Source organism: Cavia porcellus, unplaced genomic scaffold (assembly GCF_034190915.1).
Source record: "Cavia porcellus strain 051 isolate PalLab524CR breed Dunkin Hartley unplaced genomic scaffold, mCavPor4.1 scaffold_5, whole genome shotgun sequence".
NCBI lineage: Eukaryota > Metazoa > Chordata > Mammalia > Rodentia > Caviidae > Cavia > Cavia porcellus.
Genome location: NW_026947488.1, coordinates 71,905,779 through 72,049,957, shown reverse-complemented (window position 1 = coordinate 72,049,957; position 144,179 = coordinate 71,905,779). Strand labels below are relative to the sequence as shown.

Genomic DNA, 144,179 nt, shown 5'->3' with positions numbered 1-144,179 from the left:
GGAAATGAATACATGTAAAAGGGAAATGAATACATGTTTAGTACCTACAATAACAGTTAAACTGTAGTATTTGATGGAAAGCACTCTGCAGATGTCATGTTGGGATATTACAGTGAAATACAAAGAGATGGAAATCACTGCCCATAAGAAGTTTATAGACTAGTGAAAAAGAACCATTGCATGTGAAATACATCTTGCGCTAGAAGGGAATAAATGTAAAGCGTTAAATCAGAGAAGGGAGTCTGAAAGAGTCTGAAATGGAGAAGCACTTACAACATTAAACTAGGTCACTAACAAAATTTTCATTGAAAAGATGCATTTGTTAAAGGATTCGAAGGAGGTCAAAGGATGAGCCATGAAGATGCCTGGGGGAAGGAACTCTCCTGGTAGAAGGAAAGACAATTACAAAGGCTTTGAGGTTGCACTGTGACCTTTCTGCTTAGGGCTCACCAGAAAGGCACGTCCTCACTGGTGTGGTAACTAGGTGACAGTCCAGGTTGAATGAACTCTTGCTTGATTTCATCTCCTACATCCGTCCCTTTCCCTTGGTGTCTTGTACAGACCACAGTCCCTCTGACTTTAAACAGCAGTGTTGGCCTTCGGGCTGAACGTTCTCCTAGAAGTTCTTAGATTCCTTATACCAACAACCCACTTTCTGTCCATTCAGTGTTTTTTAGGGTATTGGGGAGCATGTAATTTGGAATAAGAAAGGTCTATATTAGTCAAATATCTAGATAACACTTATATTCTTGGGTAAGTTTGATGAGAAAATTCTCTAGTACTCTTTTCTTGAACAAAGAGATTTGCGGTTTTTAAATTATAAAACTGTGAAATGTGAGTATTTTAGTTATTGTAATGGATATGCTATTTAATTAAACCATGGTTTCTTTTTTTTTCCTTTGTTAATCTAACTAGAAATTTTAAAATTTTATTTATTTATTTATTTATTTATTTATTTATTTATTTATTGTCTTTTTCCTTTTTATCAGTACCGGGGATCGAACTCACGACTGCCTGCTTGCAAGGCAGGTGCTTATGACGCTGAGCTAAATCCCCAGCCCCAAAATTTTATTTATTTTTTTACAGTCCTACATTTTGCTTTCATTGCTATTCTCTATGTATTTGATTTTCAATTTTATTCATATCTGTTCTCATATTTATTTCCACAGTTCTGCTTGCTTTGAGTTTATTTTGTTTTTTTTTATTATGACATGAATGTCTATATTATTCATTTGTGATAACTCATTCTAATATACTCATTTAATGCAATAAATTTCCCCTGCTTATGTGGCATCTCACATAATATTTTCATTATGTGCACTTCATTAATTTCTAATTTGTTTATAGATTTCCTCTTTAAGGCAACAATTGTTCAGTAGTATAATGTTTATTTTCCAAGTGTTGAGAGTTTGTTTTTCATCTTTCTGTTACTGATTTATAGTCTATTTCTGTGAGTTTAGACTTTGTTTGACATTTACTCTTTTGAATTTATTAAGATTGAATTTATGAGCTAAGATATAACCTATATCCTTGTGTACCTGAAGGAACCACTTATTCTTCTATTATTGAATATTATTTAGATCTGCTAGGTTGGTAGGATATACAGTTCTATTTTTTTAATACTTTGTCAATTATCACCCAAAAGATTCTTGAAGTCTTCCACTATACTTATGTATTAATCTGGGTCTCCTCTTTGTTTTTGCAGTTTTTATTTCAGACTTTGGAGCTGTATTATTTCTATTCATTTTTAATGTTTTTATATATTGTGGTTGAACTGATTATTTCATCATCTTACAGTTTTTATCTTTATTTTGGTAATTTTCTTTGTTGAAAGATATACTTTGTCTGATATTAATCTATTCTGCATATTTTCTTTATTATATCAATGTACACGAAATAACGTGGGACACATAATGTATCTTTCTCCTCCTTGTATTTTTAACTTCTGTAATTACAGCTGAGAAAATTTTCTAATAGAAGAATAACTTTGAATTTTTAAAAAGTGTTTTATCAATTCAGTTGACATGTATAATCTGAATTTATTGTTCTATATACTAACATTTGGATTTATTGCCATTTTTCATATTTAGCATTTTGTTAATAATTTTACATTTGATCTGTTTGATCCGATTTTATTCATACATTTCTCTTTTCATTTGGCTTATTTGAACATATGTTTTTTTGTGTGTGAGGTGGTAAGAATGGGTCTCGCTATATATTCCAGTCTGGCCTTGAACTTACTATGCAGTCCATCCTGGTCTCAAACTCCCAGTAATCCTCCTGCTTCAGTCTTCTGAGTGCTGGCATCATAGGTGTGTGCCATCATGCCAAGGTAAATATATCTTTATATAATATATGGTGCATATTTTCAGTTTTCATTTATTAGTACATTTGAATTGCACAATGATTACATTTCTGTGGGGGTTAGTATATGTATACAACATATTTTAATTATTTTTATATACTCTTTTCCTTTCTGCCTTGTCTCCCTCCCTCCCTCCCCATCTCTTCATCCCATTCCAATTTTAAAAGGATCTATCTCTGTACTTTCTGTATCTTTTATTTTGCTCCCTCCCTTCCTCTCTCCCTCCCTCCTTTCTTCCTTCCTTCCTTAATCTTTCTTCTCTTTCATATTTTTCTCATCTCTCTCTCTCTCTCGCTATGCAGCCTGTACTCAACATACAGAGCTCCAGTGATTCTCCTCTCTCAGCTTCGCAAGTAGCTGTGTCTACAGGTATGTGTCTCGTCAAAATTCATTTCTTAATAATATGGGTATAATAACTATTTTAAAAGTGTTTATTCCATTGCTTATCTTTTCTTTGGGTGTCTGTCAATATTTTTTCAGTTCTGTGATCATCCTAGTTATTGCGTATCAAATATTTTTTTTTTAATTTTTAAAAAGCAAAACAGAAAAATGTAGAAATAATACAGAATTTCAAACAAATAACAGTAAGAAATCAACACTAGTTAATACATTGCATATTGTTATCTTAAAATAGTTCAGATTTCAAAATTTAAGCATAAAAATGAACAATCAAACAATGACAGCACAAACTTCTTTTTGATGAACTAGTATGAATTAGTATGAATTTGACGAATTAGTAGTATGATTATCTTTCTTGCACACTTATACATACATGAAAAACCTGCAAGTTCTTTCCTTTTGAGAACTTTCTTTCTCCTTCACTATTACAATATCTTTTGTACATTTTGGATCTTATTATTGTTTCATTTTATTATTATTATTGTTATTTACTTTTATTGTAATCTGGAAGTTTTAAATATTATTATCGCAGTTTTAATCCTACTTAAAATATTGTCATTTTTATTTTGTCACCTATTGACTTTGTTCAGCTTAAGACACATTTTCTAACAAAGCTCTGTAATTTGAAGTTCAGTATAGGTTTGGTTTTAAACACATTGCAGGGTCATTGGACTTTGCCTTTTTTGTATTATGCATGGTCTACTCTCAGACCTGTGTAATTGTCTATATGTTAGTTCATCTCTCAATGGTTTTGGTGCACTAAATAGCATCATAGGCACAAGCATGCACAAACAGGTCTTTTTGAATTAGCGCTACTCCCAGATAGTCCATAAAGAAGAATTTGAAATTTCCTTCCCCTCATGTTCCCCTTTCTCTAGTTTCTTTACAATCTCCTGTTTCCTTCTAGTTATAGGGGACTTCCCTATTTCGTCTTCTTATTAGGCAGGTACTTTATTCATGGTGCTCTATGAGGTCCTTTCCATGATCTGTCCAAGTCTTGAAAGACAGAAAAGAAAAAGAATTCTGTCCTATTCACGTTTGACGATAATTCAGAATTAGTGGTGCAGGCTATATAGGTCTACTTATAGCACTGTCATCATCTCTAATTCCTATGTCTTAGTTACTTTTTATTTGTCATTAAGACAAAATACCAGATGTCCAAATTTGGAAAAGGAAAGGATTATTCTTACAGTTTTTGAAGGTTTCAGTACATATGCAGTTGGCTCCAAGGCAGGTGGCATGATGGGGCCACTGCTAATGGCAGCTGCAAACAACAAGGTGGAAACCTGCAAGAGAGAGACACACACACCTTCTTCCAGCCATTACATTGTATGCTGGCTCCACCCCTAGGCACTGACACCATCAATCCAAGCGCTAGACAATGAACCAATCACAAAAGCACATAAGGCCTGGGGCCCACCAACATAAACCATGACATCTTATGTATAAAACAATGGATAAAAAGAGGATAAAATGAGAAAAATTGTAGTTTCCTCCACCATTTGTGAACATTAAGAGACTCCTTTCCCTCCACATAGGCCACAATTAGTTTCTTCTGAATGAATCCATTCTAATGCCTCACATGTTTTATGTGACACTGGGTTTAGGCTGGTGGATCCCCAAAAAGGAAGAATAAGGTAAAGTCATTTCTGCTCTGAAGATAATTCCAATTTTGCTTTTTTTTCAACATGAAGCTAGAACTAGTCACATTTCAGAGTCATGAAATAGTCATTCCCATGCATTTTGTTCTAATTTTATGTCTCTGTTCAGAGAGAGAGAGAGAGAGAGAGAGAGAGAGAGAGAGAGAGAGAGAAACAGTTTATTCACTGCATCAAGACTGGAATTGAAAGTCACTGTTAGTTAAATATTCATATAGGAAAAACTTGCATTTGGGCCATTTTAAAGTGAATACACCTATTTAGTCAACCAATTTTTGAGTATTCTAAATGTAGCAGTTTAAACATGTTAGAAGTTTTTCTCCTAGGCTCTGTAAATATAATGTACTACATTTATTGATTTATGTGAACTATCCCTGCATCCTTAGACTGAATCTCACTTAGTCATGATGTATAATCTTCTTGATGATTTGCTACATTTGTTTCCCAGTATCTTATTGAGGATTTTTGTAACTGTGTTCATTAGGGAGGTTGTCCTGTAGTTTTCTTTCTTGGTTGAGTCCTTCTCTAGTTTTGGTATTAGGCTAATGCTTACTTTGAGGAAGTAAGTATTGTTTCCCTTTTAATTTCATTAAAGAGTTTAATAAGTAACAATATTAGGTCTTCTCTAACTTTTTTTTGCAGAATTTAGCAGCGAATACATCAGGGCCTGGACTTCTCTTATCAGTAGTTTTTAAATTATATCTTCAATTTCAATGAATGATATTGGTGTACATAGAATTTTTATATCTTCTTAATTCAGCTTTGGCAATGCACATGTATCTAGGAATCTGTTTCACTTACATTTTCATCTTATTAGAATAGAGTTTCTTGAAGTAGTATTGATGATTTTCTGGATTTCTGTAGGATCTATTGTGATTTTACCCTTTTCATTCCTAATTGCATGGATTTGGTTCTCTTCTTTGCTTTTTATTGATAAGGTTAGCTAAGCTATTTATTGATTTTATTTAATCTTTTCAAGAACCAACTCTTCAATTCATTGATTCTTTGTACTGTTTTATGACCTCATTGCATAAATTTCTGCTCCAATATTTATAGTTCCTTGCCTCTTACCTTTAGACATGACTTGCTCTTCCTTTGGTAAAAGTTTGAAGTTCAACATTAATAGCAGGGCTGTGGGAAAAAAGGAACACTTTTATGTTGTTTGTGGAAGTGTAGACTGGTGCAACCATTGTGGAAATCAGTGTGTAGATTCCTCAAAAAACTAGGACTAAAGATTCCATTTGCCCCAGCCATTGCCCTTCTTTATAACTTCCTGAAAGAATTAGAACTATCATATCACAGTGATACATATGCACAGCCATGATCATAGCATCACAGTATTGGAAACAACCCAAATGCCCAAAACATGAATGGATAAAGAAAATGTGTTTTTTTTTGTTTGTTTTGTTTTTTTTACAATGTAGTACTATTCTGTTACAAAGAAGGGTAAACTTGAGACATTTCTAGCTAAATAGATCTGGAATGAGAATGGACCTCGATGTTGTTTTAATTTGCATTTCTCAAATGACCAGTGATGTTGAACATTTCTTCATATACTTATTTGTTATTTGTATGTTTTACCTGAGAAATGCATGTTCATCTCAGAAGCCCATTTTTTGATTGGGCCTTTGAATTTGGGGGGCCTGCTGTTTTTCAGTTCTTTATATGTTCTAGATTCAGTCTTTTGTCTGAAGGACAAGTGGCTAAAATTCTTTCCCATTCTGTAGGTTTTCTTTTCATTCTGTTGGTAGTTTCTTTTAAAGTGTAGAAACTTTTTAATAAAATTAGATCTTAGTTGTTAATTCTTTGAAGTACTTTCCATGTAATTTACATTTTGTTCATTAACTCTTTGCCTTTGTCTATGTCTTCAAGATTTCTACGTACCTTGTTTACCAGTAAATTTAGTGTTTCTTTTTGATATTCAGATCTTTGATCCATTTTTAACTTTAGTTTAGTGCATGGCAGTAGACATGGATCTAGGTTTAGTCTTTAGCATGTGGAAAGCCAGTTTTTCCAGCACCATTTATTAAAGAGGCTATCCTTTTTCCAGTGGACATATTTAGTCCCTTTGTCAAAGATCAGATGGCTGGATGTCTTTATAGTTGTGTCTGCACCTTTTAATCTGTCCCATTGATTCTCAGGTCTGGTTTTTTGTTTGTTTGTTTGCCAGTAGTATGCTGATTTTATCACCGTAGTTTTTCAGTATAGATTCAACTCAGAGACTGTGATGTCTCCTGCCTTGCCTTTGTTACCTAGGATTGTCTTTGATATTCCAGGTTTCTTCTGGTTACAAGTGAACTTTGGGGATGTTTTTACTACATCTGTGAAGATTTTAATGTTATTTTAATTAGGATTTCACTTAATCTATGTAACAGTTTTGGGAGTATGGCCCTTTTTACTATGTTTGTTTTTCCTATCAAGAGCAAGTGATATTTTTCTATTTCCTGACATCCTTTTTTATCTCCTTTTTTTGGAGTATTGTAATTTTCAATGTATAGGCCTTTTACATTCTTTATTAGGATGATTCCCAAGTATTTCATTTTTTTTCAATGTTTTTGTGTAAGTTATTTTCATACTTTCAGTGAGTTTTTTGTTTATGTGCGGGATTGCTATTGATTTTTGAGTATTAACTTGGTATCCAGATATACTGCTGAATTTGCTTATTAACTCTAGGAGTCTTTTTATGGAGTTTTTGGGGTTTTCTGTGTAGCGTATCATTTCATCTGCAAATAATGATAATTTCATTTCTTCCTTTCCTATCTTATTCATTTTAATTTAATTGCTGGGCTAATGTTTCTATGACTATACTGAATAGATTAATGATAGTGGGCATCCTTGTCTTGTTTCTGATTTTAGAGTAAAAGCTTTCAATTTTTATCTATTTAGTATGACTTTGCCTTTTGATTTATCATACATGGCTTTTATCAGATTGAGGTAGATACCTCCTATTCCATTTTTCTGTAGAGTTTTTATCATGAATAGGTGTTGGACTTTAAAACATCTTTTTCTGCATCTATTGAGATGATCATGTGATTTTTGTCTTTAACTTTCTTGATACGATGCATTACATTTATTGATTTTCAAATGTTGAACCATCTCTACATTTCTGGGATGAATCCTACTTGGTCATGATATATAATCTTCTTGACAATTTGCTGCATTGTATTTGCTAGTATTTTATTGAGAATTTCTCATCAGTAATCTTTAAGGAGATTGGTCAATAGTTTTACTTTTTAGATGGGTCTTTGTCTGATTTTGATACCAGAGAAATACTTTCTCCATGATAAGTTAGGGAAAATTGCTTCCCAATCTATTTCATTAAAGACTTTGAGGAGTATTGGCATTAAATCTTCTCTAAATTTCTTGTAGAATTCCACCATGAATATATCAGGACCTGGGATTTACTTAGTTAGTAAGTTTTTAATTACATTTTCCATTTCAGTAACTGATAATTGGATTATTCAAAATTTTTATATCTTTATGATTCAGCTTTGGTAATTCATACACTTCTAGAAATTTGTTCATTTCCTCTGTTTTTCAGTTATGAAAGTAAAGATATTTGGAATAGCTGTTCATGATCTTTTGAAGTTCCACAAGATCTGCAGTAATTTCATCCTTTTAGGCCTTTTTAATAGGCCTTTTACATTCTTTATTAGGATGATTCCCAAGTATTTCATTTTTTTAGTGCTTTGGGGTAAGATATTTTCATACTTTCCTCTGTGTTTCCACTGCATGAATTTGAGTTTTTCTTTCCCTTTCTTGATAAGTTTGGCTAGAAGTTCATCAATTTAGTTTATTCTTTCAAAGAACAAACTTCAATTCATTAATTCTTTATATCTTTAGTATCAGCTGCATTAATTTATGCTCTGATCTTTATAATATCTTCTATGAACTTTGGGCTTAACTTACTCATCTTTTTCTAGAAGCTTGAGATACAGCATTAGGTGATTTTTTGAGTTCATTCTGTTTTCCTGATGTGATAATTAATTGCTATATATTTTCCTATTGTAAGTACTTTCACTGCGTCCCACAGGTTCCAGTATGTTGCATCTATATTTTCATTGAGTTGTAGATACTGTTTAATTTCATCTGCAGCCCACTGATTGTTCAGGAGGGTGTTATTCAATTTCTATGTATTTATGCCGGTTTTGCAATTGTGCCATTAATTTCCAATTTCAGTGCACTCTAGTCAGATAACATACATGGGATAATTTCAATCCCTTTGCACTTACATGTTTTATGGGCTAACATATGGTCTATTTTAGAGAATGTTTCATGTGCAACTGAGAAGAATGTGCAGTATGATGTTGGTTGGAATGTGGTAAGTAGTAAGTTCGTTTATTCATAAGTTTAATTGAATCCTGTTGTTTCTTTGCTGACTTCTTGTCTAGTTATCTCTTTGTAACAATGTGTATTAAAGTCCGCTGTCACTGTTATATTATTGTATATTTTGTTTTTCATATTTAGTAGTATTTGTCTTATATAGTTGGGTGCTCTTATCTTTGGTGCACACATATTTAAGATTGTTATCACTTCCTCTTGAATTTTTCACCTAACAAATATGTAGTGAGCTTCTTTATGCCTTTTGATCATTTTTGGTTTGAAATTCCCATTGTCTACAAACAGAATAGTTACTCCTACTTTTTTCTAGGGTCCTGCTGCATGAAATACTGTTTTGTATCCTTTGAATTTCTGCCTATGAGTTTCCTTTTGAGTCAGATATGTTTCTTGTATATAGCATGTTGTTCTGTTTCTTGATCCACTCTGCCAATATTTGTTTTAACTGTGCCATTTACTTTGATGGCTATACCTGTTATGTACTGGAGTAAGTTTGTCATATTATTTTCCTCTTATTTGTTCCCTGCTTTTACTAGTTTAATGCTTGCCCTGCCTGTTGGCTTCTTTTTGCTGTTCTGGGAATTGTGGTCATCTTTATCTGTATTTAGTGTGACTTTAGTACTCTTTCTAGGGTTGGTTTTTGTGGGCATGAATTTCTTCATTTGGTCTTTGTAAAGGAAGTATCATATTTTGGCCCCTAATTTTCAAGGAAAGTTTTTCAGGGTACATCAATCTGGGTTCAAAGTTGTTTTCTTTCAGGTTTTGAAATATTTTACTCCAAGATCATCTTGACTTGAGCATTTGTGTTAAGAAGTCATCCAAGATTCTAATGGACTTTCCTTGATGGGTGAATTGTCTTTTCAATAACAGCTTTTAATATTCTCTTTTTATGCTGAATTTCTGGGATCTTTATTATTACATGTCTGGGCATATATTTATTTGGTTATGATTATTGGGACTTCTACATGCCTCACTTTTCTGTACATAAGTTTCTTTTTCCATGCTTGGGAAGTTATCTTCTATTAATTCAGCAAATAGTTTTTCAATGTCATTTGCATTGACTCCTGCATTTTCACTGATACCTATCATACTTGTGTTCTTTTTCTTTTCATTATCTTGAAGCTGTTGAATTGTTATTTCAAATCCCTTGTTATTTTTAAAAGTTCTTTCCTTTCTTGATTTCTGGATGCAATCCTGTCTTCAAAGTCTGCAAGTCTATCTTCAGTTTCATTCAAGCAGTTTTGCTCGCTTTCAATTAAATTTTTAATGTCTTGGATAACTCTTTGAATTTGTTGCATGTGTTGTTTCTTTCCTATATTGTTCATTTAATGTTTCCATCACTTTTCCATGCCTCTGTACTTCTTTTTAATCTATGTTTTCTCTAGCTATGCTAAGTAACTCTTTTATTAAGCTTGTCATTTCTTTTTTTACCTGGGAGATTATTTCTAATATGACTTCCTCTATAGCCTCATGGATTTGCTTCTTTATTTCAATTGCTATCTTTTCAGAAATTTCAGATTTATAACTTCGTCTTCTATTTTGGTGTCTCCCATACTTGTTCCTGATGAAATGGGCAGTTGAGATTGCACTTTGTTTTTTATTTTGTTATTTTCACCTCTTGGGTTAATATTTTTGGAATTTGCAATCCCCTTAGTCTCAACTGTCCATCATGTGTGTTTTAGGATCCTACTGTGTGGTTGGCATTCACCCAATTGCTGGGCCCTAAATGTAGAAGAGGGGCCAGTCACTGAAATGTAAATAATAATTTTTAAGAATTTAAATTTTTAAATTTTATTTTAAAGAGAATAAAACCAAACAAGAAAAAACAAAATGGATCAGTCAAAACAAAAGGATGGACATAGTACATGATTTAAAACCAAAATGCAAGGTGATTTACATGGTTACCATGATGTCTCCTGTTATCTTCAATAGAATTGCCCATATCATCGAGCACAATAAAATTTAGCATAGCAATACAGAACACAATCAATAAAAACAAAACATTGGAGACATCATAGGACTTCAAAAGAAGGTAATAGTCAAGCCAGGCTTTTGATTCTTCAATGGTATAAGACTTTTACTGTCTGCATAGCAGAGTTCTCCACAGTGCTTAGATAAGTGCTGGAGTGAAATGAATAAATTAAATTCTATAAAGCTGTTCAAATTTAGTGGCAGGATGTGTGTCTAAGTAAGAAAATCATAGTGTGAATACTTGCAGTTGTTTACATATTATTTATTATATAGGAGATATTTTTAAGTGGCAGACATATGTTGTTACTTACTCTTAAAAATAATTCTATAATGTGAGCTCTCTTGTAATAGAAGATGGAGATATTGATACCTAGAAAGCTAAAGTGTCTTGGAGTTACTTTGAGAATCGATAACAGAATATGCTTCAAATTCAAAATAAAATTAATGCCTTATAGTATCACATTATCTGTGTGTGTGTGTGTGTGTGTGTGTGTGTGTGTGTGTGCACATGCACACACATGCCAGGGATCGAACTCATAACCTGGTGCTTGCCAGGCAGGCACTTATGCTACTAAGTGAAATCTTCATCCCAGTATTACATTATCTTCAATAATTATGCTGTGCAAATGGTCTTTTTTTCTTTCTCTCTAGAATGTCCTTCAGTATTTTTTGTAAGGTTTGTTTGGTGGTCATGAACTCCACCAGTTCCTCTTTGTCATGGAAGTAATTTGTTTCTCCATTACATTTTTTTTTTTTGCCTTTTAGTTTTGTAGGGTACATCTTTCTGGGTTGAAGGTTATTTTCTTTCAGGGCTTGCAATACTTCATTCCAAGCTCTTCTTGATTTGATGGTTTGTGTTGAGAAGTCTGTCATGATTCTGATGGGTGATCTGTTTCATTTCTCTGACACTTTATAGGTGATCTGTTTCATTTCTTTGACAGCCTTTAATATTCTATTCTTGTGTTTAATTTCTGAGATCCTGATTATTATATTTCTGGATGTGGATCTATTTTGAGTATAGTTGGTTGGATTTCTGTATGCCTCATGTATCTGAATATCATTTCCTTTTTGTATGCTTAGGAAGTTTTCTTTAATTATTTCTGTAAATAGCCTTTGTATTTTATTTGTTTTTACCCCTGCTTCTTCACTCACATTTTTTATTCTTAAGATATAGATCCTCTTGCCATCTTCTAGCCTTTGTATTGTTATGTCCTGGTTCCTTGTTATTTTTAAGAGATCTTTCCTTTTGTGATCACAAGTCGCAAACCTATCTCCAAGGTTTGATATTCTATATTTAGTTTCTTTCAAGTATTTTGGCAGTGTTCAATGGAGTTTTTGATTTCCTGGTAATCTCTTTGAATTTGTTTCATGTATTCTAGATTTTATCTTATATTCTTTATCAAAGGTTTCTTTCCTTTTTCTGTGCTCCTCCTTTCTTGCATCTGTGTCCTTTTGAGAGACACTTAGCATTTCTTTTATTATTTTTCTTATATCTTCCTTTACTTGTATTAGTATTTCTGTTTTAAGTTCTTTTATAATTTCATGAAGATATTTCTTTATGTCAGATGCTGTTTCTTCAGAAACTGCAGGTGTGCAACCAATCTCTTCTCTGTTTACCTCTCCTGGGCCAGTACTGTTTGGGTTGGAGGCTGGAGACTTTCTTGTGTTTCTTACTCGTGTCATGTTTCTGGTTTCTTCCTGACAAGTGGTTAGTGGGGGTTCCCAGCCCTTCCCATATTGGTTACAATTACTCTGAAGCATGCTGGCTAGGAATTCCTGCCATCCCCAGTCTGCTGGTGACTATTGGAGTGTAGGGGTGGGGCCGGCTGGCCCCATACTTCTGAGCTGTCCACCACTGGAACTCTTCACCACATGTGTGCCATGCAGTCAGGGCTGGTAAGTGATAACTTCAGGGAGAACTTGTCCTTAGCTATTGGATCATGCACAGAGGTAGGACTCAGTCCAAGCAATTCTCACTGATCTGCTCTGCACTAGGAGTGGCTGAATGAAGCCAGCTGCAATTCTGGTTCTGCGTTTTTCCTACCCGACTCCAAAATGTCACCCGGCCCATTGTCCACTCCCATGAGAGGACTGAATTCCCACTCTCTGGCCTGCCACACCCCTCCATGACCGCATCCTCCTGCTGAGGTCCTTGAGCTTCCCAATTTCACCGTGACTGTGCATCTTCGGATTCCAGTGGCATTTTGCACAAAGTGGGACCAATTCCAGTGAGAGCGCCTCTGGCTACAGCCTTCTGTCCACATTTTCCTTTTCTTTTTTTTTCCACTTTAGTTTCTTCCTGGGTCAAGAGGATCCAACTCTTTCTGTCTGGTTTTCTCCAGGATGATATATTCAGAATCTGAGCTGTTCTCTCAGAGTGTCTTTTTACTTTGCTGCTTACTGATCCACCATCTACCCAGCTTGCAAATAATAATTTGATATTTTACTTAATTGTGATGAATTATTTTCTCCCAGGATAAGTAAAAATCTTTGTCTCATTACATTATGAAATTGCTTTTGAATTGCCTCACCAAAGCTTTTCTTAAAATTCTTTGAATAAAAAAACACAAATACAGAAAATCACCTCACAGATTATTTGAAAAGCTACATCTTTTAAAATCTCATACTGTTTTAGAAACAGAACTTCGCCTCTGACCATAGCAATTTCTATTGTCAACTTCCTGTTATAAGCTCTCCCCTCTATTCCCAAAAGCAATTTTTGTTTTTTATAGTTTTATCTCTTAACTGCATATCCCAGACACTATAGTTCAGTCTTGACCAATTAAAAATTATTATTTTTGTCTTCTCAATCTGTAGGCTTCTTCATTTTTTTCTTTTCTTGGTAATAATGTTTGTTGAAGAGTTTTGGTGAATTACACTATTGACTATAATTTATTCAAGTTTTCAGTTATTCAATATCCTGAATTCACTAACTGAATCCAGAAGCTTAATCAGATTCAGATTTGATAATTTTTGAATTCCTTACATCGTGAGACATTTGACATTTGGTTTCCCTTTTTCTTCTCTCTCCCTTTCTGCCACCCTCCTTTCCCCCTTCCTATCTCTGTCCTTCCTTTTCCCTTTCCTCCCTCCCTAGGAATAGCTGATATTCTCCTCAAGACAAAATCTTCTAGTTTACTGGGAACTTAAATAATAGCTTAGAATTTTAAAAAGTTTCTTCTTCAAATATTAGGTGGATGATACAGATACTTCCCTTTATCTATTTGTATACCCAACAGAATATTCATTTTAGAAATTTAGACTGAGTGTTTAATTTATTCAGTAAAGTTTGATTGGTCATGTCCTTCAGGAGATGACATAGTAGTATGCATTGTTAAAATGTTTCTATGAATTTATAATTAAAGTATTTCCATTTTAAGTATAATTATTATTTTTTGAAACTAAAGCTGTTGTATCACTAACCAATGAAAACCTCTTCAAGTTGATACTGAATCCCTTTAAAATGATCCTGATAAGTTGCCACTGTTGCCTTTACAATCAATATGACAGAGTCTAGATTCATCTCACCAGTTTTTCTTCAAACCTGGAACTAGCTATTTCTGTCAAAAGGGCTTGGTTTCTCTTACTGAGAAATCATATTTTAATATAATTTGGTGGACTAGGTTTGTCTTTCTATGTTTTTCAGTTGGAAGAAGTAAATTATGCATATAAACATATCCTTACTTTTAGCATTTGCATTCATTTGTATCAGTATCCACATTTAAATTCAGTGATATATATTTTTCTTACTCTTACATATACTATGTTTTATCATTTCTATTCTAAAAATCTATTTTCTTAAAATAAGACATGATGTAAAATAATCTAATGTCATTTTTTGTTTGAAATATATTTTGATTGCAAGAATTAAGTCTTGATGAGCTTCCTCTGGATGGATTACCATCTATGAATGTTTAGAAAAAATTGTCTCTAATCTGTCCTACATTCATTTGTCAAACTGTTATAATTTTTACTCTCAGAGAGTATTTTATATTTCATTAAAGGCAAATTTTGTCATCATTTGAGAAGAGTTTGATTCCTTTGTCCCCTTACTGTATACTTTTGATGTGTTGTTCCTGGGAGATTTGTTCCAATTCTGTGATAACTTCTCAGAGAATGTCATCACTTTTGGGTCTGTTTCCTTAAATGTATTGCCACTTGTAAACTCTAATAGAGTACTGCATAGTCAAATTAATTCAGTATAAGTAAATCATATCACTATTCAGATCTTAAACAAGAATTAAATGATTGTGAAAGTAAAATAAATCCACTTAATATCAAAATTCTTTTTTTATTAAAGACATAATTCCTATTAGTTGCTATATAATTGTCAGAGAAAAGCATTATTTTCCCTTGTGATGGCAGTCTTTCCTTATTGGTTGGATTTCATTTTATTTGACTTAATACTTTAATTGACATCATTTCATTACATATGGATTTCCTCATTAGGAGGGAAAAAAAGGACTTGGTATTATAATTATCCCCAAATTTGTACATTATAAAAACTTTACATAACTGTTATTGTCTTCTTGAAAGGTAAATTATTTGTTTCCATTTCTGTTATACATATTATTTGTATCATAAAAATTCAATTAATGCTGGTTTGATAATTAACTCTGGAAAGAATCCTATCATGTAACCTGTATTCAGTATTTTATTTTTGAATTTTCCATTCTGAATTTTAAAATAAAAGATATCTGAAATTGTCAGAATATGACATATTTTTGATATAAATATTTCTTGAGTTCTATTTGGAGATGGGTCAGTCTTTAAATTGAGATGATAAAATAGCTTTAATCAAAATTTTAAAATTATTCATTGAATTAATTAGAAAGTAATTAGAATTATACTTGAATTACTGTAGAAGTTTGTTTCAAAAAATAAAAAAGCATGTAGGAAAGTGTACCTTGCTCTAGGCTTTTGAGGTTATTTCCTGAGCCAATGATTCCTTAGCTACCTTCCAACAATGCACACTATTATGTGACTTGGCATTAACTGAGCACTAGCAGGAAAGTCAGCTCTCTACAGACTGTGGCAGTAAGGATGCCATTAAGACTCTATAATCTGCTCTTTGAAATTCCCTTGAAAGTTTGAAGCAAATCCGATATTTCTTGTTATTTAAAGGATTTCTGAAATAAAAAAATACCATAAAATATATTCCACTGTAGTTAGAATAACATCACAACTTCAGTGGACATCATACATTTGCTTCTTTATTTCTTCTAAGAAAATTCTAGTAATTTTATCACTATAAAGAAAATTGTAGTAAATGACAAATAAATAATCGATACATAAAGATTTGCTGTCATTCATTTTATGTTAGTAACAATAATTGTGTATAGTTTATATCTGTGGCATACAATGTAATGCACTGTGTGTGTGTGTGTGTATATATATATATATATATATATATATATGAATTTTAAAATATCACAAAAGATTTCAAAAACTTTGGTGATGCCAACAGAGTGAAAAGAAAACCCACAGAATGGGAAAGAATTTTAGCCAGCAATCCCTCAGACAAAGGGCTATATCCAGAACATATAAAGAATTGAAAATATCAAACCCATCAAATTTAGAGACTCTGTCCAAAAATGGGCGTCTGAGATGAACACACATTTCTCAGATGAAGATATACAAGTGACAAATAAATACGTGAAGAAATGCTCACCATCACTGGTCATTTGAGAAGTGAAAATTAAGACAGCATTGAAATTTCATCTTACTCTGGAAAGAATAGCTGCCATCAAGAAATCAACTGATAACAAATGTTGGTGAGGCTGCGGGGAAAAAGGAACATTGATCCACTGTTGGTGGAAGTGTAGACTGGTGCAGTCACTATGGAAATCAGTATGGAGATTTCTCAGATGACTAGGATTGGAAGTTCCATTCAATCCAGCTATTGCACTCCTAGGTATTTTCCCAGAAAAACTGAAAAGGTCATATCATAGTGATATATGTGCACCCATGTTCATAGCAGCATAATTTGAAATAGCTAAATCTTGGAAACAACCAAGATGCCCATCAACCACAGAGTGGATGAAAAGATAGGGCATCTTTATACAATGGAATGTTACTTAGGTATAAAAAGGATGATCTTAAGGCCTTCATATTGAAATGGAGGCAACTTGAAACTATCCTCATCAGTGAAATAAATAAGAATCGTATTTATAAGTATCACCTTGTGTCTGTAGTGTAAGAAGTAATAAATGCTGCTGTTTAGCTGCCGTGCCTGGCCACAGGTCTGCAGAGGAGGAGGTGGGCAGATCTGGGGTGCCCTCACTGGCCTCTCTGCGTGTCTGGAGGACTCTGGATTTCTGCGCCCAGACTGCTGGAGTTCCCTCAGGCTTCCAGGTGCAGTGAAAGAGAGGTGGGTTTAAGGCTTCCACATCAGCCTCCCCATTCCCGGCTTCATTTGGAGACCTGCTGAGCTCCCGATAGGTGGGCTGGCCCACACTACCAGCCTAGCCCAGCCTGTTTAGCTGCTGCGCCTGGCCAAAGGTCTGCAGAGGAGGAGCTGGGCAGATCTGGGGTGCCCTCACTGGCCTCTCTGCATGTCTGGAGGACTCTGGATTTCTGCGCCCAGACTGCTGGAGTTCCCTCAGGCTTCCAGGTGCAGTGAAGGAGAGAGGTGGGTTTAAGGCTTCCACATCAGCCTCCCCATTCCCGGCTTCATTTGGAGACCTGCTGAGCTCCCCATAGGTGGGCTGGCCCACACTACCAGCCTAGCCCAGCCTGTTTAGCTGCCGCGCCTGGCCACAGGTCTGCAGAGGAGGAGCTGGGCAGATCTGGGGTGCCCTCACTGGCCTCTCTGCGTGTCTGGAGGACTGTGGATATCTCTGCAACCAGGGAGGGTCCACAGCTTCCTGAAGCACTGCGGCCTGTGGTGAGTACCCTAACCCGGCTGCGATTGAAGAACTGTGGAGCTTCCAAGGGGCAGGTGGGCGCACAGTGTCCCTGAGGCCCAGCTTGTCTGGAACTGCGGAGTTCTGAGCAGGCAGACGAGGGCCACTGGTTCTGTAGGCCTAATGGCTTGGAGTAGCGCGGCGCCAGAGTCCCAGTAGCTCCAAACATAGAAGGGGATTTTCAACACATCCTGAGGAAGCTTTCAAGTAACACTTGAAACACAGAAATATAGGAAAATGACAAAACGAAAGACCAAATTACAACCTCAAACCTCCAGCCCATCTCAAGAAACCCTAGGAGCGATGTATATAGAAGAAAATATATCCCATCCACCTCATATATCGGACACAATAGCCACTGAAATTGACAAGCAACTCCAGGAAGCTTTAAAGAAATTCAAACTCGAAATAATCTCCCAGATAAAAGAAGAAATGATAAAAGAAATGAAAGAGATTCTAAATATATCTAAAGAAAACACAGATAAAAAATTGGAGGAACTAAACAAAAAGATAGAATCCCTAGACGAGCAATATAAGAAACAAACAGAATACATAATGCAGATGCACAGAGATATACAGGAAATAAAAAACTCCACTGAAAGTTGTAAAAACCGCCTTAATGAAAGTGAAGATAGAATTTCAGACCTTGAAGACAGGATTGCAGCTAGTGAACAGGAAAGGAAAGATCTTTTGAAAATAACAAGGAACCAGGAAACAACAATTCAACAACTGCAAGACGATGCAAAGAAGAATAACATAAGAATGATAGGGATTAATGAAAGAGAGGGAGACAACATGAAGGATGTCAGGAGGATATTTAGAGAAGTAATAGCTGAAAATTTCCCAAGCATGAGATCAGAAACTGACATCAGGATCAGTGAAGCATATAGAACTCCAAACAGTCATAACCAAAATAAAACTACACCCAGACATATAATAGTCACCATCCCAGAAATCCAACACAAGAATAGATTATTAAAAGCTGTCAGAGAGAAAAGACAAATCACTTATAAAGGAAAACCTATCAGAATCACAGCAGACTTCTCAGCACAAACGATAAAGTCAAGAAGAGCATGGAGTGAAGTATTCCAGATCCTAAAGCAAAATGATTTCCAACCAAGACTGATATATCCTGCAAAACTATCATTCAAAATAGATGGTGCAATACGATACTTCCATGACAAAGAACAGCTGAAGAACTTCATGAACACCAAACCAACCCTGCAAAAAATATTGAAAGACAGTTTAGATACACAAAGGAAAAAAACCACTAAGCAAAGCAAATAATTAAACAGAACCGAAAGATAAAGATGCCACAGCAGAGAGATAACATTCCTACAATTAACCAGCATTTAACAGTAATAACCATTAATGTAAATGGTCTCAATGCACCAATCAAAAGAAACAGACTAGCAGAATGGATCAAGAAACAAAATCCAACCATATGCTGTTTACAGGAAACCCATCTAACCCAGAAAGATACTCACAGACTGAAAGTCAAAGGATGGAAAACAATTCTTCATGCAGCAGGAATCCAAAAAAAGGCAGGAGTAGCCATTCTGTTTGCAGACAACGTGAACTTTAAACCAACAATGACCATAAAGGACAAAGAAGGTCACTACATACTCGTAAGGGGAAAACTCCAAGAGGAAGAGATAACTATCTTAAATATATACGCACCAAACTCCAGAGCACCCAGTTATATAAAACAATTATTAACAGAAATGAAAACTCAAATTATCAGTAACACAATTGTAACAGGAGACCTTAATACACCACTGACACCAAGGGACAGATCAACCAGACAGAAAATGGGCAAAGAAATAACAGAACTGAATCACACCTGTGAACAAATGGGTTTGATAGACATATACAGAATGTTCCACCCAACAACATCAGAATACACATTCTTCTCAGCAGTACATGGATCATTTTCTAAAATAGACCATATATTAGCTCACAGAACATATTTAAGCAAATGCAAAAGAGTTGAAATCATCCCTTGCATATTATCGGATCATAGTGCTCTGAAATTAGAAATTAATGACAAAGGATACTGCAAAAATTCCGCAAACACATGGAAACTAAATAACACACTCTTGAGTAATCAGTGGGTCACAGAAGAAATTAAAGAAGAAATTAAACAATACCTAAAAGAAAATGAAAATGCAGATACAACTTACCGGAATCTGTGGGATGCAATGAAAGCCGTTCTGAGAGGAAAATTTATTGCACTGAGTTCCCACATCAGGAAAACAGAACGAATACAAGTAAATAACTTGATGCTACACCTCAAACAGCTAGAAAAAGAAGAGCAAGTCAAGCCCAAAGCCAAAAGAAGAGAGGAAATTATAAGAATCAGAGCAGAAATCAATGCAATAGAGACTAAGAAAACAATCCAAAGAATCAATGAATCAAAGAGTTGGTTCTTTGAAAGAATAAATAAAATCGATAAGCCCCTAGCCAACCTTATTAAAAAAAGGAAAGAAAAAGCTCAAATTCATGCAATAAGAAATGAAAAAGGAGAAATCACTACAGACCCAATAGAAATACAGAGGATCATCAACACCTATTTCGAAAACCTCTACTCTCAAAAGTTTGATAACACAGAAGAAATAGACAGATTCTTAGAAGCATATGAAGTACCAAAGCTAGATCAAGAGGATATAAAACTGTTGAATAACCCAATCTCTGCTAATGAAATTGAGAATGTAATTGGGTCCTTGCCCACCAAGAAGAGCCCAGGCCCAGATGGATTCACTGCAGAATTCTACAAGAAATATAAAGAAGACCTAATGCCGACACTCCTCAAACTATTCAATGAAATTGAAAGGGAAGCAATCCTTCCTAAGTCATTCCTGGAAGCAAATATTACTCCAGTACCAAAACCTGAGAAAGACCCAACTATAAAAGAGAACTATAGACCGATCTCCCTAATGAACACAGATGCAAAAATCCTCAATAAAATATTGGCAAATAGGATCCAGCAAATCATCAAGAAGATTATACACCATGACCAGGTGGGATTCATCCCAGGAATGCAAGGATGGTTCAACATACGCAAATCAATAAATGTAATCCACCATATCAATAAAGCCAAAAATAAGAATCACATGATCATCTCTATAGATGCAGAAAAAGCCTTCGATAAGGTCCAACACTTATTCATGTTAAGAACTTTACAGAAAATTGGAATAAATGGTCTTTACCTCAATATAATAAAGGCCATTTATGACAAACCAACAGCCAGCATCATACTAAATGGCCAAAAATTGAAAGCCTTTACTTTAAAATCGGGTACAAGACAAGGATGTCCTTTATCACCACTCCTATTTAATATAGTACTGGAAGTACTAGCCAGAGCAATTAGGCAAGAAAGAGAAATAAAAGGGGTAAAGATAGGAAAAGAAGAAGTTAAATTATCATTGTTTGCAGATGACATGATACTCTACATAGAAGACCCCCTAAACTCCATTGAAATACTCTTAGATACAATAAATAAATTCAGTAATGTGGCTGGATACAAAATCAATACTCAGAAATCAATAGCATTCCTATACACGAACAACAAAATTACAGAGAGGGAAATAAGAGAAACTGGACTATTCACATTAGCAAGCAAAAAAATGAAATATTTAGGAATTACTCTTACGAAAGAAGTGAAAGACTTATACAGTGAAAATTATAATACACTGAAAAAGGAAATTGAAGATGATCTCAGAAAATGGAAAGACATCCCTTGCTCATGGATAGGAAGAACAAACATTGTGAAAATGGCCATTCTCCCAAAACTGTTATACAGATTCAATGCAATCCCAATAGAAATACCATCAACATACCTTATAGATCTAGAGAAATCACTCCTAAATTTCATCTGGAACCAGAAGAGACCTAGAATCGCAAAGGCAATTCTAAGCAGCAAAGACAAAGCAGGAGGCATCACAATCCCTGACTTGAAGTTATACTACAAAGCAACAGTAGTAAAATCAACATGGTATTGGAATCAAAACAGAGCTGAAGATCAGTGGAATAGATTAGAAGATACAACCACAACTACGAACACACTCAACCACCTTATTTTTGATAAAGGAGCCAAGCAGGTTCACTGGAAGAACGACAGTCTCTTTAATAAATGGTGCTGGAAAAACTGGCTCTCCATTTGCCGAAAACTAAAGCTAGACCCATGTCTATCACCATGTACTAAATTAAAATGTAAATGGGTCAAAGATCTGAATATTAAAACAGAAACACTAAATCTATTGGAAGACAAAATAGGTAGAAACCTTGGAGACATAGGAGTAGGTAAAGAATTCATGAACAGGACTCAAACCGCACGGGAAATACTTCCCAGAATCAATAACTGGGACCACTTCTTATTAAAAAGTTTCTGCATGTCAAAAGAAATCTCCAGCATAGTGAAAAGAAAACCCACAAACTGGGAAAAGATTTTAGTGAACTCTCTCTCAGACAAGGGCCTCTTGTCTAAACCATACAAAGAATTAAAGAAACTCAGACCTCGGAAATTCAAAGATCCAATCCAAAAATGGGCATCTGAGATGAATATGCAATTCTCAGATGAAGAAATGCAAATGGCAAATAAATACATGAAAAAATGCTCATCATCATTGGTCATTAGAGAAATGCAAATTAAAACCACACTGAGATACCATCTCACTCCTGAAAGAATGGCCAGGATCAAGAAAACCGACAACAAATGCTGGAGAGGCTGTGGGGAAAAAGGAACTCTCCTGCACTGCTGGTGGGAGTGTAGACTGGTACAGCCTTTGTGGAGATCTGTCTGGAGATTTCTCAAAAAGTTGGGACTGGAAATCCCATTTATTCCAGCTATTCCACTTCTAGGCATATTCCCAGAAGAACTGAAAGCATCATACCACAGTGATATATGTGCACCTATGTTTATAGCAGCACAATTTGTAATCGCCAGATCTTGGAAACAACCCAAGTGCCCATCAACTGAGGAATGGATAAAAAAGTTGTGATATTTCTATACAATGGAGTATTATTCAGCTATAAAGAAGGATCACATTGAGATATTTATCAATAAATGGGCACAGCTTGAGACCATACTCATAAGTGAAATAAATCAATCTCGCATGTGTGAATACCGAATAGTTTCCCTAATGTAAGTAATGATTCAAATATATAAAAATATGTGGTAATCATGATTCCCCATTAGGTGGCCTTGAAGCCTTATAAAGTTTTCACTCATTAATTAGAAAGGCTTTATTCTGGGCTTCTTGATATGAAAATATTTGAAGCTAGAGTATATGAAGTTTTACCCAAATATTTCAAGGAAAAAGACACTATGGTAACTACTATTAAGTCAGGTTATAAGGTGGTGAAGTACTAGGTTATTGAAACAGTCATGCTGTGACCTCTATTGTTATATTGTTATGTCCTGTTTTATCTCAATCTCCCCCTTATTGTTTCAAAAAAATTATTTAGTCATTTCTTATGTTTGTCTTAAAGAAAAAATTCAAAAAAATTAGGATATATAAATAGTAACTCTTTTCGATTTCCTATTAACTTGTTTTGAAGTCCTGTAGTACTCCCACGATCTTGTTTTGACTGATTAGACTCTGTTCCATTCTATATGATAGTATCAAGTTTGAAGACATAGGCAACTACTTTGAAGACAATAAGATTCACTAAGATACCCATTCTGGTTTGACTATTGTCTTCTTTGGAAGTCCTGTAATGTTTACAATGCCTAAGTTTTATTGGTCTTGTTCTCTACTGTTTTGTCCAACTTTATAATATCTAATAAGATAGACAATTCTTTTTAAGGAAACAAGGGACATCGTTGATAACCATTGTTGATAAACTTGTACTCTGTTCTACACCATGTGCTACGTCTATCCTTGGTATTGACTGACAGCTTTGTTTTGCCATATTTGACTGTATTCTTCCCCCCCCCAAAGAAAGTAATAAGCACTAAGGAGTAATAAAATCCAAGATGTGTAAATTTTGTTGTAAAAAAGAGAGGGAAAAAAAAAAAAGAAAAGGAGCTCTAACGGACATAACAGCAAGTGTGTTTGGGGGTGTTAAATAGCTGACTTTATCAATGTTTTTGGAACATTGAACACAGCTGTTTGCAGTCTCCCTGTTTGAATGTCCACCTTGTGTTCTTTGATACTGTGATGTGAGGAACTATTTTCAAGAAAATAGTGTGTAATCTACTAGCAGGTAATTTCTTACTGTTATGGTTTTTTGTTTTGTTTTGTTTTGTTTTGTTTTGTAGTTCTGTATTGTGTGTACCCTTACGCCGCTTTGGTTTGTTTTGTGTTTTTCTCTTTTTCCTCTTAAATAAAAAAAAAAAAAAAAAAAAAAAAAAAGAAGTAATAAATGCTGTAGGAGCAATAAAACCCAAAATGTATAATTGTTATTATAAAAAAGAGAGGGATAGAAAGTACTCTAAAGGATATAACTGCATATATGTTTAAGTGTGTAAGATAGATAACCATATTACTAAGTTTTATTGGATCATTGAACAGAACTGTTTGCACTCTCACTGTTTGAATATCCACTTTTTATGCTTTAATTTTGAAACTTGAACAACTGTTTGTAAGATGGCAATATGTAATTTATCAACTAGTGATTTCTGTTTATTGTCTTGAAATTCTGTATTATTTCTACCCTTTTTTCTGTTTTGCTTTTTTTCTCTCTAAATAAAATTTTAGAGTGATGATTTCAAGTGAAAAGACAACAACAAATTATCAGGACATATGCTAACAGCTTCTTTGTCATGGGTAGACAATTATAAAAGACATTAAAGTACAGCCTATAAAATGATTAATTGGTATAGAAAAGCCCGCTTTCACATTTTTTTTATTTTATTGAAAAAATTCTAGTTATCACAAAATATAAGGAGTCTAACATGGATTTATATTATAAGAAGTGATGTTAGCAGTTAGCCAAATTTACATCTCAGTTAACATAACAGAAAAATGGACTGACTTGCCCAGTGCCACATAGATAGCTGTAGGCATAAGCAGAAACCAGAATGTCTGGTTTTCCTTTTTCCTGCTACTTTTTTGGTGCTTGTCTGCCTCATGGAGATTTTCAAAACCCTGAGGCAGGAGGATTGCAAATTTGAATTTAGCCCGGTCAACTTAGTGATTTAGTGAGGCTCTGTCTCAAAATCAAAAAAGGGATGAGATATAGTTCGTAGTGAAGGCCCTGGATTTAATCCCCAGTACTACAAAACAAAAACAAGAACAAAAGCAAAAACAAACGAACATCAAGACTAAACTCTGTGAGTGCCTCAGGTTTTCGCCACATAGATGTAGATCAAACCAGAAGTAAGAAAGTGAAGAGTGGTGAATCCTCCCGTCCTGTTTGAAAGCATTAACATTCAAATGCATAAAGCATTATGATAGCCAACTCATGTAAACTAAAAGAAGTCCACATGACAACCAGTTGTCCTTTGAGGCAATAATGGCATTGATTGCTGCTTAGTTATATTCAGTGTCTAAAATTGGTTCATATTGCTGTGTTTATAAAAGGAATGCAATTTTAATTAAAGACTAGATATTTGTGCTGCATAATAAATTTTAAGTACAAATGCATAAAGAATTCTGAATAATTAAAAATATACCCACCATTCCTAGGATTGAAGTTTTTAATCAATAGCATCAGAAGCCTCGCTGGAGTTTGTTTAATCCATCCAATCAGCAGTCTCTAGGGTCACTCAGTGCTGTAGAGCTGTATTGTGCCTGACCAAACTGTAAAGCTACATGCTTTTTTATGCTGAGAAAAAGAAAATCTTTGATGGTTGACAATCTGCATGCACAAAGTAGATGATGGCATGAATGTGTTTTACTACTTATTTTTAAAAACTGAATCTTCTATCCACATAAAAATACCCTAAAATTTCAGAGTACAAGAAAAACCAAATCATATGCCACAACAATTCTGTTTAAATGTCTCGGGTGTCATGTTATTATTATAATAGTTACCATTTATGACTGAAAATTAAAGCATTTCTCAAAAGTCATTTTATTCCAAAATAGGCAAGGCGGTGGCAGGGTAATTGTTTGGTGAGTTTACTGACAAATGTTTGTTGAAAATATACTTGCACGCAAGACTTTGGAGATACAAAACAGTGTATTAAAATGTGTGGTCTTGCTATGACAGAGTTCACTTTGGGTGAATAGAAGTGAGTGAATTATAACCGTCAGGTATGTGTCATAGTGATATGGGTTTTCATGTAACTGAAAAATAAACACTGCAATGTGGCAAAAACTAGGAAAGTTTTAGATAAAAGGAAGAAATTTTGGGTGAAATGATCAAAGTGACCCACAAAGGCACACTTATGAGAAACCATTTGAGGAGTCCTGAACATGGGAGAAAATGATTTGGGTGATGTTTTGAACCACTAAAGCATTGCATAGAAAAGATAGGCATGCTTTTCTATATCTATAAGGTACTTGGGAAGCCCTCAAATATTATTTTATGCAAAATGAATTTATAGGTAAGTAGGACTATCCTTATTAGATTGATTCTGAAATTTGAATGAAGTTCAAGAGAGGTAGAATGATTTGCCCCGAGGTTTCACAGTCCAGGGCTGAAAACACATGTGTCTTTCTTCGTGTGATTTTAGGTTGGAAGTGTAGAGCTCTTTGTTTTGCTGTGTCTCCTTCACCCTGTTGGCTAGGGAAGGATTTCTGCACTGTCTATAAGAATGCTTATAAGCTGAACACACCACACTCAAAACTAGACAGATGAGATTGGCAACAATTAGTCGTATGTACTCACAGCCTTGAACATGCACCATCACATGAGAGTTACAGAGAGGAGCAGTCTGGGCCTAGAGGAGGGAGGCTTTGTAGTATTTGGCGAAGGGGTCCCCCTTGTTCATGTGGAAAGTCGAGATTAACTACTTCGAGTGATTATGCAGCATGATAGGGAACTAAAATTTGGTACTCAAGGACCAATAAAATTTGGTTCATTTAAGGAGGATTGTTTACCCTGAGGACATTGTACCAGGAGAAGAATAAATAAGGAGTGGATCTCGGAGTTACAATATTTGAGGCCCTTTTGAAATCAGATCCCGAGGCAGTGTTAATTTTAGGCCTTTCCTCATATGCTTATGAGAATGTAGAATTATTATTTTTATTTTTTTGTGAAGCTAAGAGATCCTGAATTTTATAGTGCATGTTAACCTCTATCTTTCTAGTACTTATGACTGTATTTTTCTGATTTTCTTGTTTACTTTTTAACTGATAATGTGAAGAATTTTAATACATAATCACATTCATCTTAATTATTTTTACTTACCCTTCCTGTTCCTGCCCTCCCCATCTCCACTCATCCGCAATCCCTTTCCCGCCTCCAGGGTCTTGTTTATTTTCAGATGATTTTTCCCATTCACTGCCTTTAAAGAAGGTCTGCTTCAGAAGGGAAAGAGACCATATATAATCATCTCATTTAGTGCTGTATTCCCAGGGTCTATGATGCCTCTGACATATAATAGCCACTCAGTAAATATTGCCAAATAAAATAAATCAGCATAGTTGTAAATCTCATACCTGGAAGTGTGTTTTTATTTGACAGCTGATGCTTTTCTCAATCATATTCATGCAACAAAAAGCATCAAGGAATCTTTTGGTGCCAGCATTTGTGTTAGAATACCACATTTCTATCAAACTTATTATAGTATTAAGGAGGCATATTAGTTGAAAACAATAGTAATGGTTGGTGACAAGTAAGTATGAGAAAATAATGAACACAGGGTTTGGAAGCCTCATAGATGAGGCTGAATTCAAATAATCAGAAAGTAAGTGATTGAATTTTTATTCTAATTGGAAAAAGAAAACACACAACTTCTCTTAACTACTTACCCTATTCTTACATAATTCTTACATAGTTCTTAGAAAATACCAACAAATGTTTAAATGTGCATATGGATATATAGCTTAAATTTTCATAATAGAATTTAAGATAAAACAACACAGCAGAATTTATTGTTTAAAAATTTATGTGATTTATTTGCGCAACAATTGAAATATGAAATTAAAATAAAATGAATAAAATAAGTAATGAAATATGTATCTGTCATGTAGGTTTACTAGCTACTGCATTTGTATCCATTAAGCTTTGTCAGATACATTTGTTGGTCATTCAGAATGGGTCCTGTGGGGTAGATTGCTTGCTCAATGCCTTCCTCTTATCCAAGAAAGGTGAAAATATTTTTCCCATCTGTCTCTGTATATTTTCCAGAGACCTCTGTTTATAAATAGAGTGTGGTGTCTCAGATCTGTTCACTGTAATTCCAGTTCTTTTATGGCTTCTTTTATACCCTTCAGTAATGCAGGCTAGTACAGAACTATCTCTGAAAGGTGAGTTTATGTTCTTGTATGTATCCCTGGTTTCTCCTGTTTGAAAATTTAAGCAGGAAATTTATAGGATTTAAGTCCAAGTGCTCTATAGGGAGTCTTAACAGTCTTCATAGCGTGATAGAAACATATTGAGGCTGTGTACCTTCTGTTTGAAGGCAATCTTGGGATTTTACTGTTTTGTAAATTAAAGAAGGGATTGTTATAATAAATTTATCCTGGAATTCAATGAAGGTAAGAGCAATTGCTGCAAAAGAGACACCTTATATAACATAAATTCTATATTGATCTGATACATAAGATCATAAGCTGTAAGTTTTTATGACAAGTTAAAAATAGATTGATTAGGTTGATACCAGCCCCATTAACATTTTAGGAGAAAATTATAATTCTAACTGGATTTGGGTCCACTTACTTTGCAAGTTTTGAACGTAGTTTAAAAATGCAACATGCATTTTAAAACCCTTAAAGTATTAAGTGATTTAAAGAGTGGGAAAATTTGGATTATTGTCCATGCTTGAAATCCATTCTTTTCTTTTACTGAATTTTTATTGTCATTGCCTTTAGATAAGAAGCAAGTAGGGTAAGAAAACCAGAAAGAGGCCAGCTCAATGGGGGTTGACTTTGAAGCCACAAAATTGATCATGTGGCTTTTCAAAGAGCTCCATCTCTGAATTATTTTTCTCTTTTACTCTTTTATCCTCCACTTGTCGGGAGTCAAAATTTGAGATGAGGTTTTACAAGGTGAGATTTTAGTGCTCTCTTTCTTCCTGTTCCTGTTTTCCCTCATTCCCTCCCATCTCTTCTCACCTTCTTTCTTTATTGTTTATTTTAACCAAATACTCTAATGATTGCTAAGAGCTAATTTTTGAGATTATCAAAGTACATTTAAAACTAGTTATTTGCTTCTGTCTTTTGTGCCATAATTTATTTCTAGGCATTTGCTCTGTAAAGATGCTTGCTCTAAAATTTCCTTGTAGATGTGCATAATGCTTTCATCAGAACTCCTTATATAAACATTACTTCAATTATTTTGTTTTTGCATATTCTTCTTTCAAAACCAAAAATATATGCCAGCACTTTTCTTGAAGGCTCATTTTGGGTACCGTTTGATGTGCTGCACATTATTCTTTCATGCCCTCTATTGGCAGCTGGAGGAAATTCTGGAAACAATGTTTAAAAATAAAGTTTAAAATAATAAACAAGAGACAAATAAAAGTTTTTAAAATAAAAACTTTCAAAAACCAAGTATTCTTGCTTTAGGAAAAACGTGCTCATTTATTAAACTTTGGAGAATAGATCTTTGTTTGATTTGCCATGGATTTTAGGATATTATCTTATTTGAGTCATTATATTTTAAAAATTCAATTTATAGATGTTTTAAAAATTCTTATATAGTTTTCTTAATGTGATATTTTCCAAAGCATTTATTTGCTTTAGAATCACTAAATGTAGAGCATATATATTCACAGATAGATACATTATCTATACAAATTACTTTAGTGTTTTTATTATTAGATATGAGAAAAAGGAGTGAAAAGATTAAACCTTTTAATTTGAGGCTTTACAGCATTTACTTCAGTGATGTTAATAATAATTTGGGGCATTTTGCTAAAATCCATCACTGTTCAAATTCAGCCGTTTCTATTTAGAAAACAGAGAATTTAGTCCTGGTCTCAAACATCATGAGTCCACACAGAAAATTCACTTTCAATGTCAGAACACCTTCGGGAAAAACTTCACCACATCTTCCAAAGAGTTTTTACACCAGTGGGTTCCAGCTATTCATTATAAACAGGTAGTCAATTAATTTAGTTTTTGCTTCTCAGTTTTACTTACTTTTGTCCAGTTTCCTCCCCGCCCAAGTGTTGTCTTTCATCCAGTCACTGTTATTCTGATTCACTACCATCCCAGAGTCCTCCATGATGGCAGGGCCCAGGGGAAAGCCATAAGCCCACTGGCTGCAGAGAAACCCTTTCCCCACTATGGATCGCTTTGTGAGTCTTTCTTACTCATTTCCTCCAAACAACACTGTCTCTTGAAATGCTGTTAGAAATGTTTCTTGACTATTGTGTTAATCTGGAATAATACTTATAAACATGACCATATGTAGATATCATTTAGATTATACCTAAAAGGGTATTTCATTTTGAAGAATTTTGGCCTTATAAAAATGTTAAAAGTATGTGACTATGATGATATTACACTAAGTTTTGAGGTATTTTCTGGAAATAAGTGTAGATATAAAGTCGACTAAAAACAACAGATTCTTGAGCCAGGGGCTGCAATACTGATTACAGTAGCAGTAATTATTGAAGATCTACAAGGTGCCGGGATCCACACAGCTTATTTTTAGTTTTTACCTCAGCTCTGCAAATCTAGTATTACTCTCCCTGAGTCATGAGCACAGCAAGTTCCAAGATGAGAGGTGACTTGTGCAAGGTCCTAGTGCTATGAGAAGCAGAAGAGCCAGGTTCACCTGACTGCCCTGGGACCTTCTTGATAAGGCTACAGAAGACTGTAGAGAGTTCACATTTTCTATCTATTTTTCTTCATTGCTTTCTAACCATCTCCCTCTTCAGTTTGAAATTTGTCAGTTGTAGCCATAGAGCTTAAAATATTAGAGTTTGGAAGTTTGATACAGGTTTAAATTTGAGCTGTGCTGCTGTCTGTGAGATACGTGGTAGATTTGATGATCTCCCATGAGTAGAGAAAGGGTAATAATAATAGTAACAGTTTCACTGAGATGTGTGGAGATTTTCTAAGAGACACTGTATAGCTCATAACAAGTCTTTATATATGCGGGGTATTATTTCCATTGATATATTTGGATTCCACTGTCTTAGTTAAAGGATTAAAGATTAAGCTTTAAAATTATTGAATAAATGTGTGTACTATATTAGGATATGATTATATAGATATCTAAAACTTCAGATATTACCACAAAGAAACAATTCATTCTATTTCATTGTTAAACAAATGAAAACATGAAAATGTGTTTGCTGTATGTTAAGAAATTAATTATTCCTTTTTTATTCATGTCTTTTAGCTAATTGCTATTGTTTTTAAAAGTAATATGTATATATTATTTCAACAAAGTATGTATATATTGTTTCAAAGGTAATATATATCTATATCTATATATATATATATATATATATATATATATATATATATGAATGATACAAGAGACTCTGGGTATCAAATGAAGTTTCTTTATCCACCAATTTATGGTATTGCATGGTTGAATTATATAAAGGCATGTAAATATTTTAAGGAAACATTATTTTAGGAGAGAAACTGAGAAAATGGAGGGATATTAGATACTGTGCACTTGAAATGTATCATCTTATAAAAAAGTCACAACACTTATGATGGGCATGTATAAGATTTCTGATAGGTGGGAACATACGATTTATGGGTGGCTAAGTACCTTGTCTTGTACCACTTAACTAAAGAGTCAGATAACTGTCATCAGGGACAATGCTGGCTTACATCCCTATACCTTTGTTATTGCTCCATTAATCCATTTCTGTTTTTAAAGGTAACAATCCACAAATGTAGCTTAAAACAGAAGAGGCACAGAAAGCTGCTTCCAATAGGCTCATAGGAGTGAACAAAGGGAGCACTCTGATAATGAAACTTTCTAAATTTGTAATACAGAAAACCTCTTTCTCCTATCTATACTTTTATAGAATCACTCATTTAAAGGAATGGTCTTATTAAATTAACAATTGTTAAGCGACAGAACAAATTACTTTCTTCTTTTGCATTCTTTGCATCCTGAGGGCACCCAGAGTGATACTGTTGTTATTTTAAGTAGGCTTGCATTGCATATTGCTTATGGTGGGTTATATATTATTTTCCTCTAACTAGAATAAATTATGTCTTTCTTCTTTTTATGTATGAAAAGAGGAGTAATAGATAGCTTACTGCTACACATTCCCCGTATGCAGCTGTCTTATTGATTCCTTCTGGAGGAACTTGCTGACTTCAATAGGTGATGTGAGAATAAAGGAATGTACTTGTTCATGCTTCTCTTGGGCAGAGAAGTATACATCTCCTTTATCCAGAGGCCATGTGGACCCTTAAGCATTTTTCATAATGCATATGGTTTCTCGATTTGAATCATTCTCTTATCTTCAAATCCCTTGTAGCACTTCTCCAGTGAGGCTGAAATTTGCTGCTTCAGCAAGTTAACTGTGAAGCCTGAAACTTTTCGGTGCTGCAGTGTGAGGCCACTAGAGTCTTTCTTCCTAAGTGATAAATATAATAAAACAACACACTTTGTTTTGGTTTTTAAAATTAAGATAGAAAATATGCCTTAAAAATAAGAGTATCTAGAGCTAAGAATACAAGACTTAATTGACATGTGAAACTTAAAGAACATACATTTACATTTTAGCTGAGTTTTAGAAAATTGTTATTAGTCACAAGTCATGAGTAGAGGGAGACAATGGACATGAAGATAAACACGTTGTCTTCTAGTCAGTGTGATTTGATTTGATAGCTTTGGAAAGGAACTTGCCTTTCTCAATTTGTTTCGTCATTTATAAAATGTCAAAAATAATATCTGCCTTCTTATTTCACAGGATTCTTGTGTTATTCAAATGAAGAAATGTGGAAAATCCTTTATAAATAACAATTCTATGGAAATAAAAATTATTGCTATCTTTGTGAGAGAAATGACCCTTTGTTTTAGAGATATCAAAAGCTCAGAAGCTTCATTATTCCTGATTAACAACACGAATTTAGCAAACATGTTGAACATGAAGAGCAGAGACTTAAATGAATAGAAAAATTCCCTGACTCCAAGACTCTCAGTACCAGGCCTTCGGACAGGTCCTGCGGTGGCCAGAAATCCAGCCAAGAAGAACCACACATTTATTCAAGGAGACTGGGAAAATTCTATTATTTTTGTATGTATGCAACATGACATCAGAAATTTGAGCACCACTGCCATGATGATTAAATACTGAAAATTCATATATTTCTCATTTCTTTGAAAGTTATAAATCTGGTAAAGCAGCAGACTGACTACTTCAAATGACTTTAAAAGAATTGAAAAGTGTAGTTTTGAGTTTAGAAAGCTAAAGTGATATTTGGATACTACTTGTATGAGACTAATTCAAATTGGTGAGATAAAATCAGCTTAGAGATTTGAGTCCAAGCAGTGTCAGTACAAATGGTAAAGACAAGGGTATGATCCATGGATAGAACTGAGGCTAAGCAAGAAAAGTCACGCAAACCAGAAGGAGATGGTGTTGATTGTGATGCTGCTTCCAAGGGCCCCAGTTAGACTGCCCTGAGAATTAAAGGTACAGAGTTTTACTGTGGTTGCTTGAATGGTATGAATGTTAGAGTGAAGAGTGTGAATGTATCAGCAGTTTTAAGTTCCTGATGCTGCTGCGATGGATTAGCATACATTTCACTGCTTAAAAGAATACAAGTTTCCTTACTGCTTTGGAGGTCTAAAATGGGCTGACACTGTTCCTTAGTCTCTAGGGGAGGATCCATTTCCTTGCTTTTCAAATCTCCTAGGTGTCACCACACTGACTGTCTGCTAGCCCCTTCTTTGCCTCCCTTTGCCTCCCGCTTCTGTCTTGGTGTTTCCTTTTTTACCCCCTCTGCTTGTGTTAATATATTACTTTCCCTCTTGCTCTGACTACCTATCTTCTAAGGACCCTTGTAACTTCATAGGGACCACACAAACTATCCGGTATTGCCCACCAATTTCAAGTTCCCAGACTTAACTTCATGCAAAGTCCCATTATTGTTTAAGTTCTACGTGTCATTGGGACATGGACCTGCATGAGGCAGGGGCTATTATTTAGCTGATATCAGCATAATACATAGTTGTGTAACTGTTCAGGTCCTTAAAAACAAAAAAAAGACATGGTTGTATTATATATGATCCCTTTTGTTCTTTCTTTTATCTGATCAGATATAGTATAAACTATGTAAATACCTGGACTGTATTTACTTTATTGACAACTATATCTTTATTTTCTATTGAAAATCCGACACATAATACATTCACATAATTTTATTGAAATAGTATTGTTTTATTGAAGTAATATTTCCTATATAAGATAAGGGCATTTTTATTCAATAATTTTCAATGAAATTAAGATTCTAGTCATAATTAAATTACTGCGTAGATTTAAGACATTTTCTTTTTTTATTTTAAAGAGATTAAGACCAAAGAGGACATAACAAAGCAGATCAGATCATAACAATGCAAGCAACACAGCATTTTACCACAAGACAACCCATAATTAACAGTAGCTACCATAATGTCTCTTTCTTTGAAATAGTTGAGCATAACCTCATATACAATAGTATCAAACATAAAACAGTATAAAACCATTCAAGAGAATGAAAGCATTAGAGGGCTTTCAGAACCAAATAACAGAATGAACAATGGGTACTATATTATCAATTTTCCATAGAAAATTTGTTTATACTATCGCACATAATAATATCCAATAAGATATAACATGACAGAACCAAAGGAAACAGAACAAAAGCATAGTAGGAATTCAGAGTAAGATGATATTAAATCAGCGCTGGCTATTCTAAAGATTTAAGACATTTTCAATGAGATTATTGCCAAAGTGTTTCATAGGATACAAGTAAAAAACCAACTTTGCTTTTGAAAATAAAGAGGAATGTTCATACTATCAAGTATTAATAAATTTTACAATGATATAAAAATGATATAGTTCTAGCTCTGCAGATACAGAAGAGGTAGAAAAGATATTGCCAAAGTGGTATGTGTTTGTGGTCATGTTGTACATACATTTTAAATTAGTATAGAAACACTAGATAATTTACAAGTCAGTGTGATAACTTGCTAATCATACATAGAACAAATATATTAATCCCTATCTCTTAGCATAAAAGTACACATTATTGCATTTTGAAAACTAACATGGGAACTGATGAACCATTAAGAATTTAGAGAAAAATGCTTCCATTTAGTCTAGCTTTCCCAAAAAATTGACTATGAAAGTAATAGGTTGACTATAGAATGAGAAATGTGAAGTATAATTACTTTGTGAATCTTATTTATATATCTTAGCTTTCCCAGATCACCAAAGAAGATATTATAATTGTCCACCAAGATTTTCTCCCCCTTTCCTACCTCATTTGAAGGAGGAGGGCATATTGCATTAAAAATATCCAGTTTTCTTGATGTGTGGAAAATGGCTGTAACCCCAGGATTTGGAAAACTGAGACAGGAGAAGCACTGCAGTTTCAAAGTCAGCCTGGCCCACAAAGAGTTTACTGCAAGCCTGAACTATATAGTAAGGTATTGTCTAAAAAAAAAACCCCAAAACCAAAAACAATAAAAAGGAAGAAGCTGGTGTAGTGGCACAAGCCCGTAATCTCAGTGCTCAGGAGGCTGAGACAGGAGGATTGCTGTGAGTTTGAGGCCAGCCTAGATTACATATTGAGTTCAAGGTCAGCCTAGACTATACAGTTAGACCCTATCTCAAAGAAAGAAAGAAAAACAAAAGGAAGGAAGGAAATGAAAGAAAGAAAGAAAGAAAGAAAGAAAGAAAGAAAGAAAGAAAGAAGAAAATCAAAGCAAAAAGAAATTCTTTGAGAATAATGAGAAGGGAGTGTGAAAATGAAAGAGGATGAAAGCTCTTGAGGAGGAAAGGGGAGTGGAGGGAGAGAGCAAAAGAGTAAAGAATTAGGAAAGGACCGGGCAGTGGACTGATAGCAAAAGCAAAACTTATACTTAATGATCTGGCATGTGGAAATGTGTCTTAGAAGATCTGTGGAGAGTTTCAGTAGCACATCTCCCAAGTTTGCCTTTATTGGATGGGAGATCTAACTGTGTGGTGTGGCTTGTGAGGAGACAATCTACCCAAATAGGCATACTTAATGCAGGGTATGGATACGACAGTACAGGCGTTATCTCAGGGTGTAGGGGAGAAAAGAGTATAGAAGCAATGTGCCACCTCCAAGGTGACAATCTCAGCCCTTTCACCATGATCTGAGTGACACAAATAGTTACGGAACACACTTGTGTGTGACATATGCCCACTTACTCAGTTCTGGATTCATATTCTTTTCAAACACTTTTATCATAGATGAAAACAATCTGCCATTGTAGACTGACTAGCTCACAATGTCTGTACTGTCTTGAGTACGACACTATGGGTAAACTCTTTTTTTCTCAGGTGTAATTAACCACAGATGGAACAAACTAATTCCTGAAGTCTAACAAAACTAGTGAGTTCTCCAGCGGTTGCTATTTCTTTTGAAACTCTGTGAACATGATATTGCAAATGAAACCCAAAAGCTGAAGACTCATCTCAATGGAATCTGTGGTTTTAGATGTATTTAAATAAGACTCGCCTTTCCCATAGCTGTGCCTGAAACTTCCCATGGCAAGAATTTTACATCACCACAGACAGCTTAGTGAACACATCTGCTTAGTTTACAGCTATGATCAGTTTTGTCAGCCGAGGGAAGAATTAAAATAAACCTATTAAACCATAGTTGTGTTATAAATCAAAACAGGCATTTGAAAGACTGCATTTTAAAACATAAAAAGTAAATACGATGCTGCTTAATTGAATGAATATTTATGGGAAGGAATAGTACCCGGAAAGACGTTATTAAATTTTTCCCTTAAATATGACTACTATTGGAATTATAGCAATCTAATCCTACCATGGTTAGTGGTATAAAATATTTTATAAACAGTGCATCTTTTTAGGAAGGTGATATATGATGAGTAAATAGAAGTTTGATAAATCACTGGATTTAAGAATTTATAGTACTTTAGGTTAATAAACTATGAGAATTTTGTAGTCTTTAGTACCTCAAGTATCATTCTGGAAACTGTTACTTCAATTGCTGGAGCTAATATTTACTTTTAAAAGGCATCTTTGGTCTTCTCAGGCATATTATGATTCCCATACTGATAACATCCTTGAACCGTCATTTAGGCTCCATGAGCCTCAGATCTCTGTTGATAAAGTGTGGACCATAGTATCTTTATATTCTACTCGCCTCCAAATTTATATCATAGTAGCCTTCAAGGACTTGAAATTGTATGGTTTACATTTGCAAATTCTAACCAAAGATAAGAAGGCAAAGAGAGAGCTTTATAAGGTCTCTGAGGATATTTCTGATTTGTGGTTCACTGAGTAGGACATATTTCTCAGATCCGTACTGCCAAAGTGAATGTGGCACAGCTGTCATCACACATGGTACCATTTCTGAGATTCTGACCAGCTGCATGTACCATAACTCAATCTTTAGCAGCACCTTTTCTTCACAGTTACCCAAAACAATGGTTTGATTTATTCTCTGTGGAAGCTTAGGTTTGATGGAATTTAGAATATGTCAGGTAGCATACTGTGTGCTGAGGATATTTGGTCCCTCTTCTTACAAAACTGCTGACTTAAACACATGAAGAAGAGCTAAATAACGCATAAACCTTGAAGATGCCATGAGACAATGTCACCACCACCATGCGTCTCTATCTGGTGCAGTATGATGCCACCTCCAGCCCTCTTACCTTCTCTACAGGTTATTTCTTCACATCATCAAAAGCCACTTTGGCTAAATTATAAATGCTTTGAGACAATAAAATAATTCAAATACATTGTTTCTGATATAATATCAGTGAATCATTCACATGTCCTGGATGAAGGGAAAATTGTGAGTTCGGCCCTTTACTTACAAAAAAAATTGCCTTTTAAAAATTTATTTACATACTTATTTTTTTTTTGTAGTACTATGCAGTGAACACAAGTGCTTGCATCCAGCTACATTATCAGCTTCCTCACTCCAATATTTTTGGTTTGGGGACATGTTTCACTAATTTTTCCAGGCTGTCCTCAAAACGAAGACCCTCCTATTTCAACCTTCTGGGTTCATAGGAATGTGTTACCATGCTCAGATTTGCCAATTATTGTTTCCTTGGTTCTGCTCCAAATTTGAGTTTTTTTTTCATGGACTGATTTGGTCTTTATCTGACTTCTAAATTAAAGAAAATAACTATTGTCTCAGTTTGTAGGTATCACTCTAGTTAAACATTTTCTAATTAAATATCATAATTTTGGCTTTAGAAATCTTCAATATGGACTTATATTTTTAAATCCATTATATTTAATCATGAAGTTAGATATTAAATTGTGCTGACATCTTCTTAGTGAATACATAAAGTATGAACTTATGCCAACTGTAGCCAGAACCCCTCTTCCTGGAAGAATCAGAGTGATTTGTTCTTGCTATTGCAAAAGCTAGAAGCAGAATGGATCAACAAGATAAAGAGGAAATAGAGGAGAAAGGTAAAGAAGAAATATCAGGTAGTGAAACAATAGGGAAGCAAAGTTTAGTACTTGGAGTAGAAAACAAAAAGACTTTGCTCCCAAGATAATTTAACCAACACAGGCTTAAAGGAACTGAGTTTAAACATGCATGTACCTATTTAGTTTTGGTTTATTTTACAGAAAAAAATGACAGGAAATTTGCCAGTAAACATTTTTTAAGTATTTGTTTTATTCATTTCCATTTACTCACTTATTATTAATAATTCTAGATACGTGTATACTTTTACTTTTTCTGCTAAATATTGCATCAGAAACATTTTTGTCATTTAATTGTGAAGTGTTTTTAATTATGAAACTAATGGATCCATCATTCTTTCGTTCTAAGGATATATTTGGATTCCCGGCTATATACTATAGTTTGGCATCAGTAATGAACAGAACAGGCACAACTCACATAAGGCTTTATTCAATGGAAAATTTGTTTAATTAACTATTCCCACATTGCTAAGTATTTAGGTTGTTTCCAGCTTTTCCTTAAGGGAACGTTTTTGATATATAGTCTTTCTTTTGTATCATTTCCTTAGGATAAACAACCTAAAATATAATTATAGAATTGCTTTCCAAAGATCTTTCTCTCTCTCTCTCTCTCTCTCTCTCTCTCTCTCTCTCTCTGTCTCTTTCTCTCTCTGTCTCTCTCTTTCTCTGACTCCTGTATGTTGTAGGGGTGAGTTCTTTCTCTCTCTGTCTCTCTCTTTCTCTGACTCCTGTATGTTGTAGGGGTGAGTATGAGAAAGGATAAGCCCTCCTGATTTACCATTAAATCTATTTTATGTTTTTACATCAAAATGATCATTTGCTCACACAGAGTGATGAACATATACCGTCAGATAATAGGGTGCTTAAGGTGTAAGTATGGAGACATTTGTAATGATGTGTAGGTATTTATAAATAATCTGCCTGAATTATTTATACCATATTCACTAAGAAGATGGCTTCAGTTTTTAAAAAGACATTAAGGACATCAATCTTACATGATCTTTAACTAAAAAATGAGCCTGACCAAATGCAAAGGTGACATGAATTTTAGAACATGTGCTTCAGCTGTCCAGTGGTGCTACAGAACATGAAGAAACACTCATTGCCAAAGATGACTAACCTTTGAACAAACTCTGGAAGACAATTTTCTGAAATGGATGCTATATGATATAACATGATCCAAAAGGTCCTTTGCCTTCTGAAATACTATGATAACATGATAATTTATGTTTCCCTTGTGGTATGTAGGGATTTAGAACCATTACTTATACCCTTCACCTGCTCACTGGTGAAAGATGAAAATCTTTATACACATGCACATATATGTGAACATCAGACATTTCTCATGGCTTCTTTTGATGTATCTCTGTCTGATAAAAGCATCTTCAGAGCTTTACGGATATTCTTTCAAGACATTCCCATGGGGTGTATGCATGGGTGTTTAGTTACATCTTTTAGCAGACTAACAAAATGAGTAAAATACCCAAAACTTTCATTTTAAGTATAAAATCAAATTGATTAGTGAGGACATTAGAAAAACACTACAAAAAGCATAGCAGATTTAAAATGAAAAAAGAAAATACAAAAAGTACATAAACATTAAAAAATACTGATCTTATATTTTGTAATAGCTCCCTATTAACATGGCAAATCAATCACTTTCATTCTTTAATAAAGACAGAAAAGAGTTAAGTATTAAGTAATTGCAAATATAAAATTAATTTCAGTAACACTGGTTACAAAAACCAAGATTTTTGGGCCATTGAATTTCTGTGCTGATGAATAATATTAAAGAGAAAGTGAAAGAGAATTACATGTGTGAAACATTAGCAGTGATAGACTAAACAATAAAACAACTTTAAAACAGTTTAGAATGAATCAGCAAGAAGAAGAAAATGTTGAATCAAAATTCATGAACTGATGCTGCATTGCTAGATTTTAGTAAATAACCAATTAAAGAGTTAACACCTTTTCCCCAAAGTTGAAGTGGAGGGAACACTTCCAAACTTATTAACAATCCAGCATTGTCATACTTAATCAGATAAAAAAATTGATCATAAGCTAATATCTTAAACATAAATGCAAAATTTCTCAGCAAAACATGAGCAAAGCACATGCAACAGCACACTAAAAAGATCATCCACTATGATCAAGTAGGATTTGCTGTAGAGTTAAAGGCAATCTCAGCAGACACAAATCAATAAGTATCATACAATACAATAAAGTAATGGACAAAAACTAAATGAATCATCTCAGTAGATGCAGAAAAGATTGTTGACAAAATTCAATATCCATTGAGAAAATTTCTCAACAAAGTAGTTATAGAAATAATGAGTTGCAATGCAACAAAGACGGTAAAAATGAAAAATACACACTGTGTATCATACTAAGTGGTAAAAAATTGAAATACTTTCTTCTGAGATAAGGAACAGTGCAGGTTTGCTGGTTCCTATCAGTTCTATTCAATATATTACTGGAACCCTTAGCCAGAGCAATTAGTCAAAAAGGGCTCCTCAATTGTAAAAAAATAAATTTAATTATATATGCTTGTGGAAACATGATATTATTAAAAGTAAATCTAATAAATAAAGTAAAGTTATAGCCTATAAAACTATGTACAAAAGTTGGTAGGATTTTGAGACTATAGCAACTATGTCAAACAGAAATCTAGAAAGAGATTAGTAAAATGTACTTAGGCCTTCACTTGCTCCTCCATAAAGAAGAGTCAAAGCAGCAGATCTATAGTGGTATTTTGGGATGAGAGATCATCGGGGAACACTGGAACTCAACAGTAAAGATATGAAAATATGGTAAAATTCAGAAACCTGTGACAACAGCATAGAAAGAAAAACAAAGTACTGTAATCCCATCACTAAATTCCCATCTCTGTGTTTGGAGGAGAAAAAGTCTCCCTTCCTCCATGTTAAAATTAAGCAAAACTCCTGGTAAATCTTATCCAGGGAGATACTGACGGTATTCGCCTTTGGAAAAATTTCATGGCCCTGCTCGCAGCCAAGTGGATAAGAGATCTAAAATCTGCATAGTAGTCTGGTTTTGGGAAAGGAATTTATTTCATCTCCCAGTAAGCCTCTAGGGTGCTATAACTGGGTGCTATCTTGAGAGGGGACCTATTTTCTGAATTTAGAATGCCTAAAGTGTCAGAAACACTTGCATATTCCCACCTCAGGGGCTCCAAAAACATTTCACTGCTGTTACAATTTATTTCTGAAATGTCTTCTGAAAGCACAAGTGTTGAAGACTTGGTCCCTAAGGCAGCTGTGTTCAGAGATAGGACCTTAAGAGGTTGATTAGATCTTGAGGGCTCTAACTCTATCGATGGGTTACCCCATTAAGGGATGGATAATTTAATGGATTATTGAGAAATGCTGAAAATTTAAGAGGCAGGGGATAGTTGCAAGAAGTACAACCTTGGAATATGTCATTGCATTGTCCCTGGCTGTTTCCTGTGTTGTAGTCACCAAGAAGTGAGAAGCTGAGCTCTTGGGGCTGGGGATTTAGCTCAGCGGCATAAGAACCTGCCTTGCAAGCAGGCGGTTGTGAGTTCAATCTTTGGTATTGATAAAAAAAGAAGAAGAAGCTGGGCTTTACCACATACTACACATGAACCATGAGATTTCCCTTGAGTGTTGGTTCAATTTCTCTAGTACATGTATAATATAATGTATAATATTTTATATATATATGTATATATATATATATATATATATATATATATATATATATATGGAGAGAAGAGAGAGGGATCGAGGGAGACAGGCTTATATAATCGGAGGCAGGGCAGTCCACAGTGACTCTCTAAACATCTGGAGAAACCTACAGTTGCTTAGTCTATAACCTTGAAACAGCAGAAGAAGAATTAGTTCAAGACTGAAGTCCCAGAAGCTCCCTGAGCAGTCAGTCACTCGAATGAGTGTGAGCTGGATGATTGAAGAAACTGGAGTCTGATTTCCATAAGTGATGACAGCAAAAACTGTACGTTCAAGTAGAAGGGAACTTCAAAAAGTACAGCAAAATTCTTCTATTCTTTCCCATTTACTGTATTCTTCCCAGGATGTAAGTCCACTGGATGACATCACCCACAATTAGTGGTTCTCCTCCTTCAGTTTACTGGCCTAAATGCCAATAATCTGTGAAGACACCCCACAGAAACACCCAGAAGTATATTTTATTAGTCTTCTAAGCATTTCTTAATCAATTCAAATTGACATACATGATTAATGGTCACAATAGGAATAAAAGCAAAAGAGAAAACCGTGGGCTCAATCTCCTGAAATTGCAAGCCAAAATAAATCTTTCCTAATTTAAATTAATTTCCTTGATGCTGTGAGCCAAACATGGAAAACTAACTAACTTAAGTGCACTGGATCAGCAGGTGATACACTCGGGTCACTTGTCTATCTAGAGGATTCTGTGATCCTGTTCAAAAGTGGAGACACCAACAACAGAGCCAAAGATGCATAACACAATTTTTCCTACTTTTATACCAAAATGAGTCCCCTGCACTTGTCTAAGTAAACACACAGGGTGCACACTGTGCTATCTATATCATGTTTTTCTGAAATGCTAGAGTGTCTCTACTTGTGATGGTTCATCCTGATTATTAACTTGATTTTCTGGAGAAATGTCTACGAAATTAGTAAGTCACATTTTTGAGAGTGCCATTGAAAATATTTTCAGAAATAATTGTTTTATGGAACAGCACACTGAAGGGACTGACAACCCAAATGTGTATGGTGCCATCCAATAGGGAGCCCTGCGGAAACCAGCACGTGCTGTCACACTCACTCTGCTTCCTAGATGCCCTGTCACAGACAGAATTCCTGCATAATGTCCTTGGCCAGGGTGTTTCTGCCTTACACAGGTCTAAAAGCAATGAAGGTGGCTGACCAGGGACTAAAACTTCTGAACCTAAATCTAAACATTTTTTTTTCCTCCAAGTTGTTATGCCAGGCAATTTTTCACAGTGATGGAAAGCTAATTAATATAACTCTTTCAAGACCTAATAGATGCTGGGTCTCTCCAACTCATGCTTTGTCCATCTCACTGTTCACAGTAAATAGCGTACAGAGACATTAGACTATGGTAACTTGCTGGAATTCAATTTAACATAACAAACCAATTACCCAATGTATATCTTTAAGAGACATTTATTTTATAGACTAGTAAAAAAAATGGCAGAAATAGCTATTTTACTAGATACAAAATTCTCAAGATAAGAGCTCAAGAAAAATGAAGAAATGAGTAATGTGACACTTCCTAAAATTCTTATGTATCAGGTGTCAGGTAATAGATCCCAAAGATAGTAAAATAAATGAAATGACTGGCACAGAATTCTCACAAATGTTTGTTAAAAAATATTTCAGTTTGAGCCAAAAGCATACTAACTGTTATGGCTCCTATCTATGTGTGCCCCAATGTCTGGTGCACTAATAGAAGAAGCTTTTAGGAATAACTGGATCATAAGTGTGTGATACTAGCTCACTGAATTGGCTAAGCATAGTTCTGGGCATAGATGACGTATTTGCTGAAGATGGAAGACCTATTTTGTGTGTGGCACCAATCATTGGATGTATAGGCTGGACGGGGGATAAAGGGGAAGAAGAAAGGCTTACTGCTTCCTACCTGATTTTCCATGAGTTGTTTTCTCCCCTGCTATGCCCCTCTGCCTTGGAGCCAGCTAACTATGGACTGAAACTTGGAGTTAAAATAAACTTTTCCTCCTTCAAATTTTAGGTGTTGGGTACTTTGTCCTAGCAATGAAAAAGTAATTAAGACAGTGACAAACAAATACAAATAGGAAGATGTCGGTGTCACTCCTGGCCGGTAGGAAGGACACACAACAAAGTCTGGCAGTGGACAACCTTTTCTTTTATTTTCCTTCTCCGTACAGCCTGCCCTGGGATCGCTCCCAGCCGAAGCCTCCTTTGGTCCGCTCCCCGCGGCTCCTTTTGGGCTTCTACTTCCGGGCTTCTCCTTCCCCCCCAGGGGTGGCACCAGTATATATACGGATACAGTGTCCAATCATGTTAAAGTAAGCAAGGCAAGCTGATTGGCTAACATCATCAGTTGCCAGGCAGACTATATTGTTGAGCGGGTTGCTTACGCGGTAGGCAGGAAACTAACGTGCTCGATGGGAGGGGTAATCTACCTCAGGCTTTACTCTTTACTACAGGCCTCACGTCCGCCAAGTAAGGCGACCGGGCTCGGCCGCGGCTCCCAACAGGAAGACAAACAGAATGTGTATTAAAAATTCATCAGAGAGATTTTGAAAAAGAAGCATCAGAAATTATGAAATAATCAATCATTCAGAAAGCAGTTGAAAACCTCTACTATACAGTTGATCAAGCAGAAAACTGAATATCAGAGCATAACTCCTTTGAAATATCACATTTAGGTAAAATAAAGCAACAAAAGAAATTTAGAAATTCTGGACATATATGATTTGCCAAACAGAACCAAGAGGACATAAAAAAACTGCACGAGATATAGTAAGAAGTAATGAGATTAAGTCAGTCATGGAGTCTCCCAACAAAATTTAGAACTAGATGGCCTCACTGTTGAATTTTACCAAACATTTAAAGAAAAATCAACGTGAGTGTTTCTCACATTGTTGCAAAGAGTTGAAAGGGAGGGAACCATTCAAAAATTTTTTTTCCTTATTTTTTTAATTTTTAAAGTATACAAGAGAACAAGTCAGAATAAAGCCAAATAAGATCGTACAATGAAATTGGTACAGAACTTCACAGCAGGTTACCGGGATAACAGTAATAAGTATCACAGTATATTTTGTTATCTTTATAATAGTTGTTCTTTCAATCTCGTATATCAAAGTGAGATGAAACATAGAACACTATAGAACTTATCAAGACAGAATATTGAATAGAGCAGTAATATTAATCAGAAAAGAGCAAAACAGTAATAAAAATATTTGCCTTCAAAGAAATCGTAGAAGGAAGTTCCCCTTATTTGCTATAGTCAACCTCCCAGAAGACGCTCAGATTTCTGGTTCCCATTTGCTAATGGGCGGGGTGGGGGAGGAGAAGGAGGTTAGGGGAAGTGGGATATTTGACTCTAGGCCGTGTAGCAGTAGGTTCACTATTGCTAAGCAGGGAGACAGGAAGGTCATTTGTTTTCACAGTGTCCTCAGTTCCAACATGGCGTGGATCTCAGGAGACACTGCTAGTTCTCCCCCTGGAAGGGCTCAGTCTGCCACCCTGCCTCCGCTTACTGGGGAGGGGAGATGCTGGCTAACCATTCAAAATTTGTTCTATGCTGCCAGCATGACTATGACACCAAAATCCAATAATGATACAACAAAAAAGAAAGCTACCAATCAGTATTGCTGACGAATTTGGTGTAAAAATTCTCAGTAAAATACTTGCAAATTAAATTTAAAGACATTTCTAAAAGATCACACTCCATTACCATGTTAGTTTCTTTCTAGGGGTGCAAGAATAGTTCATCACATGCCAATCATTAAGATAAGATTGAAATCACATTATCATCTCAAAAGATGCAGAAAAGGTCTTGGATAAAGTTCAACATCTCTTCTTTACAAAAATTATATTTAAATTAGTTATATGAGCTTTGATCAAAATTATGATATTAAAGTTTTTAAAAATTACAGTAAAAGACACAATACCATTCATCGTCATCAAGTACTTCCTTTCCCTTTGAACATGCTTACTCTATTGTTCTTTTGACTTTCATACGCAATTCCAGAGGCTGACTTTGGCGAGTGTCTTTAATGGCACTGTCAGGGCCAAGTCAAAGTCCTGCAACCACTCAAAACATTTATCTTGCATGATGATTTTGACTTTGAGAAAGATTCATAGTTTCACGTTGAGTAAAGTGGATGAGGACACATTATAATGTTTTTATAAGCCTGCCATCTATGGTATATGGCAGGAATATTTGCTGTATTTTGATCAGAACTTGTAAACGTATTCAGAAAGGAGGACTGTCATATTTTATCCAGAAAGTGGTAAGAATGATTAGAGAAAGGTGTTCAAAGTGAAGAAGAGTATTCTGAAGGGAATTGGTAGCAATGGGTCTTCTATGGTAATAAATTTTTTTAAAAAAATGTTTACCCTGTATTTTGACCATATCTTGTAAAAAGGCAGTAATATAACATGACACAGAATCTACGTGTTGAACGCATAGCCAATACACCACTGCGTGAGGGAAACCTGAAAACATTTCTACAAAGATTATTGACTGTACAAGGGTGTCTACCTTCACTATTTTTGCTCAATACAGTACTAGGAAATTTAATCCGTGATTAAGCATAAGAAAAAAGAAAAGGTACACTAGAAGGAAATGAGGAAGTCAGATAACTTCTGAGTGTAGTTAATATGTTACTTACTTAGAAAGACTAAATGACCCCAGAAAAGGACTATTAGAACTGATCAATTCATTAAAGTAATAAGAAGGAAAATCAACAAACAAAATCAATATCTTTTCTGCATACTGTAGTACCTTGGTTCATGAACTTAATTCTTTCCATGGTTTGTTTAATTCAGTTTGTGACCAAAATACTGCAAAGAATTTCATTCATAAACCAAGGTACCACTGGTACCACCAATAATAAAATAAGAAATCATGAAAGCCTTCTTATTTATAGTTACTGCAGAAACATAAACTATCTAACAGTTTTCTTAACTAAAGCAGTAAATGACCTTCACAAATGAAAATTGCAAAGCTCCAAATAAGTAAATTGTACAAAACACTGAAAGATCTCCGATGCTCACTTACTGGAAGAAGAGTCAATAAATTTCTATAAAGATAAACTGACAACTCAAGGGACTAGAAAAAATCCTAAAATGTATTTGGAAATAGTAGACCCCAATAGCCAAAACAATCCTATGTGGAAGCATCACAGCACTTATTTTAAGACATATTATGGAGCTTTAGTGACAAAGAAATACATGATACTGCCTTATGAATTGATACTTGGTCCAGCAAACTAGAATAGAGAGCCTATCTGTAACCATGGGAGTCCCACCAAAGTGCCTAAAAATGCACTGGAGAAAAGACAACATTTTTGACAAATCAAACATGTGAGTATCATCATGTAAAAAGTTGGACCTTGACCTATTCTTTCACTCTGTGCAAAAAATGAAATGTTTCAAATCCCTAAATGTGAAAATTGGAACTTTAAAACTACTAGAGTAAAATTTAAGAAACACCTCAATGTATTGGTATAGGCAATGAGTTTCTGTGTAGGACTCCAAAAGCAAACAAAAGTACAACAAATGAGTTCCCCTAAAATGGGCTTAATAGAATTCAAAAGACTTCAGAAAGCAAAAAACAACACAGACCATCTGCAGCAAGGGGCAAAATATTTTCTAATTTTTCCGACAGAACGTTATTAGTTAGAATAAACAAAGAATTTAAAACACTTCACAAAAATTAAGTAATCTAATTGAAAAATGGGCAAATAATCTGAATGGATACTTCTCAAAAGAAAAAATATAAATAAATGTGTACCAAGTATATGAAAAATGTTGAATGTTATTAGCCTTCAGGAAAATGTAAATCAAAATTACCCTCAAATATTCTTCACCCCAATTAGACAGGCACCAAGAAGAAATAAGCAAAGAAAATTCTGATATACAACTCTATCAACATGCGAAAATCTAGTGAATTGTATATAAATTTATAAATTACATAGGATGAAAAATTTAGTTCTATAAAGCTATTACTTTCAAAAAGCACAACAAAATTCTGATAGAGATGTGGAGAAAAGGAATTGTTATATTAGCAGGAATATGAATTAATACGGATACTATGAAAAATGTTAGGGGCACGCCTAAAAAAATCTGAAAATAGATCTATTATATAACCTAGGTGGCTCACTCTGGGATATGTATTTGACGGAAGCAAAGAACCTACAAAAGCGAGGCCCTCATCTCCATGTTTGCTATGACACCATTCACAACAGCAAATACAGGAAATCAGCCTCGATGCCTATGAACAGATAAGTGGATAAAGAAAATGCTGTACCTATACACAACAGAGTATTATTCAACCATAAAGAAAAATGAAATCTTGTTGTTTGCAGGAAATGTGTGGAACCTGAAACTATCTTGGTAAGCAAACTAAACCAGGCACATAGAGCCAAGTACGACTGGGAAGGGTGGCTAACAGACAATGGTGGAAGCGGGATGTGATATTGATCAGAGTTCTCTACAAGAATATATATATTCTCTTTCTCAATAGACAGACAGACAGACAGACAGACAGACAAATAGAGAAAGAGAGAGACAGAGAGAGACTGCCCAAAATGTATACACACTAGGAAAACAGAAATAGTGTGATGGTATTACTCTCATATAGGGGGCACGAGAAGATGTCATATATTGACCCACTGTTGACCCTGAGAGAAGAAATCAAAACTGTACATTCAGCAATGTCAATGACCAAGGTTGCCAAGAAACAGTGAGCTGTACTAATAAATGTCTACAAGTTAACAGTCACCACTTTGAGCACCTCTTGTAATTGTAGAGGCCAAAGGTAACTGGTAGTAATCTCATAATATCTCAATAAATGTAGTATTAAAATATGTATGTAAGTTTTTCTTTTCCTGAAATGCATATGCATTTTTGGTGGAATATCTATATCGATATCGATATCTGTATCTATATCTATATCTATATATATTTGGAGGAGGCCTTTAGGATCAAAACTGGGATAGTCCATAATGGGCATCTGCTTAGGTGAGAGAGAGTTGGAGGATCCAGGTAGGTCTCCTCTTAGTTTGCTGGCCTACAAGCCATTCATCTCTGGAAACACTCCATCGACACATTAACAAGTATGCTTTACTTATATGCTAGGGCACTTCTAAATCAGTGCAAGTTGACAGTAATGATTCATGATGTCAGTGAATAAACATAATGAAGGGTGATATGTGCATATACAGAAATGGTACAGGGACTCCTGTTAACTTATGTAATTAATATGTGTTGATTATTATTAAGAAGAAATCAAGTAAAGTAGTTCATATTCAATATATCAAAAAGGGAAATAATGGGAATAAATTTGAAGGAGATGAGAGATCTGCACATGGAAAACTATAATCAAGTAGAAGTGACTGGGACACTAACAGATATTTTATGTTAATGGATAATAAAGGTCAATGTTATTCAGATGTCCACACTATATAAACCAATTTAGCAATTCAATGTAATAAAATTCCCATGATGTATTTTTCCACTGTAATAGAAAAAGTGATCCTAAAGTTTATATGGAACCAATAAGATCCCAAAATGCCAAAGAAATCTTGAAAAGCAGAGTAAAGCTTGAAGCCTCATACCACCTGACTTTGAAATAGAATACCAAGAGACAATAGACAAAGTAGTATGACACTGTAATAAAACAACACAGATAGAACAGGAATGAAGCCTCCAGAAATCTATTCATGTGATTAATTTCAGTTGATCTTTTTCAAAGATGTCAAGAGTTTATCATAGAAATAAACATCTTCCTCAATAAACATTGGGAGAGATGGATAGTAACAAAATGAAATTAGTCTCTTATATCATATACAAAGTCAACAGAGAGTGGACTAAAGGTTTAAACATAAAATCTAAAATATATAGCTGTAAAACTAGTAGAGAAAATTTAGGGGGAAGACTCTAGGTATTTTTCTGTGCAACGATTTTTTTTGTTTTTTTGGACATAATGAAGTGTCTTAGATACTTTTTACTCATCACTGAGACGAAATACCTGATGCCCAAAGTTGGGAAAGGAAAGGTTTATTTCTTACACTTTTTGGAGGTTTCAGTCCACACTCAGTTGGCTCCCAGGTAGGCAGGCATGGCTGGGCTGCAGTTCATGGCGGCCACCCACAGCGAGCTCGAACCAGCAGAGAGAAAGACACCTTCTTCCTGCCATTACATCACATCCTGGCTCCACCCCTATGTGGGTGGAGCACTGACACCATCAATCCAAGCACTATACAATGAACCATCACATATGAACAATGCAAACTCATGAGGCCTGGGGGACACAAACATAAACCATGACATGAAGTATTATAGTGGATTTCCTTAATTTATATAATTAATATGTATCAACAATTATCATTAAAAAGAAATGAAAATTATTATGTATTTAATACATATGAAGGAAAATAATAGGAAGAAGCTTCCATTTGGGACTCTTCAGCCTTCATTATATACTCTCTGGCCACTGTTCTAGATGCTTCAGCCTTCTGTCATAATAGGTCTTCAGTGTCATGTGGCAGATCCATTGGCCCCCGCTACAGACTTGCACAGTACACTGCAGTAAGCTGTAGCCCTTGGGATGGACCCTTCAACCTCCACAGGACAGACACCCTCTGTCCACTCCCTCATTCGACTTTGTGGCTGACCATTGTAAGCCAATCTTGTAATTTCTTACACATTTGTATATTTTGTGTTATATCTGTTTCTCTAGTAAACACTGATTGATATACTAGCAGTGTTATTGTTGGTTTTCACTACAAAGTTTAATGGGTAACTGTGAATAAGTACTCGAATAACCAGACAAAGAAAGGTTGCAGAAAGAAGAGAAAGTGAACACTTGGTCTTTGGCTTTAAATGTCATGAAGACAAACTAAAAGCAAAGACACCCCATATAGCTTCCTCTGTACTATCACAAATTCCTCCTAACACAACTCTTGGACTTTCATCTAGCTCTTCAGATCTTACATCCATTGCATAATATGCACTTAAAAACTTAGTTTTGGGGCTGAAGGCAGTGGCACACGCCTGTACCTGCAAGCACTAAGGAGACTGAGGTAGGAGGATTGCTGCAAGTTCCAAGTGATGCTCGGCTACATAGTGAATTCAAGGCCAGTCTGAACTACATGGTGAGACCCTGTCTTAAAAAAATATCTTGACAGGGATATAACTCAGTGGCGCAGTGGCTTCTTGGCAAGTGTGAGGTGGTCAGTTTGATTCTCAGTTTAAAAAAAGTCTTAATTCTGACCATGCCTAATCCTGCACTATCTCAAATTACTACTTAGCTTTTCTTTTGTTCCTTTTTTTTTTTTTTATTTTAGTGTGCAGGGCTTTAAATGCACTAGATGAGTGCTCTACCACTGAGCCAAATCTCTGGTCTCTACACGTAGTGTTTTTACATCTAATTATTGTCATATATTGCATCCTTCTTTTTTTTTTTTAAGACTGAATTTCACCATGTAGTTTAGGCTGGTCTTGAAGTCACTACATTAGCACACATTGGTTTTAAACTCACAGCAGTTATTCTGCCTCAGTGTCCTGAGTGCCGTGATTAAAAGTGCGCACCACCACTTCCAGCATTACATCTATCATTATGTCACTTCTTCCATTTTTGAGCTTTCCCCATAATTCCGAGTTGTGTCCTATTCTCTACTATGTACTTCAAGACCATGCACATACCGCCATCTGTATGCTAGCTAAATATCTCTAGTCTGAAATTTGTAACAACCTTGATGCAAACTATTTTTGATAATAAATTTATTATTTCATATACCAAGGCATTAAGGAAAGCTTCCTGCAATAATGAATCTACTTCATAAGATAATTAAGAACCCAGGATCATTCTACCTTGCTATTATCTTTAGTTACTACTTTATTTTAGGCTAAAACAAGATGTCTATAGCAGTTCAGATGTAATTTCAGTATGCAAAGATGTGTAAAACAGAAAGAGAGCTAGAAGTTGATCATGTGTCTTCATTTAGAAGTATTAGAATTATCCTAAGACCTGTTTAGAATTTGTCACCTCCAAGCAGACATTTAACATCAAGAATTAACTTTGGTTGCTACAAGTCAAAGGATGAGGAATATGCTATGTGGCAATGTCATCTAGTGGCTGAGCCCAAGGATGTTGTTAAAAATTTTATAATTTAGAGATCAACCTCCTCCCTTGTCCCTTGCTGCCCACTAAAGCAAAGAATTATCCAGTACCTAGTATTAACAGAGACACAGTCAAGAAACTCTCCTTAGAGCAAATGAAATCCCTCTTGGATCTGGGGGTGGGTTTACTATTTTCAAGCACATAACTGCATTATGTGAAAGGGTGGATGTTTAAGTCAAACTTGAGTGCTGTTAAGAAGGTTGAAGAAAAGGGGAAAATATTGGGTTTGTAAATATCGGTGTTTGCTATATTCTGCAAATATGGGTTGTTCACTTTAAGTTAATTTAGTTAGGACAGCCTCTCTGAATGTTATCTCATCCTCTCAAATACTTTTTCATGGGTACTAGGAAGGGTTGGATATTTCCTATGGATTCCAAAATGATGCACTACCTCACATCATAGCTTTCGCCTCTTGGAATTTTAATTATTGTTTACCTTATCAAAGTTTTCACTAGTGCAGAGTTTCTTTATATGGTAGGTATATGTCTTATTCCAAAATCTGTCAAAACAGAGTGCATACCATATAGTATTTGAGTGGTAGTTGTGATAGTTCAGTGAAGATGCATAATGTCAAGTTTATTAATTTATAATGTAGAAATGAATAATAACTAAAACAAAAGGTGGCATATTCATGTATTATATCTAGAATATGGAGCATTGTGTGGACAACATAATACATGCTTAATAGATGAGGTTGTGAAACTGAGACTCTTACTAACTTATTTTTTAAAAATTGTATGTTAATACAGTAGGTATCAGATATGAAGGAAAACAATGGATTTCATGAGTCTAAAATGCTTTAGATAGTTTAAACCATTTGAAAGTATCAAGGATAGAGAAGAGTTGAAATTTATTAAATAAAATTATCTGGACATGTCTGTTTCTTATGAATCCTTTCCTTTTCAAAATTTTGTTAGTAGGAAGTCTGTTCCCTTCATTTCAAGGAGAGGAGTGCTTCTCTGGACCTACCTAGGGATTATGAAATATGTCCCCCATCATTAGGAGACCCACTGGACTGATTAACGATCTGAGATTGAGAGTTTAAAACAAGTTGTTAGGAGGGAGATGACTGTCATGTGTTCCACTTGTACTTCCAGTGCTGTCGGCAAATAAAGACCAGATGTGAGGATTTGAGAGAAGGAACAGGCATAGAGCTCTCTTGTGTCCCATTGAAGAGGAAAATAGAGGAAAGAAGGGACCTCCACAGCAATAAGCTTGAAAGAAATGTTGAATTCCTAGGGTTCTTAGAAAGAGTTACAAGCATCACTCAGAGGCTGAAAGCATTCTGGCAAGAGATATTCAGAATGAAACATCACCGCTGATGAGTGTTATAGGTTACAGTAGATGTCCCCCAAGAGCCTCACATGCTCTAAGGCGGGGTTTCTGGAAGACGATTGGTTATGTGGGTTTATAGCTGGACATGGCCTGGAAGAGTTCATCTTCCTTTCTGTTTCTTTCCTCCCTTTATTTTCTGCTTTGTGTTGGTCATACCGTGAATGGCTCTCCTCTTCTATATTCCTCTGCAAATTGTCCTGCCTTGGAGCCAGGAGAATACACACTGAAACATGAGCCAACGTAAGCCACTGACACATGAGCCACCCTGAAGATGTGGGTGTCCTGAGTTTGTCTTAGCGATGAGACAATTGACTAAGACAATTAGAGTCTATAAAGATCTCTGTATTTATAAAACTATGTGAGATAATCTGTTGCCTAAGTGTGACTATAAACATGCCTTATTCCCTCCTCAAAGAATAGCAATTTAATCCCTTGAATAATTTTATAGTGATGATAGAGCACAAAACTACCTTGTATTTTGGTGACTCCATTTATAGGAATATATCACCTATCAACTGTAAATATATAATTTTATAGAATGATAAAGAAAATATTAACCAAATTATTGGTCCATCCTTCTGGACATTTTCCAGTTTTGTATTCTAACTCAGAATATCTCAGTTTCAATTTTGTTTCCAACACTCAGTACCATACAAATATTGTGGAACTGATATTACACGTGTGAAGCACATGTTCTAATGCCTGGCTTACAAAGGAACTTTAAAGTGTGGCTTTTACTAATAAGTTATCTGAATTAAGATAACACATTTTATCACTGTGAATTTTTTTAGAAGTCCTCTTCATTAGTAACAGGATAGTAAAAGAGGCTAGAAAGGACACCAACAATGTTTTTTTTTATATGAGACAGATATGTTTTATTTTAAATATAAAATAAGCCTTTATTAGAGAGTTTAAAATTAAATTCAATATTAACTCAATTCCTTAAGAAACTTTCAGGAAAGTCACCAGGGTACATGAAAGAAAACCAGGCAGATGCTTACAATTCTTTGGTGGAAAGTAAGTTGCATACTTATAAAAACTTCCCTAATGGTTATCAAACTCAAATTTGTTCGGCAAGAATAGGTTTCAAGATATACCAAAAATACCATACAGACACTTCTAACAATACAAAAATTGAACAATGAAGTTTAGGATGTAGGAAAAGCTAGATATGGTAATTCACAGCAATTATTTCGGTATGTAGAGAAATTAAGGTAATGTTCTTCCTCTAATCTATTACCACCATCATTTCTTCCATCTCACCTTTTTCCTGATTTTCTCTAACAAAATTTTGATTTGACTAGTTGATCACAAAAAACATAGACCTAAAATGAGTATCAAAAGTTTTTGGACTATTATTTGGGAAATGCAATTCTAGAAAAGGCAAATTTCTAACTTAACTTGACAATGTTAAGCACCTATTTGCAACGTGGCAGTGCTTCCCATCTTAATCACTAGGTTAATGGCTTCTCTTGGCTGGATCACATTACCTAGCATGACCCTGGAGTGCTCTTAGTGAATCCTGCAAAGTCATGTGCACACACACCCACTCACTTAAGCTTTCAGTAAATGGGAGGCATATTTAAAATCTTTACAGTTGAATAAATAAACGCCTTCTATTGCCTGCTTTGCTTTTTGGCTGGCCTGGAGTCCTGTTTATGGCATCGCAGATGCATGATTAATTGGTGGCTGCTCTTAATTCTTTAGACTTCAGCACTTTTTGCGGCAATAGTGGCATTCTTCTTTAAGCACTGCCTCTGTGACATGACCAACGTCACCAGGGACTGCAGTGATGTAATTGGCTTTTTTTTTTTTTTTTTGACTTCTTCAAAATCCACATTTCCAAGCAATTTGGATTTAGAAGTTCAGGATTGTGAATTGTATTTATCCCCCCATCAATGACTGCTGGATCATTTCTGCTGTGATCAGATTTGGGGTACTGACAGCAGATACCACGATATCCGCCAGAATCACATTTCTTCAGTTATTCTGTAGGAGTGTAGTGATGAACTATTGTAGCAGTGCCATCACCTCCAGGATGTTCATGCACCTCCTCTGCATGTGGTGACATTGCAGTGAGCACTCCAACATTTTTTGTTCTTCCAGCCATAAGCACATTCTTCCCTAGGCTGCAAATGCCAGCTCACTTCATTATTTCCCAAACAGCTCACAGGGTAGCTGGCAACATGGAACACTGGTCCAAACACATTTGCCCAATATTAATTACACGGAAGCCATCAATGTCCTTGTCTGGGGAAGCAGGACTGCAAATCATTCTCTCCTCCTTGTGCTCTGGGAGAGGCAGCTGAACAAGGAGGCCATCTACATTTTCCTCCTTATTGAGTTTATTGATCCAATTCAACCGCTCTTGCTCTGAAACTGAAGATGTCTCACAGTGGTCTCACTGTTACTTCTCACATCTGCAGCTGCCACAGTTTTGTGGAGAACAAATGAGTGACTTGCAGGATTCTCAACAACCAGAACCATGCTCAGGTGTGGCCCCTTGTTTACCTGCGGCCACCCACTCTGCCACCTTCTGTCCCACTTCCTGTTTGATCAGCTGGGCCAGCTTCTTCACAAAAATGACAGCAGTTTCATTGTGAACTGTGCTTAGATGGAAGGGCAACAGTGTAGGTGGCAGCTGTGTGTCAGCCTGAATTTGCAGCCATCGCCAGCACCAGCGCCCACACCTTACTGCAATGTGTTCTTATCAAGTAGCAGAAGTGTCAGTAAGTTTTGGAGGGAGTCTGTTGCAGCCAGTAGCTGGACTCTTGTTCATGACAAAGGTAAGAATTTAGCACCTATCCTGAGTCTGTTCAGGCAAGCATTACATTTAAGTCACCCTATATATCCTTTAATTAATTTTCAATAGCAGCTTTCTAGTTGTGCACAATTTTCTTGAGGATTCCCAGAAACACTTAAGAACCTAGAAGGAACACTTATCTTTTAAAAGTAACTTGTATCTCTAAAGCTAGCTGTTTAATTTAAACCTCTGGACAGTCTTTAACATTCCAGGAGTCAACATTAGCTTTGACCTCTAGAACCTAAGACAAAAACACTAAGGTATGTGTATCTCTTTCTGCCCAAATACACTCCCTTGGTTGCCAACCAATACTCTAAAACGTTTCTAACTTTGTTGACGTTTCTGTGCTTAGTATACAGTTACTATAACTACCACTATCTTAAATCTTTAGAGGTGCAGGGCTTTTCTCAGTGGATGAAATATGCCTTTTGTTTACAACATTCATTCTTAGTAAGAAAGGGTGAAAAAATGTATATGGAAATCAACATAAAAGGGTTAAACTATGAGGATTTCCATAGGAAAACTGGAATTTTACCAAATTTCACTTTATTATTACTTCCCTAGGCCGTAGGAGTGGTAAAAGAATATTACACAGTAGTGGCTTCAGTTGCATACTGATAGAATGAAATGTTACTCTTTTTTAAGAATTTGATTTGTAATTATTCTGATAAAAATTCAAAAAACTGTGATTCATATTTCTTCAAAGAAACTTTGTTTTTAAGAACAACTATTAATATCAGAGTATATCATTCCTTTCACAATTGGAGAACTTATAATTGATTCATATTCATATCATTTTTATTGTGTATCACAAAGCAGAATGTATTATTCAAAATATGAGAAAATTAAGATGTCCATTTAATTAAGGTGATTTTAAAGTTGATGTAGAAATGCATATGAGCTTTCCATTGTAAATATCTATATTAGGAATCCATAACATGATAAACTCATGTAACTTGATGACTTTTTCTTTTTATGTTTTGTTCTATGGTACACAGGGTTGATCCCAAAATGTTTGTAATAAGCCACATCCTCAATCCTCTTTTCTTGCTTTTTTTTGCCACAGGATCATACCAAATCACTAAGTTGCCCAGGCTGGGCTGCAACTTGCAATCCTCTTGTCTCAGCTTCCGAAAGTGTTAGGAATATAGGTTAGCACTGCCACACCTGACTGATGATAAAGCCTTTTCACGGAGAATGTTTTAATGAAAACAGGAACCAACTTAATATATTCCTGGCAGAAAATATTTAAGTTAAGAGAAAAGTAGTATATACTATTTATGCATTGGGGGAAAGAAGAAAGAGAAAAAGAGAAAAATATATATAATCAGAAGATAATAAAGATAATCATACCACAAATTCTATTAATTTATGGCAAGGAAAAGTTAGATCTCATGTTTTTTTTTTAATCAGTACTACAAGCCTGATTCTGGTAATCTGAGCAACTGTTCTGAAGATAACAATATGCAATATAACAACTCTTGTTAAATTCCTATTATCTTGTTTTGAAATCCTATATCACTATTGGTTTTTGTTTCTGTTATTATTTTTGTTTGTTTACTTGTTTATTTTTCTCTTTTTTTCTCTTTAAAATGAAAAAATGCTGCTTGTGCCTATGCTATACTTAAAACTGTATTTTTAAAAAAACATTTTAGAATCTTTCAGTCAAATATTATTCCTCAGTAGAAAAATCTTCTCTCTGGATTTTGGAAGTGCCATAGAATCTTTACTCTTCTGCTGTGCTCCATCTTCCTCATTAAAACTTTGCATACATTGCTATCATGTTCACTTGAGCTCCTAAGATGACCTGCTGATTGTTTGCTCACCCCACTTCTGTCCTTGCTCCCCATGTAAGTCCTTCACTGACTGAACAAAGGACCCAAACACATCACTCAGTTTTTTAAAACTTTTCAGTGATTTCTTCAAAATTTTTAACTCAATACATGGGTCTGCCATGAGTTATCCACCCCTGTAGGTTATCTCCTGCTTGCTTACTTGGGTTCTTAGTGCCTCAGGTCATGGCTGGTAATCTCTGTACTGTGGAGATAAGTATACTCTTCTTAATGTGCCCACTCACTGTGCTTCAGCCACACTGATAGCTGATTACTTGTTGTCTAAACTCACCAACCTCAGTCCACCTTTGAGCCTGGACATTTAATCTTTCATCTGCTTGTAAGCTTCTTTCTTTGGGTCTTCACTTGGCTGGTACATTTGTAAATTGAAGCATAATTCCATTTTTAAAGAAGTTTTTCCTGCTCACCTAATCTAAAAATCATCTCCCTCCTGATACTCTTTATTTTCTTTGATAATCTTCAATAAAACACATGGCCCTATCTTAAAATTATGTTGTTTTCTCTTTCTTTTCTTTTTTTTAAAAACTTTTTCTCTACATTTCCTTTCTCCTTCCTCTCTTTCTTCACTCTCTCAAATTGCATCCTTCCTCCTTTTCTTTCATTTTCCTTTACTGGGGAGTTAAATCAATGCTTAAAGTAAAGCTTGCTGTATTAGATGCCCCTAGATATGTTTTGCTTATAAATCTTCAAAAAAAGAGGAAGCTGCTTTTTTAGTAGCAATCCATACAAATTGATTTTCCTCTATGAATTATTCTTTACCCAACTTTCATCTAAGTCCTGAATTAATGCCACTGTCTAGATAGCCCCAGCCTAGTCATTCTACCTTTAATTGCTCTCTTTACCTTGAATCATAGCACTTACCAAATCTATATTTATAAACCGAGTGCTTACAGGAGACTAAACACATATTAGTTATTTGCTTCTGAGACAAAATACCTGACACTTCTAAGTGTCAGGTATAGTCCATAGATGACTGATTCACAGGCACAAAACTCATGGCAGGAGGATAAGGCAAAGGAAAGGTGTTTGCTTCATAGAAGCTGGAAGCAGAGAGAGATGGGAAGAGCTGAGACAAGGGCACACTCAGGCCACATCTGCCTCTTTCCCACAGCTCGTTCACCTATTAACTTACCAGTGGAGTAAATGCACTGATGATCAAGTCACTTCCCAGAACTCCACCTCTGATCATATGAGACTTTGGGGAGACATTTTAGATGTAAACCTTCACAGTGTGTGTATGTGTGTTGTATATGAATGCCACTACACAGACACATGTCAGCGTGGGCATCCATGATAAGCAGGCTGTACATTTTCGCTAAACACATGAAATGATAAGCCAGTGTGCTGAGATATTGGTAAAGAAACTCAAGAAGTTTATTTGTTTTCGTAGAATTGCCCTGAGCAAATCATTTATAGGGTCATTGTATTTAAAGCTAATGTAATTTTATTTCATGATGATGAATGCCACAGAAAACTTTTTAAAAAGAATGGTGTATTGCTTTATTTAAAAATATATTATCTCTTTGTCTGTTGATGGGCACCTAGCCAGTTTCCAATATTTAGCTGTTACATATGCTGCTTGAACGTGAACGTTAAATATACAATGGATTACTACCTTGCATGCAGAAGGAAAACTTGAAACATTTTAGATAAATGGATGCATCTCGACATCATACTATTAACTGAAATAAATCAGAAACATATGTTTAAATATTATACTGTTTATCTTATGTAAAAAAAAGCAAAAATAAGGACAAAAGTAAATGACAGATATTGGAAGTAGGAAGAATACGTTCAATTGGAGGGGAACAAAGGAGGCATAAGGGAAGGGAAAAAGTGGAAAAGGAGAAAAAATAAAAGGGAAAAATGTAAACAAAAATTTTGTGAATAAGGAGGTAAGGAAAGTTTTAAAGGTATGCAGGGAATTGAGGAAAGATATATTATGTGCAGACACAAATTCCCTATTATGGATGTGATCAGTATGTATAGCAAATACATGCTAATAAAAAGGACTATATTATCAAATCAGAGTATTTTCTTTGTTGTAAAATAAGAATAGATGAATCACATAGAGATATCTTCATAGAACTAAATTAGAGAAAAAATTTTGTACCAGGGCTTGAACTCACAACCTTGCATTTGCCAGGTACTTGTGCTGCTAAGCTAAGTCGCCAGCCGTAAAAAAGATTTTAATTTAAATAGACAATTTCCAAGCTTTCTATTTCTCTACCTTTGTCTTACTTTAATTTATGCCAACAATATTATTAAACATTTTTGAATTAATTAAGAAATGATACAGCAAGATGACATTATAAATCTTTAAACTATATAGAATTTCAATTTTATTTAAGAAATCTTCATTAATAAAAGAGTTCAAATAAGTCCCTTATAAAACTCGTAAAAATGATATTCAAGATAACTTCAAAAATGATTTTCAATTACTAGGAAAGTTATTGTTTGCCATTAACCCCACTCATGAGATTCACTGGATACAGAAGGTGGCTCTGAATGTGGAAGCAGGCGAGTGACAGAGGGGCTGCTTCACTGTCTGTGTGATTTAAAGCCTGTGTCTCTTTCTTTGAACTGGGTTCCCTCATCTATAATGAGGCATAACAATAAGTTGCATGGGTTGCCGTGAGAATTAGCCACATAATGTGAGAGAAACAACCTTCATAAAGTATAAAGCATATACAAATTCTGTAGTTATTTTGAAAATGCCGTCAGTCTTGCTTGTAGGGTCTCCATCCAGTTGGAAGAGTTTGCTTAAGGGGGAAATGAAAGTTCATAGACGCAGAGTCACCAGCAGCCTGGAGCACAGAAAGAAAAAGGCTGTTACCACAGCAAAGGGACAATACACTGACCCATGTGTACATGAGATTGCAAGTTTTTGAACATTTCTTTGACACTCTCTTCCCTCTGACTTTGTAATTCTCACTGTTCATACCATGGACATAATATCACACAGCTTGTCATGATGTATGTTTGCTCAATACTTACAGGACAGATAAGATATAAAGAAAGTCAAAAGTCTCAGAAAGGTAGATTGCAGAATCAATCATGCTTCTAGGAAAATTCAAAGATCTCTTTAAGTTGAATTCTCAACACACTATCCTTGACAAATTTCCTATAATAACAACAGGTTTCACTAATTTTTGGTTTCATGTACCTTGCTGTAGGTGTTCATCAGAGAGAATTTCCAAAAAGAAAAATCTGTTTTAGCCTTTTGAAATATGATTCTTTTAGATTTTTTCACTGTCCAATTTCATGTCCATGACAAAATATATTTCTTGAGGTAACTTTGCCCATTATATAATGGGACAATGTTATGACATCAAAGAATGTAAAAATGAAGCACAAGGATATAGTTCAGTGGCACAAGCACCTCCCTGACAAACACAAGGTCTTGTGTTCAATTTCTGGTTCAAAAAAACCCAGAAAAGAAAAAATAGAAAAATATGTCCAAGGAGACACAATAACCACTGTTTTTTTTCTTTTTTTTTTAATTTTATTTAAAAGGGAAAAGAGAAAAACACAGAACAAAACAAAGCAGTGTAAGAGTACACGTAATACAGAACTACAAAAAAAAAAAAAAGACAGTAAGAAATCACCAGTTAATAGATTACATATTATCATCTTAGAAATAGTTGCTCAAATCACTGTGTCAAAGAACACAAAGTGGACATTCAAACAGTGAGACTGCAAACAGTTGTGTTCAATGATCCAACCAAAAACATTAATATGGTCAGCTATTTAACACCCCTAAACACGCTTGCTGTTGTATCCTTTAGAGCTCTCTTTTCCCCTCTCTTTTTTACAACAAAATTTACACATTTTGGGTTTTATTACTCCTTAGTTCTTATTACTTTTTTTGGGGGGGAGAGAATAAAGTCACATATGGCAAAACAAAGCTGTCAGTCAAAACCAAGGATAGACATAGCACATGATGTAAAACAGAGTACAAGGTTATCAACAATGGAATAACCACTGTTTTTAAAGGCAAAAAGTATTCTACCTTCTGGGCCTCAGTAAACATTAGACACTGGTAATAAAGACTCTGAGATGTATTGTTTGGAATTATTTTTTAATTTTCTCAATCCCTGACATCAAAATGAAAATTGATAAATTACAATATCACCTTTCTAAGTGATAACGTGACTCAATCTGCTACATATTTATATATAGATTTAAAGCTGACTTGATGGCAATGGAATTCACCTTTATCCCAATTCTGAGACTTGGCTAATAATATATGATAATATCGTATTCTTTCAGAATTTCTTTAATGATGTTCACCAGTCAAGCAGTAGAGATTCTGACTCTTCATGCCACATCATCATAATTTGTTTTTCATGGACAAAAATTAAGAATTTTAGGACTGATAGTTTGTCTATTCTCTTCTATTTGTAATCCCTCTGAATACTTTTTCTGATGTTTCTCTTTCAGTGCAAATGTTCAGTGAAAACTCATGCATATTTCACTTAATAGGATTAATTATCAGCCTTCCACTAATTATAATTAAACCTCTCAGGTAATTGTGTAAGTTAACTTTGACAACTCACACATACAGAGGAGTGTTTTGTAGAATAATAGCTCATTGAACTGCAAAATACAGTAAAGAGCATAAAAGGTAAAAACACAGTGGAACAGCATTCAAAATGTTAATACAGTAAACGTTTTTTATTGTGTGTTGCTATGTGCATCTAATTGCAAAATGTGTTACTAAATACATTGTCTCCTTTATATAGTAACAATTCCTTAATGCAAACCTTATGACAGAAGGCATTTTTACTAAAAATTTCTTCAAAAACATAACTATTTCTGCCTTCTCTTTGTATTCTAAGTTCTTGTTAAATATCTTATGCTTCAGAAATGAAATGCCCTTAGAATTGGCAATTTGTATGCAACACAAATGAAAAAGCCTTTCCTCAAAGCATCTATCCTTGAATGTACAAATTAAGGCTCTCTTCATTTATGAAGATTATCTTAAACTGTTATTTATAGCTAATGGTTAGTTTATGTATTACTACATTAAGAAGTCAGTGTTTTGAAGATGCCATATGACACCAAAATGGCCATGTTTTGAAATTATGGAATGTTTCATTGCAAAGTCAGACTCTATAATCTGCAACCAATTTGTGTCAGCTTTCTGCATGTAAAAAAAAAAATCTCAAATCCTCTCTTAAACCAGGAATCAGCTGAAGGTTTGTCTTGGTTTCCTGAGCCCAGCACAATTAGGCGGCACGTGAATGCGGGCCACATGCGTTTATTGCTCTTCCTGGCATGTGTTACTTTGATGTGTTAGGATCCGAAGGCTCACTCTTTTCTGGGCAGCCTTCCTCCTGGGTCTTTATACTGCTTAGCAGTTGAGTCCAGACTTTGAAACACAGCCTAATTTAGAGGCGGATGCTGCAGCTGCTGCTGTCATTTCAGATGATTTTTTTTTTTTTTTTTTTTTTTGCTTTGATGTCAGCTTAGAATCTTGGATGTTGTATCAGTAAAGCGGTGTCTGCAATTCACAAAACAGAAAACACACCATTTAAGCTTTTGTTTTAATCTTTAAACTGAATTTCAACACCTTTTTAAACTATCAAAAATTGTAGTTGAGCAAAATATGTAACGGTCTGTATATTAAGTAGAAGAAGCTATGAATAAAGACGATGTAGCTCCTCTGGTATTAATTTTAACATTAGAAATCAATATCTGATAAACATTCATAACAATACAGTGGTATCTTGTTTTATCGTATGTTTCCTTTCCAAGTCTGATTAATGTGGCATACGAGTTTTTCTTCTAAATATTTTTGTGGGTCACCTTTAAAACACTTTTTCACTCAGTATTAGTTTATGCTTATGGACCATGATTTTCCTTAACACAGTGAGCTCACTAAAGCCTTTGGGAACAGGACACACAATGGGCCTGTTTACCTTCACTTTCTATTAATTGAAAACCCTAAATTTGAGAAACTATAAAATTATTGGTTTTGTAAATTGGAAATAGCTTCAGTGTCTCCAAATCAGATATTTCATGATATGAAGATTAGTCTTAAAGCCTAAAACAAATGGAAATTTGGGGGTTAATTACTACGGAGCATATAGGGCCATGTGGATAGATTTCTCTCCACCTCATCTGATGCAAGACCAAAAAATCATAGCTGACTCCTTTCTATGCTTTCATTGTTGACAAGGAACATTTATCATCAAGGAATATCAAGGGATCAGTTCAGGATATATATATGCAGTTAAAAAATAGTTTTCAAAGAAGTAAATTTCCACTGGCTATAATAAAGAAACTATGCATATTGCTTGTTTTGTTAAAATTTCAACTAAATTTACAGAGCAAAAACAATAGCAACTTCATTGTGGTATATTGGCAATAAAGCAACCCTAAGTTCTAATTACCCAAAGTATTGTGAATATTATCCAATTTACTTTCCAGAAGCTTAGAATTTGTTATTATAGTATATTTAGGAAGTTCTTTCAGAATATGGCTATGATACCTTTTCTGTAGTCAGGAATGACATTATTTATGATAACAAATCAGAATTTTAAAAATTGATGTTTATCTTAGATTTACCTTAACAAATTTTCAAAAATCTTACATACCTCAAAGAGGAAATGTTTTAGTAAATGTTGTATACCTACTTAATGGAATAATATGCAGTCATTTAAAATGTTTATAAGGAAACTTTACTATTATCATGCAGGTACACAGAGAAATAACAAAGAAAACACGTCATGATAACAGAAGCTGTCTCTGATTAATGAGAATTCAGAGTATTTTTTTATATTTTTATATATATTTAATAATTTAAACAAGGGTTTTGGAAGTTTTGAAAAGTTTGAATGCAAAATGCTATTACATATAAACTGTTCTCTATATATATAAATAAAAATTTTATTAACTATATTTTTAACTTAAAAAATAAATTCAATCTCATTTCATTTTTCAGATGTAGATATATTCATACTAATGTATGAATGTATAATGTAAATAGCTTTCTACTCTTTGCCTTCTTATTACAAAATTTTAATTTTTTTGTTTTTACTTTAATTATACAATATATTTTGATATTACGTATGGAAAAGTATTATAAAGACTCCTCTTTTTTTTACACTTTAAAAGTAGTCAGATATTCTAACGTAGACCAAATTTGACAGTAATTATTGCTATTATCACTTGGCTTTTCTGAATATATAAAGTTCTTTTTAATGGTAAATAATAAAAAATTATAACAAGAATAGTGGCTGAAATATATATATATATATATATATATATAATATTTATGTATTTCAGAAAGTCAAAGTAAATCTGAAAAGACGTGTACTGTTCAACATGGTATCCAATAAGTTAATGTGATATATTTGTTAATTAAAACTATATAAAATATAAATTCTTCAGTCATATGGTTCCATTTCAAGTACTAAATAGCCACATGTAACTGGTGGCTTGTGACTGGACCACAAAACATTTCCTGCATTACAAAATCTTCTGCTGGAAAGTAGTAATGTATATCATGTTCTGAATAATTAGTTATCTGTTCCTAGTTTTAGTCTTTTCAGTACATTTGGAGAGAGGAAAATTAAGGTGATTATGTAAGCATTTTTTAAAACTTTTATTATTAGGCATTTTTGAGTGAGAGAGAAAGAGGAAGGCAAAAATTCAGCCTGTTTTGTTTGCCATGTGTGTTTATGCGACAAAAGAAAATCATGTGATTGAACAATAGTCTGTATGAACATAAAACCTATCTTTCCTTTGTTCTTACAATATTTGCTCTTTTCCAAACCCAGATGTTTCTTTCTTTTCCTGAACATGAACAATAAGGAAAAGAGCCTTATACAAATAGAAAGTGTGGGGAAAACCTGGAGGTTTCCAGCCACTTAAAATGAAAGGGGAAAGGAGGAGCTTCATGTTCAGCAGAAGACGAGAGACAATAGAAATTCTGCTGCAAAAATATTGCTTTAAATAATAATAAGCTGTAAAACTAGTAAAATAATGGCATAAATATGGTAACCATCTTTAAGATATCATGTACAATCTTTTGTAGTGTGCAGGAAATTTTTTCCCAAGGCGTAACTGTGCTGAGTATGGTATAGATGGTGCAATGTAAGATCAAAGGAGAGATCAGTCATATTTTTAAAAAGAATACTTTTCTTTAAATCATAAATATAAAAATTCTCAGTAGAAAATGGCAGCAATAACAGAATACTGTAAAAGTGGAATAAAAAACATTTTATTTTTACTTATTAAATTACATATTTAAGATATATTTTATAAGAATATTTCACTACAGAATTCTTATTTGCTCATATCATAAGCATTTTACAAAATGGTTAAAGTCTTTCATAAAATATAATTTTAATTGCTTCATTTACATGTGAAAATTTTAACTCATCTGTCTCTTTGGAATATGTGTCACTTGAATTTTGCTACTTAATACTGCTACATAAACATTTTACATGAATTCGTGTCCACATTTCTCACTTATTTAGATCCTGCATTCAAAATGGGATTGCTACCAATGGAGTTTAAATTGCTATCTTATGGAGTCATGCTTTTTATTGGCAAATTTATTTATTAAAATGTGATTATAATATACATTTCCATTAGTACTGAATACGAATGTCTGTGTTTTCTAATACTCCATTGCAGAAATGGAAAATAAAGCAGTAGCTTTACTTAAACTAGAAATAATTTAGTATAATTTTGTATTAATTCATGGTTGATAACAAATTCCCAAAATGGTGCTGTTCAAATTCATTTTGAAAAATGACAGAACATCATACATTAAATTTTGTTTCCTTAAAGGACATTATTAGTTGTTTTATAAAATATAAATAATTTTCTTCTTAAATTTAGATAACTAATTAAGGTTCCATTAAAATTAATGCATGGAACATATATCAAGTGAAAAATAGCATGGTTCTATAGAATTAGCTTCCGTATTGTTAATAAAAAAAAAGAGCAATAAGCATATTTAAAATTATTTTTTTAAAAATGGTGATATCCTGAATATAATTTTAATTAAGTTGATCTGAGTTTTAAGTTGAAGTATGATAACCTGAAATTCAGGGAAAATTTTCTAACTTATCTTGCAATATTACGAATACAAAAGAAATTGAAAATTAGATCTGATGTACTTATGTTTATTCATTTGTTTTTTCAGTAGGCTTACCTCATTGAAGCAAAAAGTGTATTATGGAGCCATAAATGGATAAAATTTCATTATACTACTAAAATTCTTCTAAAGTAAGGTGATCAGTCTTAACTAAATAAAACAAAACAAATAAAAACAGGTAAAACTTAGTTAAGATGAACTGCAAAACATTTTTTTACCTGTTTTACAGCCAACCAAATTTTAATGGAGTGTTTTTCACAGTAACATATATGAATTAACCAGGAAATGGTGAACACAGTAAATGGAAAGATCAGACCTAAAGTCACTTGGCATAAGAACTGAAGATGAGCAGCTACAAGCCCAGGTTCTGTCCACACTTTAAACTTGTATGTAGTTGGTCATGACTGGGAAGTACAATCAGTAGAGGAGTTGGCTACAAAAACTTACAGTATGATTATAGATTGTAGAAACACACAGAAAATACTTAAATGATGCTGTTGTGTTATACTAGTCCAAGACTACAATACCGAAAAAAAAAAACAAAAACAAAAACAAATGAATCCCACAACAGAATATATGATGTTGGCTTCCTCTGATAGAAGGACATTTTAGTGAACTTGGAAATGGTAACATACGCATAGGAATTAAGGTGCTTTACAAAAAGGCACCCAGAGACATTCTGACAATGTCGATGTAACAGTCCTAAGCTAATTGGGCAGTTTGTTTAGGGGAGTCTCTGGTCTCTAGAGGTTTCATTCTTGTAGGAATTTCACCATGCTCAAGAGTATTTTCCCAACCTGTATAGTTAGTACTGACTCATGAACGGCACACCTCTTTAGCCCAGGAAGGGAGCCACCCAGGTATTTTAAGACTGGGCCTCATAAATTGCAATCACTTTTCACTCAAATTCTGTTGATAAGAATTTAGCCACAATTAGTTGCAAAGTAGTCTTGGAAACAGCCTCAGCTATATTAGTCTCAGGACATGTACCCCAGTACATTTTATACTGATTCTTGAGAACTACAAGCAAAAAAGTGGAGAGAACTGGGTTAGTCCAAGATTGCCCAGAGAACTGGCCAGCCTCACATTCCTTGCTAAAGCAAAATAGAGTGAATATTATTCAGTCATAGAAAGGATGAAGAAAGAATGGACAGTGAATGGGCATTTCATCTTTAACAACCTAGTGATTCATTTCAAACATGATAAGAATAAACAGTTTAAACAAATTTAGTAAAGTCATTTTATTTTTTCTGCTCTCTCCTGTTATGCTAGAATTTACTGCATTTGTTATCAAAGCTGTTTCCCTTCACGTTAATGTTATATCTGAAATAATTTTAGACATATTTCATATGCATTTTAGACATAATTTTAGACATATTGTAAAATAAAATTAATTCCTTCTGGTTAATTTACTTTTAAAAGTAGATTAAAATATGGAATTATAAAAATGCATTCATATCTGAAATGTACTTTTATTTAGTCTTAAAAAATTGTGCAGAGACAAAGCTACCTATGTATATGGAACGTATATGCTGATTGGTGATTTCTAACATCTTTCTTGAAGAAACTTCTTTTGAAAATCATCTATAGTTGCTCTTTTCAGTTTCCTTGAACTTGAACTAGAGCTTAAAAACACATTTGAAGTAATCTGAGTCTAGGTTATTCTGGATTTAAAAGATTTTGTTTGCACCCTGCTTAGAATATCTCAAATTTATCTATAACATATATGTATATAGTACATGTATATATAAGATTGACTAAATCATATATTTAGAATTAGCTAAATCATATATATTTAATACATATGATTAGCTAGATACATACATATGTAAGACATTTAGTGATCAGCTAGATTCTTTTTATGATTAGCTGAAAACCCATATATATGATTAACTAAAGCCAAGAAGTTCACACAAAGGATGTTATGTTTAAAAAGTAGTCATTTTTCATAGAAACAAGAATTGTTTTTTGCATTCAAATTCCACAGAGTAATGAAATTATTAATATTCATTATTAATATTGTTAATTACTAATTGTATAAATTCACTGAAATGCTCAGCTGAAATATATGATGATTTCAAACATAACGAGTTCTATTCACATAACTCAATCAATGAAGCAGACGGGGGAAGATGGGTTAAAGAGTTGCTTATAATTTCAGGATTCTACATGCTGTGTAGTCAGTAAGTATATTATACCAGGAGAACGGAGAGCTTGGATAAAAACGGCTATGGTACAAAATGAGAAACCAAAATTAATCTTGGCTGAAAACTCATACCTTCAAGTGTTTTATTCCTTTTTCTTTGTTTTCATTAACACATTATCTTCATAACTATTAATATCTGAGACCTTGATACAGAAAACCTTGTGCTAAAATTTTTTATCATAAAATAAGCTATAGCATATTTTATTTTCTAATATGTGACAATAATCAAAGCCTTGTTTGAGTGACAGCTATCAATTTAATTCATTTCAGATGAGCAAAAGTCCATTTAAGCTACTTACTCTATAAAGGTTAAATAACAAATTCATGTTCCAATTTCTTAGGGAATTTGGTGGAAATGGTAATGAATTTCATGAAAATGAATATGTGAAAGTATAATTAGTAACAGGTTATCCAAGTGTTGAATGTATAAGTAAAAATATATAAAAAATTACTATCACCGTCTTGTTTATTGTGTACAGTTTAGTTCCTGTACCTCACCTACATTCTTCTTGCCTGACTTTTGTTAGAAAAGGTCACATTTTGAGTAATTGGCTGAAGGTATAATTAAAGCTAATTAACAAGTAATGCAAGCAAGACTGCACAATTACAGAAATGATTTTTACAGTGATAAACTATAGCAGAAAGTTAGAGTATTGCAGCTCCTAAAAATACATTTTTTCCTAAGCCTTGTTCAAATTGCTTTCAGAAAAACTATGAAATTATGCATTTAATTTCACAATCTGTATTTTGGAAGTTGTCATTTCTCCCTCCAGTTAACCCAGCTCATGTACCTAGCAAATTAAATTGACCATGATGTGCATTTTACAAATGACACTACAGAAAATACAGTGTTTTATAACCAAGGGCACTCTATAGAATAATAAAATTGTTTTTATTCTTATGTCTAAAATCTTGATAATTTTACAGTTTTAAAACCTCTAGCTCAACACCAACTGTATTATACTATAAAATACTTATAAAAAAGCATGAATTTTGGAAGAAATTTGTTTAGAGGTGAATTTATAAAATATTATCTTTATTTTTATTCTTTTTGATTTTTTATAACCTTGCATTCACATACGTATCTAAAGTAATGCCATTCCCAATAACAATATGTTCCTTTTTTAAAAATAAACTTATATTTGCATTTTTGGGATTCTAATGGATCTTGAGAATGAATCTTTTCCCAGTGAAATTTTTACCAACACTCCCCCTCCTCTGAAATATGTAATATAGAAAGAAGGAAAAAACGTCCTTGTGCCTCCACATCAGTTTCGTTATGTTACAATTGATTTACCACTATCAAAGTATAAGTAAGAACGTAAGATTTGAGGTTGTCAGGTGCTGCTCAAATTTGTAGAATGTTTTCTCTCCCTGTCTTAGTTACTTTTTACTCGTCACTGAGACAAAATACCTGAAGCCCAAAGTTAGGAAAGGAAAGGTTTATTTCTTATGTTTTTTGGAGGTTTCAGTCCATACTCAGTTGACTCCAAGGCAGGGTGGCATGGCTGGGCAGCAGTTCATGGCGACTGCAAACAGCAAGGCAGAAACCGGCAAGAGAGAGACACGCCTTTTTCCTGCCATTACATTGTATGCTGGCTCCACCCATATGTGGGTGGAGCACTAACACCATCAATCCAAGCAAGAGACAATGAACCAATCACAAATGCAAATATAAACTCATGAGTACTGGGGGCCACAGACATAAACCATGACACTCCTATTCCATATTTCTTCTTTCTGCTTATGTTATCAAGACACTATAGCTTGATCATTTTCAAATTACTCTCACCTTTCTTCTTCTTACGGTTTAACCAGTGGTTGATGTTTGTTCTTCAAAATTTTCACATCTATATGAAATATTCCACTTTTAATACTTTTTCCTGACAATATAAATTCTTACTTTATTATTGCAATAATCTTCTAGTACTTCTTTCATTTGATATCTGTTACTCTACAATTTTTCCTTATTTTCTGTTAAAAGTATCTGCCACAAATTACAACTATAATGTAATCTTCCATAGTGTTTATGTACAATTTTAAATGAAATATTCTGATATATCTTTTTCATTCAACTAAGGACATAGTAACTCTCGAAATGAGGTAGAATATAGAATTCCTCATTGAATGAGCCTCCCTTTTTATCTCATAGAACTGCTGCTATTTTTGCTTAAGCCAATTTCTTTTTGCTAATTACTGTGTAATTTCTGAGTTTCCACGTTCCCATTGTTCACCCAGGACTAAAATTACTGAGCTTTTTAAAATTGTCTCATAAGCTTAGAAGGTAAATAGTGTGGCCTAGACTCACACTAAGATGTTGATTCTATAGCACATGAACTCCATAGAGTTTCTGAAACTTTAGATAAGTGCATGTCTCCTGGAATTTTTTAAAAATACATTGCATTATACAGTAGGTCTGGAGTGTGGCCTGAGACACATTTCTAATTAGCTGACAGGCAGAGGCTTATGCTGCTTCGTAGCATGCCACAGTATCAGTGGCATAAGTACCACCATCAATAGCTCTCCCTTTGTATACCACTCAGATACACTTTAACAAATATATGGCTCAGGTTAAAATTCACTTGCCACGCAACATTTACATGGGCTTGAACAGTATCTTTTCTATTTTTCTTAAACCGATTATCACTTAATAAAAACAAAAACAAAGATTAAAAAATGATAATACAGGGGACAAAATAGCATATATAAATAAGATATAATGAAGAAAGAATTAGCAAGATGTGTCAGTTATCTGTAGGTAAGTAGAAAGCTAAATAGGTGAGTGAATGAATGAATGAACAGAAGCTTAAGTGTCTCACTCAGTTCTGGCTTCTGTAATGGACATGGAAAAACTGTACAAGAGAAGATGTTCTTGTTAAAGTATTGTTCCTTTGAAACTGCCTAGCTCTGTAACTGCTTGTAATCACAAGTGCATAACCAAACATGCAGAATGCCTGATTATAAAATTGTACCAAGCTTCATGAATTGATGGTCATTAGTCTACCCTTGTAACTCATGGTCTCACCCTACTAGCTAATCAGAAGAACTGTCAAGCTGTTCCGTCTTACCTTTGTACCTCCTTTGTGCTTGTGCATCATATACAATTCCTATACCACCAAAAATAGAAGCCTGATGATCTGAGAATGACCTCAGCAGTGCCCATTTGCATAAATAAATCTGTCTCCAAATCCTGGGTGTTGGTGTGGTGTTTTTCCTTGCTATTGCATAACAAAAACCATAGACTGATTAGATTTAATAGCAAACATTCATTTCTCATAGTTTTGGTGTGCAGCATGGTCAAACACATAGTTTTGACAGTGTTTGGTTAAGACACTCCATCTGCTCTGTAAGTACCAGTCATTTCATGTATCCTTGCAGAGGCAAGAAAGAAAGACGATCTCTTCTGTTTCTTTTTATAGGGACGCTAATCTCATGATATGGGCCTCAAACAAATGATTTAACTAAACCTAATTACCTCCTAAAGGTCACATTTCCAGGTATGATCACATCAGGGGCTAACATTTCAACACAGAGATTTGGAAAGGAGAGCACAAACATACTATTCATAATAGTTTATACCTGGGCACCAAACTCATACTTTTCTGGTGTATAAAACACATTTATCACATTCCAATGATCCCCAATAGCCTTATTCCAGCATCAGGGCTAAAGTTCAAAGTTCCTTCTATACATTATTTAAATCAGGTATGTATAAGACTTGAGATATAATTCATCCTTAGGAAAAAATTCCTGTCCAGATATAAACCTCTGAAAAGAAATAAGCTATGTGCTTCCAAAGTATATTGTTGACACACACACATACACTGGATAAACATACCCATTCCATCGGAAAGACATAAGCATGAAAGAAAGAGCGAAGATTTCCCTGTAAGCCCAAAGCCTAGCAAGGCAAACCTTATCAAATCTTAACACTTGAGGAAGATCCTCATGGTTTAATGATTTGCCTTATACGTTCAACAGGGAACATTCCAGTGGCTAGGTGGACTGACCCTGCTCCTTTGCCTTGGTATTATACCACTACCAGAAAGATATAAAATTTGAGAGCTTTTTGAAAGATAAATAGAATTCCAAGACAGTAATATTGAAAAGAGCATTCTGAAGTTATTACCATATAGGCTTAAAAAAAGGATAGTGTTGTGCGTTTGTTGAAAACATCAAAAAGTCCTTTTGTTTGTATTGTTAGAAGAAAAGGAAACAGGAAGGAAGGTTGGAAGAGGCATACGAGACAGAGAATAGCATTTTAAGGAATTTCAGATGTGAACTTAGCCTACACTCCACATAGGAAAGATCTGTGTGATACTCAATTCAACATATTGCTTGAATATTTTCAGAATACTTCTTGGACTATCATAGTCTACTCTCTTTTCTTGAAAGACAAGAACTGATTTTATATTCTTTGCTCAAGTTTGTAATCAGTGAATCAATATTGAACATAATGAAAAATACAAGCAGATAGTAGGTTCTAAATAACTATCAGATAAGTTTTTGACCATAAAATGTGATCATGTTCTGTAGCTGGCATAACGACTATAATTAAGACCATTGCTGTTATGAAATTGAGAGAATGAAGGTAACTTACATGCCGCATCTAGTTGTCCCTAGAAGAATGGTTGTAGATGATGGGAGTTATGGTTCTTGGAAACAACATTAAAATTGTAATTCTCTGTCACACACACGTTTTTATTATACTCTTTCTTTGTAGATATTTATTGTGATTTAACGTGTTCAGGCACATTATTTCTAGCCCACCTTACTACTACAGCTATTCTGAGATTCTTGGCACTTTGTAGAATAGAATTATGGTCCTTACTGATATTTCACCTTTCCATCAATTCTAAAAATAAAAATATAATGAACTGAGCCTGGTAGTGCATGCCTGTAATCCCAGTACTCTGGGTGGGAGAGGCAGGATAATCTCAAATTTCCCAGACTGTGAAATTTAAGTTTATCTTTTCCCTAAACATGAAAAATGGCTAGGAAATATAGCTCAGTGCAAAGGCCCTCAGTTCAATCATGTAATGTAAGAAATGTAGTGTAGTAATGAAGGAAAAAAAAGGTAAAAGTCATGTTTGCTAAGCAATGCAAATTCAAGCCATTCTAATTAAATATATAATCTAATTAAAGTAGTGCATTTCTCAATTTTAGACAATTCAACTAGCCTCCTATTTAAATTACTATTGATTTCTGTCCCCTAGATTCTTCCATGTAGAACTTTAAAGTTGCCACACCAAGTAAGAATCTGGATAATTTGTCTAGCTAGCTCAATCTCTGACATGTTAATTTTTCAGTTTCTACTTTCCACTATCTACTGCATATATCAAAATTATGTCCACCACTTTTTATTGCATAAGAAAAAGCTCAAAAGAGCAACAATAATGCTTCAAACTATTTATCACATTGCAAAAATAGAAAATATAAAAATGTCTGGGAAAGTGGAAGGATAGCTCAGAATTAACCCTCCTTGTAGACGCTCAAAGGAACTCTAAGAGAGTAACAATAACTCAAAGATCTCAGAGTAAGCTATACCACCAAGGAAAATGCCAAATTTCCTTGGAAAGATCCTTTAAGCTTTCGAGGTAGTTTTTAGAAACTTTTATTTCTCCATGTATTTTCTTATACACAGTTCCTTTGTTGTCCTGATGAAGTAAGAATTTTTGAGTTTGCACTTAATGTTTCTGAGGTCTACAGTTACTTCCCAGCAATGAAAAGAATCATTTCCTTTAAGACAACTGGAATTTGAAAATTTATGCTATGTCCAGGAAGCATCAGGGAAGGTCTTTATTTTTAACAGAAGAGAATTATTTAAGATCTTTATGTTTTGGATAAGCACAATTTGATGCCAACTTTAATGTTTCCCTTGAAAAGCAGTACTTTAAGAAGTAAATTATACTAGTGATTCATTTTTATTAGTAAGAAAAGTGAACTTGAAATTTATGATCCAAGAATTACAGAGCAGAGGTACGTAATCATTGAAATACAGCTTCCTGATTATTGAGCTCCTAGTCATTTACTTCCAACTTACTTTAATAAAATATTTTAATCAAAATACCTTGAAGGGATTTTCAAGGGATTTTCAGGTATATATGGATGTGTGTGTGTGTGTGTGTGTGTGTGTGTGTGTGTTCAGGAAATCATTTTTACCCAAGGCAGACAGAAGTTTTATGATTACATGGCAATTTATATACTGACAAATTATATAGTATTAACTTTTTACACGTACCACAAATAAGTGATGTGTAAATTCTGTAAGTTAAATACTTTCATTCTTTCTGGATACTGAAAGTTAAAGTTCCTGAAATTCCAACTCTTCTAAATGAACATTGAATAAAGTGATTATTTTTTTATAACACTTAGGCATAATGTTAAGTGTTTATGTCAGTTATAATTATTTCTCATGATACAGGCACAAAGTGTTGAAGGAATGTGATATTCTTCATTCTACCCAAAATTTCTCAACTCAGTCAACTGATTTCAATTCAAAAGTTTTTTTTTTTTTTTCTGAAAAGGTCCACATGGTTTCCAAACACTAGGAATTCAGAACACTTAAAATTTTATTGATATAACATATGTTAAAAAGTTGCACTTTTGCTTTTGAAAACCAAACAATATTACCAATATCTGACCAAACAAAAAGCATTCTAAAAAATTGGTCAGTTTCACACATAACAATTTCCATCTTGAGTTCTACTCACTTGATGTTCCTCAGCCCTATGTTCCTTCACATACCTCAATTTTTGCCTGAAATAAACTTGAATCATGATGCCATTGACCACTAATAATAATGAAAACCATGAAAAAAACATTTTAAGTCTGATTAAAGAATATTTGAATGACTTTTATAAAAAACTAGCATACCAAGGATTCTGCATGTTGACAGTGAGATGAAATAATTAGAGATAAAAAGAATTTTTGATCCTAAAGCGATACCCAGCAGAATTTAGACATAAAACACATTTGGGTGGCTACTTAAAACTAAGAGACTCATAAATCTTTTCCTTTCCTCTCATAGTCCCTTTCAGAAGAGAAATCACCCACAGAAGATGAATATAATCTAAAGTCATAAAAGCATTAACCATTTGTAATTATTTTTACCCATTAAATTAAAATTTGCAGTATTTTTTTCTTTAGTTTTTTTGGAAAAGCTGAAAAACTGATGAATTTTGGTTTCAATTTTCAAATAATATTTTCATTAATACATAAAAATAGATGGATAAGATCGCTGAACGAAAATGTACAGCAACCAGTGAAAGAGGGTGTCAAATATGCTTTGCATCAGGATCAAAGAAGGCCTCTCTGGAGAAAGGCATTTTTAAGCGGGGATCCAGAGGAGTCCATGTGGAGGAATAACACGATAGAAGGCAAAGCAAACTAGCATTCATGATGAGTTTGATAAAAGGGAGGAAGACATGTGCAATTTTTTTTTCAAAATGGACTTAATGAATGTAAGCATTGTTAAAAGTATTAAACATGCTGATATTACAAGAGTTTTGTAGGCATTTAATAGAAGTTTGATTTTGTTTTGAATATAAAGGAAATCTTATAAGGAGTTTCGTGATTTGCAGTATTACTCTCCAACAAACATTTATAAATAATATGGCACTTGCTTTTGCATAAAAAATGCACTGAAAAAGGAAATGAAGAAAACTAAGTTAGTAAAGAAACTAGAAATTTATAAATCTAAGGAGAGACAGTGGTAGTTTGTACTAGGATGGTGGCATTGCTTCTACAGAGAACAAGACATCAAGTTGCGATGTTGAGTTTTTAACAAAGACAATGTTAAAGGTGAAAGAGAGGATATGTCAAATATGCTTAAGAGCTTTAATGTTCCTGGCACTCTGGGAGAGGTTAGAGCAGGAAAACACAACTTCAAGTCTAACCTGGGCAACTTACTAGCTTAATAGGACCCTCTATCACAATTTGAAAAAAACGGAGGGATGTGGGTTCAGTGGCAAAGTTCTTGGTTTGCAAGAATGAGGCCCTGGGTTCAATCCCCAGCACTACCAAGAAAGTAAATAAAGAAAAAATAAAAAAGTAGATCAAGAAAGTTGCTCTTTAGACAATTTATATGTTTCAGTGAAAGTAGAGTATTGATATCTCCAATCATTATTGCTGTATTTTCTATTTGCTCCTTCAGTTCTGTGAGGTACTAAGTCATATTTTAGAATACTGCTGTTGGATGAATATGTTTAGACTTGTTCTATTTTCCTTGCAAGTTGATCCTTTTATTACTTCTGTGGAGCACTAACTTCTATCTCTACAAACTTATTTGTGTCTAAACATCTATGTTGTCTGATGTTAGTATAGATCCATAATCTATTTTGTAATTATATTTCACTATCCTCTTAATTAGTTTGTGCCTTTAAATCTAAAATGTACAAAATGTAAATGTAACAGAAAAATGCATAAGTGAGGTTCAAAATTTATTTCCTAAGCACCTCATTTTTATTAGAGCTCTACTCTGTTTACATTTAGTATAATTATTGTTAGGGTAGGATTCACATGTGCTGTTTTGCTATTTGCTTTTGCTACCTCCTGTGTCTTTCATTCTATTTCTCCATTGTGGTGTTCTTTTGCATTAAATAGATATTTTCTAGTGTATCACTTTAATTTTCATATTTCTTTTATTATATTTTTCAGGGATTTTAGTGGATTTCTGAGTATTACAATTAGTATCTTAAAAACCTAGTTGAGATACATGCCAATGTAATTTCAGTAGGACATAAATAAAATAAAAATAATCTGCTCTGTTTTTTAAAATTGCTATATGATTGCTTTTTCTGATGGTTTTAATTTCTGTGAGTTGAAACTATTGTGAGTTGAAGCTAAACTGAAGCTACTGTACTTTCATCTCAAAGACTAATAATTGTTGTATGTCAATTGTTTGTAGAAAATTCTCTATCTTTAGTCTTATGAAAATGCCTTATTTTCTGTTATGTTTGAAGGCTAGTTTTGCTGGATATAAAATTCTTGTTTGGCAGACACTTTTCTTTTCAGCACTTTGAAAATATTATCCATTGGTGTTGTGGACTTCTGATTTTTAATAAGGTATTTTCAGTGCTATAGATGAGGGTGGGAAGTGATCTGCCTGTGGGGTATTTTTTGGGCAGCCCTATTGGCCAAAAGGAAAATAATATTTTACCAATTTACTCCATTTTAACAAGGTGGAAATTCAAGTACATTGAAATTCAAATGTTACTACTGCAGTTTATTACATTATTTAAATGTTACCTCATATTTACTAAATGCACTCTGCAACGCTGATAACATTTTGTAAAGATCTCTTTAAAAATTATTATTGCTAATATGATTATTAGTGTTACCTTTACTCATACAAGTTGACTATTATCAAAACTTATTATGGACAAAACATAAATTATGATAACAACTCATGGTTCTTTTGAACTCTGTTGGATATTAGGTTCTGAGTTCCTGTGCACGTATGACACAGCAGCATCTCTAGTTGCATGACTGCTTACTCACAACTTGTACTGAGTGGTTTCCATATGTGTCTCCACTGTTGATGTTACTTGGTACAATTGTGTGTAAGCAATCATGTGGCTGGAGACCCTGGTATGTTCAATCGCTGCACTGACCAATGAGATGGTCTGGAACAGACACAGCACTTATACACTGGTTCTGGTTCTCATGAACATGTTTTTCTAGCTTCAAGATGTTGCAGAAATTTCACAGAGTAATTCTATTAAATCATATATTTAATGTAATGAAAATATCTTAGCCAAAATTAAAGTCATGTTTCTCTATAGATCATTTGAATTTTCTACTTTAAGTGACACTGTATTTTTACTTAATAAGCAATTAATTGTAAAATTTTTCTTTTGTATCATTTTAATTTTCTATTTACATAGGTTAACATATTCATATATGTTGGAAGACAGGAAATTGAAAGTCTACCCTGAGCAGCACAAATTGTAGCTATTCAACTGTATAGTTGCTAGTCTTATTAAAGTGTATGGCTTTTCTCAACTAGACGATAATTATTTTTAGATTATTTTACTGGGACTTCTTTGAGTCTCTTAGATATAAAAAATAATATTTTCCTTAAACTTGAAAAGCTTTTGACCATTATTTCTTAAAATACAATTTTGCTATTTGTTTTTCTTCTCTCAATGGAATTCTCATTATGTTTGTGTTAATAGGTTTGATGGTGTCATGAAAGGTTCTTGCGGTACTGTTCCAAATTTTCATTTGTTTCTTCTTCCTCTTCAGACTCAATAATCTGTCTCAAGCTATTAAGTTTCTCTTAAATCCACTTATTCTTTCTTCTGCCTGTTAGACTCCCTAATTAAATATAATGTTTTTCTTTTCTATTATTGTACATTTTGAATAAGGAATTATTGCTACAGATATTCTTGTGAAACATCATTATCATATATCATTTTAAATTAAATATCATTTAGATATCATTTTATAAACAATTCCTCTAAATATACTCCTTTAATTATTTGAAGGTATTTATAAAGATGATTTGGACTAGGCACACAGCTCAGCAGAACATCACCTACCTGGACAATGCAAAGTACTAAGTCTGACTCCCATACAAAAAATTAATTTGAAGTTTGTATGTACTATGTCCAAAGCAAAACTTGGACCCTATTAGGGAAAGACTGGATTTTTGCATTTTTATATGACACATAGTTTACTTTTTTGCATGTTTTATAAAAAATTTAATTAAAAAATGTTGATGAGCATTTTGGTTGTTTCAAGTTGCATAAACTGTGCTGCTATAAACATAGTGCACATATAACACTGTGGCCTGATACTTTTATTTCTTCGAGGAAGATACCCAGAAGGGAAATAACTGCGTCAAATGGAACTTCTATAGTTAGTTTTCTGAGGAATCTCCACACTAATTTCTTCAGCGATTGCACCAGTCTATACTCCCACCAGCAATGAAGAAGGGATTCTTTTCCCCGATAGCCTCACCAGTGTTTATTATTGGTTGATTTCTTGATGATAGTCATTCTTTATAGAAATGACATATTTGCTATTTTAATTTACATCACTTCAACAATCGGTAATGTCAAAATTTTTTCACATATTTGAGTGCAGTTTGTACTTCTTTCAGGCTTCCATTTATGAATTGGGTCTTTACATTTGGGATATACAATTTTATTTAATTTTTATATGTTATAGATATTATTCCTTTGTAAACAGCTGGCTAAGATTTTTTTTTCACTCTGTGAGTTGTCTTTTTATTCTTTTGGTGATTTAACTGCGTCAAATGGAACCTCTATAGTTAGTTTTAACTAACTATAGTTAGTTATACAGTGGAGGACCACCCAGCCATAAAGAATGATACGTAAGATATTTATAGCTAAATGGGTGCATCTTGAAATCTTGCTCTTAAGTGAAATAAATAGGACACACATGCAAATATAGCATTGTTTCTGTGGTGTGAAAGACTAAAAGTGTAAATAAGGACCAAAATGTATTATAGATAATGTGAAATAGGAAGAAATTTTTTACAAAGAATGTGTAATGAGGGTGCGTGGAGAAAAGGGAAACAAAACAATGAAAATACAGTATGAAACGGAAACAAAGCTTTGTAAATAAGGGAAGAGGAACTGGAGAAAGGGAAGGAGAATGGGAGGAAAAAAAGAACTAAGACATACCATATAAATTCCTTATGATGAAAGTGACCATATGTATATCTAAATTGTACAAAACAACTAAATAAATATAAACAAAAACAAAAAAAATCCTGAATAGTTTAATAACATATCTATGTTAGCATACTCATACTGCCATCGTATTAGAGACCGGGTGGTTTACACAGAGGAAATTTGTATGCCCCAGTTTTAGAGACTGGAATTTCAAAACCAGCGTGCCAGCCAGGAGAGTGAGGCTGTAGTTGTTTGTTTTCTTTCTGTAAGTTCCCTAGTCTCTCTGTTCTGCAAACCTAGGGAGGAGAAGAAGAAGAAAGATAAGATACTGAAAAGGAAAAGGAAGGGAAGCAAGTGGAGAAGTCCGGTTTCTCTTTCTTATGAGAATACTTTTTCCATCAAACAGGCCCTCACTCATAATTTCATGTAATTTTAATCACCTTATGGTGATATTTCCTTAGGATCCCTTTCCAAATACAGCCACACTAGGTCTTCAACATATGAGTTTTGGGCAAGACATAAAGTTTGGGTCAATAGCAATACTGTAAGACTTTCATCAACAACCCAAATTTTGCTAGGTTTTTGGTACCCCATAAGATTCCATGATATTAAGGAAGCACATGGCAGTTGAATACAGTTTTGACATAAAGTACAATTCTTCAACAACCAAACAGTGAGTGACTTGTTAGAGTCTAGGAATGATGACTTCTAATTATTTGTCATAATTTTGCTTATTTTTATGGAGAGTAAGTAATTCACTAACATTCTCAACCTACCTTTCTGGAAGTCCATCTCTAGGTTTCCTTAATAAACATAAAATTGAGGCATTTGCTGATGAAAAGTTCACCACTCTAGAGCATAGACCACTGGTACCTATGAGATGCCATCCTGTTTGAAGTATTTTTTTTTCTCAAAAGACTATAATTGTGCTTAAAATTTTCAAAATTCATCAGTTCTCTGAGTAGGCAAGGAATACACAAAACACAAATGACAAAGACAAAATTTAAAGTCGTTACTCTAGGGTGTTAATAGTTTCAGTGTTGAATGATTCGGTTATAATGACAATGTTGTTTTATGTTTGTCAAAAAGTTCAAAATGAGATTTCAGCTTATGAACTATTAAAGTGGTAGCTTAGTTACAGCAACTTATAAAATAGCACAAAGATAAAACAGCAGATGAAAGTAATGTAGAGTCATGACATGATATCAAAAATTAATAATTCAGGGAGAAATTATTTCTTAGACATTATAAAAGAAAATACGAATTTTTATGGTCTTTTTCATTTTTATCAGTACCAGGGATCGAACTCACAACCGCACACTTGCAAGGAAGGCACTTATGCCACTGAGCTAAATTCCCAGTCAACAATACATTGCTTTTATATTCAAGACTTTACAAAAGAAAAGAAAAAGGAAAGACAATACAGGGTTGTTACAAAAATTAAATAATATAGCACATTAGTAAATTAACATTTATTAGCTCTCACTAAGTGATAGATTATTATTCCATCCATAACAGTCATCCAGGAGAACTCAGTCTACAGAGTGTTAAAATCACTGTTGGTGAATTCCTTGTAAAACAGCCAGGTGGGATATTGGGTGCTGTTCACAGTCATTGAAAAAAGGGCACCAATGTCTCCAAAATGTTCTCAAAACCAAATATCAGTGATGAAATTTCTGTGATCTTATGTAGAATTCTTTTTATGTCTAGAATTTAAATGAATGAATTTTTCAGTTATATTTTCTTAACCACACTTGGTCTACATTTACCAGATACTCTAAAATACTGAGTGCTTTTTATTTTATCCTCTGCACCTAATTTTTGATTACTGTGTATGCTTAGAGATTCAGCACTTATAGATTGTTGCAAAATATGCGCATAAAATTCAACAGTTATTTTCTCCTTCCTTTGATACTAGTGATTTCTATCTCTTTTTTTATAGTTTCAAGAATTATATAGTGGACATCACAGATGCCACATGATTGAAATTACTTATCTCTTAAATTTTTTCCCATCCTTGTTCATCTGAAACCTGAGTTTATAGAAATAAGTTCATATTTTCAATAACAAATTATATCTATTTAGAAATGAAGGCTTATTTATGTATAAAATTAATATTGCTATATATGATATACATTTTAATGTGGATAATCTTTTAAATTATGATTAACCAAAGGATAATACTGTTCTAGTTTAAATTATGTCTAATTATATTGCTAGTTTTCACCTGGTTTGATTTCTAATTTTTCCCTTTTTGTTTAATCACTAAAATATTATCATAGAATAACAAAGATTTGAAACTGTCTCTATGATTTAGTAAATTGTTAATTTTATTTCACACGAATTATCTTAGACTTCACAATTTTTAACATTTATTGAAGACTGATATGTTATTTATATTATAAATTCCTGCTGTCACTGAGTAATGCAAAGTAATGTTTTCTCAATCTAGTATAATCTACTAAAAATCTGTGGTCTATGGGTAAGTATTGTTTGTATTGTTGTGGTAGGTTTAGAATAAGAGCCATAAGATATATTTTTCAAAATATGTATATAGATCAATACACTGTATTCTACAGAATTCATTCTGGCAGGAAAAAAAAATAGCTTCAGGAAGAATTGGGGAATGCTTTGCAATTTTTGCAAAACTGTGAAAATACCAAAGCAGCCAGTTTACTCATCCTTGATTTCCCAGATGGCAGAGTTCTCATTAACCCACCAGAGAATGGGATGCAGACACAGGGCCTTAACATGTCATCTTGACAAGACATAATGTCCGATCTTGTTTGTGTACGCCTTTGCCTTCTTCCTCTGGCCCGCTGCACTATTGGTGGTCTGCCCGTGTGCAACACAGATGTTTCTCTCTCTCGACAGCATGCTTTATTTTTCAAGTATCTTCGGAGAGCATATGTTTCTACGTGAGACTGCTCCTTTCCTCTCCCAACACCTTCTTGTACTACATAAACAATCTTCATCCTGCCCCTCAGATCTGAGACACATGAGACTTTCACAGATGTCAGCTTTTTTTTCAGCTGTTTGCCTCTGGTGGACATGGTCTTCAGATAATGTCTCCCTTCCTTCTCTGTTCCAAATGACTCGAAATGCAGATTTTTTCCCTCCTTTCAACTCAGTTTCCTTCTGTGACCCCAGCATGTTTTCGTCCCCTTTCTTCTAGGTCTCTCTTTGTACTAGCTCTCCAGATGGGATCAAGGATGAGCTCTTTCTGCTGTTCATTTTATTCTCCTTACACTCTTTGGTTTGCAAGAACTGGGAGAGGCATACTTCACACACGGAATATTTCACAGGCATGGTCATCTACATTTTTCTGCTATGTTTCATTGAATTTGATGTTATTTCTCATTTGATTTATTTATTCTTATTTGGATCTGACATGTTTACAATTTTTCCTCATTTTTACTACTTCCTCACACAGAAAAGAAAACATATTACCTGAATACATACACACACAAACATACACACACACACACACACACACACACACACACACACACACACACACGGAGAGGGAGAGAGGGAGAGAGAGAGAGAGAGAGAGAGAGAGAGAGAGAGAGAGAGAGAGAGAAAGAGAGAGAGAGAGATGCTATGTAAAACATGGGGACACAGTTGGATACAGATGTTTTTCTTTGCTTTTATATTTTTATACAGAAGAATATCAGCTTTCTTTTCCTTTTTGGACATATGTTTGATGAATGTGCATTATGTGCCAGAAGTTTAACTGGGTGCAAGTATTGTGGTACAAACAAAACAGAGATGTTATTTCTTTCAAGAAATTTATACTCTAGCATGAAAGACAAGCACATATAAAATTAGAAAGTATATAAATAATTAAGATAATTCAGAGAGGATACCAAATGAGCTGAAATCTAAATTATAAACAGAAACCTCAATAAAAAAGATCAGATGATGAGAATTCTGAGGGAAAAGAGCAAGCATAGTCTCTGAGGAAGGACCAGCATTGGCATTCGTGGGAAACAGGAGAGAAGCCAGAGTATTTCAGGATCATCAGCAGCATGGTGGGGAAGGACAGATACTATGAAGGAGTAGTAGCCAAGCTCTCTTAGGACACTTAAAATGTGCTCTCAATTTTTTTCTCAAGTGCCCTAGGTATATCAGCACATCTTTCAAATTTTTAAACAGTGATACAAACATTATATTTTTGAAATATAGGTTTGACAACTGTGATTATTTATTTTATCAAGATAAAAAGTAGAAGGGAGACCAGATATATCATATGTTATAATTATCAACTTTGAGAAACTGTGATCAACTATAAAATGATTTATTTTTAGAGAAAAATTAGGAACACTTGTGTCTTTTCAATCTATTTTTTAAAGGAGTATGCAATGCTCTTAGTTGAACAATGTTGGCCTCTCTATTTTTCACACTCAAAACAAATTTTCTTAGCATCAAAATTTTCTGGAATTTTACTCTTCAACTTATTTCTATAACTCAGAGTTTCCCTTTCCCAGTATGAACACATTGAACTGTGAGACACAGCCTGAGCTCTACCGTACCATACCATGGTCCCTCAGCAGGCCTTAACACTTATCATTTATCTCTGCTCATCCTTGAGGATTAAACAGCATGTCAACTTCTTACTCCCTACTCCCAAATGGCTTCTTCTATGGAGACTTTCTGAGCCTACATTGATTCTATAAAAGTATAGATCCTACAGGATTCTATAAAAGTATCTGAAGTATGAATGTTTACGAGAATAGATAACACTGAAAAATGTTAGGGAGTCCACAAAGACAGATATTCCAGGGGACACTGAGAGAAAATGAGAATTTATTAACTTTAACCAGAAAACTGTAGAAGCTGTTTTCAAGAATCGCAAAGAGAGAGTAACAATATCTGATTTGTTATTTAGGAAGTTTATATTTACAATATACTGACAAGAGGAGGAGCTCAGTGCATGGTGAAACATAACTGGAAATAGGCTGTCACATTGGGGTAGCTAAGACATGGTGGAGGCTTGAAACCTTTACATGAGGAAATGAGGAACAAAATAGAATCTAAAATCTCACAATTTTGTGTTTAAATCACAATAGAAAATAATTTGATTGACAAAACTGAACATGTGGAATACATATTTGAATCATAACTGACATCTTTCACTCTGTTATTTGCATTTATTTATCTACTGTGATTTATATTTTTTTACTTTTACAAATTAATTTTGAATCTATTGACTACTTATAGTAGTACGGAAATAGAATAAGTTGGTGTTAATAATACAATCCATATAGATGGAATAACAATGTTTTCTAGTGGGCAAATTCTATCAAGGAGCAAGTGAGTCAGGGGCATACTATTTTTGGATTTAGGAAAAAATGGAGACATGGCCAGGTGTGGACTTAATTTCTTTTTCTTGGTTTAGCTGCCGCGCCTGGCCACAGGTCTGCAGAGGAGGAGCTGGGCAGATCTGGGGTGCCCTCACTGGCCTCTCTGCGTGTCTGGAGGACTCTGGATTTCTGCGCCCAGACTGCTGGAGTTCCCTCAGGCTTCCAGGTGCAGTGAAGGAGAGAGGTGGGTTTAAGGCTTCCACATCAGCCTCCCCATTCCCGGCTTCATTTGGAGACCTGCTGAGCTCCCGATAGGTGGGCTGGCCCACACTACCAGCCTAGCCCAGCCTGTTTAGCTGCCGCGCCTGGCCACAGGTCTGCAGAGGAGGAGCTGGGCAGATCTGGGGTGCCCTCACTGGCCTCTCTGCATGTCTGGAGGACTCTGGATTTCTGCGCCCAGACTGCTGGAGTTCCCTCAGGCTTCCAGGTGCAGTGAAGGAGAGAGGTGGGTTTAAGGCTTCCACATCAGCCTCCCCATTCCCGGCTTCATTTGGAGACCTGCTGAGCTCCCGATAGGTGGGCTGGCCCACACTACCAGCCTAGCCCAGCCTGTTTAGCTGCTGCGCCTGGCCACAGGTCTGCAGAGGAGGAGCTGGGCAGATCTGGGGTGCCCTCACTGGCCTCTCTGCGTGTCTGGAGGACTGTGGATATCTCTGCAACCAGGGAGGGTCCACAGGTTCCTGAAGCACTGCGGCCTGTGGTGAGTACCCTAACCCGGCTGCGATTGAAGAACTGTGGAGCTTCCAAGGGGCAGGTGGGCGCACAGTGTCCCTGAGGCCCAGCTTGTCTGGAACTGCGGAGTTCTGAGCAGGCAGAGGAGGGCCACTGGTTCTGTAGGCCTAATGGCTTGGAGTAGCGCGGCGCCAGAGTCCCAGTAGCTCCAAACATAGAAGGGGATTTTCAACAGATCCTGAGGAAGCTTTCAAGTAACACTTGAAACACAGAAATATAGGAAAATGACAAAACGAAAGACCAAATTACAACCTCAAACCTCCAGCCCATCTCAAGAAACCCTAGAAGCGATGTATATAGAAGAAAATATATCCCATCCACCTCATATATCGGACACAATAGCCACTGAAATTGACAAGCAACTCCAGGAAGCTTTAAAGAAATTCAAACTCGAAATAATCTCCCAGATAAAAGAAGAAATGATAAAAGAAATGAAAGAGATTCTAAATATATCTAAAGAAAACACAGATAAAAAATTGGAGGAACTAAACAAAAAGATAGAATCCCTAGACGAGCAATATAAGAAACAAACAGAATACATAATGCAGATGCACAGAGATATACAGGAAATAAAAAACTCCACTGAAAGTTGTAAAAACCGCCTTAATGAAAGTGAAGATAGAATTTCAGACCTTGAAGACAGGATTGCAGCTAGTGAACAGGAAAGGAAAGATCTTTTGAAAATAACAAGGAACCAGGAAACAACAATTCAACAACTGCAAGACCATGCAAAGAAGAATAACATAAGAATGATAGGGATTAATGAAAGAGAGGGAGACAACATGAAGGATGTCAGGAGGATATTTAGAGAAGTAATAGCTGAAAATTTCCCAAGCATGAGATCACAAACTGACATCAGGATCAGTGAAGCATATAGAACTCCAAACAGTCATAACCAAAATAAAACTACACCCAGACATATAATAGTCACCATCCCAGAAATCCAACACAAAAATAGATTATTAAAAGCTGTCAGAGAGAAAAGACAAATCACTTATAAAGGAAAACCTATCAGAATCACAGCAGACTTCTCAGCACAAACGATAAAGTCAAGAAGAGCATGGAGCGAAGTATTCCAGATCCTAAAGCAAAATGATTTCCAACCAAGACTGATATATCCTGCAAAACTATCATTCAAAATTGATGCTGCAATACGATACTTCCATGACAAAGAACAGCTGAAGAACTTCATGAACACCAAACCAACCCTGCAAAAAATATTGAAAGACAGTTTAGATACACAAAGGAAAAAACCACTAAGCAAAGCAAATAATTAAACAGAACCGAAAGATAAAGATGCAACAGCAGAGAGATAACATTCCTACAATTAACCAGCATTTAACAGTAATAACCATTAATGTAAATGGTCTCAATGCACCAATCAAAAGAAACAGACTAGCAGAATGGATCAAGAAACAAAATCCAACCATATGCTGTTTACAGGAAACCCATCTAACCCAGAAAGATACTCACAGACTGAAAGTCAAAGGATGGAAAACAATTCTTCATGCAGCAGGAATCCAAAAAAAGGCAGGAGTAGCCATTCTGTTTGCAGACAACGTGAACTTTAAACCAACAATGACCATAAAGGACAAAGAAGGTCACTACATACTCGTAAGGGGAAAACTCCAAGAGGAAGAGATAACTGTCTTAAATATATACGCACCAAACTCCAGAGCACCCAGTTATATAAAACAATTATTAACAGAAATGAAAACTCAAATTATCAGTAACACAATTGTAACAGGAGACCTTAATACACCACTGACACCAAGGGACAGATCAACCAGACAGAAAATGAGCAAAGAAATAACAGAACTGAATCACACCTGTGAACAAATGGGTTTGATAGACATATACAGAATGTTCCACCCAACAACATCAGAATACACATTCTTCTCAGCAGTACATGGATCATTTTCTAAAATAGACCATATATTAGCTCACAGAACATATTTAAGCAAATGCAAAAGAGTTGAAATCATCCCTTGCATATTATCGGATCATAGCGCTCTGAAATTAGAAATTAATGACAAAGGATACTGCAAAAATTCCGCAAACACATGGAAACTAAATAACACACTCTTGAGTAATCAGTGGGTCACAGAAGAAATTAAAGAAGAAATTAAACAATACCTAAAAGAAAATGAAAATGCAGATACAACTTACCGGAATCTGTGGGATGCAATGAAAGCCGTTCTGAGAGGAAAATTTATTGCACTGAGTTCCCACATCAGGAAAACAGAACGAATACAAGTAAGTAACTTGATGCTACACCTCAAACAGCTAGAAAAAGAAGAGCAAGTCAAGCCCAAAGCCAAAAGAAGAGAGGAAATTATAAGAATCAGAGCAGAAATCAATGCAATAGAGACTAAGAAAACAATCCAAAGAATCAACGAATCAAAGAGTTGGTTCTTTGAAAGAATAAATAAAATCGATAAGCCCCTAGCCAACCTTATTAAAAAAAGGAAAGAAAAAGCTCAAATTCATGCAATAAGAAATGAAAAAGGAGAAATCACTACAGACCCAATAGAAATACAGAGGATCATCAACACCTATTTCGAAAACCTCTACTCTCAAAAGTTTGATAACACAGAAGAAATAGACAGATTCTTAGAAGCATATGAAGTACCAAAGCTAGATCAAGAGGATATAAAACTGTTGAATAACCCAATCTCTGCTAATGAAATTGAGAATGTAATTGGGTCCTTGCCCACCAAGAAGAGCCCAGGCCCAGATGGATTCACTGCAGAATTCTACAAGAAATATAAAGAAGACCTAATGCCGACACTCCTCAAACTATTCAATGAAATTGAAAGGGAAGCAATCCTTCCTAAGTCATTCCTGGAAGCAAATATTACTCCAGTACCAAAACCTGAGAAAGACCCAACTATAAAAGAAAACTATAGACCGATCTCCCTAATGAACACAGATGCAAAAATCCTCAATAAAATATTGGCAAATAGGATCCAGCAAATCATCAAGAAGATTATACACCATGACCAGGTGGGATTCATCCCAGGAATGCAAGGATGGTTCAACATACGCAAATCAATAAATGTAATCCACCATATCAATAAAGCCAAAAATAAGAATCACATGATCATCTCTATAGATGCAGAAAAAGCCTTCGATAAGGTCCAACACTTATTCATGATAAGAACTTTACAGAAAATTGGAATAAATGGTCTTTACCTCAATATAATAAAGGCCATTTATGACAAACCAACAGCCAGCATCATACTAAATGGCCAAAAATTGAAAGCCTTTACTTTAAAATCGGGTACAAGACAAGGATGTCCTTTATCACCACTCCTATTTAATATAGTACTGGAAGTACTAGCCAGAGCAATTAGGCAAGAAAGAGAAATAAAAGGGGTAAAGATAGGAAAAGAAGAAGTTAAATTATCATTGTTTGCAGATGACATGATACTCTACATAGAAGACCCCCTAAACTCCATTGAAATACTCTTAGATACAATAAATAAATTCAGTAATGTGGCTGGATACAAAATCAATACTCAGAAATCAATAGCATTCCTATACACGAACAACAAAATTACAGAGAGGGAAATAAGAGAAACTGGACTATTCACATTAGCAAGCAAAAAAATGAAATATTTAGGAATTACTCTTACGAAAGAAGTGAAAGACTTATACAGTGAAAATTATAATACACTGAAAAAGGAAATTGAAGATGATCTCAGAAAATGGAAAGACATCCCTTGCTCATGGATAGGAAGAACAAACATTGTGAAAATGGCCATTCTCCCAAAACTGTTATACAGATTCAATGCAATCCCAATAGAAATACCATCAACATACCTTATAGATCTAGAGAAATCACTCCTAAATTTCATCTGGAACCAGAAGAGACCTAGAATCGCAAAGGCAATTCTAAGCAGCAAAGACAAAGCAGGAGGCATCACAATCCCTGACTTGAAGTTATACTACAAAGCAACAGTAGTAAAATCAACATGGTATTGGAATCAAAACAGAGCTGAAGATCAGTGGAATAGATTAGAAGATACAACCACAACTACGAACACACTCAACCACCTTATTTTTGATAAAGGAGCCAAGCAGGTTCACTGGAAGAATGACAGTCTCTTTAATAAATGGTGCTGGAAAAACTGGCTCTCCATTTGCCGAAAACTAAAGCTAGACCCATGTCTATCACCATGTACTAAATTAAAATGTAAATGGGTCAAAGATCTGAATATTAAAACAGAAACACTAAATCTATTGGAAGACAAAATAGGTAGAAACCTTGGAGACATAGGAGTAGGTAAAGAACTCATGAACAGGACTCAAACCGCACGGGAAATACTTCCCAGAATCAATAACTGGGACCACTTCTTATTAAAAAGTTTCTGCATGTCAAAAGAAATCTCCAGCATAGTGAAAAGAAAACCCACAAACTGGGAAAAGATTTTAGTGAACTCTCTCTCAGACAAGGGCCTCTTGTCTAAAACATATAAAGAATTAAAGAAACTCAGACCTCCGAAATTCAAAGATCCAATCCAAAAATGGGCATCTGAGATGAATATGCAATTCTCAGATGAAGAAATGCAAATGGCAAATAAATACATGAAAAAATGCTCATCATCATTGGTCATTAGAGAAATGCAAATTAAAACCACACTGAGATACCATCTCACCCCTGAAAGAATGGCCAGGATCAAGAAAACCGACAACAAATGCTGGAGAGGCTGTGGGGAAAAAGGAACTCTCCTGCACTGCTGGTGGGAGTGTAGACTGGTACAGCCTTTGTGGAGATCTGTCTGGAGATTTCTCAAAAAGTTGGGACTGGAAATCCCATTTATTCCAGCTATTCCACTTCTAGGCATATTCCCAGAAGAACTGAAAGCATCATACCACAGTGATATATGTGCACCTATGTTTATAGCAGCACAATTTGTAATCGCCAGATCTTGGAAACAACCCAAGTGCCCATCAACTGAGGAATGGATAAAAAAGTTGTGGTATTTCTATACAATGGAGTATTATTCAGCTATAAAGAAGGATCACATTGAGATATTTATCAATAGATGGGCACAGCTTGAGACCATACTCATAAGTGAAATAAATCAATCTCGCATGTGTGAATACCGAATAGTTTCCCTAATGTAAGTAATGATTCAAATATATAAAAATATGTGGTAATCATGATTCCCCATTAGGTTGCCTTGAAGCCTTATAAAGTTTTCACTCATTAATTAGAAAGGCTTTATTCTGGGCTTCTTGATATGAAAATATTTGAAGCTAGAGTATATGAAGTTTTACCCAAATATTTCAAGGAAAAAGACACTATGGTAACTACTATTAAGTCAAGTTATAAGGTGGTGAAGTACTAGGTTATTGAAACAGTCATGCTGTGACCTCTATTGTTATATTGTTATGTCCTGTTTTATCTCAATCTCCCCCTTATTGTTTCAAAAAAAATTATTTAGTCATTTCTTATGTTTGTCTTAATTAAAGAAAAAATTCAAAAAAATTAGGATATATAAATAGTAACTCTTTTCGATTTCCTATTAACTTGTTTTGAAGTCCTGTAGCACTCCCACGATCTTGTTTTGACTGTTTAGACTCTGTTCCATTCTATATGATAGTATCAAGTTTGAAGACATAGGCAACTACTATGAAGACAATAAGATTCACTAAGATACCCATTCTGGTTTGACTATTGTCTTCTTTGGAAGTCCTGTAATGTTTACAATGCCTAAGTTTTATTGGTCTTGTTCTCTACTGTTTTGTCCAACTTTATAATATCTAATAAGATAGACAATTCTTTTTAAGGAAACAAGGGACAACGTTGATAACCATTGTTGATAAACTTGTACTCTGTTCTACACCATGTGCTACGTCTATCCTTGGTATTGACTGACAGCTTTGTTTTGCCATATTTGACTGTATTCTTCCCCCCCCCAAAGAAAGTAATAAGCACTAAGGAGTAATAAAATCCAAGATGTGTAAATTTTGTTGTAAAAAAGAGAGGGGAAAAAAAAAAAAAAGAAAAGGAGCTCTAACGGATATAACAGCAAGTGTGTTTGGGGGTGTTAAATAGCTGACTTTATCAATGTTTTTGGAACATTGAACACAGCTGTTTGCAGTCTCCCTGTTTGAATGTCCACCTTGTGTTCTTTGATACTGTGATTTGAGGAACTATTTTCAAGAAAATAGTGTGTAATCTACTAGCAGGTAATTTCTTACTGTTATGGTTTTTTGTTTTGTTTTGTTTTGTAGTTCTGTATTGCGTGTACCCTTACGCCGCTTTGGTTTGTTTTGTGTTTTTCTCTTTTTCCTCTTAAATTAAAAAAATAATTTCTTTTTCTTTTCCTTTCTTTTTCTTTCTTTCTTTTTTTTTTTATTTGTCTTTCACAACCACTATGGATAAATTCATAAATGGTGTTAGGGTTAATATATTGTGTCAATTTGAGAAGTTTAGAAGTTTAACTAGGAGACTCAGCAGGGTTCCAGGATCCTTTCTTTGTACATATTGTCATTGTGTGCAAGAAGAAGGCACAGGAATTCTGTGAATGCTACATCTGCTCAGAGGGAAATGGGGTGGCCTGCATACAATATAAAAGAGGAAAAGAGGCTTGCTCTACCCTCAGTTTTGCTCTCCTTGCTTTGTTGTCTTCTGCCTCCTTCAAGTGTTGTCCCTCTACTATGCCATTCGCCTTGGCACCATCTGAAACCTGGACTGAAACCTCCACAAACTGTGAGCTAAATAAACCTTTGCTTCCTTCATTTTTGGTGTCAAATATTTGACTCAGCATGAGATAGAAGTAACCAAGGCAAGTGAATTTATTCTTTAAAGGCACTTTTCAAATGTTTTCACACTTTCCAGAATATGAGTGACATTTACTCCTCTAAGAGAAAGTGGAGCATTTGATAGCACAGATAAAATGATTATTGACAAAGGGTCTTGTAGTTCTTCCATTTACTTGTAAGAATAAGTTATGTGGTCCGTCTTGACGTTGGGAATGTTGGACAAAGAGAGACCACAGTTGTCATTAGATTGTCAGGACAGGTTCAGAAATGATGCAAAAGTCCTCAGAGAAGTGAAGAATGGAGGAATTCAGACTTCTTGGGGAAGAAATATCAAGATAGTTGGAATAATATATATGGAATGCCCTGAATCATATCTATAACTGGCATATTCTAAATAAGATGGATCTATATGGATATCAAGTAGGTAAAAAAGACCCGAGATCATATAAAAAGGCATGAGATTAGTTGAAATCTTAAAATCTCAAGAAGGTGATACTTACTAGGATCCTAGTGCTCTGGACATTGAGGCAAAAGGATCACCGTGCGTTCAAGTCCAGCCTGGGTTGCATAGCCAGTTACAGACAGTCTGAACTGCTTGGTGAGAGAGAACTTGTCTCAAAAACAAACAAACAATGATGAAGTTTTAAAGAAAAGGAGTACAAACAGAAAAAAAGAGAAGGTATTCAATGATCTCTGGTACATTCCTATGCTTAGAAATTCATAAAATATGAAATATTAATAAAAATAAGCAGAAAGATAACTTTCAAACACATTGACAACTATCAGGTGACAGGATAATGAACATCTTCTTTATCTTTCATAATTTTTAAAATAGGTAATATACATTTTGTTTTTCAAATAATTTATTGTAGTGGGAAGATCAAGTTGGAAGAACAGTAAGCAGCAGAGAAAGAGAGTCACCACAACGTAAGGAAGACAACAAGGAGGGAAGTGGGCCCCATGAATCCAGGAAGGGCCTGAGACATAAAATGAAGCCCACAGAAAGTGGGAAGAAAGAAACATCAGTGAAGAAGTAGGAGGTAGCTGGCAGTGCCTTCTTCTTGAGATGGGACTACTGCATGGGAGAGACAGTTCAAACCATGACAGTGATGGTTGGTGACACCAGGGGCTTCTGCAGAGAGATGTGGCAGTGGAGTGGAGCAGCAGACATGAAGGACTTCACTGTATGGCAGTGAATGCAGAGGGCTTCATCCTCCCATGTGAGAGCAGTGAGCTTAGCGCCATCTTGGAGATGGATGAGCTGAGGTCAGAACTCAGAACTACTGCTGGTTCCAACTAGTGGCTCCCAGCTGGACTCAGACCCATAGGAGGTGCTCCAATAGCAGTGAGCCAAATGAGTCTGGTCCTGCCAAGAAATTACAGATTCACTGAAATTACCCACAACCCCACCAAAAAGCAGCTGTTGACTTGCTGTGATAGATTGCATCGATTGGGACTTTGTCTCCACAGGTTATCTACCAGTGAAATCAGAGACAAACCTGGCACTGGAATTTTCTTCCCCATTTATCTCTTATTGTTTTTGTTGTTTTGGTTGTGTGTTTGTTTTGAGTTTTTACTTTTTTTTTTCTCCTTCATTGTTTGATCTTGTATTTATATGAGTGTGCACATAGTTTCTACCTTCTTTATACTTGTAGTTCTGCTCTGTTCCTTTTGTCCCCTTTCCCTCCGTTCTTCTGCACCAGCTTCCCAAAGTATGATCCCTCTTTGTCCTACAATCTTACTTCCAATCTGTTTCTTTTCTTCCACTTCTCTATTTTCTCCTTAACACATTTAAAATCTCCATCCCTGGAGGTAAAATCGACATATTAGGAATTTGTATACTGCATACAACTTTCTGACGTTTTGAATTTTGTTATATAACCACAGATCTGCTTCATATGGTGAAAAGTGGCAAAAGAATGGTTAGCTCAGTTTGTAATTTTCTAGGCTGCGGTTGTTGCTACTGTTATTGCTGATGGCACCACTATAGCCAAAAGTAATATAATTGTCATGAACAGCTGTTTTTCCTGGTATTCCAAGACTGGGATAGATAGAAAATGTAGTGGCACAGTGCCAAAGAATTAAAGATTGCATCAAACAAGCGGCAACTTCTCAGAATTTGAAGAAGTGGGATTTCACAACAGACTCAAAACCCAAAAACTAGCTACATCTGAAATGTTCCTCAGAGAAGTAATCATTTCCTAAAGGTCCAAAATACTAGAAATAAAGCAATCCAACCTAAGCAATTTAAAATCATCAGCTTAGGGATTAAACTAGAAAAGGAAAAGAAAATGAGGACACTTAAACAATATGCAAACTCAGACATTCAATTCACCAAAGCCAAACCAAAGGCAATGAGGTGGAACAAACCAAAAGCCTCCATCCTGGCTTCTCTGAAGTGGTAACAACAAACCAATTGGATGAGGTTCTGGAAAAAAATCAAATCATAAATAATCTCCAAAATTACTTCAGAGATGGTGCCCAAAATAAGGACCATACTTAGTGACTCTAAAGAGGATACAGACAAAACAGTAGACAAGCTTAAGAAAATAATGGAAACTATGAATGCATGCAAATTCAAGCAGATATCTTGGAACATAAAAATTCTCACAGCAGATCAAGTCAGCATGTAAACAGGAACTCATGTATAGAAGACAAGCTTGTCGTTAGTGATCATGAAAAGAATGATTTCTCAAAAATAGCAGGGCACCATGAGAACTCAATCCAGTAGCTGCTATATGAGACAAAAAAGAATGACAAGTTTAATCAGAATCAATGAAAAAGCAAGAGATACCACCAATGATAGAAAACTTCCCTGAAAAACAAAAAGAATTTGACATGCAGATAAATGAGGCATATAAAACTCCAATTATCCACAATCATGTCCACAACCATGTCTATCACAGTCAAGATTCCAGAAATTCAACACAAAAATGTAATATTAAAAGTTGTTAGGGAAAAGAAATAAATCACCTGTAAAGGTAAACCCATCAGAATCACAGCAGACTTCTCAACACAAATTCTCAAGTTAAGGAGGGCATGGAGTGAAGTATTTCAAATTCTAAAAGAGAAACAACCTTCAACCCAGATTGATGTGCCCTACAAAACTATCTTTCAAAAGTGATGGTGAAAAACAATACTTCCATGACAAAGAATATTTGAGGAAATTTATAACAACCAAATCAGCACTCCAAAATGTTTTGAAGGATATACTGGTAAGAGATAACAATGACTACAACCCCATTAACCTCAGCAGAAGGAACACAGCAAGCTAGACATAAAAGGAGAGGGAATAAGAACCAGCCACAGGAAAATACCATGCCAAGGACAAGTCGATGCATATCAGTTATTACTATCAATTTTGATGGTCTCAATTCACTATTCAAAACATACCAACTGATAGAATGGATCAAGAATCAAGATCCTACAATATGCTGCATAAAAGAAACATATTTAGTTTAAAAGGAAATCCATAGAATGAGAGTCAAAGGATGAAAAACAGTACTCCATGTGACAGGAATCCAGACAATAGCAGGGGTAGATATTCTATTTGCAGACAAAGTGAATTTCAAGCCAAGACTGACTGAGAGAGATAAAGAAGGTCACTAGATCCTCACAAAGGGAAAATCTACAAGTAAGAGATAAAAATCATAAATGAATATACAACAAGTAACACTCACCCATCTATATAAAACAAATACTAGTGGGCTTGAAAAGTCAAATAAGAAGTAATACAATTGTATTAGGGATCTCAGTACTCCACTGTCACCAAAAGACAGCTCACCTAGACAAAAAAAAAATCAACAATGAAGTATTAGAAATAAAACAAATATTTGAATAAATGGAGTCAGTGGATGGCTACAGAGAATTCCACCCAACAACATCAGAATACATAGTACTTTTAGCTGCCATGGATCATTCTCTAAAATATACCACATACTAGTCCAGAGAACATGCTTACATAAAGACAAAGGAATTGAAATAATCCATATATATTATCAAACTATAGTGCAATGAAAATGGAAATCCATGGCAAAAGATACCACAAGAACTTCATAAACACATGGAAAATAAATAGGGCACTGAACATGTCACACAAGAAATTAGAATTTTTAACAGTTGAATGATAATGACTATGCAACATACTGGAATATATGTGAAACAATGAAATCAGGGCAAAGAGGGAAATTTATAGCAATAAATACCCATATTAGGAGAACAGAGCAAGCACATATTAACAACTTAATGATAAATCTCAGGCTCCTGGAAAAAGAACAGCAGGCTTAGCCAAACGCTCATACAAAGCAGGAAATTATAAAGACGAGAGGAGAAATTAATACTTTTGAGACTAAAAACACAAAACAAAGAATTGAAGAGTTGGTTCTTTGAAAGATTAAATAAAATCAATAAACCCTTAGCCAAACTTATTTTTAAAAAGAAAAAAAAAAGGAAATCCACACAATAATGAAATGGGTGAAATCCAGAAGATTTCCTGCAGAAATCCAGAAGATAATCTATACCTACTTTGAAAACTTGTATTCTATCAAAATGAAAAATACAGAAAAAAATGGACAAGATTCCTATGAATTATGAGAGCTGAATCAAGATGTAAGAATTCTAAATAAACCAATATCATTTAATGAAATCAAAGATGTAATTAGAAATCTACCAACAAAGAAAAGCCTAGGACCTGACAGATTCACTGCTGAAATCAAGAAATTTAGAGAAGTTCTAACATCCCTACTTCTCAAACTCTTTAATGAAATTAAAAGGAAATCAATTCTTCAAATTTATTTCTGGAAGCAATCATTTCCCTGATACCAAACTGGAGAACAACCCAACTAAGAAAGAGTATCACAGGCCAATTTCCTTAATGAACATAAATGCAAGAATCCTCCATAAGATACTGAAAAATCAATTGTAGAAAATCATCAAGAAGAATATACACCATGACCATTGGGATTCATCCCAGGGATGAAGGGATGGGTCAACATATGTAAATGTAACACAGCATTTTGTAATATACCAATGTTGTAATACACCAATAAACGTAATATACCATTTTAATACAGCAGAAGAGAAAAAACATATGATCATCTCAATAGAAGCAGAAAAATCTTTTGACAAACTGCAAAACAAATAGGGTTCATGATGAAAACCCTACAGAAAACTGGAATAGATGTTTTTTATCTCAATCTGATAAACCCATCTCTGACAAACCAATTGCCAACACCATAGTAAAGGGACACAAATGGAAAGTTTTCTTTCTAAAATTAGGGACAAGACTAGGCCTATTTATGTAATATAACTTAACTTTCCCAATGTCCTTGGACTTCAATGGTTGTCATTTTTCTTCAAGTGTTATTTGCTTGGAATCAAAAGTTTTGAAGATCTGGAAAGGGACAAGTAGAGATAGGAAGGAAAATGGGCCTCTCCAATGGTGAGTAGTGAGGAGTGCTGATAGAGGGCTTTTGATGGCAGTGGTTACAGAAAGTAAAGGAATAGAGAAGTCAAGGTACCAGGGTATGGCATCAGGCACATGCCTTAGAGTAAGTATTACCTGTAGCAGGTGAAGTACTTCAGGGTTTTTTTTAAACAGTCATTGCAATGTTATGATGCATTTTGTTTTTTTTTTCAGTTTAAATTTATTTTTAAAAGTGAGGTTATACTTTAATAAGCTTCAATAAATACTGACTATTGTCATACTTGAGCTCTGTACTCTATTTAAAACTTATAGAGAAAGAAAGACACAACAACAGAACATTGAAAGCATTAATTTGGTGGTTCTCAACAGAGATAGGGGAAAGGATGCCACCTTGTTATGGTTTAGATCTAGATGCCCCCTCAAAACTTCATGCCTTCAAAGGTGGAACTTTCTTAGAGGTGACTGAGTCTAGATTTAACATTGTAATGATTGGATTAACATTGTATAATTTACTGAATCAGTCCACTGACTTGTTTGGTTCTGTCCTAATCCCAGTAGCCTATATGCAATGTAAAGGAAGGAAATTGGCTTGTGTTGCCTTTGTTTACTTGCTTTTGTTATCTTCTGTTTGCCAAAAAGTGGTTCTCCTCTGTAATCCCCAACCTCCAAGACAACCTCCTTTGGAAGCAGCTGGTTATGGACTCAACAAACAAATTTTCCCATCTTTAATTTTGGGTGTCAGATACTTTGTCTTGGTAATGAGACAAAAGTAACTAGAGAGTTCTGTATCTCATGGGATATTTGGCAATGTCAAGACAATTTTATTTATTTTATTTTGTGAGAGGGTTAACTATTATCAATTGAGTAAAGGCTAGAAATGTTGCTTTTATTTTATAATACCGTTAACAAACACTCAGAAACTCACAAAACATTCTTGGCCCCAAATGTAAGTACTTCGGTGGAGAAACCGAATGAAAATGGTTAATGTGGGTTGGCAGAGAATATTGTATACTTTAAAGCTAAAATTACAGACAATATTGTCTGTGTTTTGCAAGAACAGTGTATATACTCTATTGACTAAAATGACTACACATGGGAATCATCTTCTAGAGTAGAGCCAGACTACAGAACTGAAAAAAATAATTAAAAAAAAATAGATCATGAAAGAATCAGGATCTTTGGTTTTAGGGTCTTGGGAATTATATTTCTCAAAGGAGATACAATCTCAGATTAACTTCTAGGGATTTTACTACGTTAACTTTTTATGTGTGCTTATAACAGGCATGCATTTTTGTTAAAATGAAAGAGTAAATTCTAAGTATTCTATTAAAGTAACCCCCACTCTGTTATTCTGTATCATGACATGCATTTTTCTTCCCAATCACTTTGGTAACTTTCAAAGTGTGGCAGTTTGTGTGTATGAGTTTTTGTGCATGTGTGTGTCTGGTCTTACCACTGGCTTGTATTGTCTATGAAAACAGGTACCTTGTTGTAATATTGCATGTTTGATATTGATCAGGATACCTGCCAATTTAACAGTAATAAATGAGTATCAATACTTTTGAGTTAAACATTTCTATCATTAAAATTCTTACTGTAATATAATACCTCTATTTTCATCAGCAGAGATCTGTTACTTTTATTTTGCAAAACAAAAATTTCCTGAGAAAACTGTACTTTGTTTCACTTTGCTAATTGTAGAAACCACTTTGTTTGTTCCAGTTACTTGATTTTGTATAGATGTATTTCCTTGTTGAAGAATTACTGGCAAACATTCCACCTCAAGAGCTATTGTAACAAGAATATGAGTCTTTGTCTATAAATTATAAGGATCACAACATGAGAAACAAGATTTAAATGGACCACCAAAGAGCAAAAATGTAGCAAACAACCACCGAGAACAAAAATTTGGAATTAAATGGTTGAGGAAACAAGGAGTAACATAAGCAAGAAATGAGATAAGAGGAATACAGATAGTCTGGGTAAATAATTACCCCGGATGGAATTTGGCATGCTAAAACAAAGAATGTCACTGGAGAAAAAAAGAAACATTTGCTTAGCCATACCAAAATAGATCACAACCAAACCAAAGAGCACAGTATTTTTATCACACAGGGGCTGCATGTCTTTATATTTTATTTTTATTTTATTTTATATTTTATTTTAGCTTTTGATTTTAAAGAGAAGAAACAATAAAAAAGATACAGAATTTCAAAACAAGATAATAAGAAATTAACAATTGTTAATATATTGTGTATTGTTATCTTCAAAAATGGTTGCTCAGATTACACTATATAGGCCTGCATAATTGATCACACAATATAAGCATAAACTATTTTTAATAAAATAAAAGAATCAGTAGTGCAACTATCTTACCTATCATATATATAATATATATGTTTTTTTTTTCTTTTCCCTTCCTTCTTTTCTCCTTTCACACAGCCCAGGTGTTCTTTCCTTTGAGTAGTTTCTTTCCCTTTCACAATATTGATTGTAGATTTTGGATCTTACTTACTTTTTCAATTTCTTACCCTAGGGAGACAATGCAATTTGAAAATACACATTTGAGTTTGATTTATTTCACTTATGAGTATGGTCTCTAGTTGCATCGATTTACCTGTAAAAGTCTGTATGTTGTCTTTCAGCTGTTGAATTGTTATTTCCTATATTTATCATTCACTTTTTGTATTCTCTTCCTATCATCTATTTTTTTATCTCTACTTTAGGTTTGCTGAGCAATTTATTGGTAAGTGTTGACATTTATTTTTACCTGAGGGATTATTTCTGATCTGATTTCCTCTGTGGCCTCATGGATTTTTTTCTTTACTTGAGTTGCTATCATGTCAGAAATTTCAGGTGCATGTCTTCAATATTAAAGCCTCTCTTAGAAACAGTCTGTTTTCAGGGTTGCCTTTTGTGTGTAGATTCTTGGTTTGTGTCTGGAACTTACCATCTCAATTAATTAAGAGTGGTATCTGTTTGACTCAGCGCCTGGTCCTTTGACCGTGGTCAGGCCATTTCTCCAGGGATTCTCAGTATTGTTGCAGGAGAGAGAACAATCAGTTATAACAAACATGATGTTCAAGCTAATGTAGTAAAATTAGCAATAACAATAACATTAAGCACAATTTAGAAACTGACAATCTGTGATAACTATTGATTTTGTATTTTAGACCATAGGAGCAGGGTATATAGTTATATTGCAGAACTGATGGTAAATTATGAGGTTGTATGCAAAATGTTTCTCTCAGTAGAGTGGTTTTACTCTTTAGCTGGTAAATTTAAGGAGGATAATTTATAAAGTAAAGATAAATGTCAAGGAAGTAGAAGCATGGTTGGCAGACAAAGGATGGTCACACAAGGTTTTGGAAACTAGGGAAGGAGGTAGAAAAGAAAGAGTGGAGGAGTATTCAAGGGACTGTCTGAACTTGGTCTCTGAGTTTGGGGGTTGAGACTTGTTTTCTGTGGTTGGAGTTCTCCTCAGCCATTTAGAAAAGAGAGAAAAAGAGCAAAGGAAAGAAAGAAAGAGAGAGAGAGAGAGAGAGAGAGAGAGAGAGAGAGAGAGAGAGAGAGAGAGAGAGAGAAAGAGAGAGAAAGAAAAGAGAAAAAGAACGAAAGAAAAGAAAAATTGAGAGGAAAGGTGAAAAGAAAAGAAAATTTGAGAGAAAAGGCCTGGTTACTGAGTCCTGAATTCTTCCTGAGCTGATTACCAGTCCTGGGGAGGCATCAGTCACCCACTGGTTCATATAGATACCATTACTTTGGCCTTTTCACACCACCAGTCTCGCCTGTCTATCCAGTGTGCCTTAGCTGGGACCTTGCTGAGTTTTGGTCTCTGAGCCTTCCCAAGCTGTTCATGAGAGGAGGGTCCACCTACCTCTGGCACAGTTCATCTGGGTTCCCAAAGTGACCGAGAGGCGATGATAGAGTTGTTTTCCCTGTGGCGACATTCAGCTGGATTCCTGCAGTGGTGGAGAGGTAATTGCATGTATTTTTAATTGTGGTATATTTGTAGTTTTCTACTAGGTCAATGAAAAATATGACACCAAATCAACTTCTAAAATTGGAGAACTGCATACCTATCAGAGTGTACATGTGCAAGTGTGTATGTGGGTGTGTATATTATATATATATATATATATATATATATATATATATATAACACTTGTGTCACCTTGTGGCCCTAATTTACATCTCTATGACTTTTAGATCTCTGGAAGATACTGTAGACTCCAAGTCTTGTAGCACACCAAATGTACCTGACACAGCAAGGGGGGAGATTAGAGAAGCACAATCAAAGCTTCCAGTTGTCTGTCCCTTTAGGAGTGAGCACACAGCCAAGCACCAGTAACAGCTGAAACTAAATGTACAGCTATTTTATAGCTTTTATAATTGAAAATTATTTACTTATAAATCATTATAAAGCTAAGGTAATATATTACGTTTAGTAACATGTTAAATGAATCACAATTCACAGAAACAACCTTGATTTCTTTTATCATCATTTCTGACCTTTGTTAGAATACTATTTGCTATTTTAGAAATTTTTTTTGATATCTTTGTTTCCTAACTACACTTTGTTACATGAAGCCAGAGATTATGTTTTTGTTTATCAGTGTAAACCTGAGAACACCCAAGATTCAGTACATATATAATGAATAAGAAGCTACGTGTGTCTGAATTGAAAAGATACATTGAGCTGGACATACTGGTGCACTCAAGTGGTGGAGGCTGAGGCAAAAGGATGACAAGTTCCAAACCAGGCTGGGCAACTCAGAACCAGGACAAGTGAAAAGGGAAAGAACAGTAAGGAAAAGGGAAAAAACGCAAGTCAGTTATACTATTAATGTCTCTTAGATCATTAAAGAAGGAAAGTTTGTGCTAATATCAATTGGAGAAATTTTATGTCCATATCTTATACCCTACACAACTACTTTAAAGATAACATGTAATGTATTAACTACTATTATTTTGTTATAAAATATTGTTTTATATTTTTTCCATAAAATAAAAAAAAGGAATTCCTTAGCCTTTTACAAAATAAAGTTAACACTAAGTGTAGTTTGGCACATTGACCAATAGACTTTTAGCAATCTGACTCTAAGTTTGAAATATTCTAATACTCCGTTCAAACATACTGGTTTTCTATTCTTTTTTCTGCATTGTGAGGATCCTCTGCTTGTCATGTGAGTTGGTAGTGGCTAAGTGATACACACCTGTAGAAACTCCTGCCTCAAATTGTTGGCAGACCTTGATAACGGTGACTAAATGGCAGCTATATAAAACATGATGTTTAATTATAAGTCCCTTAACACCCATTTGTGGATCTTCAATATTCCAAGTCCACATGGACACTAAGGATCTTGGGCAGTGGGACTTTGCCTGATCCAGCACAGACTTTTCTTGCACATAGTTTCTCACCACATTCTCATCTTTAAGAGCTAGTCTTGGTCTTGTAGTGATACTTGCCAGTTTATTAATTTTTTAGTGTGATGGTAGATTCTTGTTGATATTTCTGAAGAAAATTTAAACCTTGAGAATAAGGCAGAGCAATGACTATAGTCCTTTCAATATCGTGTTAGAGAAGTGCTTCTTCCCTTTAATGTGCATCTGAGTCATCTGTTGATATTTCTTAAAATGCAAATTTTGACTCAAGTACTCATTATAGGCTTTGAATAGCTCAGAAGTGGTAGCCAGTTTTGGGACCTGGGTTTTGTCAAGGTGTTTTCTCAGGTTAGATTCCTAGGGAAAAAGACACACATGGGACTAATATCAGCAAAACACTAAGTGTCTGTATTGTCCAGCCCTTACATATGTTGATATCACATATTTACATTCTTGTATACTGACAGTGATGTAGCACATCTGTAGTTGTCTGTGCTAAATCATGGATTCGTAAGTATATTCCAATGTATACCTAAATCAAACAGTGTGGTCACATCCTTGAGTGTTCTCAGATAGCCCAAGCTTTGATGTACTCTGTGGCATCTCCCCACATCCCATCCCCTCAATGGTCAGGGAAATGTTATTTTTTGTGAATGTCCCATAGAACTGACTCATATATAAAGACCATAACAACAATGGAGGGAACAGAATAATACAACTAACCCTATTGCAAATACAGTACAGTGATTGGCCAAGTGGTTATCTAGAATTCTCACCAATGGGTGAGAGAGAAATGTTGCGAGTTCTGAAGAGCAGAAACCTCTGGAACTTTCCCCTGTAAGGCTTCCTATCTTTGTCTGGTGGTCAGTGATATAAATGCAGCATTCTATCTACAAAAAGGCACAAGTACCATCTTGCACTGTAATTAGCAAATCAAGACCCATGTGATGTTGCAAAACCAGGCTTCTCATTTGAGAAATTAAAAAAAAAAACCTGATAGATGATATTCAGGACCAGGACATGTGTTGAGCTAGGGCTCATACTGGAGGCCTAGGTCTATGCTTCTTGGGCTGGTAGCATCGAGGCTACTAAATAAAACCACAAGGCCTCCCATTAAATGCCATGCCACTTGTGGTACACAGCATTTCCAACTGTGGCATGTGCCAGTAATGGTGGGTCTGATAGTGTCCTTGACATATGAGAATCCCTGGCTGCAGCACTCTGTTCAGGCTACAGGTAGGTAGGGCTAATCCATGGTCCACAGAACCATCAGGCTTCCATATTGGGTCAATTGGTGGGCACCACATCAGTGAGCTTATAGGTGTCCCATTACTTGTTTGTATTATTTATCAGCAGTGTATGGTTACACAGAACAAGTGCAATCCACCTGGAAGTGCAGCTCCCCACCAATTTGTTCACCTACAGAATATGAAGTGGGAATTTCAATGTTACTCGGCTTGGCTTCCATCATCCATCCCAGCCATTGTGCATAACAGGCCCCAGTCACTGTGGGGTGAGTGCTCTTCTGGATTAACACCTCAACATCCTCGTGTCACTGATCCCAGGTAGGATCAGTCTGCTTTTGTTGCTGCCAGTCAGTCTAACTGAGCAGAGTTCCTGGAGTGAGTCTCCATGGGATGTCCCTGGCAACATCAGTGAGTTCAGGACACACCCAACAATTCTATTAGTGTACACAGACAAAGGTGTATGCCCAGTAAACGATGCTGTTAGGATGACTTATCCTGGTTGGAAGAATGGGGTAGAAAGAGAAATCCTTAGAGGGAGGCCCCGCCTTTCTGGAGGATACAAGCCACATGTTCATCCTGTGGAATCGTTTTATCCCTCAATTTAGAATAACAAACCTGGGTTTCTGTCAGTAGTGGAAACAAGGGAGTTGAGGCTAAGTCTACCACTCCTAGAAGGATGGACCAAGCAGTCAGGACACTGCTGCCCTTTAGGATGGTGGCTCCAGTATCAAGTGCAGAGCACACCAAAGTCGTTAAAGGCCATGTTTAAATCCCGAGTTGTGCCATCTATGCAAGGGAGGAGTCACTTTATTCATTTCCTGGTAATCTACAGTCATTGACTATGTCCCATCTGGCTTACACATGGGCCATACCAGGGAACTGAAAGTGATATGTGCTGGGTGTATCATTCCTGCTTCTTTCAGTTTCAAGATACTTTGTCCTATCTCCACCTGGCTTCCAGGCATTCTCACTATTTCACACACAAAATCCATATAGCCATATAGTCAGCAGTATGTGGTGCCGATGCCCTCAGATTGTGATTTTCACCATGTGGACTTTTAAGTGGAATTCACCCTGCATGGTGTCAAAACAAATAACCAATTAGTATATCCACCCCCAGTATCTATTCAGCAAGTCCCAAAACTCAAGGTCACCTGGCTCTCTGAACTTTGATATACTGATCTCTGTACCTTTCTATATGTTCAGTGGGTCTTATGAAACATTCTGGATAGTCATAGATTAGTGTTAATGTACCTGTGGTATCTACCAACTATAGTACACACTGCACATTCTTTGGGGACTAGTAAATAGGCAGTTCCATATATGCCTCTGTTTTCCTGGATTCTCATCAACTAGGTGCCTCAGCACACTTTCCAATATGGACAAAAGGAATCCAGCATCACATCTTCTAGTCAGCAACATGTCTGAAGGCTGCCTACCTATCTTATCTGTGGATAACCTGGGAGCCAGCAGGTCCACTGAGATTTAGCACAAGCTGAAATTCAGTGGTCCCACCACCTGTCCATGGAGTGTTGGCCACACTTGCCTGGGGGCTGCCTGCTTTTTCACCTTGGGTAATGTGATTTGTACGATTCTCCCCGTGTGGATTTTCTTCTTGGTGTTATTTGCACATCCCCCAGCTGTACTAAGATGTATACAGTATCATGTATCGGGTGATCTATAAAGAGCACCAGCCAGTGTCCTAAATGTTCCAACCAGCTCACTCACCAGGTTCAAGTCCTTCATGTGTGCCCTAAGCAGTTCTTCAGCAGGGCTATGGTACTACATGGCAAACAATGTTTTGCACATTCCCATTTACCACAGCACAAAGACTAAGTAGGTTGTCCGTTTCAGGACTTACTCTGGCAAGTCACCTGGACTCACCCAAATGAGGCAGGATGCTGCCACTAACCAATTAATAAAATTTGGTTACCTGTTTGGGGCTGCCCTCTGCACATCCTGCAGAATTTGCTGTGTACAGAAAGTGATGGCTATACTGGCAATTTGGTACATCACTTGTGGGCCTAAATCCATGCTATCAGCCAACGATCCCAGACCAATAGCAAACATGCAAAAACCATTCCAACCACCATTTTCTTTGTTTCACCAGCTCACATAACTCCATGTAGGTTGTATACATGTGTGATGGGTAGAGTTGGGTAGTCCTTGGGCTAGGAGCTCCTCTACCTCCAACTTCTGGAGAATAGTGGGCCTTGTAAACAAAATCAAGGGACTTTCCCAGAAATTCTCTCAGAAATGAGGACTTATGCTTAGGGAGACACTATGTGAAGAAGTGGAACTTGCTGTGCCTTGAAACATGACTTATATGGTGGTCAGTCACTATTCCAAGTCCTGTTCAGCTGGCTGTAGCTGGTATACTGGCCAGACAAGGTCATCTTGCCCCCCATGGTGGAAGAGTAAAGAATATCTATACCATCTTTACATTTCTATTTCTTTTAAGGCATTTCAAACCTCTCCAGGTGTCAAACGGACCACTTTCCAGTCCTTGGGGGCTTTTCATTTTTACAGAAAGATAGTTACAGATAACCAGAGTGAGGCTGAGGGAGACAGGTCAGTACCTCCTCTCTGTGGCTCCTCCTCACCATCAACTGCTATTCTCCATAGACATCATAGGGACACTTCCTTTGCCATCTAGCTGACTACACCACTTGAGACTGAAAGGTTGCAGGGGTATTTTTGTGGGTGAAATCCCAAGAAAAAGAATGCATATGCAGCCAACATCAGCAAAACAGCAAGCAAACACCTTTGTTGTTTATGCCTTACATGTGTTGCTATCACACATTTACATTCTTGTATACTGAATTAACCACTTAGCACATGTGTCATTGCCTGTGCTATCATGGCTATGTAAGTGTATCCAGCTGTGTGCCTGTACCGACAGCAGAATCATGTCCTCAGATGTCCTCAGATGCCCTGAGTTTGCTCAACAGCAACTTCCCACAGCCTTGCTTGTGGGCCACAGGCTACATTTTGTGGAGCAAAGTGTTAGAGAAAAAATTGAAAAGCCCATGTAAAAATCCACATCACTTTTTAGAGCAATGGTTCCCAAACATGGTTGCACATTGCTATCACCTGGCTGGTTGGAGTGGTGGTGGTGGGGGCGCTAAATGAAAATCCCTACTCCTAGGTCTTGTTCATTTCCAATTCAATTAGAATATCAAATGTAAAACCTAATTATGGCTATTTAAAAAGATCTTATTAGATGTTTCTAATATTACCACAAAGGAATGTTACTTTATTGTTACAAATGATTGGGATCATTTTTAGTTCTTTAAAACTGGTAAATATAATGATTTCAATGTGCTGTAATAAATTTAATTACTTTTGCCTCTAATTTGGCATTTTCTTGCTACTTTTTTAATGACTAAAATAATCTTGTTTCTCAAATTTTCTTTCTATCTGCTACTATTATTTCTTAGACAGTAGTGACATTTCCTTTCTTTGAGCAGTAGTCTTTTTTTTTTCCTTTTTGAGACAGGGTCTTGCTGTGCAGTTCAGGCTGGCCTTGAGCTCAGTTTGTAGCCTAGGCTGGTCTCAAACTCACAACGATCCTCCTGCCTCAGCCGCCTGAGTGCTGAGATTACAGGCATGAGCCACCACTCCCCTCAATGAGTAGTCATATTTTTTTTATGGAAAGCTGTAAAGAAGACATTATACATAGATTTATGCATTTGTTAGAGAACTTCCCACACTTTCTACCAGTATAGGCACAGCCTTCTTCACACTCTTGTTTACCAGTTTAGTAGTTTTTGAATGCTTGAGCTTAAAGTACAGTGTTTGGAGATCAATTTGGTGCTCTGACCTTGCCAGTGAACTCTTATTTGAAATACAGCCCCTCTTTTATTTACAAGAGAAATGCTATGGCATAACCATTACCTGGTTTGGACTTGGACTTGTTTTCTCACTGTGGGAGTGAGTAGGCTGTACTCACCCACATTTTCCCCTAGCTTCTTTTTTATTACTGATAGCTCAGATTGGCGGGATGTCAGGCCAGAGTCTGAGGGACTGATTGCCTGTGGCAAAGTAAATTGGACCACTTAAGGATCAAACCTGTGAAGTCGCCGTCTGCAGCACAGTAATCTCAGCAGAGCAGTGAATCTGCCACTGTGTCGACTGATTGATTTCACTGAATTATATGATTTAGAAATTGTTCTACTTCACAGCTAAAGAAAAATTTTATTTGAGGTGGAAGAATATACCTTTAAGTTAAAAAATACATCAAAATTTGAGATTTAATGAAAAATGGCTAAGGAAATATGAAATACATTAAGAATTTCATGCAATGTACTAAGCAAGGATATTTAAATTTAGATAAGATTGTATTGTGTGTTTTGTCTCACCTTTAATGTGACCATTCAAACCAAAATACATTTAATGTATATAGCTACATTTATAGTCAAGTTGCGTAATGTACACTAAAGATGTAAATATTAATGGTGACTATAAAGAATTGCCATTCCTCTGGCAAGGAAATTTTGTCTCAAAGTTTTGTTTTTGGAGGGAATTCTCTTATTCTGAAGATGTAGTACTAAGATATTTGAAAGATAATTTTAGGAAAGAAAAATGTTTCAGATGAAGCTCTCTGAATTGAAATCTGTTATTTGTGTGACATTCGGTATGATGTATATAGAAAAATAAGAATTTAGCAGAAGTTATTTGAAGCCAAACATGTTAATTCCATGCAGATTTGAAAGATTTTAGTTAGATGGGAGAAAGAAAATGATGTGAAAATAAATAACAATTTTTTCAAGTGGCTTGAAAATTCATGTTGAAAGTGTACTCTAAATGTGCTTTTAAATGTTTTAGTATAATGACAAATTTACAGAATAAGTACAATATGTCTTGGAAGACAATATTTTAATATTAAATTTCTAGGAGGATTTGTATTTTGCTCTGCTTTTGACTCAGTATCCATCTGTGCAATACTCTAACATATTTTAGAGATAGTTTTGATATAATCTGGTCTAGTTAAATAAATAATATTTTACTTTTAAATGATTATTTTAGCCAGAGACTTAACTCAGTGGCATAAGTACCTGTTTGGCAAGTGAGAGGTGGTGAATTTGATCCCCAGTACAAAAAAAAGAGAGAGATTATTTTAAAGGGAAAATATTTTCCAAAGTTTCAGAGAGAAATGAAGAGAGTTACAGAGCATTTTATTTCTTAAGCATTTGAATAATTAGGCTTCATTATATTTTCACATTGTTCATTTAAATCTATAAGGTCAAAACAATTATTTAATTTTTCTACCTTTACAATGAAGCGAATACATTTGATCAGTAAATTAGTCTACAACTCATTTAAAAGTTTACTTTCATTATTTTGTGGGATTAAAATAACATAAAATATATTTATTTGACATGAAGAATAAATCAACATACATTTTCCCACTACTAGTAACATTTGTATCTTTCAATGTATAACTGATGTTTACAGAGTTATCAACTAAATAGAGGTGATATTTGATAGAGATCACTAGTCAAAGTTGCATAGTGAGACAATCAAAGATCTTGAAAATGAATTCTTATTTTCATATTCTGAGCATCTGTTTTTTTTTTTCCTTTATGTCTATAATGTCCCTTTTTACTGTGGGAAAGATCTGTCAATCACTAACAACTATCAATCAATGAGATGTGTGAACATACCTGGGTATATCAATTTGGCAAAAAAGAATATTCTACTAAAACAAGCTATAATAATGACTTCATCAAAATGATTAGATATTTTACACATTGTCCAGATAACAAACATGTAACTACTTTCTACCAGCAACATTTCCTTGTTTTGTCATCCTTGGAATTGTGTTAAATGTGCACTCTTTGAAAGTAATAGTTTATGAAGATTCTGCCATGATCAGGTTTCTTATTCCTTGCTTCTATGTCTATGTTCTGAATATTTTAAGTTACTATTTTAAGTTTGCTTTTCATGTAGATTCCAGTTTGTTACACAGCTTTGGAAGTTATGGCTTTCTTGGTGCTTCTAAATAAAGCAATGTTCTATTTCATGCTGCACACTATTTTAATAAAAGAAGAATAACTTCAAAGCATTTTTCCATGAGAATATCATTCATCACTTCTGAAGAGATTGAATAATTTTGATGCCTTGTTATTTTTATTGTTGTTTGGAATATAGTATCTTTTAATAAGATATTATTAAGGAGAGATTTGCCTTATTTCAGAAACTTCCAAGAAAATAATAATTTTTTGGCTAATAAATACTCAATAGCATTATCCAAAGATAAAAGCATGGCTGCACATAGTAAAATACTATTTATTACTAGAATATGTATATTATTGAGGTAGTATATTTCAAAAATGTTCATTTAGATTCTATTATTTTTATTACCATATGGCTATTTATTAGTGGCATAGACTAAGTTACCCTCATAACATCTTTAACTTTTTTGCAAAGTTTAGTCTAGATCATTTTTTTACAATCCAGTATTCCCCTGTAAATGATTAGGCTTTGATTTTACCTTGATTCTCTATCTCTGTCTGCTCCCTCTACAGATTTAAGTCATAATTAGAATGAAGTAAAGCAAGATAAAACAGTAGAGTAAACCTCATTGAGCTCTTTCTAAATCTATTACAGCTTTTTAAAGATTTCTTCCTGTATCTTATTTCTTGAAACATTCTCCATAACTGAATGCCTCCATACTTAGGAGCTTCAAACCATAATCTCTAATTTAGCATGATTTTCTTATCTATACGTTATTGTCTATACTAAGTGTGATATCTTGGGCAATCAAGTACAACGGGTATTAACTTTCAATGGTGGCCTGCATATAAAGGTAATCTGCCAGTTTGATTTACTAACATGCATATTAAAACACTGAAGTGAACTGAAAATATAATAACTACACTTGACAGATATAATAGTTTAAATGACTTCAAATTAACCATATCCCACAGATCACAAGTGAAGAATGGGTACTTTCTCCTGCAATGACACCTGCTCTTGGGGTCATTATATAGAGGAGAGTAAGTAAATCCATGGTGGAATAAATGATGCGGGGTGAGAGAGAGTGGCAACTACTTAATGGTTCTCAATTGTACAAGTGATGATGATGAGACAAACAACGAACATGTCTTCTATTCAATTATGATGCCAAATATACTTAAAACTGAGTGGTATAATAAATTTACAATCTGAGATAGGTGGTAGACATTATTCAAGGTGAATCAACTACTTGAAGAAAGCAATAAATAACAAACACCCTTTTACATTAAAAACCTACGTTAGTGCGAACTTATTTCTGTTTTTTAAAGAATTATGTAATAATATTTTGAATTTTTATATTTCATTAATTAGGTTTTGAATTTAGGAAAAATATAAAGAATATCTTATTTCAGTATATATTATTGTATACAGTTCACTTTTTTTAGGGCACTCAGGTATTGTCAAAGTATTAATTGAAAACTGAGACTATTGAAATATTTAAAGTTACACAAAAATAAAACAGATTCCTCAAGTATAAAAAAGCTTACATAATTTCATACTGAAGAGAGGTAAGTAGTGGAATACAGGACGCTTTCATATATTTTTCCTCATCAGTCTGAGTACAGCTGGCAGCACAATTTTTAATTGGGGAATGAAGTTAGCAGAGCTTACTTGCTGATTCAAAGTGATTATGACTGCAAAAATAGTGAGATATCTTTTCCTTGACTACGAAGAAACATTTCAAAAAAAAAAACCCTAATGAGCATGCAATATGAAGGGAGGTAATATATCATTTTTATTTGGTTTAGTACCACCTGACTGTTGATCTTTTTAACCTAGGTATCTAGCTTCATGCTTAAATCTTGCTACTCTGTCAGACTCCTAGAACATTTAAAGAGTCACCATGGCTGTCTGTCCTTTCACTCAGTAAATATAATTATTACTTAATATTTGGAAGCTTCTGTACTAAACACTGGATAAATATCATGCTAAAATACATCTTTTAGAGTGATATATTTGTTTAAATTGGCATAACAGAGAAACTGTCCCACGGGTTTTGGAAGCCTGGAGGATAGCATGCAAGTGAATTTTCAGAAATATTAAGTTATAGAAGAATCAAGGCGGTTTAGTTGAATAAAGAGGAATCAAACATACAGAAAACCCCAGAAAAGGTATGGGGATATGTAAAGACATAGAATTAACAGAAAACATATCCTGTTTAGAAAACCACAACTCTACGTGAGGTTTGTCAGAATAGTGATCAAGCCAGGAAAGGGAAGAATAAAAAACACACAATTTTTTGTAGTTTTATTTTGGCTTACAACACTTTGCTAAGGAATTTTATGCATGCATTCATTCATTCTTTCAATATATACTTATATGCTATACACTGATCTAATATCAGCGACACAATACTGTTTACTATTACAAGGACGGTAATAGTAATTCACAAAGGAGTAACTGTGTGTGATGAAAATCTCAAATCACTAAAGGCTTTCCATTATGTTTCTTTCAAAATTGACATACAAGATTAGATCTAAAGCCCACAGAGGAACTTTTAAAAAGAAAAGTAATAAATAATAAAGAGAATGTTATAGGAAAAAAGGAAACCCACATAAGTAGAAAAAGGCTTGGAAGCAAGCAGGTGTAGGACATTCTTGGGGAACTTATAATGCTCTATATGGCTGATGATTAGATAGTTAGTGGAAGAGATGAATCTGAGAAGCAAGCTTGTAATACCTTGTAGGGACAGGGACCTGAAAATTTTTCAAATATGAAAAAGTTTTGTACTTTTCCATTACATATCTTGGATCTGTGGAAAGGTTTAAGGCTGGAGAATGGCAAGTTTGCATTTGTAAAAGATCTTTGGGGAAGAACCAAGTGTTTAAATTATCAAATGAGGCAGAAGAAGACTTGATACTTATGCTAGTATTTAATGCAGCAGATATGAAGATGAAGAAAAAGGAGTAGATATACAAGTTACAATGGATGAAGTATTAGCATTGTTTAGTCATTAGGAAGAAGAATGGGTTTTGTGCTTCATCTAGATTATATTTTAGGTAAACGCAGAGATGGTTGTAATGTTGACTGAGACACTGTTACAGCAATAAGGAATGATGAATTATTATGGATTTGGAAAGTTTAAAGAACTTGAGAACTTATAAGTGTAAATGTCAGGAAATATTTCAATTCTGAAAGTAGAGAATTATAGACAGTGGTAAAGATTTGAGAATACTGTGGAGATGGTAATTGAAGAACTGTAAAAATGTTTAACATCAAACATCAAGGGGCATTAATATGTAATAGAAGAAGTTAAGGTAATTATGAAGAAAACACAATTAATGACCAGACATTGATAGAATCAAGGCATAGACTCTTAGTCATAGAAGAAGAGAAGATTTCACAGCATCAAAAGACTCACAGATGATTAAGAAAGGATTTACCTACAGTGATCTTGATACAGATGACTTATATTGTATAATGAGGTCATCAACTAGAGAGCAATGAATTGAGTGTATGTAAAGTGACTGAAAACTACAAAGAAAACTTTTAAAAAGCTGTGCTGTAAAGGGGAGAAGAGAGACAATAAGTGGCTGCAGATCTACATGGATCAGTGACATTTTAGAGAATTTATTTCTTCTTTCTTTCTTTCTTTCTTTTTTTTAGTTGATAAAGACTTACATATATTTAGATAGTGATGGAAAGGAGCCAGTAGGCAATAAAATGTTGAAGATGAAAGGTTTATGTATGGGGTGTGGGTATTGCTAAAGAAGATATAATTTAAATTTGCTAAAGGAAAAATGCCTGTTATTTGGATAGAAATCAAAGGCTTACAGTGAAAATTAATGTGGGTGTTGTTCATCTCATCTGGAAAATTTAAGCAGAGTTTATTTCTCAATTTATTTGGATTAAATTTTGACCAGAAGGTGGATATGCTTCAACATAATGTAATTCTTCCATGAACAGCTGAGTAAAAATCATGCTACAATGTAGAATATTGTTTATCCTATAACTATCAAGGAGACTGGATAGGATAATCTTTGGGTAAAATATTCTCATTTTGATTGTGTGAAATTATAAAAATTGTCATCTTTTTAGGAAATGACCTGGCCATAGTATTAATAAGTGAACAAAGATATTGTCTTCCCCACTCTCAAAGAAAAATCTTCACGTTCTCCCACATCAAGGGATTGAAGGATTAAAAGTAGGTGAATAGTCTATATCTGTAACCACCTGAGAGTTGAGGTGCAAAAGTTTGTGATACAAGGAGGATGGAGACTTGTACCCCATTTTCCTATGAAGATCTCTGGTTTTTTTTCTAATAAATGTGAGGGGCTTAAGCAGGGATAATAGAATCAATAAAAAGTATATCTGGTCAGAGAAGAATTAAAATGTGAGCAACAGCCACATAAGATTCTATACTTATTTTTTAAACCACCAGGGAAAATGTAATATAAAATTAGATTGGTTAATAAATGTAGTTTCAAACAAAAGTTCAACTTCTGTATTGCTTAGTAGTAAGCCTTCATTATTTCCAGTATTAGTTTTCTAGAACATAGTTGAGATGTAGTCAGTGAAATGTTTGGAATCTTCCCATCTTGAAAGATTAGGAGAAAAGAAATACTAACATTACTGGCTAAGCTGAAAATCTTTAAGCTGATATACTTCATTTTTGTTTGAATGAGAAAATCTCACTGAGTCACATATATGGTAAATTCATGGTGAAAATCTTTTTGCTTGATTTTGTGATTTTTATTTTACCCATATGAGTTTTGGTTAGTTATATGAAATCACAACATTGGAAATCTTCTATAATACATAAATTCATTTAAGTTTCATTAGATACTTTTGATTTGCAAGCTGTCATGATGCTCATCTTAAAAAGGAGGAAAGCAATGTACAAAAAGCTAGTTACTTGCTCAAGTGTTAAACTCAAACACAGTTACATAGAATTTCAGTTTAGAAACACTTTTTCCAGTCAGTGAGCTCAACTAACACAGACAAATTATTTTTAGCCATTCAAGCTTCCTAATGAGGTTAAATTGAAGGCAGCATTAAGAAGAATATGAGAAAATTTTCACCATGATGATCTTAGCAAAGTGGTTGGGATTAGACTAACAGTTATACTTAAAACAAATAAAATAGACAATATTTTTGAAGCTATTATTTTTAAGCACTTAAAAAGCACTGTAGGTCTGGGATCCTTGAGAAAAGCGATATACATGAACTGAACTACCTTTTTGCACTGCCTCCTACATGGCGTCCTTCCATGTCATGTCATATAAAGGTCAAGTCAAAACACAGTTTCAGTTGTGTTCTGTATAAGGTAAAGGTTAGATTTAAGGTTGCATGAATTTGTAACTCTACATACTAGGTTGGATCAGTTGTGCATGCAGAAACAGCTCCATAGTCTTTATGATAGTTCCCTTGAGTACACATTTAGATAAAAAGTAAGCGAGGTTATGATTTCATGATGTCTACTCTAGGATTTTTATCTTCATTCATATTCCATGTGCTCCACTGTGCTGAAAAAAGTTAAGGTTCTAATCAGCCTGAGTAAAGAGGTTTTGATAAGTAATTTGAATGTAACATTGATAGATCAGAGAAGCCATATACTAAAGTGAGGGTTAGGAATCTGGATAAGCCAAATAATATACACATAAATTAAAATTATTCTGTCTTGTTTTTTGGATTTTACAGCAATAATTTCCTACAGACAGAAAAATAAAGACATTTAAAAGTTCTTCTATATAACAAAAATTAATAAAACAAAGAGAAACTATAAATAATGGAATAACTTGTTTTCAAACTGTGTCTCTGTCAAGAGGTTAACATACAGAATACATAAAAAATTTAGTAAGTTTGATATCAAAAAAATCTGATTTTTAAAAAATGAGCAAGAAACCTAAATATATGATTCTCAAAAAATTACATAAGTGGCAAAAGTACATATGAAAAATACTGAACGTTATTAAACATCAGAGAAATATGTAAATGAAAACTATATGAAATATCACCTCACTTTAATAAAAATTGCTATTCTAAAAAGATTAAGGATTACAAAGTGGTGACAAGTATGTTGAGTAAAGAGAACCCTCATGTAATATTGCTGGGAATGTAAACTTAACTAGTCTAGAGAACATTATGAAAATTTCTCAAAAATTTTGAAATGGAAATATCACATGTTCCAGCAATTCTGTTATTGAATACGTACTGGAAAGGAGAGAAATCAGAAAGTTAAAATGACAGATGCTCACAGATGAGCATTTCAATAGTGTTCAAAATAGTTAAGAAATGGAAATAATCTAAGTCTTCATCAACTGATAGATGGACAAGGAAAACATAGTACTGTATGTATTCATGATGAAACACTATGCAATGTAAAAAAAGATATCTTTATGATAACATGGGTAGAGATTGAAATTATCCTTTCAAGTGAAATAAGTCAGTCACAGAAACATGAGTATCATATTATCTCACATATATGAGTTAAAAGTTGAACTCATGGAAATTCAGAGTAGCGTGGTGACTACCAGAAGCTAAAGAGAGTAGAGGGGAGAGAAGGGGGACTACAGGTGCTAAATCAAAATTTCATAAGAGTAGCACATTCTGGAGTATTACTGTACAGGAATGGGACTCTAGTTAATGATCCTGTACTGTGATTTTTAAAAAGGTAGGAGAAAGGATTTTGTAAATTTTCACTAAAAACAAGCAATAAAAATTATAGCAAATGGCTATTCTTAAATTGAATAAACATATAAGGTGTACATCTATCCAAGGAAATTTTCAGAACAATGAAAATATTATTTTTATTTATAAAGTTTTCATTTATGTGGGTATTATGCTTTTGTCAGAACTGAATAAACTGTACATGTTAAAGGTTTCAATTAAACTTTATGTAAATTATTTCTCAAAAATTATACTTTTGTATACATATGTACAGAGCTATTACTAAAATTTATGTAGTATCAATATCAAAAGAGACTGTAACATTCAATATTTTTTAAGATTATTAACTGTTTTGAGAGTTTATGGAAATGAACTTGAAAAGGTATTCAAGATGGTGTCTGTAATGTAGTAATTTCATAGTAACATCACTAATATATTACAGTTTGAAAACAACATGAAGTCTCCTTAGAACTTTTAGTGTTGCAGACATTCTTTTCTTTGGAATATTTTCCAAATAGAAGAATTAGAATTCAGTGTATTATGGCCTTAAGTTTAGCCCCAGTCTACCCTCTGAACTTGAAAAAATAGGTTATTAATATCAAACACTTGTTTTTATAGGCGGCAAGTTCAGATATTAGCAACTTCTTCAAGGGAAGCATTACTGTTGGAACAAAGTTGTCATTAGTTATTTTGAATGTACTTGAAGTTAATCCTCTTTTAATAAAAATGGTTACAGTCATTGTGGTTGATTATTTAATGGTCAAATTGGAACACCCACCTTAACTAAATCGATATAGTTTTGGTGTTGACACCCCACTTGATGCTAAGCTTGTCCTACTGGTTTTCCTGATATGAACTCAGTTGTTCTCAGAGGAGTTTGAGTCCTTGCTGTCACTGAGGATGGCTGCAGGTCTCTTCATAGGGCCTCTGGTCTTTACCCTTATCATCACTTTGTGGCTCCAGTACAGATTCCTCAGACTGGTAGGACAGATCCTTCATACTGGTAGTGCAGACTTTTGATCTTCCACCTCTCACTTTTGGGCCTTGCCAGTGCAGATGCTTGATACAGACTTGATGTGAGACATTGTTGTGCACTCTAGGCCTCCAGTTGGACTTGTGGAGGATGTTGCCATGGGCTCTCTCTGCCATCAGATGGACTCATGCAGTACATTACTGTATGACTGAGGCCCTCAGCTGAATTCCTTAGGTTGTTAGAATGTGGATAGATCTCTTGCACTTTTCTGAATTTGACTTTTTGGGTAAATATTATAAAATACTCCTATAAATTGTGTGTCCTGTATAAAATCTGTTTCCTTGAAAACTCTGACTACAGTAGTTACATACTGAAAGAAAGAATAAATAGGAATAAGCTTAGATTCTAGTTTTTGATACATTGTCAGAGTAGCATTGCTTAATCATAAGCCAAAGAATGTAACTAAAGATTATTTATATAAACAGTATGGCTAATATCAATTGCTGAATTTCATAAGGAAAACATATGCTGCATTATGAGTTAGAGAAATAGCCTTATATCTTAACTGTTACTTAACTCAGAAGAATGAGATTATGTCTTTCATTAGGTTGTTATGCTCAAGAATTCTAATATAAAATTTGAGGTGAAGAGCAAACACAGCTGAATAAAATCAGCTGTAGTTAAAAGAACCATTACATTAAGATCGATGATTGAGTTCACACTATCTCTCTAATGCATGCACACATTTCAGTGTCACTGTCTGTCACCTTGCAAAAACAGAAAACACGTGTATAATGGCCTATACACATTATATGCTGCATTACAATAGAAATGTGCTAAGAGGTGGATTGGAGGTTTTTTTTATGACCCATGAAACAAAAGACTCTGAGCTTTTCAAGAGAATTTAACAGTTTAAAACCAACCAAATAAATATTTAAAGTGAAACAATCCCAATTTATATAACAGCACTAGAAAAACTTCTTTCCAAAAAGACAGAAAATTGAAATATTAGTGTTAAAAGAAACCCATTACAAGTTGATGGAAAGTTTTTATTATTGGAGAGTTGAAGGATGACAGAAAATTATGAAAAATACATTATGCTTTTGAGGTTAATACAATTTCCATAATTGAGTAAAATTTCTCTTAATTGCCCAAAAATCAAGTCTCTCTGCAGCATGCAGTGAGACAAAACATTTCAAATCTTTGAATTTTCTCAGCAATACAAAAAGCTGTCATGAAATTTTACCATAAAAACTGGCAAATTTGGGAAGCAGAAATTCATGAACTGTTTCTAGTGAGTCATCAAACTTAATGCAAAAATTCCCATGTGCGAAAGCAAGTAATTACAGTTCATGAACACTATGTACTTCATTTCAAGATTACATGTAATTGTATACACATTTAAATTTGTTTATTTTGCATGCATAATACCATATTCATGAAGATAATTTAATCATTCCTATCTGGTGTGTGAAGAAAATAATGGCATCTAATCATGCACCCAGATTTCTCAAAAATTTACCCTGCTGTGGAAAGAAATCCATCATATTAAACCAAAAGCTTTTATTAAAGTTTCAGAAATATTAAAAATCGAAAGCACAGCAATTACCACTGATTTTTTTAGATGATAAAGTACTCATATACTTTGTAGGAAACTCATATATATTTTTATTTAAAAACTTTACAAAGAACTTCTATCCTTATAGCCATGAAACTTTCTTCACTTTTAAGAGTCTAAAGCTAGATTTGTAAAACCATATTCTTTCTCTGATTTTTCATTCCATTAAAAACTTTGGTTAAATGGTATATTCTTTTATGATATTAAATGTTTTTATTAGGGTATATTTAAAAATAAATAATGATACATAGAAATTGTGTTGAAATTAATGTCTTATGATGGAACTATATATTCATAATTGTTCTTTAATTCATAGTTGCAGATGAGATTTATGGGTTGCTTATTTTAAGCACGGTTGTGGCCTAGCTTTTCAAGTGAGTTTATGTTTCCTTCAAACTATCTTGCAAGATACAGGAGTTCTGGTAATTCTTCAGTTAAGCATGCGTAGTGTGAATGATTTTTTTTTACATGATCATTACAAATGTCCTTTGAAAAACTTAAAGCTGTCAATGCCATAGTACTATCTTCTGGCAAGGAGGGTGTATTAGTCACCTTACTCTGGGACAAAATATCTACTAGTGAATGTAGAGTGGTTTATTTTGGCACCTGTGTGATTTGGTCCATCAAACTGGCTCCAATGTAGAAACATCATCATCTACGGACATGATAGCATAAAGCATCATGGTAGCAAATCCCACAGCAATTAGTGGAGAAACTAGAGGAGAAAGGGAAAATCCAAGGACAAGAACATACCCTGTTGCCAGGTGTGATCATACATATCTGTAATTCAAGCACTGGAGAGAGTGAGGCAAGAGGATCACTGCAAGTTTGAGGCCAGCCTGGGCTACATAGTGATATCAGGGACAGCCTAAACTACATAGTGAGACCCTGTCTCCAAAAAACAAAGAAAAACAAAAATATCACCTTTCATGTCAAAACTCGGTGATTCAATCTTCCAACAAACCTGTACCTCTAAACAGCACAGGAACTAATGATCTTATCGTTAGATGGAACTACTGAATACAGCATGTACATGAGCCTATCACCTAAAAGCAAGTAAGACTCTTGCAGGACACTTTAAAGTATAACATTCTGCCACCAGTCCCCCAAAACCTCATAATCGTCCCATTAACCTTAAGGCAGTTAGTCTGTCTCTGAAAGTTATCAAACTCTTAATGGTTTCACCATTCTGGTAAAGTCCCAGTTTGAAGTTTCCTCTGAAATTCAAGGCAAACCATTAAAGATGAGCCCCTCTAAGGATCAAAAAGAATGTTAAATACTTCCAATATACAATGACCCAGAGTTAATATTCCCCTCCAAAGCAAAAGACCCAGACCAAAGCAAGACTAAAACTTTTCAGGGAAAATATCAAGTCCTATAATTCCATATTCAGCATCTGGGGCAGGGAGTGGTAAGCTGAGAGTTTCAAAGCCATGAACAGTCTCACTCCTATGGCATTGCCAATTACCACCCACATGGCCTTTCTATTGGGCTGACCCTGGTCACTGCTTGTAATTTAGTAAACATTCCATGTTGTCAACATCTCCACGTTCTAGTAACTGTCATTGTACATTTGGTTTTATTCTCACAACTTCAGGAGCCCTTTAAAGGTCATATACCTTTGCCTGGCTTCCCAGTCATTCTCCTAGAGGCACAGTAGAAGCCTCTAGGACTCATTTCCACTTACATTCTATACACCGAACAGCCCGCACTATATGCATGATCCCAAAGTCTGCTGCTGCTTTGTGCTGTAGCTTGGCCACCTTGGCCCATGGTGTAGTGATCTCTGAGTCCCAGAATGAATTTACAGTAGCATTCACTTCCCTAAGTAGACTTAAATTAGCAGGATACCCTCAACCTCCCTTCTCAATACAGTCTTTAAAAGAAGTTTATCCTTTTATACCCTTAATTTGTGATAGGTGAGTTGTGGTCAGTGCCAGTAGAGTACCTAACAAAGTATCTATTTAACACAAAAGATGGTCAAAGGGTAACATAAAAACAGAATTAATTAAACAAATAAATATAACTAGTAAGTTTAATAATTAATGATCAGTATTAAAAGCCTATTGCATATGAATGTTCAAATATTTTTCTATAACAGGAGGTAAAAACTTATGCCAATTTTAAAATTAATGAAAATAAAAGGTTTGATTTCTGTCCAACATATTTGGAATTCTAATAATTGCTAAGGTTCAGTGATTCTATTTTCAGCACAATGCTATGTAATTTGTTTCTCTTCTATAATTTCATATTAATCACGTGACCCTCAATCTTCAAATACCAATAGCTGCCACCCGTTGTAGACATTGCTGATGAGATAATTTGAGGAACAATAATAAATTTACATGTTGTTTACCAGTATTTTCCTTTTAATTTATTATTTTTCCTTTTTAAAAATTTAGCGCGTGCTTTGCAGCACATAAGGATTATTTTCCTCATAGGGAGTTGGTACTGTACGTGACACATCTTAGTTCTCCTTTTATGTGCTTCTTATGGCCACCCAACTTCCTTTGTCCTTGATCACTTTCCCTTTGTTAAAAAATCTATCTCTTTATTTAGTTTAATCCGCCTTCTTTTTCTCTTCATTTATATTTTATATTTCTCCTGTAAGTAAAAATTTGATATTTAAATTTATGCGTCTGATTTATTTCACTTAACATTATGTCCCAAAGTACAACTATTTTCCTACAAATGACACTAGTTTATTCTATATGGCCAGTTTATACTCTACCTGGTAGTACTTCACTTTCTATGAATGTTATTCTTTTTTATCCACCCACCTGTTAATAAACATATAGGTCTCTTATAAGATTTAACTATTATGAGTTTTGTCACTATAATCACAGGTATAGTGTATTGCTCTGATATGATCTAATTAAAATTCTCAGGAAGATACCTAGTAGAGGATCTTTATCAAAGGGAATATCTAGTTTTAGGTTTTTGAAGAATTTTCATAGTGTTTGTACTAGTTTATATTCCCACCAACAATGTAGAAGGGTCCTTTCCCCCAACAGTTTCTCTGGGATTTTGTGCTTTGATTTCTTGAAGGCAGACATTTTTTTCTCCAGTAGGATGGAATCTCTTAGTTTAATTTGCTTTTCTCTAAAGAGCAGAAATATTGAATAATATTTATGTATTACTAGTCATGTGTACTTATTCTGAGAAGTGCCTATACATTTCAGTTGTATATTTTTTGTTGGATCTTTTATAGTATGCATCTAATATTTTGAGTTCTTTACAAAGCCTAGATATTAATCTTCTGTATGATAAATAGCTGGCATTTCTTTCCATCTTATAGGTTGTCTCATCACTCTGCTGACTGTTTCCTTTGCTGTGTAGAAGGTTTTTAATTTGATATTCTCCCACTTATTTATTCTAAGTCAGATAATTTATTTTAAATTATCTCACACATTTTATAATAAACGAAATATTAGATGACCTTAAAAAGAAAGTAAAATGTAGTATACTTTTATATGGATTATTCTAAAATGCTAGTGGTAAATATTAGGAGAATAATTAAAATGTTTATAGTAATTTTGGCCATAAATTCAATCACTTAAACAAAATCACATACCTAGATAATATTCTATCTTTGAAATTTGTAAAAGAGATTACATGAAAGGAAAATTATGTTTAAGGAAACAAAATTTTATGTCACTACCCATTATGTAAACTCTTTATAAACAGAACATAGTTTTACCTTGGCTATAATAAAACCAAGGAATCAGATATACTTAAATCTTTGCCTCTTTTTCAAATATTTATTAAACAATTATTTTAGTTTTTCAACAATCAGAAAAATGGTAGCTCAGAAACTCAAAATTTATACCTATGTTCATGAGCTCTAAGCTCGCTTCCCCAGACCCAGGCTATCCATCTGCTTCAGGGTAACTCCAATCCGGTTGGCCCCAAGCACCTGGGCACCAGGCCTGCTCCTGAGAATGACACCAGTAGGTTTCCTCCTCACCAGTAGGTTTTCTCCCAAAAGGACAGTTTGATCGGACTCTCTGGATGAGCTGGCTGGTGAAGTGCTCTTTCTCAAAATCAATTTGTGAAATGTATAACTGCTTCTCTAAATGTGCACAGGCACCAATGCAGTGCTACAGAGGTCACAAAGGAACATGGAAACATGACACCACCAAGGGAAGAAATAAAGCACTACTAACCCAACCTCAAGAAATGGAAATCTATGAAACGCTGAACAACAAATTTAAGCCAATCACTTTGGAGAAGCTCATTAAGTTCCAAAAGAAGACAGACAGACAATTTTAAAATGTCAGGAAATAGCATATTAATATAATAAAGAATTTAGAAGAGAGAAAGGCTTCAAAAATGTTGGAGCTAAAGAACCATAAAGACCAAACCAAAAACTTAATAAAAAATTTAACTTGGTAAGTCAGAAAAAAATCAGTGAAGTTAATCACAGTCATTTATATTTTCTCTATAATATAAACATAAGAAAAATAATAAAAAGGGTGAAGAAAACATATAAAAGTTATGGGACATCACCAAGGGGACACGTGTATGCATTATAAAATATCCAGTGAGAAAAGATAAAAAAGAAAACATTTTTAGAAAATAATGGCTGAAAATTTATTAAACATGCATGTGCATGGAATGGTCAAACAAATTTACAGTCTAACATTTTCCAAGACACATTAAATCAAAACAAGCAAAGAATTTAAAAGCAGTAAGGGAACATCCATTGACAGATTATTTCTTGGCAGAAATCTTGTAGATTGGGAAATAGAAAGGTTATGTGTTGACAATGTTGAAAGAAATAAAAAGGCTATCCAAGAAAACTATCTCCAGCTAAAACAGTCACGTTCAAAAAAAGCAAAAGTAGAACAGTGTGGTTCTTATGGGAATAAGGAAAGGGAAACTAGAGAGATTAGTTAGAGGATACAAGTACTGCACAAGGTAAATGAGTTCTAGATACACACAATTTAGTGCCTATAAAAACAATACTGCACTAAATATTGAAACATTTGTGAGATAATGGGCCTTTTTAGTTTTTGTGTTGTGTTTTATCATCAAAAATAATAAATGAGAGGGTAGGAGGATCTGTTGAAGTGGATAGGTTTATGTCATAGTTTGCTGTGATGGTTTCCTGGATGTGTATTTATTTCCAAACTCATCTAAGTGTATACATGTGAACATATCGTACATCAAAAGTTTTGAAAAGAAAATAAAAAAGAAACTGTTATTGCCTTTAAAAAAAGTCCAAAAAGTGTCATTTAACCATGGGAATCAAACTCTCAGGTCATCCTGTAATTGGGTGATCTCCGATAAGTCATTAACTTTGCTTCATTGTCTGTATTTGCAAGTGACTAATTTGGTTTTCTAGAGAATCTCTAAGGATCTATTCTATTCTTAAAATTGATAGATTGAAGTATATGTTCTAAAAATAGCACAATTCAAATGTTATGTGTTTTTTTTTTCACATTATGCTTTTTTCCGTGAACTCATGTGCCATGCCCCATGGGCTCACTTCCAAGCAGGCCTCAACTCCTAACAGCAATTTAGAGTATATTCTTCTGAACACATGAAGACCTGGGGGGACAACCTAATTTAAACCATAACTATGTTATACGGAAGCCAATATCCAAAAGCTAAACTCGCTCATTGTTTTTGAAATATTATTTTTAGGTCCGTTCAGTAAGAAAAGCAACAAAATATAATTACAGATATCTCCTTCTAAATCTTTCTATTAATAAATTTATCTTCATGAATCTATATTAAAGCTCCTGCATTCATGTTAACTGTCTTCATTTTAATGAATTACAAAGGAAGGCCAATATTTTTCTTTTCACATTCTTCACTCTTTTCTCAAACTATCATGTTATATTCATATACTCATTTCTGAAAGTCACAAATCGTCACTTTAGAATTGCCAATCTAAACTACGGTGGTCTGGGCTTCTTCAAAACGCTGTTTTCAGCATGATTTTTAATTTGAGTTGAATCATTAAAATCCAACAAGTAGGACATTTTTTTTCCTGTTAGATTAAATGTGAACAAAATGTACATTCACTTGAACTTTTTATATGGCTAAATATTGACTCTAGAAAATATTATTTTATTTAAAGGAAAGATAAATGTCTTTGCTATTTTTATCAAATCTATGGGTTTACTTTGTTGGATAATGGCAGTTGTCACATGGCTAGGATTAAAAATATTAGTGACAAGTTTTATATTATATGTTGGAAACAAAATAGTATTAAAAGCTTGCAGCTAATCATGTACAAGCACAGTTCATACATCTGGCACTGAATATTATGAATGTCAGTTTAGCTTTTGTATCTTTCTATATTGTCACATATAATTTCTTGAAAATAATTTCAGATTAGAGTTTTGTTATATTGGAAGGCAGAGCAGAAGGAAGACAGTATTATTTAAAGCTGATGGCAATGGATTTTACTGTGTCTTAATTTCTAGGCAGATGCTCTTCCCTTACATACAAATATAAGCTAATAATTCACTAATGTAGGAAACATGACAGTGATCATGGCCTAGGAATACATGTATTAAGATGTGATTTGGCCTTGGCATACCTTCTACGAAAAATTCAGCATAGCCTGTGACTATTTACTGGTAAGGCACTTTTCCACTCATGTCACATCTCTTGAGTCACTTTTTATGACTGGGCTAAACAATTTATGGTAATAGGACATATTTCCTTCAAAGTATGATTTTGTCCTTGAAACCAGACTCCAAATTGCTTTGATCTGATTCAGTTATTTGTGGAATTTTAGTTGCTAGGCTATTGAAACCAAAACAGCCTACCTAAGATGCCAAACCCTATTTCATGTGAGGACTATACAACAAAGTCAGAGCAGCTTTTAATTTATTTTTTTAAATGAGTGTAATTTAAATAGTTTTTAGCAAGTATTTCAAGTGAATTCAGGCAAAGGATTCTAATAATTGAAGGGTCATACCTCATCTATAGTTTGGGGTTCATATGGAGAGTGAGGGTGAAAAGAAGATGCCCGGGGTGAGAGGATTCTTGGTGGTTTTGGGCACAAAAAAGATCAGCTCGGACTTCCCTATTTGTATTTCTTCTAAGTAGCTCAAACTCAGCATGTCTCAATCTGTTCTTTGTCTTGCCCGGTGTTTTCTCTCCCTAGTGTTTCTATTTGTGCATCCAGCATCTATCTGGCTGTCACAAAAGAAAAGTTATCAGAATCGAAATGATTTCATCCCTCTGACTTCCCCATTGCTTATATTCTAAGGGCCAGGCAGCCATGCCAACCATGCAGGGTGAAGGAATCTTTATATTACTAATCCACATTCTATAATATGTGTGTGTTTTCTTCACTAGTCTCACATCTCACCAGTATGTGAGGCTACGATCTGCCTATGCGAAATCATCTGTAATTCCCAGTTGTTTCATGTATTTTGTAAATTCTGTCTTTAGAGTTGACTTTTTCACCTTATGTGTTATTTCCCCCTCACAGCATATCATTCCTTCTCACTTGACCACTTCGTCTAAGACCCATCACAGTTTTCAGTACATTCAGTGGCACTTGTCTGGTTATTTCTGTTGTCTGGAGTCCAGGATTTGTATTAGGGAAGTTATGAGTGGGATAAGCATGTGAGAGGATTGTGAGGGGACGTAAGATTTTATTTTTTGACCATAAGCTGTCACTGAGGAGGCTTATGGAGGGAAATGAACTTCATAAAGCCAGTGTTCGGTGCAGATGCCGTGCAGCAAAAGGAATGGCTGGAGGACGGAAACTGGTGTAGGAACCTGGGCAGGCATCCAGGTCAGTAACTCAAGTGTGTGGTCATAAAAGCCTGAAATGCAGTTTGGAAGGAATAGAAAAGTTGGATTTGTTTATTAAATAAATTTAAAGGATTCATTCAAAAGAAAGGAAAATAATCAACTGGAAAATACTAATTTTTATATATGGTAGCCAAAAAATTTTAAAAATTTGAAAGGAGTCATGTAAATTAATTAGAAAAATACCATAAAAAAGACAGAAAGTCTAAGAAAAACCTCTTTAAAGAATTCTAAAAACAGAAAAAACTTGATCTCGTTAATAATGTAAATTAGAATTCTGATAAAATAACATTTTATCCTTAATATTTTAAAGAGTTAAAATATGATTTTGCGTTATGTTAGGATATAATACCAAAATAGGAAATTTTATACTTTGAAATTCAAATGATGGAAAAAATGGATAGTTTCCTGGTCACACTACTAAACTGCAACCAATTAACAAAAGTCAGCTTTAAATCTGCCTCCATCATTCAGTGACATTTGGCATCAATGTCCATGGCTCAGAAAGTCAGGCAATGGGTTGCAGTGCTATAGATTGGAAAGTTGGCCAATCATGGGTAGACTCACTACAAAAAGCTTGCATCCCAAAATGAAAAACACCCATCCAATCTGTTAGTCCTCCTATTTTTTGAAATTCTGCCAGGTTCCGAACTCTGCACTTCTTAAAGTTCTGTGTAAGATTAGCTTTTGCTTTTCTCAGAGTCTGTAACTTTTAATTACATTTCTTCCATAAAGTGGTCTTTTCTTCAATATGTGAGGAAGTCTCTTCTGCACTCTGTAGGACAACTAAATTGTCACAGGATTTTTTGTGAAGAGATATAATGCAGTTAATTAAGGACCTCTTAAAGTTTGAATTCATTGAGTCAATAATTTTATTCTAGGAAAATAACCTAATAAAACAATGTGAGATGAACTTGAAATTATAGAGATTGAGTAATCATTTCTGAATTACCTATATTAGCAAAATTTAAAATTATCTTGATGAGCAATTATAGAAAAATGGCTCAAAATTATAAAATATCCCTCTTATGAGGGATTAGATAGCAAGCAATGCTTTAAAAATGTTTCCTTATCAAAATTATAGAATGCATATTATCAGATCACAGTGCAATGAAACTAGATCTCAATAGAAAAAGTAGTTGCAGAATTTGGGGAAATGCATGGAAATTAAACAATATACTTTTGAATAATCAATGTGTTACAGAAGAAATCAAGGAAATGGATAGTTCTTGGAATTCCAGTAATGATGTTATCACAACAAAACTTATAAACTATGATAAAAACAATACTAAAAAGGTTTATAATTGTAAATATGCACATTAAAAAGACAAATCAGCCCAAATAAATATATCTGCATTATGGCACCTAAACATCCTAGATCCAAATCCAAAGTGAATACAGGAAAAAAATTATTCAAACGCAGGAGATTGAATCTACACATGTACATCTTACCATATACAAAATAAATATCAAAACATAACCAATTCTGGCAAAACTGTGGAATGAAAAGAACAGTTTACATGTTGTGTAGAAATGTAAACTAATACAATTACTATGGAAATTAATGTGTAGATTCCTCTAAAAATTAAAACTAGAAGTTGCATTCAACCCAGTTATTGCCCTTCAAAGTATCTTCCTGAAAATGTTAAAGATATTACATTACAATGATGCATCATACCTATGTTTATAGCAGTATAGTTCATAAAAGCTATTTATTGGAAGCAACCTACATGACCAGTAACAGAAAAAAGGAGAAAGAATATGTCGTATTTCTACAAAATTTGTACAAAGACTATGTGGTATGGTATTTGTACTATGCTGCTATAACTAAGATAAATTTGATTCATTTGTAGAAAAATGGATGCATTTTGAGACCATAATATTAAGTGAAATAAGTCCATAAGCTTAAAAATAGCATCGTTTCTGTTGTATAAATATAAATAAATATCAAAACAAAAGATAAATAATTGGAAATAGAGAGAAAAATATTTTTCAAGAGATGAAGGGAGTGAGATGTAGAGAGGGGAGATTGGATTTAAATTAAATTGAGATGTGTTATGTGCATATACCCACACACCATGAAGAATGTAATTATTATGTAAGGCAAACACATACTAAAGCATTAAAATGTGAAATCCTTAGCCAAGCTTATGAAACAGACAATAAATAAATAATAGAAGACTAAAGACTCTGAAAAATATTACCTAAGTACATACATGTGCATGTCTCTACAATAATATTAGACAGACTTACATCTGAAGATTACCTGGGTGTCTTAGTTACTTTTTACTCATCACTGAGACAAAATACCTGATGCACCAAGTTGGGAAAGGAAAGGTTTATTTCTTACAGTTCTTGGAGGTTTCAGCCCATACTCAGTTGACTCCAAGGCAGTGTGGCATGGCGGGGCTGCGGTTCATGGCAGCTGCAAACAGCAAGGCAGAAACTGGCAAGAGGACAAGAAAACGCCTTCTTCCTGCCATTACATCACATCCTGGCTCCACGCCTATGTGGGTGGCTTGAAATTGATTGATGGTGGATTGGATTGACACCATCAATCCAAGCCCTAGACAATGAACCAATCACAGGTGCATAATGTAAAGCATGAGGCTTGGGGGCCACTGATATGAACCATGACACTGGATGACTGTAAATGTATTTTTATTTCAATAATTATACATACATTTAAGTCTTTTTACATAAGTAGTAATATCACTGCAATACTTATTAAAATAACAGGTTGAATTAATGATTCTGAAGAGTTATACAAAAAGAATTTCAAAATTGTTAAAATTTTGATGTTTTAAATGAGTCTCACAGCACAAAAAAAAATACTTGGTTTTGGGTGAGTAAATTTCTTGTATTCTCTGTCCTGTGGTTTTAAATGTCATGGTATCCAAGCCTGAGGTTTTATTTACTGGTTAATAGTTTCCTACCAGGACTACTTTATAGCCACGTGTGTCACGTCTTTCAGACAAAATAGCTGATGGGAAAGAAGTTTTCCAAATATCAATTTTATTATTTTCTCTTATACTGAGTATGCATTGGCCTTTAGTAAAAGGAGTAAGAAAAATTTTACTTGAAATATCAACGGAAAATTTTCAGTCAATGTACAACATGAACATTTGTTATTCTAATGGATTTCCTTGTTTCTGTGGTTCTGTCTTTTTTTCCTGTCTTTTATTTAAAACTTTCCCTTTAGAAATGACACATGTCATGCAGGACAATGAAATGCCCCTCCAGTTTTTTTTTTTTTCCTTGTAGTTTTTGCCCTCTTGAGATTTCAGGTGGAACTTTATACCTACACTGGATTTTGGAGGCCCTGAACAACAGAAATGTTGGCACTTTTCCTTGGCAGAAGGGACAGACTGTAGCAGCTTTTTTTCTTCCATATATTGGTATTATTACCAAGTTTGTTTTCTAAAGTACTAAAATACACACACACACACACACACACATCTTTCCAGGGAAACAATGCACTTTTCTTCTAAAAACTCTATAATAGATTAAAAAGCAACAGAATTCTACCATTTATCATTACTTTATACCTCCTCCGTATGTATTAAAAATAATCCAGATATTTTACACCAAAGCATGCTAATCTATTAACTTCTAACTTCTCCAAACTTCTCCAAATTCCTTTCTTGAATTGAAAAGAGCTATACTCACATTTCCAAGTGAAAAGAACTGTATGAGATTTCCTCTTTGGGAGCCAAATGTTTCCTGTCCAAAAGGAAGTTTTGTGTTAAATTCATGATCTTCGAATCCCAGTATCACTATTAGGTCAGGTCATCTCTTGAAGTTACATCTATCTGCTGTGTCTTCAGAGAGACAATGACTTCTGAAGTAGTACATCTGGGCTTCAAATCTTGATGCTGTAACTAAATGTATAACTTTAAGAAATCTACTTAATCATCCCTGTCATATACTTTGTTACTGATTAAGAACAATAGTTGTTCTTGTGTTTGATTTAAGTATTTTAAAATAGCTGTGCATAAATAAAAATGTATATAAATGTTATTTCATTATTATAAACCTTCTGTAATTCCTCTGTGGCTTCTTCACATACAAATTTAAACATGCATACGTTTTCTGTACTTAAAAGAATCTCTATCACATGTCTGCGTTAAGCAAACAATCTGCTTCTTTTAAAACTTTCATAACTATAACAGTTAAAATGCCATATCAATTTGATTGGCTTTGGAATTCACCTGGGGCTGGTAGAGCACACATCTAGATACATCTAATGAAACAATGCAGGTCTGGCTTGGGGTTTATGCCTGGTCCTTTGTTCCTTGGTCTCAGGCATTGCTCCCTTCTGTGTTACTGATCTCCATTAACTAAGCACATTTTCTGTAGTTTGTTTGCCAGGGTATTTCCTCCTTCGAGCAGGCTAAGCATGGATGGAATTCCATGGAAGTATAAGCCAAGTTCCAGCTTTCTTCCTTTAAGTTGTGAATGTTGAGTACTGTGTTCCTGCAATGAATGACTCTCTACTATAAGAGGCCAATATCTTCTCTCTGCATTTAAAATTTTTGATGACTTCTGTTGTCCCATTAACACCACTACAAATGTGTACTTCAAAACACTGCAAATTCAGAGATTATCAAGTTACCAGATAATATTTAGCTATGATTAGCAACAACTCCTTGGTTAACAGAACTTTTGCTGTTGTATTATCTGTACATCATTTAATGCTATAGAAATATGTTTATTCTCAGGGTTTCTATCCTGATTTTTTTACTGTGTCATTGACCTACTGTGCATCTGCTTTTAGGAACCTATTTTTTTCAGGTTTTACTTAAACAATGATGTTTGCTGTTTTTTTTTTTTTTTTTCTCCTCAGGCCTCCCTTTTTTATAATCATTTTTAGTTCAAATCATTCTCACAACTTTAAAAAAAAACAGGCACACAAAAATTTATATCTCAGCTTTATTGTGTATATTCTAGGGTTTATAGCTCTTACAACCACATATATACTGAGCATTCTTATGCTCATGGCCTGTAAGCTGAAAAGTTCAGAACCAAATTCATAATTTCCACTTGTCAGTAATTTCACTTGTGTTCCCACATCTCAATGAATGTCACCGTGTCCCCTTGGGTGGAGTCACAGTCCTGGATGTGATCTTTGACTCATCTTTTTATTTTCTACTCATTGAGGTAAAACATGCTTAAAATCATCCAATTCTTCCTGGGAATCATCCTCACAGTTTCTTCATCTTTCTTTATCTTGATTTCTGTTATTGCAGTTAGAATCACCCTAGTGTGTTAACTAGGTCAGATCAGCAGCTGCTTTATTCTTGTCATCTGCTTTGTGCCCATAATCCCGTCCTAATTCTTCCATCGGAGCATCTCTTGTTAATCGAAATCTTGTTTTTGCCATGTCATGGTTTATGTTTGTGTCCCCCAGGCCTCATGAGTTTGCATTGTTCATTTGTGATGGTTCATTGTATAGTGCTTGGATTAATGGTGTCAGTGCTCCACCCACAAAGGGGTGGAGCCAGGATGTGATGTAATGGCAGGAAGCAGGTGTGTTTTTCTCTTTGCTGGTTCGAGTTTGCTGTTGCCTGCTGCCATGAAATGCAGCCCAGCCATGCCTGCCTGTCTTGGAGCCAACTGAGTGTGGACTGAAACCTCCAAAAACTGTAAGAAATAAACCTTTCCTTTCCCAACTTTGGGCTTCAGGTATTTTTGTCTCAGCGACGAGCATAAAGTAACTAAGACATGCCACTTCTGTTTCTCTTAGCTAATATTTTGCAACAGCTCATTTATGTAAGGAAAATTGCACAAACCACCTATGATCTTTACAGACCTGGTCCCTTCTCCCCTCTCCCAGCTCCACTCTCGTTTCTCTCCATTTGAATATTTTACTTACTCTCCAAGCATACAGAGTACTTCTTTTTTTTAGCAGAAATATTTATTGAGAGAAAGAAAGCTTCTGTCTGAGAGAGACAAAAGAGGTCCCAAGTGGGTTGCCAAAGATTTTGTATTTTCTAGAGATTTAAAAAAAATTTTAAAGAGGAAAAAAAAAAGAAAATAGAAAAAGGGTAGAAATAATACATAATTTCAAAAAAAATAAACAGTAAGAAATCACTAGTTGGTAACTTACATACTGTCCTCTTAGAAATAGTTGTTCAAATTACAAAAGTAAAACATACAAAGTAGAAATTCAGTGAGACCGCAAAGAGTTCTGTTCAGTGATCCAACAAAAACTTAAGTAATATGGTATCAATCCTACACACATAAACATACATGCAGTTATATCCTCTAGAGCAGTTTCTTTTTTACAATAGCAATTACACATTTAGGGTTATGTTACTCCTACATTTCTTATTAATTTTTTACACTAGAGACACAATGTGATATATATATATATATATATATATATATATATATATAATTCTTATTTGTTTCACTAATGAGGATAGTCTCAAGTTATCTCCATTTGCCTATGAAGGCCTTAAAGGTCATCTTTTTTATAGCTGAGTAATATTCCATTGTATAAAAACACCACATCTTTTTCATCCACCTGCAGTTGATGGGCATATTGGTTGTTTCTAAGATTTAGCTATTACAAATTGTATTGCTATGAACATGGATGCACATATATCACTGTGATATGACCTTTTCAGCTTTTCTGGGAAAGTACCAAGAGGGGAATAGCTGGATTGAAGGGAACTTCCAATTCTTGAATGGAACTTCCAATTCTTGAGGAATCTCCATATTGATTTCCACAGTGGTTAAACCAGTCTACACTCCCACCAACAGTGAAGAAGTGTTCTTTTCCATACGCATCCCAATCAACACTTATCAGTTGATTTCTTGATGGCAGCTATTCTTTCTGGAGTGAGATCAAATCTCAGGGCTGCTTTAATTTCCATTTCTTGAATGACCAGTGATGGGGAATATTTCTTCATGTATTTATTTGCCATCTTCATCTTAGAACTGTGTGTTTATATCAGATGCCCATTTTTGGACAGGGTCTTTGAATTTGGGGGGCTTGATGTTTTTCAGTTCTTTATATGTTCTGGATATAAGTCTTTGTCTGGGGGGGTTTCTGGCTAAAATTCTTTGCCATTCTGTGGGTTTTTTTCACTCTGTTGGTGATATCTTTTGAAGTGTGGAAACTTTTCAATAATATGAAATCCCAGTTGTTGATTCTTTGAAATGTTTTCCATGCAATTTACATTTTGTTCATGAATTCTCTGCCTAACTGTATATCTCAAAGACTTCTACCTACCTTATCTTCCAGTAGATTTAGTGTTTCTCTTTTAATATTTAGATCATTGATCCATTTAGACTTTAGTTTTGTGCATGTTGATAGGCATGGATCTAGTTTCAGTCTTTGGCATGTGGAAAGCCAATCTTTCCAACACCATTTATTAAAGAGGCTATCTTACTTACCGTGAATATGTTTAGCCCCTTTGTCAAATATCAGGTGGCTGAGTGTCTCTGTAGTTGTGCTTGTATCCCCTAACCTGTTCCATTGACCTTCAGGTCTATTTCTTTGCCAGTAGCATGCTGATGTGGCTTTGTAATACAGTTTCAGGTCTGGAATTGAGATACCTCTTGCCTTGCCTTCGTTGCCCAGAATTGCCTTTGCTATTCTAGGTTTCTTCTGTTTTCAAATGAATTTTAGGAGTGTTTTCTCTAGATCTGTGAGGTATGTTAATGATATCTTGATTGGGATTGCATTGAATCTGTACAACAGTTTTGGGAGTATGGCCATTTTCACAGTTTTGGTTCTTCCAAGCTATAGAGTACTTCTTTAGTTCCCCAGTTATAAAATGCCTTCAAATCTTTTCATAAATTATTTTCATCTGCTGAAGCACTCTTTACACTGCAGTTTTTTAAAATATCTGTTTTCATTAAATCACTAGGACTGCCATAACAAAATATCACAGATTCAGTTGCTTAAAGAATAAAAATGGACTTTCTAACAGGTTAGGAGGCTGAAAATTCCACATAAATGTACTAGACAGTTTGGTATCTTCTGTGGTTTGTCTCTCCCTAGTAGATGAGTTACATAGCATGATTTTTTTCTCATTCACTTACCTCTGATGTCTTCCCATTTATTCAAATTTCCTCTTATAAAGATACCAGTTAGACTGGATGAAGACTGACTTAAACTAATTTTTATTTAATCATCTGTGGAAACACTCCATCTTTAAAAAGAGTCACATTTTTAGGTACTGGGTTTTGGAGCTTCAACATAAGAATTCTAGGACATATATTTCAGCATGTAAACTACCTATATATACTTCCCAATTTCTCTTTCTACTAGAAATTTTTGGGAAAGTGTCTATTAATCTTGTAAATTTAATTTATATGTTAACTTTGGATAATTTACATAACACTTAAAATTTCCCTTTTCAAAGCACACACTATGCTGGCTGACCGTCTCTTTTTATTTTAAACAAAATGAATGTACTCTCATGCACTTTTGGTCAGAAGGATAGCCCCAGTATCTAGTAGAGTCTGTGACACAGAACTATCATTGAACTAATAAATAAGTATGAGTTATCTACTTATTCATTAATTTCTTTTCTTGCCCCTCCCAGTTTTCAGAGGCCGTGGGTCCACTGAAAAAGAAATCTGTCTTGGACTCCCCAAATTGGTTTCACTATCTATTAATTCATGCCGTAACGTATTCTTTTTGACTGAAATTTCTTCCTGACTTTCTTTTAAAGTATAGTAACACTTGCTAATTCTTCAAGTTTGAAATTTTCTAGGAAGTTTATTTATTTATTTATTTATTTATTTATTTATTTAATTTAAAGAGAAAAAAGACAAAAAAGCAGTAAAAGGATACAAGAAGTACAAAATTTCAAGAAAAAAATATACAGCAAGAAATCACTAGTTAATAGATTACATATTGTCATCTTAGAAACAGTTCTCCAAATTACAAAATTAAAGCATACAAAGTGGACTTTCATACAGTGAGGCTGCAGACAGTTCTGTTCAATGATTCAACAAAAAACTCAGTAATATGATTTTCTATCCTACACACAAATATACATGCAGTTATATCTTTTAGGCGACTTTCTTTTTCTCTCTTTTTTACAATGACAGTTATACTTGTTGGGTTTTATTACACCCATAGTTATTATTATTAATTTTTTTTGAAGAGAATGAAACCAAATGTGACAAAACAAAACAGAGTCAGTTAGAACAGAGGGATGGACATAGTATATGATGCAAAAATAGAATATGAGATGATCAAAAATGATTACCATTATGCCTCTTACTATCTTGAAAAGAATTGCCCATATCATCAGGTATAATAGAATTGAATAAAACAGTACAGAACAAGACCTATAAAACCTACACTGGAGATCTTACAGGACTTTAAAAGAAGGTAATAGTCAAACCGTAATGGGCATCATGGACTATATGTGCTGATTCAAGGGTCAATTCCTTTTGTTTATTATAGCATCTGCTTCCTCTTCTAGACTGTGTATTCTTTAAGGAACTTAGTTTCCGTTGTTTACTTCTACTCTCTTTTTCCCTCTCCCTCATTACCCTTCTCAGTTGAATGTTTTCTTGCCATTTCCCAATATCTATGACAGATTTTGGTCCTTATTTGCACTTCCAATTTCTCACACCAGTAAAACTGTGTGATACTTAAGCAGCTGTGCCCAATTTATTTCACCTAACATTATGGTCTCAAGATGCACGCATACACCTAGAAGTGTCTTAAGTTTATCCTCTATGGCAGAGCAGTACTCCATTGTATATAAAATAACCACATCTTCTATATCCACTCATCCATCAATGGGCATTGGGCTGTTTTGAAGGTTCATTTCTTTTAAACTGGGCTGCAATAAACGTGGGTGTGCATATATTGCTGTGGTATGAAGCTTTTAAGTCTTTTGGGAAGATACTAAGAAGGGGGATAGCTGGGTCAAATGGGACCTCTAGCTTTATTTTTTGAAGAATCTCCACACTGGTTCCCGTAGTGGTTGCAGTAGTCTACAATCCCACAAAAAGTGCAGAGTAGTTGTGCATAATGTATATTTTCCCCACAGCCCCCCAGCATTTATTATTGGCTGATTTCTTGATACTAGCCATTCTTTCTTCAGTGACATACAATATTAGTGTTGTTTTAATTTGCTTCTTTAAAATAACCATTGATGTTCAACATTTTCACATATTTATTTATTGTTTGTACCTGTTTGTCTGAAACGTGTATATTCATTTCCAAAGCCCATTTTAAATTGGATCTTTAAATTTGGAGCAGGTATGATTTTCTTGAGTTCATTATAAATTCTAGGTATTAGTCTTTTTTCTGAGGAACAATCAGCAAAACTTTTCTTAGTCTGTGAGTTGTATCTTCACTCTGTTGGTGGTTTCTTTTGTTCTGCAAAGCTCCTTAATAAAATGATTTTCCATTTGTTGATTCTTTGTATCATTGCCTCTGTGAACAGGATTTTTTCGTAATGTCTCTGCCAACACATATGTTTTTAAGAATTCTATCTACTCTATCTACCCTCCAGAAGGTTTAGTGTTTATATTTTAATTTTTAGGTCTTTGATACATTTTGATTATAGTTTAATGCATGATTTTAATTTAGTACATAGTGAGAGATATGCCTGTAGGTTTAATCTCCACTTTAGTCTTCAATGTGGAGAAACAGTTTCCCAGCACCATTTAATAGAAAGGTTATCTTTTTTTTTTCCATTGAATATACTTGGCCCCTTTGCCAAAATAAGATTGGGTGTGTTTGGGGTTGTTTCTGCATCTTCCTTTCCACGGGCCCTTGTGTCTGGTTCTACTTTGCTTTGTTGCTTTTTGCCAATACCATGCTGTTTATATCATGGTAGCTTTCTAGTACAATTTCAAGTCAGGGATTATGTTGCTCTCAGTCTGGCCTTTGTTATCTACAATTTCTTTTGCTGATGAAAGTCTCTTATGGTACCAAATGAATTTTAATACTGCTTTCTCTAGTTCTGTGAGGCATGTTGTTGGCATTTTGATTAGGATTGCATTTACTATGCACTAAATTAAAACAAGGTGGAAATAAGGCCACTTTTACAATTTTTTTTTCTAACTATCCAAGAACAAAGGATACTTTTCCATTTTCTTCTTTGACCACCTTTTTCAGAGTACTGTATTTTTCAGTGCAGAGATGTTTTTTACTTGCTTTGTTAGATTGATTTCTAAGTATTACTTTTTTGCTGCTATTGTGAAATAATCTAATGCAAAGGAATTGAATGTATCCCATTCATATTATCAGCTATTAGTGCAATGAAATTGGAAGTTAATGGCAAAAGAAACCACAAAAATACATAGACACATGGAAATTAAATAACACCCTCCTGAACAACTGAGGTGTCATAGGTGAAATTAAAGAATATAAAAAATGATAACTTCAATACAACATACAATAACTTATAAGACACAATGAAAGCAACCATACTAGGGAAATGAATAGTGCTGAATTCTCACACCAGAAAACGGTAGCAAGCTGAAATAAGCAACCTAATATTGAACTTCAAGGGCCTAGAAAAGAACAGCATGCAAAGCCCAAATATGAGCCAAGCTTATATGAGGGAAGAAACTATAAAGATTGGAGCATAAATTAATATTAAAATCACAATTGAGACTAAGAAAACAATACAAAGGATTGCTTTTCCAAAGTTGGTTCTTTAAAATACTATATATATATAATTGACACACCCTTAGCCAACCTCATTTTGAAAAAGAACTCACATCTACACAATTAAGAATTAAAAGAGTGAAATCACAACTGATATTGCAGAAATCCATATCATTAATATGTACTGCATGACAAGATAGAAACATAAAAACGAGAGAGAAAACATAGAAAAGGGACATTTTCCTGGATGCATATGAGATACCAGGGCTGAGTTAAGATGATAAATTTCTAAATAGCCCAATATCAGGCAAAACCTAACAACAAAGAAAAGCCCAGGTCCTGATGGATTCACTGGTCAAATCTACAAGGAATTTAGAGGAGACCTAATGTCACTACTTCTGAAATATTTTAGTGAAATTTAAAGGGTAACAATACCCCCAAACTTACATCTGGAAGCAAGCATTACCCTAATACCAAAATCAGAGAAGGAGTCAACCAAAAAAGAGCCTTACAGGTCAATCTCCCTAAAGTACTTAGGTGTAAAAATTCTCAATGAGATACTCATAAAAAGAATGCAGGGGGGCTGGGGATTTAGCTCAGTGGCATAAGCACCTGCTTTGCAAGCAGGCAGTCATGAGTTCGATCCATAAAAATGAAAAAGACAAAAAAAAAAGAATGCAGTAAATTTTCAAGAAAAAGAATAGCTCTTATGTTGAATGGTACTGTCCTATGTTAAGAATAATTGCTGTGCTAAAATAGACAGACTCTTTTAAAATTTGAAAACCCTACAGAAAACTATGTATTTCCTTGCCTTTGAGAAAAGATAACAGAACTTTTCTCTTCCCTTTCACAATCTTTATGATGAAATAAATTGCCATATTTGTGTTGGCAGGTATTTCCAAAATTACATTACATAGCTACTCATTACATTGAATGTCTTTTTTCATATAGTGTATTTAACATGGACAAGTACATCCGTTTTCAAATGCTCATTAGTATAAGATTTTAACTGCTTCCAAAAGTTAGTAACATAAAAAATGACAGAAGCATTTAGTTTAGCTCTTCACTGTTATGAGAATTAAAAGGTAAAATTATAGGTTTATGTGTTTTGCTTTAGAGCATTTATTCATTTAAACTTTAGTAAATATCAATTTTGAGTTATTTTAAAGTCTCAAGCTGGTGTAATCTAATAAAAAGAATTTTAATTCTGATATTCTATTCAGTTTATTCAAACCTCCAATTAACTCACCAAAAATTTTTACTATTCTTATTTTTTTATGATCCACAATTTAATTTATTGCTCTAGGATTCCATTATAGCTTAGTCATACATAACTTGAAAATAATTTACATTGAAAAAGAACAGCAGAATGAATAAAGCACAGCAAAATAATTTGTACAGAATACTAAAAATATATGTTCAAGTTGGTACAGATTTATTGGACAACTATATGGAAATACCTGAATTTCACAAAGGACATTTATAAATGAATTCTACGTTTCTTATCCTCAATATCCCCTTAATAGAATGGAGAGAAATTTTGAATAATTATAATATAAGGAATAAAATGATTGCAATAAATAAAAGTTTTATTAATCTGTCAGATCAGTGGGTACATTTGTAATAATGTATGGAAACTTGTTCAAGCAAAGGTTGATTTTGGAAGTTTTCTTCTGGATAAAATATTGTGGGCACTGGAAAGCTCATACACTGGTCTGTTTTTGTTGCAATAACTATATTGACATACTGTCTAAAAAGAAATGTATTTTATTAGCACATAGCTTTAGATCATAGGATTGGCCTCTGCTTGGTATCTGGTGAGAGGCTTCCTACTAAGTCATTGCATTGATGGAGGTATCACATGGCAAGACAGAAAATTTTGGTCCAGGATTCTCCATGCTGAGGTGTGTATTTTATTAAAGACCTTTCATTTAAATTTATGGACAATCAAAGAAATTTCCAGGATGAATTTTTACAATACCATATTTTTACTACATATGTTGACCTCAGGACTGATTTTCAAATAAATGACATATACTATTCCTAAGCTTTTTATTTCTAAACAGAGTTAAAAAGCTTCCTTCAGATCCAGTCTTTGCCCAATTGCTGCTCTATTGACTTACATGTGGACAGGTCTCTGATGACTGTATTTTCTAGGATGCTAGGTAAGATTCTTTGGCTATTAGGATTTCCTATCAAAGATTAATAAGTATAAAGGTGATATCAAAGTTCTTTTCCCCTCTAACTCTCCCTTACTGGTAAAAGATGAGCTGTTACATCTTTTTTGGCTATAAAAGCTTGTATTCAGTTTCTTCTGATGTACCTGGGTCTTGACATTCTCCTAATACATTCTGACCGCTATATATTCAAGCTAGATCAGGTAACATTTCTTGCTCTTGCTAATCTATGGATTTCTCCACCACTCTCTGATTTGGTTTTCAAAATCCTCTTTTACCTGTGTGTAACTATGTTACTGGGCTGACTTCTTTTTGATGTTCTATTTATTTTTCTGTTTGAATCAGTACCAATAATTTCTTTGTTAATGGGAGTCATCCAAAGTGTCAAGCTTTCCTAAATCGATTTGATAGCTACTTTTATATTAGACTGTGAATGCAATCATAACCTTCTAGCAAGGAGAAAACAGAATATTACTAATCCCTGGCATGAAGCAGCTTAAAGTCTCAGTCTAAGTCAAGGCCTTTTGAAAACAAGCTGCTTCCTACCATCAAGGCAATACGGATCATTTCAAAAAAATTTCCATTTCCCCCACATTTTCACCAGCATTTATTGTTTTTGAGTTTGTGATGATAGTTTTTCTTAAGGGAATCATCTGAAATCTCAGAATTGTTTTGATTTTCATTTTCCTAATGGCTAAAACTGATGAAGATTTTTATGAACTTACCGAACATTTGCACTTATTTTAATGTGTCTATTAATTTTATCTGCCTGTATTTTTATAGTATCTTCTCATTTTAAGATTAAATCTATATATTCTTTTTGATATTATAATCACTTTGGTCATATTATATTTCCCACCCTGATATGAGTTTTTCTTTTACAGTATATGGTATGTGCTACAAGTTACCCTCAGTTACATCGTGGTAATTCTCTCAAAGCCAGCCTTCACTATTCGAGGGTCCAAGAAGTGTGTGTGCAGGAGGAAGAAGGATATTTTTTTTACCATTAGATGTAATAACCTAATCAAAGAGATATTTTCCTTTCGTTATTGCTAACATTATGTAAGTGCCTACTATGAGACACAATGATGCACACATTAAACCACTAGTTGGAACTGCCATAAACAATTTTCAGAAACATGATTCTTTATGCCTTTTAAATAAGAACAAAGTAGATGCTCTAGTATTAATAGGAATGAAAATTTAAATTACAAAGAGAAAATTAAGTTGCTACAATAAGACCAGGGCAAAAACTATTACATTCAGAAAACTGATATA

The 144,179-nt window shown here is 34.5% G+C and overlaps 1 pseudogene; it reads right to left on the bottom strand.

Moving 5' to 3' along the window:
• Nucleotides 1-55,278: 55,278 nt before the first annotated feature.
• Nucleotides 55,279-103,440, bottom strand: LOC100713770 (bifunctional methylenetetrahydrofolate dehydrogenase/cyclohydrolase, mitochondrial-like; annotated as a pseudogene).
• Nucleotides 103,441-144,179: the final 40,739 nt, after the last annotated feature.